General features: G+C 42.4%; 5 protein-coding genes across 12 annotated transcripts; 3 read left to right on the top strand and 2 right to left on the bottom strand.

Moving 5' to 3' along the window:
- Positions 1-47,833: 47,833 nt before the first annotated feature.
- BPGM (bisphosphoglycerate mutase) lies at positions 47,834-96,928 on the bottom strand. Of its 4 annotated transcripts, XM_065847949.2 has the most exons (6): positions 96,842-96,928; positions 88,031-88,110; positions 87,448-87,510; positions 63,698-63,790; positions 60,747-61,399; positions 47,834-51,706 (listed from the first exon to the last, which is right to left on the bottom strand). In XM_065847949.2, exons 5-6 carry the CDS (start codon positions 61,345-61,347, stop codon positions 51,528-51,530), a joined length of 780 nt encoding a protein of 259 aa, XP_065704021.1. In that variant the 5' UTR covers positions 61,348-61,399; positions 63,698-63,790; positions 87,448-87,510; positions 88,031-88,110; positions 96,842-96,928; the 3' UTR covers positions 47,834-51,527. The 4 variants fall into 4 exon arrangements, with proteins under 4 accessions (XP_065704021.1, XP_065704031.1, XP_065704012.1 ...); XM_065847959.2 differs by lacking the exons at positions 87,448-87,510; positions 88,031-88,110 and having other exon boundaries at positions 96,842-96,924; XM_065847940.2 differs by lacking the exons at positions 87,448-87,510; positions 88,031-88,110; positions 96,842-96,928 and adding an exon at positions 64,760-64,933.
- On the top strand, positions 65,041-87,030 carry LOC136107139 (aldo-keto reductase family 1 member B15-like). 4 transcript variants are annotated; one of them, XM_071815394.1, is made up of 8 exons: positions 65,042-65,675; positions 80,264-80,424; positions 83,305-83,434; positions 84,085-84,207; positions 84,948-85,026; positions 85,552-85,635; positions 86,055-86,153; positions 86,594-87,028. In XM_071815394.1, the coding sequence occupies exons 1-2, from the start codon at positions 65,231-65,233 to the stop codon at positions 80,371-80,373; spliced, it is 555 nt and encodes a 184-aa protein (XP_071671495.1). In that variant the 5' UTR covers positions 65,042-65,230; the 3' UTR covers positions 80,374-80,424; positions 83,305-83,434; positions 84,085-84,207; positions 84,948-85,026; positions 85,552-85,635; positions 86,055-86,153; positions 86,594-87,028. The 4 variants fall into 4 exon arrangements, with proteins under 4 accessions (XP_071671503.1, XP_071671495.1, XP_071671499.1 ...); XM_071815407.1 differs by having other exon boundaries at positions 65,070-65,675; positions 86,594-87,030; XM_071815398.1 differs by lacking the exon at positions 83,305-83,434.
- On the top strand, positions 96,736-106,090 carry LOC136107108 (aldo-keto reductase family 1 member B1-like). 2 transcript variants are annotated; one of them, XM_065847926.2, is made up of 10 exons: positions 96,736-96,820; positions 97,684-97,851; positions 99,131-99,247; positions 100,532-100,609; positions 101,240-101,362; positions 101,844-101,944; positions 102,106-102,187; positions 102,704-102,787; positions 103,548-103,630; positions 104,370-106,090. In XM_065847926.2, exons 2-10 carry the CDS (start codon positions 97,714-97,716, stop codon positions 104,410-104,412), a joined length of 849 nt encoding a protein of 282 aa, XP_065703998.1. In that variant the 5' UTR covers positions 96,736-96,820; positions 97,684-97,713; the 3' UTR covers positions 104,413-106,090. The 2 variants fall into 2 exon arrangements, with proteins under 2 accessions (XP_065703998.1, XP_065703989.1); XM_065847917.2 differs by lacking the exon at positions 96,736-96,820 and adding an exon at positions 96,997-97,147.
- A 6,917-nt stretch (positions 106,091-113,007) lies between these two features.
- LOC136105222 (C-type lectin domain family 2 member L-like) lies at positions 113,008-121,174 on the top strand. The gene is made up of 5 exons (XM_065844869.2): positions 113,008-113,207; positions 114,286-114,369; positions 115,034-115,218; positions 116,338-116,438; positions 118,016-121,174. Exons 1-5 carry the CDS (start codon positions 113,180-113,182, stop codon positions 118,131-118,133), a joined length of 516 nt encoding a protein of 171 aa, XP_065700941.1. The 5' UTR covers positions 113,008-113,179; the 3' UTR covers positions 118,134-121,174.
- A 2,002-nt stretch (positions 121,175-123,176) lies between these two features.
- Positions 123,177-133,957, bottom strand: LOC136097374 (killer cell lectin-like receptor subfamily F member 1). The gene is made up of 7 exons (XM_065829723.2): positions 133,766-133,957; positions 128,356-128,433; positions 127,108-127,206; positions 126,157-126,297; positions 125,051-125,202; positions 124,236-124,348; positions 123,177-123,610 (listed from the first exon to the last, which is right to left on the bottom strand). The coding sequence occupies exons 1-7, from the start codon at positions 133,845-133,847 to the stop codon at positions 123,478-123,480; spliced, it is 798 nt and encodes a 265-aa protein (XP_065685795.1). The 5' UTR covers positions 133,848-133,957; the 3' UTR covers positions 123,177-123,477.
- Between the last annotated feature and the right edge of the window lie 9,743 nt (positions 133,958-143,700).

Here is a 143,700-nt window from a genome sequence, read left to right as displayed (position 1 = left end):
TCTGCACCCCCACACTGGCTGTGGGGTGGCCCTGAAGCCTCCAAACATCCCCCACACTGGCCGCAGGTGCCCAGCTGCTCACTGGTCCTTGGCAATCCCTTCTCCTAATGGCCCTGGCCAGGGTGCTCTGGGGCCAAACAAAAGAAGCTGTTAGCCTCAAGTAGCAGAGAGAGAGGGAGATGTGCCTACTCCTTCCATACTGAAGCTGGGGGGAGGGGTAGGGAGGAGAGAGGGGGATTTGCATCCTGCCACAGTCAATTACTATGGTTCAAATACATGCACACAAAACATACGTCAAATTCTCCCTTTAAGACTAAGCAGCTTGCTGTAACATGGCAGCTTCAGGATAAAAAGGAAAATTTTGGTTCATAACATCTCAAGTACCAGATAGCTTCAACTATGTTTGATCTCCTAAGGATACAGCAGTCATGGAACATCAAGTGAATTCCACAGGGTCAGCAACCTTAAAGGTGTCTTAACAGATAGCAATGCTCACACCCTTACTAGGCAACTCCCACCAAAAAATACACATATAGAATCATAGAATAGAATCATAGAGCCATTTCGGTTGGAAGAGACCCTCAGGGTCATTGAATCCAACCATAACCTAACCCTAGCACCAAACTATGTCCCTAAGAACCTCGTCTAAATGTCTTTTAAACATCTCTAGGGATGGTGACTCCACCACTGCCCTGGGCAGCCTATTCCAATGCCTGACAACCCTTTCCATGAAGAAATTTTCCCTAACATCAAACCTAAACCTCCCCTGGTGCAACTTGAGGCCATTTCCCCTTGTCCTATTCCTTGGTATGTGGGAGAAGAGACCAATACCCTCCATACTACAACCTCTCAGGTAGCTGTAGACAGCAATATGGCCTCCCTTCAGCCTCCTTTTCTCCAGGCTAAGCAGCCTCAGTTCCCTCAGCTGCTCCTTATAAGACTTGTGCTCCAGGCCCGTCACCAGCTTCGTCACCCTCCTCTGCACTCTCTAGTACCTCAAGGTCTTTCTTACGATGAGGGGCCCAAAACTGAACACAGTATTCAAGGTGGGACCTCACCAGCACCAAGTACAGTGACACAATCACTTCTCTAGTCCTGCTGGCCACATTATTCCTGATACAAGGCAGGATGCTATTGGCCTTTCTAGCCACCGGGGCACACTGCTGGCTCGTGTTCAGCCAGCTGTCAATCAACACCCTCAGATCCCTTTCTGTCAGGCAGCTTTCCAGCCACTCTTCCCCCAGCAGTACTAGGCTTAATTCTAGTTGGGCTTTGGCCCTTCTAATTTTCTCCCTGCATAACCACACAGAATTCTTGTATTCCTCTTGACTAGCTTTCCCCTCCTTCCAAAGGTTATAAATTCTCTTTTTATTCCCAAGCTCCGGCCTCAGCTCTCTATTCAGCCAGGTCAGCCTTCCTCTCCACCGGCTCACCTTCTGGCACATGGGGACAGCCTGTTCCTGCACCTTTAAGATGACCTTCTTGAAGAGAGACTGGTCTTCCTGGACTCCTTTGTCCTTCAGGGACTGTCTCCTGATGGACTCTGCCAACCAGCCTTCTGAACAGGTCAAAGTCCAAAATAGCAGTTCTGCTGATCACCCTTCTAACTTCTCCAAATATAGAAAACTCAATCATTTCATGATTGCTATGCCCAAGGCAACCTCCAACTGACACATTGCCCATGAGTCCTTCTCTAATTACAAACAACAGACCCAGTGGGGCTCCTTCCCTGGTAGGCTCACTAACCAGTTGTGTCAGTAACACAGGGCAGGTTTCGTCTGTGCTTTTCTAAGAAAACCATTTTCATTACCCAGTCACTATCACCACAACTTCTGTTCAGAGCTCATTGATGCCTGACAGACACCACCACCCTCCACAAACTGAACTAACCTTACAAAACATGGAACTGATCACACAGTGGCCATTCAAATGGGAAATGTACTTCTGAAATATGGTATTTCACAAACATATGCCAATTTAAATGTCTCTGCGTATGGTTACAGTCCAGCAGCAAACCTGTGAAAAGACAAATTCCACAAAATAGATCTATGAATCTCTTAATAATAAAATGGTAACCTCTAGTGCTAAGAAAGAGTACATTCAAATAGGATGGCAAAAAAGATGGAAAGGCTCAGCATAAAACCCGGATCAGATTAAACTCATGTAGAAACAGATTTGAACAAAGCTGATTGAAATATAAAAATTTATTTTTAAGAATAAACATTTAATAACTGTGAACATTTTCTCTGTAATAATATACTAATCTGAACTCTAAAAGTGGCAAATACTGGAGACTAGATATCTCAATAGAGCTCCGCTCACTCCAAATTGTAAAAGTTGCTATAAGGACCTATAAAGAGATAATGGCTTACAGTTCTCAAGCTTGAATGATATCTGAAATGAAGATCAAGTCAATAGTTAATTCTATATAATTACACTAAAATCAGTAATACAGGAATTTATCCAGACTTCAACTACTTTATGTATTGGTTCTCTTAAAAAAGTGTTAGAATTACTTTTCATAAAATAATGGAAAAAATAGTCATTGCCAAGCTGGAAACAAATGATCTGGAATGGCAGGAATTGTTATCCAAAGGCAATAGATGAAAAAAAAAAAAAAAAAAAAACACAAAAACACAAACAAACAAAAATAACAAAAAAAAAAAACAACCCACACAAATAAAAAACCACAACCAAACAAAACCCTCATATATGTAAAAAAAGTCAGTGGGTCACTCATAGACTGCATACTGTTACTGTTTTCCAGAACAGATGACTCTGGGTGATACCCATACTGCCTGCTGGGACCAAGCAAGGACAGGAGGAAGGAAAAAGTATGCAGTGGATTCTATTTGGGGATCACAAAAGAGTGATTTTAAGAAAAAGATGTGCTGCAGAATCTTTACTGCTGCAGATCCACAAAACAACAGCAACAAAATGTCATGTAATGTTTGGTTTCCAGGTTAAATTTGTTTGGTCAATAAGCTCAGTAGAGCATGCTACTTCTACAGTCAGAGTCACTGATAAAAAAGAGTTGTCATTTAAAAGACCTGAAGTGTTTTCACAGAGGGATTCCTCAAAAGTCGAAGCACTGCCTGAGCAGGTGGTACAGCATGGGTAAAATGCTTGAAGGGAACCTGAACATCTCTGTGTGTAAAGGGCAAACAGCTTCAAAGGGATGACCCAAATGAGGAAACAGGTTATTACACGGAGCATTTGCTCCCTTACCTGATTTAGTGGCAGTTCTGTTGCACAGTGTTGCAGCCATTACACAGATACCACAGGGAACTTAAGTATGATCACAAACGCTTTCAGAAGATCTCCACCACAACTACCTTAATCCATTCCAAAGGGTCTCACCTTTCTGTGGCTCTTCACCTTGTGTGTCAGTTTGCAAATGTGCAGGTACTTGCCCTCGCACTGAACAAGACACTGGGTAATGCTAATTCAAACGTTTATGTTCCTGACCACTTTACTCTCAGCACTTTTTTGCCTTCCAGTCTTCCAACAAAAATCCAAGCATCTGACTGTGGGGAAAACACATACATAAAAATACCAGGCAGAAGCAGTTTCCATCATTTTTGGACAAAGGTATCTGTTGGGCCATGTCTGGGTACTTAGGGATGAAAGTAGCAGGAGGTAATCTCTGTACTAAGTGGTTTAATTGAAGGTTCAATAAAACCTTTCATTCTGACTAAGAAATGTGAGATACTGGACCAATTTTAAAACATACACTGATGTAAACCATACATGCCTCTCTCTGTGATTCATATTTACATAAATGTTTCATTCATGCATCTTTCCTAGCTCTCATTGTGCACACACTTGTCACTGAGGATCTCAAACTGCAGAGAGCAAGAAGTCTTACTGGACAGATTTTTTTTAATTATTTTTTTAATTAATTTTTTTTAATTAATATTTTTTTTAAAAAAGCAAAACAAATGAACAAGCAAAAAAACCCCACCACTAAATCATTTTTCCAAGCATATTTTAGAGTTTCTTGTCATATGCCTGTGACTTGAAGAAGGCATCAATTATGGAGTTTAGCAGGCCTCTGCAGATGAAGAAATAAATGGCAATTTTGGCATTCTGTATACTGATAAGCAACTTAAACTATTTTTTATTTCTTTTGGCTAGTTGCTATGCGTTTCCTCAGTAAGGGATGCCAAGCCCAAGTCATTCCTTCCATATAAGGGGACCTGGAGATTGCTGTTCCCAGGATCTGTTTTGCCTTAAAATGAGCCAGCTGTGCAGAACTGATATTTTATACACACAGTTTACTCCAAGTCCACAAGACTGACAGGTTGCCTATATAGTCAGATGAGAGCCCAAACACACCAGATAGTGTCAGCAGAATGTGCAACACAAGCGTGTTCCCCTCTGCCAATATGCCCTGGGAACTAGTAGTGTGGCACAGCTAATTGCATTGTAGATGTAGGTAAAAAGTGTTGGGGTAAGCAGAGGAACAGAATCACTCCTCAACTGGAAGATGACAAAGATCACTCACCTGAAGCAGGCTAGGATATAGGTAATTAATCCTAATGATCCATCAGGAAAATTATTGGGCTCTTGACAGCCTCTGAAGAGAAAGACTAGAAAAAGCTATGCTGTCTTATCACAGACTTGTAGAGATCACCCCAAGCTCCACACCCATCCAGACCTATGATTTTAAGTGTACATAGAAATGTCTCCTCTTAAAATAACTTTGTTGAAATGGCATCCTAGGAAGACTCCTGCTCATAGGTTTCCAAATACACTGCAGGCTGTTTGCCCTAGGAAGGAGCATACTTAGGTAACACACGCAACACCCACTACAAAGCCTGCAAACCCAGCTCATGAGCCAGTGGTCAAGTTAAGGTCCCTCCTTCTCAGGTGTCCACAGATGTTTTAAATGCCAGATAAGCTCTTCAGCCTCAGTGACTTCCACAGCTGACCACATGGAAATACATCAGCACCATCACCATTAATGAGTGAGAGGAAGGTTCCTTTTCTCTCCACTCACAGACTTCTGCAGAGTAAGCAGAAATTAATAGGGGGAAAAAAAAATCCACACTTATTGGTTTTAAAGTGAAGAAATCCTATACAGGTACAGGAAACTAATCCATGTGAAAGGAAAATGTAGAGCTTAATGCATTCGCTTATCAGAAAATACCATTTAAATCTCTTTGTGGTTTTGGACGAGAATGTATTCTCTGGCAGAAAATTGCCACGCCAGTAGATTGGTGTCCTAAAGACCTTGGATCCCTTCTTTGGGGGGCAGAAATGCTTATGCAATTCACCATGCTGCTTCAGTGGCCCATACGTCAAATAAGTGCAAAAAAGTATTTTAACAACTTCATAAGGGAATTGTGTTTCCTAAGTGTCTCTGAAGCCAGACCTGTGCAAGAACTTGGGTTCTACCTCTGCAGAGCAACTATTACGGCATCTATAATTCATCAGGAAAGCGAGGTCAATAAGAAAAATTCACATATCTATTCAGTCTATAACCAGTCAAAACACAGGCTGAAACAAAAACACAGGAAAATGGGGCAAAGAAGGCAGTATGTATACGGTATTTTTAAAAATTTTATTTGGTCATCAAGAGAACTGCAATAGAACTGGAATATAATTCTCTAGGTATATACATTGTTCCCTTGCTAAATCCAAACTAAATCTGTTTAACAAAACACACTTGTTCAGGATGAGTGATAAAGTTATTTAGCCAGTGTTTTCTTTCAGTTTGTTGAGGGACAAGGGCAACATTCCACCACCACATACAGCTTTCAAGAGCAACTTTCAAACAGCATTTTTGACACATTTTCACTTTAATATAGTACATGCACTGAGTGAAAAATGCTATTAATGGTGATACTGCCGAAGGCCCTCATCCAGCGTATATTAAAGCCAAAAGGAAGACTCCCACATCACACAGCAGATTCTGAATAAAGGCCATCGTGGTTGGATATGCATGATACATCCTCTCATTCTTTACTTGTTGAAATATAGAAGCTTGGGAGGAGGTTGCACAGCCCATAGGATCTTTTTTTTTTTTTTTTGCACTTCCAACAGCTCAGTAACTGCTCTGCAAACACAATAATAGTAATGTGGCCAAGGACATTGGTACCACATATATTTTCTAAGTTATATATAGAGCACGTTTTGTGTGCTTTCATTGCTTAGGACAACATCCTTCAAGGAAAGGCAGACAGACAAGGCCCCTTTTTAAGCATTTGTTAGTGATTTTTTTTTTTTTTTAATGTCCAAAGGGTTCAGGAAACCTGAGTTTTGCAAGTTTATTACTGTTAGAGTAAAACAAGTTCTTCCAAGTTTTGCTTCAGAGTAGATTTCCCTCAAATTCTTGCCAGACACAAATGTGATCTGTTTGTGCCTAGTGCAGCTGGCAACACATTTGTTCTCACTGAAATCATGGAAAGGCAAAGGAGAAATTAAAAAATAACAAAGTCAGACTGGTGCCATACTTCAAGCCGAGATGAAAGTATTTTGGTAGCTGAGAAAGCAGTTACTATGTTGAGATATACTTTAAAATCCTTGTAGGTAGAACCACTGCAAAAACTTACATTTTAGGAAAACAAGCTATCGATTATGAGCTAACCATTTATTATATTTCAGCTTAAAGTAGCTTCTTTCTTAGGATATTTCATCAAAGACAAATGTTATAACTAACTCTCATTTCTAAAGTTCAGAGGTCCTGTAGTTGTGTGCATAACTAGCTTATCATTAACAATTACTTTTCCTTTGTACATACAACTACAGCCATGGTTTAACTCACAGTGTTATCACAAGCTGTCGAGTGCAGGTGATCCCACTGAATTAGACTACCCTGCCTTTAATGTATTACAACGGTATTTGTCCCACAGCACACTTCACCTCTTGTTCCAGAACGTGCTTCACTAGTAACATATTCAATTTGTGCCCTGAATATTCCTCTTACTATTCTGCATTCAGGAAGAATGTGACCAACATAACATTGCTACATCAGTATTGCCCACAATTACTAAGAACTTGAAATATGAATACAATTTATTTCATTTAGCAATACCTGCCCACAGGAAGCTGCTAAACTGCTCTTAAAATTATGGAAACCAATCTCCAAAGTAGAAGAGGCAAATGGTCCCATATCCACAATTAGAGTTATGAACAGAGGAAAGGAAGAACCTAGTGAACTACTTTTTTTTTTTTTTTTTAAATTTCATTTTAAATGCAAGCAGTTTTTTACATATGGGATGAATTGTCTTACTAGAATGCTAAATTGTTACATCCTCTCCAGGTAGTGGCATAATCATTGTGAAACAGAATCACTTACATTAAGAAGGAGATTGAGAAAACTGCTTTGCAAAACCATCAAAAACCAGTAAGTCAACTACATGGCTCAGAAAGGCCATACACAGAGTTGAATTTGCATATTTCACAGTTTTCAAGTTTCCTCTCTTTTGAAGGCTTGATTGTGTATCAAATGTAACTTTCCCTATGAATTTGTTGCAAGTGTTTACCTGTGTTATTTTAAATATATATTAGAAAAATTACCAAGTAAATGCACAACCAGCTAAGAAAGCACATGGAATGGGGAGCAAAGGAAAAAAGTTAAACAATCCAGGCTTCAAAAGAGGGACAAGAGACTCTACTGTAGAGTCACAGGGTCAACTTCTGTCTGGGACAAAGGAAACTTCAGCGATCCCAGATATTCACATATCCCTGAAAGCATATTATCTGCTGTTCCTAAAGGCAGCAGTAATAAATAAGAAGCTGTATCCAAGGATGGGAAAGGAGGATTTACTTACAACAGCTACTGCTTCGTCCTAAGTAGTTATTCCACAACTGTCAGCTACAATTTTGTCTTGATGCATCTGATGCTGTCCATTCACAGAGGTGTTAGCAGACTAGACAGACCACTAGCCTGATCCATAATGACAACTCATACACTCCAGTGTAAACAAAACAAGTCATTGCATATGCAAGAGCACTACTGAAGGCCAACTATTTATGGGTTATAGCCCATATCCCTAAACTTCCCTTCCCAGCACCACAGCTTCTTCATCCCCAGTTCCATAATAGTGTCAGCCCTCATTTCTTACTTCACTTGCAAATTCACTTCCCCTTGCTTGGGGAACAAACATCTCAGCATCTTCATCTCCTGATGTGGTCCCTAGCCACCAACTAGCCAAGGGACAGCATCCAATGGAGCAGAATGGGCTGAGGGACCACCTCAATCCTAGGCTGACCAGACAGCTGGCAGAACAAATCAAGCAAATAAACCTCACGTTCATGATGCTGTATGTGTTGTCTTCAGTCATCTCATATACAGATGCTGAGTTTTGTTTTGTTTTCTTTTAAAAACAAAACAAAAAAAGGGATATTGAACTTGCCATCTCTGGCCAGCTTCAACTACATTTAACCAAGAGGCTTGGAGGAAAGCAGAGAGATGGAGAGACTGCTATCAGCTGAGCACCCTCTTCAGCATATTAGAAAGCAAATTTTAAAACAGACTCCTACCTTCTTCAAAAAGAAAGCCTACACACCCATTTTGGATCATCTAGAGACTCAAACTCCTGCCTCAAAATTAAGACCTGCTAATCTTAGTGAGACTTTTTTTCATTGTAACCCCCTTTCAGCAACCTGTAGCTCTGGTGAGGTCCCTGAGGCACAGCCCCAGCTCTACTGGGGGAGTCCCCAGATACGCAGTGGGAGGCCAGACACCTGGTCCAATATGCCACAAAGGCCTGAGCTGCCAAATCAAGTGGGTTAGCAGGCCAGTCCTGGAAGCACAGTGACTGAGACAACCATGGATAGCAAATGCGAGCTGAGGAAAGGTGTGACAGCAGCTCAGGGACTGCTGGTGCATGGAGGCAACATAGGGTGCTCTGGTTTCACAGCTGAATAGCACCTGGCTGTGGTTCACACTGTATTGTACTTCAGTGGAAGGTCCTTGATAACTACAATTTGTGCCTTCAACTTTTACTTTGTAAGATATCCTGGATAAGGGCAGGTAGTTCAAGGCTGTGAATTAACTTCTAGATCCAGCTCCATCCATGCAGAATGGCTCCCTGCACCTTTGCTAACACTACTCCCTAGTCCACAGCTGTTCAAAAGATTCATGTTATCAAAGGACAGGTGTTTCCACTGTTTAAAGTAACCTGACTCACTGAACTGAAGCAGATCACACATGCATTCTACCCAACAGGTACAGAGCTGGTGATCTCCACCGAACCATCACCGCTGGTTCTGGAAGATAATGCCTGTGTCCCAGTTTTCAATGCTGTTTGGCAGTGTATCCACACAATTGCCCACAGGGGTGTTTGGTTTTTTTTATTCCTAGACTTAAAAACTAGGTCACAACTTCCTCACAATATAGTTGTTCATTATTTAAAACAGATTATTCCCCCTGTTACCTATGGATTTAAAACCAGTTTATACAGATCATGTCTTCCTCTAGGCAATTTGAACATTCATCTTACCTGAAGGATATAATAGGAAGGAACAATCTTTTGTGTTGTAATTATTACATATGTGTAGTTTTAAGATTAAAAGTTCTGATTCCCTGTCCACATGGACACCATGTGTGTAAGGAAATGCTTTAATTAAATTCATTGAATTACAATGTGAGCCATAATTTAAATAATAGAAAAATGAGATATTGAATTTCCAAGGATATTTTGTAATTGGAATGAGAGCAGCTGCCAAAAAATGAAAAAGCTTGAGGGCAAATAGAGTCTATGGGTTTGGGCAACAGCAGGTAAGCAGAACCCTGGATCTGAAATTGATTACATGGGTTTGTCTAGTATGAAAAGAGAGAGACTAGAGAATAAATGAAATATTCTGCAATAAAACCCAGGTGTAAAAAAAAAAAAAAAATAAAAATACCAGACTCTGAACACGCTCTATTGATAAGATGAAAACAGCATAGTCATCTCCTGTGAGGACACATCCCCCTGTAGTTAGATTAGGAGAAACAGAAACACCCTGTTTTGTAAATGGGGTTTCAAGAAGTTAGAATTGGTTCAGGTAGAACTACTTGTCATTTGATTAGACTTTGTTTAATTTTAGCTAGTTCTTGGGAGAAGATTCAGTTACATCTGTGTGTGCTTGGAGTAAAAATCAGGCTACAAATGCAAGTGGCTTAGGGAAGCCTTCATTCAGTTCTACGGTACTTGTATAACTGACTGGATGATGTTCCCAGTGTAAACAAGCCTTGGAAGTCAGGATTCCCACAATTTGCTCCTGCCATTGAAAACATCTACTGCATGTTCTGGGCAAGCTTCCTGGTCATCTGAGGTTCCCTCCATTCTCATTTTAAGTGACATCAGCTCTTCCTGTCCTCACAGGATGCTGAGCAATGGAGAATTGTCAATGCTTTCAGATATCATGGCATAGAGGCAGCAAGAGTACAGAACTGAGAAGGGCAGAAAACACCATGGCACAAAGACTGCTAGGGCAAAATACTGGGGAAACCTTTATCCATCAGATATACATGATGCTAAACAGAGAAATAAAGTCTTTTTTATTGTCCAAAACTACAGCTTAAAATTAAGACAATACTATGCTGAAGTATCAGACCCAGCCCTATCTCTTAGTTCTGCAGCAACCACTGCTTACTCAGTAAGAACATAAATGTATGTATGAAACAAAAGAATCTGAATTAAACCTTCAAACCAAATTCCCATAAGCTACTCTGGCATCAACTATAAATATTTTAAGAGGTCCATTGTTCTAACTCTAACCCAAAGTCAGAGAGCTTAATAACATTTTATTTCAAGTTTTTCGATAATTGGCAATATTTTGAGAGTACCGGGAGACAAAAGCTCATGTGACAATTACAGGCTTCTTTAGAAAATTTGGCCCTACTAGTGCTGCGGGGTGGGTGGGGGGGAAACAAAAAAACAAAAAACAACTCCCCTCCCTCAAAAAACAAACAAACAAACAAAAACAAAGCAAAAAAACCCTTATCATGGCACTAAAGGTTCACAAATTAACAGAAAAAAATTGATAACTCAATATTTCTCTAAGTCTCATTATCTTAAGCCAAGTACATCATTTCGGTTGAGCCTGACTCATGATACTGGAATGTTCAGTGTTGTCAATATTGGGTAAGCTCACTGTCACACCTACCCCTTCTACATTTCATCCCGGACCACAGAACCGGGCTCAGATCTAGATTTGGATTTTGAACTCAGAAATCCAGTAATGATAAGATTTAATCAGGTCTACCACGCAGCTGTGAACCATCTTCAGTGAACCAAGAAGAGCCCTTTACAGTTGAGCAATCTACTGCAAAATAAATAGTATAAAAAAATCTGATTTCTTTTAAAATTAAGCATGATAGTTTCAAGCCCAAACAGTTGTCAAAATAAACCAGAACATGCATAATTATATCATAACACAAAAGGCAACCTATGTATTCTTTTCCTGAGGTAATGAAGTAATCTAATAAATTTAATTTCATGTTATTAGTTGTGCAGCACTAGGAGATAGAGGGCATCGTGGCATTAAATGTTACACGTCCTTACACAGCTTTGAAAATTCAACCCTGGATCAGATGTCTGACAACCTTCCTCAGAACTAAAACGTAGAACAAAACAGCACTGAGGCACATATTTCTTATCTCAGCATGAAGATCTGTAAACCCTCCTTTTAAACAAATGCATTTCTTGTGAAACATGTTTTAGCCTTTTTCCCTTTTGTTTTCCAGCAAGGCACAGTGAGCTGCAGCTCCTGCCAGACCTCTGTTTATGCAAATGGAAAGTGGTGCCATTTCCCATTTAGCCAATGCAACAAAAACGACCCTCTTAATTAGCTTCAGGTTCTTTTCCAGAGGCTTTACTAGAGGTCATAAGAGTAGTAAAGCCCACAAGAAAAAGTGTAAGGACAGCTTGACTCTTGAACCCATAACTTCACGTAAACTAATCCAGCCTTCTTACATTGCCGTTTTCAAAAAGTTCTAAAAAAGGCCACAAAGATAAACTTCTATTGATTGCATGCACAGCATGACTTGTGCAACTCCTCTGCAACAGTCCACATCTCTAATTAGTCCAGGACTACTGTCACAAAAGGGTGTACCTGGACAGTAACACTGCAGGTATCATGAATGCTTTGTACCATCTTCAGCTCCATCTGTCTTTTGGAGTAGGTGAGGTGTTTGTTCCTTAAGAGCACCTTTCTTTGCCGCCATGCTACATCCAGCATTTTCCTCTCACATTTTCCAACATTACTCCTCTCACTGAACTCTTAACTACCACAGCTGGTTAAAGCCCTTCCAATACAAGTCTCCTTGAAAAAGATTTGAGAACTTAAACATTTCTTTCTTCTCCAGCTAATACACTTCTACGCATACCAAGAGCTGCAATCATTTCTGCAAGTTAACTGCCTCACCTCCAGCAAACAATCTTCCCTCCACCATTCCAGCCTGGAAACCCTTTCTAACCCTTAGAACAGAGTCATATCACTGGAGCAAAATGATTTTTTCCTACTAATAGTAATTTTGGATTTCATTAGCATTCTTCAATAAGAACAGCCTGCAGCTTCTCAGTGTGTGTACGTGCCTGTGAGAAGCATCAAGCTCTACAGAGTTGCCAGAAGAAAGGAGTCTGCAGCCATAGGACAATAGTAGCTGCTGGTAAGAGAAAAAACAAGTAAAACTCCTCTTCAATTAGGTAAGTTGTCTTAAGAGACCGATCAAATGTAGAAAGGAGATGTCCGGGTCTCAAAGATCTGTTTTGCCTGTGAGTAAACTGGACCAAAAATAAGGTACAGTCCTGCCTGCAGCTGCTTATACTGAATCCAGATCCAAGGCCCAGCAAAACATCTCTTCTTCAGAAGCTGAGCGGTGGGCAAGCATCAGCTCTCAGTTTGGCAGATCCAGCACATTTCAAAGATATACGTCCTTCTCTGGTCCTCCAGGACTTTGTGGTCCTCCCTGTGCCAAGACTCACATTAACACTTAATGAGATCTGGTCATGTGCAAGGTTGAGCAAGCCTCCCTAATTCAACACCTCCCAAGTACCATTTGCCTCTTCAAGGATTGCTCAAAGTAGCGCAGACTTTGCAAGGATACTTCTTATTGACAGCATTTTGAAGCTCAGTTTGCCACTATCTCAAAATATTTTTAGTAAAGGCAACTGAAATTCCAGATGTGATTTTTTTTCCAAGTCTGCAGACATTTATTCAGAGAAACTCCTCTAAATTGCAGTCTTCTCTCAGAAAGAAAAGCGTCAGACATCAAGAATTCTGGGCAGAATATCTGACAAACCCCAGCAGTCCCAGATAACATGAAATATTCTCTAGTATCTTTAGTAGCCAACAATTTACTCAGTTCATCCTTCACTGGCACAAATATCCAATGTCTGTCCAAACTTCCTCTCCACCAGACCTCCAAGTGAGGTGGATGACAGTAATCAGCAAACCTCCACAATTTAGACAGAGCACTCAGCAGCCTCTGGCAGAAGCATTGCTTCCTCTGGTCTTGTACAGGCATCACTAAACTTGCATGCTTTCAGCACTACTGATTCTTACCAGATCTCTCAGCTTCATCACCATCCTTCATAGAATCATAGAAACATAGAATGTCCTGAGTTGGAAAGGACCCACAAGGATCATTGAGTCCAACTCTCGTCCCTGTATAGGACAACACCAAAATTCACACCATGTGTCTGAGGGCATTGTCCAATTGCTACTTGAACACTGTCAGGCTTAGGGGTGTGACCACCTCCCTGGGGAGCCTGTTCCACTGCTCCACCACCCTCTGGGGGAAGAACCTTTTTCTAATGTCCAACCTAAACCTCCTCCGGTACATCTTCCTGACATCACCTCGGGTTCTGTCATTGGTCACCAGAGAGAAGAGATCAGCACTTGTCCCTCCTCCTCACCTTGTGAGGAAGCTGTAGGCTGCAATGAGGTCTCCTCTCCCTGATGAAGTCCCCAAGGTTGATCTTTTGCAGCCAACCATCCTACAGACACAAAGGTATCTTTGAGTCTCCTCCTGCCACAATGTACCATTTCTCTGCAAAATATCCAGTAATAAAGGAGACCAAGAGTATTCAAGGCCCTTGAACAGAATCCTCTTCCCCAAGGAAACACTTCCACAAGAAGATGCAATGTTCTTTGTCAGGGCTATTTCTACATTCCACTCCCAAACCATTCCAGGCTTTATTAGCAGGTTTTTTAGAAGGAACATCATACCACTTTTTGCACAAATGTCACCTCCACTCTACTCAACTGAGTTCCTTTTGCTTTGTGAACATTTCTTCTGGGCAGACGCTGGGGAATTACTCTCAGTCAGAGGACAGCCTTCTTCATGAGAAGTCCAAAAAGAAAAATTTCTGCTAATTTCATATTAATTCACCCCAACCCTATTCTCACTAAAAGCATGGATGCCCTTTCATTCTAGTCACCTATGGAAAGAGTCAGCCTGGCTTCTGCCCATCCATTATTCATTTCACCCCTTCTCTGAAAGGAATTTTAAATTTCACAAATAGCCTATTTCAAAAATTATGGAGTTGTTTTCATGAGTAACAGAGAATCTTTATTAGAGAAAGATGGTGCAAATTAGAGAGATTCATCACTATCTTTTCAAACAATGCCTAGGACGGGGGATGCCACAGGAAGAGGAAGGCACAGTGAGGGACTGGACTGTGAGTACAGAGTCATTAGAGGGACAGTGAATTCAGGAAATCAAGGATTTCCCAACTGAATCATAGGGATTTTGCATTTTAACTGAGTTCTCAGGCTTCAGTTTTAATTATACTTTCACTTGGTGCAAATGAGTGCAAAATCAGCTTAGAGGGAGAAAATGAAGAGACATGATTATATGAGGCTTGGGACATTCAGAGCTAAAATGCTGACTGTTATCTTGGGCAGTTCACAAATAGTACTTACGCAAGCTGGGAACTGCTTCACCACTGCCAGTACTCCTTTAACTCCTGACCTTTTCCTGGACGTCAGATGGGAATGATTTTTAGTCTATCCGGTCTGGACTGAATTTGATCCCAAGCACCAAGAAAAGTAAAGAAAAAGGTTTTTTCTTTAAAAGTTTTACATACTGGATGCTTAAAATTTAACGCTCACCCCCTAGAGTTATATTCCTAGCTCAGAGCTGGTAAGAAGCAACATGTTTTTTTGCTTTAATCCTTTCCAAAGACACATTCCATAAATCGTTAGCATCCTTGCCAACCACTCAGTCTCTCAGTGATCCCACATACCAGCTTTAAAGTAAGCTCTTCTAAAATGAATGCAACAGTCCTGTGGGTTAAGTTTATATTATTTCCAGATTCATATAGCTGCAGGCTCCTTTTTAAAGTTGCAAATGATAAGTCATCTCTTTGTTGCCAGTACTTTTCTTTTTAAAAAAACCACTTTGTTTAAACATTGTTCACTGATGCACTTAGTGAAAAACAGACTGTACTAGCTGTAACATAACTGTTTATGCTGTAGCAATAGGAATCCAGTATGTATTTTGCAGCAGGAGGGGTGAAGAATCCCTGCTTGGACAACTCAGTCTATTAATAAGTCCAGTATAGATACCAGTGCTGAAAAACAAATTCAAACAACAAAAGCAACATATTGCACTGCCACAGCACCTTTCATCTCAAAAGATACCAGTTGCATACTCTCAACAGCATAACCACAAACTGTCCAAAGAAACTACCCTAAAAAAATATAAGAGCATAAGGGATTTCCTATAGTCTCATGCCAGCTACCCACAGGGGAAAAGAAAAAAAAAGCATAATACAGTCACTCCTTCTGGCATACTGGGGTTGGGTAAAGACCCATTTGCTCACCAATGGTTTCATCTGTCCCTGCCTGGACCAGCACAGAAACTGGGGAACCAGGCACCAAATGCTTTCAACATTTTGGAGCTCTTGCTTCTTTTGCTGTTTCCTGAGGGACTATAGAAATTTTTTTTTAATGGCACCACCCCAAAATTACATTGTAGAAACATAAATGCATGAAATGCTCCTCTTTTCACCATTTACTCCCTTGCCTAGTTTTGTCTTCCACTGTACTCTCCATCAGTCCTGCCAGGGCTCACCAAAATTAAAGTTGAGGAAGCATTTGCTTCTTCCCATAAAAGGAGTTAATTTTCTCCTCCATCTTCCCCTGGTTGCAAAACCAGATGCTTTCTCTAGCTTCTCTCAGGAGTTTGGCACCAAGAGCAGAAACAAAGAAGAGCGAATGCAGAAAACTCAGGGGAATTATGCTACCCCATAACTCTAGACCTTATTCTAAGAGGCCTCCTTCAATCTCATTTGGTCCCACAGCTCCCACCAGAGCTGCTTCTTGGTGGTCAGTGGAAGCTCCTGGTTTACTTAAAGCAGCACCTGCTTTTACACTCCCAACCAGCTATTTGTGTGTAGAGCCCAGCGAAGAAACCAAACTTGTTTTTAAATTATATATCTTGCAATCTCATCAGTCTCCAACTTAACCTGGATAAACAACAGGGAATTAGTACTGCAAGCTCTAGTCAGGTCTGGATTTAGGCGAGGCGTTTTTTTGTCAGTATACTACATTTATCAGTATACTGTGTTTGAGCCTTTTTATGGATCATCTGGGAAACCAAATCTCCCATGCTTGCCTGTGAAATCACACTCTCGTTCTGCAAACATTTATATAAACAACTTAATCCCACATACTTGACTGGTCTCCTAATTGAATATTTGCAAGACTTTGACCTTAGCGTAAACTGACTTCACAGGAGACCAGGCAGCAACTTCCATGCATTAAAAGACAAGGCTGGCATAAAAATACCAAAAATCCATTCTCTCCATGTCTAAAATCACCCTGAATTTAATTTTTGTCCCTCAAAGCAGCAAACAAGAGAAGTCAGGATGCATAAACAGAGTGAGGATGAGGCATGAAAACAGAGCTGACTAACAAGCATGCTCAGTTCCCCTTCACTTACTTTGTTGTACTGTCTTGGTCAGCCTGATTGCTTTGGGGCCTCAAAACAACAGATATGGTTCATCTCTTTCTAAAATTTCTATCCCTGAGTGAGAAAAGACAGAAGGCTGCTTTTGAAGTCTGATTCAGCTGCTTATGCAGAACGCAGAAAGTTGGGCTTCCGTACACAATTAATGTGAATATTTATTGACCTTGGGCATATACACGAGCTGCTTAAGAAGACTACGTTAGCATATTGTAAAAATCATATGCTGCCTGGCAGACTATGGTGCAGCAGTGAAGTTGCATAATTATTTTGCAAGCAAAAATGAGTGAAGAAGCCTGCGAGACTAAGCTTCCTCCTGTCAGTGCTTCCAGCCGGGGGTTGGAATTATTTGGGATAAGCCTTGAGTTGGAACATAGCTATTCCCCTCTCATTTCCTTTAAAAGGTGTGTCTGACTCACTGTATTTGGGGGACATGCCTTGGTTACTCACTGACTGTTTATCTAAATTCTAATTGTGAGATTGAAATAACTGTTTTATAATACCCAGATCACAAGGACCCAGACCCTGGTATCTCTCACACTGACTTAAATCCTGAGAGCAGGGCTGCTTCCGCAAGCATTTGCTGACCATGCTCCAGACGCAGCCCTTGCTGCCAGCTGCAGGGCAGAGCGCAGCCACCCTCAAGCCTTTTCCAGCACAACTGCGCAGCCTGGGATGGATGGCATCAGGTTTCCAAAGGGACCTTGTGGGTCTCTGAGGGAGGGAAAGGATGGCTCTGTGGTTGATTTGCTGAAGCAAAACAGGCTCAGACCCTTGTCAAGCCATAACATAAGGCTGCGGGATAGTGCAGAAAATTCACTTGGACTTTCTGCTCCAGTTCTCTAACTGAACAAAGCAAGAGATAAGACATAAATAGAGATAAGTTGTTTGTTTGGGTTTTTTGTTTGTTTTTTCCCTTCTCCTGCCTTTGTAGGCTGTGGTTTCCCCCATTAGCACCAGTTTCTCAGCATAGTGTATAGCACTGCCAGGTCAGGCTTTCAGGCAGGCTTTTTGCCGCAAGTACAGCCCAAGTTAAATTGTTCAAGACCTTAATCCGCTTTTGTAAATATAAAATAAATCTGGATGGGAGGGATAACCAAGCAGGATCAGGACCGGGCCTGATATTTTTTGCCTCTAGTTCTTCTGGCAACAGTGAGTAAATCTGGTGTGAGCCATTTTCTCCTGATGCTACAGAAGGAGACGAAGCCTTCCCAGCTGTGGGGATGCTGACTTGCTGTCCTGCCATTCAGCCACCAAGAAGGTGGATGTTGGGGCAGAAGGTCAGGAAAGGCAGTGTTCCCTGGGCTGCAGCCTTGGCTGGATGAGCAGCGCTGTTCTCTGCAACAGCAAGGGCCAAAAGGATCCGTGAGTGCACATGCTGGCTGGGAAAGGACACTAATTTGTTGACAGTTAACAAAGCCGATATCTGAGGGATGTGTCATAACATTCCAAGGAGCAAAACTACAATAATGGAATGTGTTTTCACTTTAGATATTGTCTTTTTGGCTAACAGATGCAGAGAAAAACAAAGGATGATTCTTTACAAGAGAGGGGGAGGTGAAACTCACTACTTTGAACCCTGCAGCCACCCCTTAGAGAAGGGGCAAGTGGTGGGACTCACCAGTACTCACTAGTAGTTAAATCACAGATATCCATACACATGGAGAAAAGATAAAGGCTCATAACTAAACTCAACTAAGTCCCATTGCTGGCTCAAATTCTCAGTGACAGCTATGGGGTTTGCATTAGGACTTTAATGAGCTGCCTTTATCCCTTCAACTCTGTAGCTGCTGGAGGTGCCAAAAGTGGATTTGGGAATATAAAATGAGAAATTACCACAGTAGAACTGAGATCTTTAGCTGGTATTCATAGAGGGAGTATTTCTTTGCCAACTCCATAAAGCAGGACTGCTACGGGGGACTCATGATTGTTTGCTTTATCCATCCCACACCACGTCAGACTACGCGATGGGTCGTCCTTACTTGCATGTCAGCTTCTCCCTAGTGACATGACCTAAAATAAGACTGCCAAGGCTTTTTAAAGTGACAGAACACAACATAAACACCCATTATTGCTCTCCATTCAGCTGGATTTCTTAAATGTGTTATAGATGGTGAGTTTGGCTTACTTAAGAATAGAAGCAAAAAAAAAGTCTTTGTCCAAGTATTGTTCTTCCTTCTGAGAACAATGGGTTGTGTTTTTTGTCCCCACAGTGCAGCAGGTTTTCAACACAATGGATGGAAATACTAACTCACAGCTTCAAAATGGCAACACATCATATTCTGGGGACTAGCATTTCCTTTTGAACTTAAGCAGTATAGACATTAAAATGACTTATATCTCTTGACTTTGTCATGTTACATGTAAAACAAGTGTGTTTATCCTGTCCTGCAAGATCTTAGTAGGAAACACATCTGACATTCTTATCAGGACAATTTTCATTTAGCGTGCCTGGATGACAAGCAAGCTCTAGATCATCTTTCACCTATGCACAAAACTGGAGCTGAATGACCAAAACCCATGGTGTTGGTTGAGCATCATAAAGTATTACTTGCATGGTGCAGGAAGTCTTGTCACACAGTACTAGCACAATTCAGGCCTGTCAGCATCAATGAGGTCATATCAGCATGCAGAACCAGCCTGTTCACACACAGCAAGCCAAATGTGTCCATGCTGGGATCCTCATGAATGTGCAGCAGCCATTTGTCAAACCTAAATACACCAGGCTATCATAGGTGCACAAACTGATCTGGTATTGCATAGCAGCCAGATGTCTAGAACTGACTAGGTCACTAAATTGCCAAGAAAAACAATATGCTATTTCCAGAGAGTTAACTGGGTTGGCAAGTCTACAAAAGGAGTCAGAGTCCAACCCATCTTTTTAATATAACTGCTGATCACCATCATCTCCTGGCTATGGAGGATGAAAGAAATTGCTCATCATATTTTTAATTAAGTGTTGTAGTTGTAGTCTACACACTACAAAGTTTCTAACAGCAGAAGTTGCTGTCACAGAGTAGCATATGGCAGCAGCCCTTGTGAAAGTGCAGTTTCACACAGCTATCCAAAACCACTTTAAGAAAGCAGGGAGAAATTCAAGCTGTGTACCACTGAGTCTACTGACCTGAAGTAACCAGTTACCACCCTGACAACTGCAGTTAAAAAAAAATGTGCACACACACACACAAAAAAAAAGGAACCTCCAAAATGTTCGTCCAAGGATGCGTTACACCAGGGCTGGCAAATCCATGAACTGCTATTCATCATACTATATGCAGAAAAAATTAGTCATTGTGGGAGAAAACGCAAAAACCTTATGGACCTAGTTTCCCCATTTAAAGGCTACTTTCAATCAACCAAACTTCTGTACAGCAGCTGTGGTGTTCAAGAGGATGGTGTTATCTCTAAAGCATCCTGGTGCCCTCACATGGTACAGAGCCTTCTGCGGGGCATTCACTTAGGCAACACACACATGGGCAGTCTGCTGCTAATGCATTTAATTTCTGTAGAATTAGGCTGCTGGCTGATAAATGCTGTGCATGAGGGCCTGCGTTGCTGTGTGGGTACTCAGTGGGTGCTTCTCCCTCCTAAAACTCCCCTTATCTGGAACCTCATTTACTAATGAGGAAACGGCTACACAGCCCAGCATCCCTGACTGCACACAACCCCAAATGTTACTCTTCCACCAGGCCCACACTTACAGCAATGAACCACACCAGACACACTGATCACTCTGCCTGCTGCGCATCACAAGGCCAATGCCACGCAGCCCTCGCACACCAGGGAATTTTACACGCAAGTTCATGAATGGTTGGCTTTCTGTTTTGAACAAACTGACACAATGCAAACAATATTAATCCCTTGGGGAAAAGCACACATCAATGTTTAAAAGAAAAAGCATTTTGAAGCAGTCCAAACACACATAAAAATGCACTTTGTTGTACAGCATTGGCCCATCTCTGCAACTGAGGAAGGGCTGACACCACCCACAGAGCCTGGATCAGCTCCTTCTCCTTGGTTTATCTTCCAAACACAAAACTATTTTCCCAACCAAAACAGAAACCGTTCATGTGCTGCTTTTCCTTGTCCTCTCCTCACTTCACTGCTTAATACTGTCTTATTCCACAAACAAAACCTTCTCAATGAGGCTTGCTCAGCCCTTTCTAGGAAACATCTCCTCTCTGCAGCACCTCAGCTGGGTTTGATGATGGAGCAAGGCTGGCAGCTCCTCAGACCTCTAAGGGACATATCATTAGCTCTTAGCTATTGTTCTCTTTTTGGCATATCATCCACCCAGAAGTGGATTCAGCAACCAAAAAGAAAGGGCTGAAACATTCCATTTCCACCCAGATCATTAGGTACTGATGCTTGCTCAACACCTGGCAGAGATGCCGCACAGCGCTCAAGGCAGGTGGGACTGTACCAAGTCTGTCTTCAAGGTGACATGGACAGTGTCCTTGGTCACGAGGGGCCCTCAGTCTCTCAACTTTGCCTGTCAATGCCTGGCAATATGTAGGAATTTGATAAGATATTGAGGGCAGCACTCTACCATGTTCTCCTGCTAGATGCAAAGGGGTTCTTGCTCCTGTTGTAGATTTTAACTACAACTTTATCTCCAAGGCTGTGTTTCATTCATATCCCGTGTGTACTCTGCCCTCCATCCTGTAGAAAGCTAATAGGAGCAAAGTTCAGATATTTTAATCACACAGCTTCCCTTCTTCCCCTTCAGGTACCTGGTCTTTGAATGTGGTCCTTCCTCCAGTCCCTGGGCTCTTGTTCCTGTCATCTGTGGCACCCCAAGACTCAGGTAGTTCGTCTGGTCACTGGTTTATTCAGGTTTTGCCCGGTGCTCTGTACTGCTACTTAATACCAGGAAATTATCACTAGTTTAAAACAAGTACTTGCGTAGCTCAGGATTAGCAGGGGTAATTCAAATATTTCACAGCAGTGAAAATTATTTCCACTCTGACCTTGGAACTCTCTCTCTTCATTTGTGGCACTCCACATCAGGTGGAGTATTACCCACTTCCTCAGGAAGCATCTTGTCCAGAGGAGCAACCATTTTGACAAATGGCCCTCACATAAAGTAGGCAGGAAAGCAGTCCCCCTCTTCCCTGAAGATATTTTGCCCTACCAAGGATTTCTGGGTGGGGAACAAACCATGATAAGGAAGAGTATCAGAGTTGAAGAGGGAAGGAGTGAGCAGTGCTCCTTGTCTATGAGAAAAGAACAATAAGCGAAAAAAGAAATAGGCAGAGGTTGAGCTGAACAAACCCTTTAGGTATGTATGTGCGTCTGCAGATGCTCTTTCCTTCTTCTCTGTTCTCATCTGCTGCCTCAGTTTTCCCCCTCCAGGCCCAGGATCCAGGCACCCACCATTGTTCATCACTACAAGCAGGTTGCTGATGTCTCCCAGGGCTCATGTGAGATCTCTTCCTCAGGGCCCATTTTTCTGTTCAGAAACAAATAAAAGCTGTGATGGCTGGCTCTGGACACTCTCAGGCAGTCTTTTCTGTCTCACCAGCCTCCTTCTTACAGAGAAAACCATTAAATGTTTTTTTTAATTTGGTATTATTTATTTTGCCCCCAAATCAGAATTCAGGGATGGCTGATGAATTACTTTAACATTTCAAACGATTAATTTTGGACAGAGACCAAGCAAGAACCTGGATGGTAAATCATTGGGAAAGTTATTGATGATGACAGACAGAGGATCAGAGAGAAAGAAGAATATCCAATGGGATGAAGTTCAACAAGGCCAAGTGCCGGGTCCTGCACTTTGGCCACAACAACCCCCTTCAGCGCTACAGGCTGGGCACAGAGTGGCTGGAGAGCAGCCAGACAGAAAGGGACCTGGGGGTACTGATTGACAGCAAGCTCAACATGAGCCAACAGTGTGCCCAGGTGGCCAAGAAGGCCAATGGTATCCTGGCCTGTATCAAAAATAGTGTGGTCAGCAGGACAAGGGAAGTGATCCTTCCCCTGTACTCTGCATTGGTGAGGCCACACCTGGAGTATTGTGTTCAGTTCTGGGCCCCTCAGTTCAGGAAAGATATTGAGGTGCTGGAGCGGGTCCAGAGAAGAGCAACAAGACTGGTGAAGGGACTTGAGCACATGACCTATGGTGAGAGGCTGAGGGAGCTGGGGTTGTTCAGCCTGGAGAAGAGGAGGCTTAGAGGTGACCTCATCACTCTCTATAACTACCTGAAGGGAAGTTATAGTCAGGTGGGAACTGGTCTCTTCTCCCAGGCAGTTAGCAATAGGACAAGGGGACATGGGCTTAAACTCTGCCAGGGGAAGTTTAGGCTGGATATTAGGAAGAAGTTCTTTACGGAAAGAGTGATCAGGCATTGGAATGGCCTGCCTAGGGAGGTGGTGGACTCACCGTCCCTGGAGGTTTTTAAACTGAGATTGGACATGGCTCTTAGTGCCATGATCTAGTAAATGGGCTGAAGTTGGACCAAGGGTTGGACTTGATGATCTCTGAGGTCTTTTCCAACCTAGCCAATTCTGTGTGATTCTGTGTGTGATATCAAAGTCACCTCCATCATCTTGGCCCCGGTGAACCTCGAGGCAGCTTTTTATGCAACCATCACTTCCATCAAGCAGAGGATCAGATATGCTCATCCTGTGAATAAAATACTTTGGAAAACAGCTGTAATACTTAGTATCCTTTGATCTTTTTACTGCCTCCCAATACGCTTATTGCTATTTTAAATCAATCCTCTGATGACTTCTCAAGGAAGGGGGAGACTGTTGTCCTATAGTCAACATGTTACACAGATGCCCTGAACATTTCTAGCTATTAAACAACCTCTAGTAACTTTCCTTTCCAAGAGGGAGTCCTGGGTGTCCCTGTAAATTATGGCTGAGGTATCCACATTTTTGACCACGTAAGAATTTCCATTGTCATTCAGTAGGAAAAATGCCTGTTCACTTCCCCTCTGCAGGCCTGCAGAGAAGCACAGCTGACACTGAGAAGTGGCACCCTGCCTCCTGCCTGAGAGGTAATGGAATGATCCCCATATATAGTCTGAAAAGTGACTTGGGAGTTTGTGTGAGGTAAGGGCATGGTCCTGTGCTGGAACACATCATTATTGTATGGACAAAGCTTCTGTAGCTGGTAGCAACTAAAAAAAATAAAACAAAACAAAACAAACCTATCAGAAAAATTTTTCGCTAAAAATTCAGTAAAATTGTTTTTAAATTTTCTGATCGTTCAGAAATATTTGAAATATTTGAACCCTCCCTCAAATTAGGCACTAGAGAAGAACACAGCAAGAAAATACAAGGATTTGGACCTATTTGGGTCAGTAACAGGACACAGAATTTTTAGAAGCTATTTTTCATCACAGTATTTTTTCAGTCCTCCCTCTTTCATCACTTTCATCACTCTCTGGATCTCTCTGGAGATCCCACACTTTACAGATATTTCCTTTCTAATTTCTGACTTCATTTTTTTTTGTGTGCTTTTGGCAGAAGCAAGAGTAGACTCAGTACTTGTTCAGATTTTAGGGTAATGCTTCAATTTTTCATGAATTCATGAGCTGCATTTGAGAGTGTTGTAGATCCAGTAACCTGGAAGACTTAGGCCATCCTCCTGTTTTACAAGGAAACAAAGGCAAATGACAAAGGACAGGACAATCTGGTATGAGCTAGTTTCTGCAATGCAGAAAGGAGGTGATATGAGATGATGGACAGAATATTAAAGCAAAAGGAAGAAGCAGAAATCCTCCCCAAGCACTCTCTCACTGTTCTTCTGTAAATAAACAAACATGTTAATAAAGGAAGAGCAAAAATTCAAAATGCACTTTGCAAACAAATAAAAAAATTCCTAGAAAGGGACGGGGTCTATGGAAGCTGAGACACAAAAGAATCACGAAAGAAAGAGAAGTGCTGGAAGGAAAAAAAGAAGGGAGAACCAGAAACTCAGTCAAGATTAGAAAACATTTTTCTTATACTTGGTGTTAATAACACAAGTCCTCTAACTGTGGCTAAGATGTAGAAGGAGCATCTATAATACTCCATTGTATATTAATTTAACATCAAGAAAATAATTAACACTCTGGGAACATGATGCCCCTTTGTCACCTACCTGCTGTGCCAGCGTAGCTTCTCACCCTGCTCCTGGTCAAGCTTGCTTTCAGAAGGTCAGTGAGGTCTGGAGGCTGGAGCTTGCTGCACCATGAGGCCTTGAGAAGAAGTCGATGTCCTTCCCTGGGGACAAGCCTCTGCTGATGGGGAGGACACCCCCTCTCCAGCAAGGGGCTGGAGCCACAACTCCATAACACTGATTGCAGGTTTTCAATTTTAGAAACCATCCCAGTTGCCATGGAAGGCACCATACCACCAGCATCGCGTGTCATCCAGCAGTGCCATGCAGGTGCATCACATATTCACACTTTTAGTGTTTTGGTTGTTGCACACACACATGCACAACGCATGCACACACACAGGGGAAGGACTGCAAACAGCAGAAGCAGAGAACAGTGGTGGACTATCAGCATTTTTCTTTTACCGAATAGCACCTATTTCAGCATGCACTTGGCAGTATGGCTGAGATGGCTACCTAGTCAGCAACCTGTGACTCCTCGCACCTTTGCTTTAATCCCTGAGACTGCTGGAGACAGTATGTGATAACTCAGAAACAAGTTTTGTGTAGATAGTGCTTGCAGTGTAAAGATTTCCAGTTTTACAGGCTAAAAATCATTGTCATGGCATTTCCCTCACCAGCAGTGCAGGCATCTGCTGCTTGAGCTATTGGAGGAGAGGAGGTAGTGCTACCAAATGTGGGGGAAAGTAGGGAAGAAGGGAAGGAAAAGGAGGAAGCATCCTTTTGGAATGGAGGATCCAGCAGTGATTTCCCCTTGGGTCTGTGTTGGCTGTGAAGCTGTCATCACTCACCCCCTCCCCCCAGCTGCAAGTGGCCTGAAATAGCTGCACCTGCTCACAGAGGGTCTCCTCAAATTTTGTAGCCACTCACAGAGCTCAGGCCTCTGTCCCATCCTATGCCCATGTCACCTGAGGCTCATCAGAGGTACAATTAGACCTTCATTTTGCTGTGAAAACCCACTAGCAATCACTGGTCTTATTTGCGAAGGGTGCAGAGGCACCAGCAGAAGTGCTATGCTGAGACACAGCTCTTCTTGTGACATGTAATACCTTTGCTAAACAGGAATATCACAGCTTTAAAGATCATTTGAATGTTTTTCTGAAGCACACAGTCTGACTGGGAAACCAAAGGACCTCTCCTTTGTATATAGACTTTCTCTTCATGTTTCCAGCTTCCCAAGAAGATGCAAAGCATCACATTTCAAAGTCACAACATTTCTGTTCACAGAGTATCAGTGACCAGCCCAGAACTTCACCCATTCTGGGCATTGCTGAGAGAAACCCACACATGAACAAAGCAGCAGCAGCCATTACTGCTGCACTTCCACTTAGTAAATCAGATTTTTATCAGGTGGAAACCTTTGGTGTAGAACATACTAAAAAAGAAGAGACTTTTGCTTTTAACGTTTCACTTATAAGGGAAAGCTTTGACTGCTTTGCATTTCCAGGCTCAGTAGACAAATTCTGGACCACAACTAACCAGATAAATGAGAAGTGACTGGTATTCTCACTCCACTCTCTTAGTCTCTCTTGCCCAGTGGAGGAATAATATGCAGGATCCTGCACAGTGGCTGAGCTGAGGTTTGACAAATGCAGGCCTGAGTACATAAGAGAGACTTTCAAGTGGTTGTGCTGATGTAGTAATTTCATAGCTTGCTCAGTTCCAGACTTTAACCTCAGTGCCAAGAATCAATGCCACATAAAAAGTACAAAATAATTTTTAAATACACACAGAGAAAAATGCAATACAAAATATAGCTAAAAATAGAAGAGCAAAAGTAAGCAAATAAGAAATGCTCAAAATGGGCATGGCCATTTCCTCTGGATCAAAATTAAGACTTCGTTACCACCCAGTCTAGTGAACCTGGAGTGGATCTGGAAGACATTAAAGATTTGGAATTAAAAAATACAGTTGAAAAAATATATTTAAGTTTGATTACTAATTAAAATAAACTGCAAAAATAACAGCAATGAATTGCCAATATTATTTGTACTTCTATACTGCTTCCAAATACACTGGGCACTGTTTAATCCTTTGAAAGAGCAGAACATTTGAATAGAAATGCATAATCAAGTTTAAGTCTTTAGAAAGAGTGCACAGGAATAAAACCGTCTGCTGTATGTTCTTAAGCTTAAAAGCCAGTCACCAATTGTATTAGCTCTTGATGTTTTAAATTCTCATCATGATAACTAACTTGACTTCAAGGAGCAGCAAGACTAGGGTTGCCCTGGGAGTGGGGACAAGCTGGGGGTGACCCCCATGCAGGCTGTGCCCTCACCAACAGGTACAGTCCCACAAAGATGACCACAACAGGAAGGCCTAGGGCTGCTAATCAGGTCTATTGACACGCTCAGGCATGGGAAGAGATCAATCAAGCCCAGGTCCATGCAGGGGGCGTCCCATCAGGAGCAGGAGGAAGGGGGCCAGACACAAGGCTGGAGATAAGGCCACCTGCAACATGGGGCCAAGATCCAGCCAGCAAATGGAGTGGCAGGCATGCAGATCCTCAGCCCTGCTATGGCACAGCTCAGGCTCAGATTAGACCTGGTTCCCAGGCTGGATCCAAAATGGAGCCTCTGGACCCACAAGCAAAGGGTGCAAGCTAGAGGTCTCAGGTACCAATTCATATACCTTCTTAATTTAGTGCATCTCTGGGGCTCTCAGCTACTTAATGTACTGAAGTTCCTAAAGTGCCTTTGAATTTGCACAGAAATGTCTTTAGATTTTTTTTTTTTTCCTAAAATGGATGTGAAGGATACTAAAAAAGAAAAGCAAAGTACCTGGGTTTTTTCTTTGTTTTGTTTGTTTGCTTGTTTTAAAGCATGGTCTGGACTAAACTAGGTCCTGCCAGCTAACTATTTGCTGTAGACAATTTGGACTGTGACTCCATCAGATTAACCAAGGTCAGAGAGAACAAGACAGAGTCCTGCTGAGAGGTCTCCCAGAGGAAAAACAAGCACTGGCAGACCCAGTGACAGTGATCCCTCAGACAATCTGGATCAGAAGTCTAAAGAGCTTCTTATTGCTAAGAGACTGGGTCTTTCACAGGAGCTTAAAAATAGAGCTTGTGGTCCATGAAAAGATCCCCCTACACAATTTGTGGGAAGAGGAATCTTTGCCCCGGTTCCCATTGCTCCATGGCAGGACTCCAGTCAGCACAAGAGATGCAGAGCTCCCAAGCTCCTGCTTGATTTTCAGTGAGACTTGCGTTTCAGAGCATCTGGCCTATTCTCTCTTCCTGAATTCTTTTTGATATTTGCCCTGTGTACATGATACATTCAGCCTAGCCCATGCCGAAGACACCATATGAACAGTCTCCTCAGATGCTCTCTTGGCACTTCCATTTCCAGGTCAAAATATCTGCTAAAATGGTCTCAAGTGGTCTACAGGGTTTGATTCTGTGATTCATCTGACCATGTTCACATACAAAATAGTTCAAGGGAAGTGAATGTCCACCAACATAAAACCTTCAAAGGACCAGAGATTAAAAAAACCTGAACCGCTGACTGGCTCATTTTTACTCAGGAAACTACGGTATGTTTTAAAAAACTCAACAGATGGTCTCTTTGCCTTTGATAAATTACTTGCTCTCTTGTACACTAGCCATCCCTGACATCTGCTCAGTAGCTGCCACCTCACTGTAACATCTTGCTTTCTTCTCCACAGGAACTCTGTAAATTCACTATCCTTTTCTTGTAATCCATCTTTCTCATCACTTATGTCAAGTGTCACTTATGAGCTTCTTTAATTTTCCCACATTTTCCCAGGCACAGCTAAAAGCCTTTGGTTGTATTCATGACAGGAAATGCCTGGTTATCTCTTAGGTAAACTGATTAATTAAATACCAAAATCTTCTAGGACAGTTTTCAGTCTTTTAAAAGCAGTTCTCTGTCCAGTCCTATTGTCCCATTTACTTAATACAATCTTTGACCTTTGCCTGAACCCCATGGCAATGCTTAAAGACCCTACCAAGGGCAGCTGTGCTAACAAATGGTACAGATCTTGATTGGGTTCCCACCAGCTCCTGCACTTCAGCAGAAGGCTCCAGTGGTTAGACATTTTAAAGGCTTCTCCTGGCTGTTTTCCACCAAAGTACATCCATTCCTCTTCCATGGGGTTAAAAAATAAGCAGTCAATCCCTCTGTTTTATGCCACCTGTCTTTCACCTTCTGAATGCATTTAGTATTGCCTCAAAAGAAAAATACTTGATTGTCATATTTCTACAATTTCTAATTAACCCAGAAGTTCTCCTCATCTGCATGCCTTCCCTCTGACTTTGTGTGTTGAATCCTTAGCTCAGGAAGGTAGATCCTGAGCAGATTTTCTGATTTCCCTTGGGCAGATTTCTGAATTTTGTTATCTTTTTACCAGTAAATGTTATTATGCTGAGTCAAATGTGCAAATCTGAAGTTTATGATGACACCATTAGAGACGACAAGGTTCATGACAGCCCACAGGTAAGAACGTGGAAGCCCCTGAATCAGGCTCATATAACCCAAGGACACACAAGATGAGAACATGACATTTTCACTGTGAGTTGTGAAGGTCATACAAGGCCACCAAACCCCAGAAGTGAAAAAGCCGTGATCCTCAGAAACAATAAGTATTGATCTCCTTTACCTCTACTGTGATGTCCATAGGGATTGTATCACTCACGAATGAACTAAAGTCACTCATAGAGCAGTGAAGCAATCTAATAGCTAGTAATAATAAAAATAACTATTTTAAATGGAAGAAGCCAAGAAGCACTGTCAGCTTAATGCTTCATGGTAAGACAAACCAACTGCCTGACCTGAAATTTGGCTAGAAGACAGGACTCCAGGACAAATACTGCAGCAAATGTCACCTGGGCATTACTCAGGATTTCCTGTCAAGACCTCATGTTTGTATCTCTCCAGAAAAGCAGGACTTTAGCACGCAGTCAATAGATCCACAGCACAATGTGCTGGACTGATATATTTCCTTTAGTCCTTCAGGCTGACAGTAGACGATCAGACTTAAAGCAAGCAGGCTCCCAGTGCCACATTGTCTGCTAGGGGAAGGGATATATGGGAACAGACTATCTTTATCATTGATTCCAACCCTTGCGCCCCACAATTAATAAAAATAACATCTTATTGCTCAAGAAAATATGAAAATGATTCTGTGCAAAAGAATTATAGCAAGGATATTTAACAGCACAGAGCACTGTATAGAGGGAACAACTGGACCAGGCCATATGATGTTTCTCACTGTAACTCTGGCATTTCATGCTAGACCAATGAACAAGGCAGCCAAGGTCACGCAAAAGTGTTGAGATTGTCTCTATTTGTCCCATACAACTTTGTCCTTAACAGGCACAAAATAGGACTGAAAACTTTGTATGGGGTTTTGGTGGGGGAAGGGAACTTTCCTTATTAGTTCTTTTTTCAAAATAAAAAACTGTTTTCATTTAAAAGCAGAAAATCCCATTAGCCATGGAAGCCCTATGTCTTCAGCTTGTATGTTTTCAGAATATATATATTTTTTTAATATATGGTGTGTATATATATATCTGTATCTATTACATGAGCTTAACCAAACTCAGAAGCAGTAACAGGAGTTTTCAAATAAAATTAGGAAACTTCTACCCAAAGAAAAAGGCACTTACTGTGCAGTGAATTGTCCCTGCTGCTACCATGCTACATAGCCATCACATCTGGTTGAAATATGCACATCACGTTGTCACCACTCCATAAACCACATGCCTGCTTAGACAGAGCAAATGGGTCTTGGTCATGCTGCTTCCAGCCTGCTCATGCATGGCCAGGGGGCTTGAGCAAGAGATGTTGTTTTTGCTTTCCACTCACAGTTTTAATAAATGTCTTTTGGAAAGAGAAGGGGAAAAAGTAAAGGGGGAATATGGCATGAGATGTGTCTGACAAGGGTTAGGCAAGATGGTCTCACAAGCAGACAAGGCAGGATGGAAGAAGGGGAAAATCCTGACCTCCCTGAGCTTAACACAGGTGCAGCAGGTACCAGGAAGGATCCTGAGCCTCTCTGTGCTGGTGTGCCCTGTCTCTGCTCTTCTCTCATCAGTGCCCAGCAGGATGCGGCCCTTCACATCGACCTCAGAGACTGTTCTATTGCATTAAAGATCTGTGAGCTGATGCCCTTGTGTTCCTTCTTTTATAAAAGAGGAATGCGTTTTGGCTGCTGAACAAGAACTCTAATGATGGGTCGATGGGTTGTAACAGACACAGTTAAAGTACTTCAACCATTTTTTTTTTTTTCATTTTATCTCGTCCCTCCCATTTGATTCACATAACAAGTAAATCCACACACTGAATATAAACACAAATAGATTTTCATGGGAAAGTTCATTTAAAAAACCCTCAAGTCTTTTAAGAAGAATTTAAAAGGCATGCCAATGAGCAGCTGTAAGCTAAAAACCACTGCCATTCTTACTCTTCCAACAAAATCAAACCTAGAATCTTCCTGGGTAATCCTCATCTTTGCATAGGTCAAATTAATAAATTATGTTACTTTTCCCCAGGCCCTCTCCACAGCCAAAACTAAGCCAGGATGAGCAATACATTTACTCACTAGATGGAGAAAGAGTATCTAGATAGTAGAAGGTATGCCAAAGTACTATAATGTAAGTTTCACAACTGAGACAGTGCAACTTCATTCGCAAGCCTCAGAAAACCACAGACAGAGTTCTTGTCTTTTGGGCTTATTTCAGCAGTGTCAGTGTCACACTTCAGTATCTGAGCAGTACTCAACAATTAGGGGGAATTCCCTGGGTGGTATGGTGAAGTTCTTCAGATTGAGAAGGGCTCCTGCTACCCATTTCTTTCTTAGTTGCTACTTTCAAGAATGCTGTTATTGGGACAGCTGTATCCTAGGATAGAAGCTACTGATGCTGGAGCAAAATTTTCTGCCGGTTGTCTGGCAGCTGCAGGTTAGTGTATGCAGTTAAAGCCACAACTGGGGCTTACTCATGTTTTCTCACACCGTTAAATCTATGGAAAAGTGTTGTGGTTTAACCCCAGTGGCAACTAAACACTATGCTGCCACTCGCTCACCACCAGCAGGATGGGGGAGAGAATCAGACCAGTAAAACTGAAAAAACTCATGTGTTGAGATAAAAACAGTTTAATAATTGAAATAAAATAATAACAATAATAATAAATTGTAATGAGAGGGGGGAAAAAAAAAAAGAAAATTTTAAAAAATAACAAAGAGAAAGAAATAAAACCCAAGAAAGATGAGCAGTGAAAATGAAAACAACTGCTCACCACCAACCAACCGATGCCCAGGCAGTCCCTGAGCAGCACCCCACACTAAACTTCCCCTTAGTTTTATTGCTGATCATGATCATCATATGACATGGAATATTCCTTTGGTCAGCTGGGTTCAGCTGTCCTGGCTGTGTCCCCTCTCAACTTCTTGTGCACCTCCAGCCTACTCGCCAGTGGGCCAGTGAGAGGAGCAGAAAAGGCCTTGACTCTGTGTAAGCACTGCTCAGCAATAATGAAAACATCTCTCTATTTTCAACACTGTTTCCAGCACAAATCCAAACATAGCCCCATATTAGCTACTGTGAAGAAAATTAACTCCATCCCAGTCAAAACCAACACAAAGAGATGCACCACACAAGCTGCAAAAGTAGCTGCTCCTTATCTTCTGAAGACGCATCTACACTGCTGCATGAGAGCAGCTCCAAGGGAATATCCATGCACAAACTCATCACTTGCCCATGCCACCTACTGACAAACAGGCCCAAATACCACCTGTCACAAGCATGCATGGGATTTACAGCAATGTTCACTCAACCTGCCCATAAAACCAACACAGACACCACAGGCCATGTCTTGCAAAAGCCCTCAGTGTTGTGGCACACCTAGGACTGCTAGGCTCTGCCCCAACAGGAGGGAGACAACATGGACCACATCCAACAGAAGGACAAAACCCACTTTGGAGTAATTTGTGTGCCAACAGAAAAGAAATGCTGAGTCTCAGGATTCGTGCCAGCTTCTCTAGCCCTAGTTCTCTGCCTCAGCTGCAGTTCAGTTGTCACTTCCCCCTCAGTCATTGACTGTCACTGGTGTGCAGACCCTGCTGCCACCTCCCAGCCTGTCCATTTTTCAGGGAAAACTGCATCCTCTCCCTCTTCTTGAGACCTCACAGTTGCAAAAAATCAGTTTATTTCCTAATTGAAGATTCAGCAAGCCCTTCGTGACTTGGCTTTTGACACCCCATTGAGAGGAAAACTTCTGGTGCAGAAAGTATCATTCTGCAGGGCTGAAGTTTAACGAAAATATTAACAAGTCGAAACAGGATCTAGACAAGTCTAATGATTTTTTTTTAAAAAATGTTAGACAAACTTAACTATTTGCCCTGTTGTCAACTTCTGCTGCCTGTCAGCCACTAAAGAAATTACAGGATGAATAATAATAAAAATCTACTAGTGGAAAGCTATAAATGACTACAGGGACTATCTCATATTAGCAATACTAACAAATCATACACTGAGGACCATTTCTCTCCCATTTTTGACAACTCAGAATTAGAGTGAGTCATTGATGAAACATAAGAAGTCACCTTTGTCCTCAACCATACCCATGTGTAGAAGCAGCAATTTATTCTACCACTTAACCCAGTACCATCCTGAACTTTCATCTGTCTTTGGAGAGCTGCAATTTTACACAGAGGTATATAGTTTCTCAACATGGAAAGCAGCTGGTGTGAGAACAATGATTTGACAAGATGACGTTTACGCTGTACTTTTAAGAAAGGAAAAGACAACTCACTGCAAACATTCTTTGTGGGATGAAACTCCTCTAGAACATATTTATCTGCCTTGCAGAGTGACTTGCCCCCAGGAATGCTGTCTTGCAGCAGGAACCTTCCTCTTTGCCACCTTCCTTTGAGAGTATGACGTATTTAACAGAACTCCTTGATTAATAATATTGCATCTTGGGAAGGCTAAGTTATGACAATTAAGAGGCAGAGTGAGATGCAAACAGAGACATAGAAATATTTAAAAAATACCAAGTATCTTTGTAGGAGATTACAAAAGTTTTTTCCCCCCTTTCTCTCCCCTCACAAAAAGTTCTCCTGTTGAACAAAGAAGCCTGGACTTACAACTGAGTTTTCTTCTGTTTTCTTAAAATTATTTGCTATTAAAAAAAAAAAATCTTTAAAAACCACTTCCCAAAAGCATTTCCAGTTTTTATAAACAAAATATTTGTACCCCAAAGTTGTGGTTTCTCATTTCATTTTTTTTACTCCATGGAAAAACACTTTTGTCTTCTGAAATGCTCTAAGGGGAAAGAAACTTAACTAACTCTTCACAATAGTAGCACATGCTGAGGTTTTTTTTTTAAATATGCTTGCTCTTGCCTGCTTTTCATAGAGTTAAGCACAGCTAGGCTTGTCACAGGGTTAGATGGGAAACTTCCAGGTCACACAGGAGATGGTAGAAGGGTTGCTCTGTTCTGCAGCAGCAGGCAACTTGCAGACCTCAAACTACTTTGTGATTTCTTTTATCTCAATAAGCATCTGTACACATAACAGGAGAGATTTCCGACTCATGTTTGCTCAGATTCTCACTGGCAATCTTTATACTGCCTTTAGGGTCATACATGGGGAAAAGGTACTTATATTCTCACAGTCTTTGGGAAAATGCTTTTTATCTCCCTCTACTAATTTTTTGCCTTATGTGGAAAACAGGATTGTCAATCATGTGCCATGTATGGTGTTTCTGATACAACTGGAACCCCCTTCAGTTCCTGCAAGGGTAGAACGGAAAAGAGACCAACTTAGGAGATAAATTCTTACAACATATTTAGAAAGTAGAGAAAATATTAGAAAATCTTAGTAAAAGAAGTCAAGCAAGCAAGATTCCACTGACTTTATATAGAGCCATCTGTCTTCTGTTCTGTTGCTCAAAAGAAGTGTTTGTGTTATTTAGCTTACCTCTCCTGGCCAGTATGTACTTAGAGAGTAACTTGTTCAGTTGCTTTTATTTATATTTATCTAGCTATATTGAAAAACTACAAGAAATAAATCCTCCCACCTTCCTGCAGGTTCTTTTCAGTTATTTCCCATGTACACGCAGGAACCCACCACTCCTGGAAGCATCCCAGCCCCTTTGAGCAGACAGCAGCAGTTCCATAAACACCAGCAGCAAAAAATGCCTGCAAGACTTTTTAAGGGTTTTCTCATTCCCTCCATGTTGGAGAAACAAATGAGACTCACAGCTTGCCTGGAAGACCAATAAAGCCATTATTTCAGCTCAAGGGCAAAGCAAGCAAATGCTAATAATGCTCATGAAAATTTTGCCAGCTCTGCTCCCTGATTCTCCACCCCAAAAGTGATGGGATAAATGTTCAGGGAGGGGAAGCAACTGGTATTACTGCTATGGCTGGCACAGTATAAACACTTAAAAACCCTGCACTGCCTAACTAGTGGATCCTAATATATAAAACATAAAATTGTGTATGCCATTGCATATATATATATAGATAACTAACTTACCTCCTTTGATATTTTTCATGGTTGTTCTTAACCCAGACGGGGAAAAAAAAAATTAAAAAAAATCCTTTGAGTTTTAAGAAATCCAATTGGATTCTGCTTGTTGGAGAAGGTGGAGTATTAAAAAGCTTTGTTGTTGTTGCTGTTTAAAAAATAGTTATTAAAAGTTAACTTTTTTTCACTTAAAAGAACATCAAACCACTACGTGCAAACACACCAAACCAGGCAATTTTAATGGAATAACGATAGTGTATTCAGGATGTATGGTTTTCCATTACAATTACTGTTATACTGTAAGACAAGAGTGTATAATTTTATATATGTATGCACTCATACTATAGACTAGAACTTTCATTTCATAAATTTTTTAGCACTCAATGTCTGAAAATATTAATCTGAGAAAAAAGTCCTATTGACTGCAAACTTGCAATTGTATCATTTGTTTTCTCGGGCTTGCAAATAGACCTAAGTATAATTTTCTCTTTCCATCTTATGTTTAGGTCACTGGATGTCCCATTCAGTGGTGCTGTGCATATGGCGGCATTGCCATACAGGTCTTTTGAAATCAAGAGATCCAGAGTATTAGTGGCCCAATGCTGAAGACTCACCTCCAACTTTTGAGAATTTACTCATGAGGTCACACCATGGATCGACACAAGATGGTTTGTGAATGGTTTTTCTTTAATGTCCGGTAGGTGTCCACCATCTCCCAAAACCAAAATCACTAAAGAGATGATTCAGACATAGCTCTCAGGAAGACTGAAGCTTTCATCATTGGAAATCTCTCTTACCTGAACATACACAACAAACACAAACTGCCACTGACAGGCTCAGCAGCATAAAGAAGGCAGTTCCAAAAGGATCAATGGAATGAGGATTGAGCTTTCATATATCAGATGCATCCAATTATATTGACTGCAAAGAAATTATTGGATGCTGATGTTAACACTGTAAAAATATGTTTTACAGTTACAATTACATCAATGAAAACATTAATACACTAATTTCCTGAGTCAGTTTTACGTATTTCAAGTGGTTTGAGCTTGAGAAACATAACTGAAAAAGCATAACAAATACATATTTCTTGGTGGTTTGCCTAGATTTACTATGCAGCTGAAATCTAGACACTGGTCAAATGATTCCTTATGGGTATTGGTCATAGGTCTTTCCGTTTTACTTAAATTCTAAATAGAAATGTAACAGGAAATTAGAAATTGTCTGTCCTGAGAATTTCCCTTGTGGTTGCTCCCATTTAATCAGAGAAATTCATGTGGGCATTTTCTAGAAGCCAAGTATGCAGGTCTGAGCTTTTTCTCAACCATTCAGATTACAGCTTTCAACACCAGAATTCTGTAAAATATTTAACACTCCGATAATGACAGAAAAGAGCCAAGTTCCCTCTGCCTTGACCCGTCTCTCCAGCAGGACCTGCTGGAGACTACAGCAGACAAAAACCGAAGTCGTGTAAAGCATTTGACTTTCTAAGTAAAAATGTGGGTCTGTTTCTCTCCTGAGTCACATGATATTTACCCCAATGTAATTCTTCTGACTTGTACAATCACACCCTGAAACTAGGAGGAGAATCATGTCTCCAACATGTCTTTTGACACTATGGGTTTGCCTGCAGTGCAGCTGAGGAGCAAGCACAGAACAGCAGTCTGCACACAGCCCCTCAGGGTGTTATTGGGCAAAGCATGAACCAACGATGAATGCTAGAAGCTGCCCCCATGGCCCTGGATGGGGTGGAAGAGAAACTGTGAGACCAAGTTTGCTGGGTCATCATCTCTATGGATAGCAAAATCAAGCTTTGAGGCAGATGACAAAATAGAGCATAAACACACCCATTCACAGGTTTGTTTGCATGTTACATTTATCACTTATCAAACTCAACTCTGCAGCTAAGAAACCAGGTCTAATCAGGTAGGGTGATATAAGTTTCTGCAAAACAGATGCTAAATCAGATCTAGTCACACAGGAGCTCTCCAAGTTACCACAGAGAAGCAATAGCGCAAAGCCACCATTAATCTCACCTAAATGAAAAGTCTAAAATAGGTCTGACAACTCACATCCTAAAAAGGCCTGTTACTCTCTCTTGTCAATAAAAGTGGCCAAGGGAGGACCTTGCAGAACTTTGCTCAAGCAGGGATACTGCAGACATACACAACGAGGTGAGGTAAAGCTTGCCCCATCAATCCCCCTTGGTAAAGAAAACAGTGTTATCAGGAACATGCCATGAAGAGCAACAATAGGCAAGAACTCTTCCTCCAGATATGATTTTGTACCACAGTTATTTAAATCTAACTTGAAAAAGTCTCTGGTCATATGCAACAGCATGACAAAGACTTGCGAGAATGACCTTCATGCCTGTTGCACAGCTGGAAGTGGTCAGACTGGCCTATTGCAGGCTGGTTTTGGACATTCATTTACTTGTGTGAATGAACTCTCGAAGAGATATTTGGCTGGTATCTACAGCATGATTCTACCAAACGCAAATGTAAATCACCACCAAAGATTTCTGACCTTTACTCTCTCTACACCTTTTACATTGTAAATGCTTGTAACAGTTCCTGGAGTAAGAACAAGCAGGAGCACAAATACAGTAAATATATATGAATTCCTTCATCATGGCTTCTGGTTCCTCAGACTCCTAGGAACAGTCTGTGTAGTCTCCTGCAAATCCCCCCTCAGAAGAAATCTTCCTGGAAAGGATCACCACCCACAAATTATTACTACACAAACAAACAGCACTCCCTGCCAGAGTGCTGCAAGCAATGGGAGGGGTCTGTCCACAGGGATCTCTACTGCCAGAACTGGGGCCCACACCACTGCAACAGGGAGACACTGATTTTGGTAGCAGAGGTGGGAAATGTGGACATTGGCTCTCTCCAGTCTCCTGTCCTGCTCAGTACACCACAGAGCTCTTTCTTGCACTACCCCCTTATTTACAGGGGCCCATAAAAATCTCTTTTTGCTGACCCCGAGCAGCAGTATGCCTGCAGACTGGGTAGCTGTTGACATGACCACAGGGTGGCTTTTGCAAAGCAAAGGCTACAGTGGCAACTGGGATGCCAGGGCCACATGCATGCGAGTGATGGGGCAGGGACCTCTGTTTTAAAAACAAATCAATCTTCTAAGCACACATAAAAACGACATGCACCCAAATGTTGTAAACATCACATGGAGAAGAAATCTTAAGCTTTCTCAGAAAGCTCATTTTATTACTCAGAGTTCCATTAGGTGAATGACCAGGCTAGAATTTAGGATTATTCATGCTTCGCAATGTCTAGCCCTCTTCCTGTCTGTCCATCGGGGCTGCTGCCTTTAAGGACACTCCCAGGAATCCAGGAAGAAAGATGCTGGCAAGATATGAAAGTTGCATTTCAGTCTCTGCTGCTTTATTTCCACACCCAGAGGAAGAAGAGTCTGTAGAGAGCCTGTTCCTCTGACTTTTACTGTTTACTGGAAGCAAAACAAGGACCACAATCCCAGGTTATAATAACCCAGCTGAACACAGCAAAACATGAATGCAAAGAGCTAGATCCACTACTGCATTTTCAATCAGGAGTTCTGTTGTCATCAGTGGACACATTAAACACATTAGGGTTGAGTGTTTGTCTTGCAACTGAACTGCATGATGGACTGCTCTTCCTTGCCTCATCCTCCTCTCGTGCTGTCTCAGAGCTGCACAAAATCACGTACTCACACTCTCTGCATCCAGTTAGACAACTCGTCAAGTGACCTGTTTTTTCAGAAATACTGATTTCATTGGAAATCACTGTAACGCTTAAAAATAGGGACACTGAAGGCAAACCTATTAAGCACCTTTTGAACCAAGACCAACCAACCAGACTTTGTGAAACCTTTTCTCACATATCCATGAAAACCAAATGCAAAGCTACATAAAACTGGAAAACAGACTGCACAGTGTTTTGACAGGTCTTAGGCTTAACCATTTAGGAGTACAAGCATATCTGATATAGCACCACTAATATTTCTGAAACCAATTTTTCCCTTCATTAACCAATTCTTCTTCATTCCTGGCACACTACCCTTGGACCCTAAGGGAATTAATGTTATGTTAACTTGCAGACATCACTTGACACTTTTGTAGGGACATTAACAAAAGACCTGATCCATGAGGTGATGAACAACCACAAATCTCACCAGTGGTGGTGGAGGCACAAACTGTTTGTCAAGTCACAGCCGCAAAAAATCATTAGTCATGTCACTGCAGCAGCTCATCAGGTCATAGCACCCTCCTGCTGCACCCAATTGCTCCCGCTATGCAAGCAGTTCCACTGTCAGCTACAAAAATCTGCTGGGCATGAACGGGAGAGCAAGCTTCACTGCAGTAACATGAAGAACAAAATGAGCAAATTATTAAGAGGAAAACAGGTCACTTAATGCTTCATGTGTGTGGCTTTTTCCAGTTAAAATACAAAAATCCCCATTCTCCCCTGTGCATTACAGGAATGCAGACAGGACTGTAAAATGTAAGATGTGATCCAGCTGGAAATCCATACCTGGGTTCAGCCTTTCCCAGGGTTTTTTTGGATACATCTACCTCTCAGACCTATTCCACGCTCTACCATGTCTCCTCCCACCTAAGCACCTCTTAGAAACATCTCTAAAAGTAGTGAGGCACACTGCTGAGGAAGGTGTCACAAAGGTATGCTGCATGGGAGCTGCTGGAGAAGGTACTATGTGGTTGGATGTAGGACTTCAGAGCAGGGCCACATCAGGGCAGATGGGGCAGAACCACATCAGGGCAGATGGGGCAGAACCACATCAGGGCAGATGGGGCAGAACCACATCAGGGCAGATGGGGCAGAACCACATCAGGGCAGATGGGGCAGAACCACATCAGGGCAGATGGGGCAGAACCACATCAGGGCAGATGGGGCAGAACCACAAGCCTGCAAAGATATGAGAAACTTAGTAGTGAAGGGACCACCAAGAGCCAGGTGGCAACTCCTCTCAAACAAACATGAAGAACCATGTGAGTTTTCAGCCAACTGGCATTTGTTTCTTTATTGCATAGGCAGCAGCTCTCTATGGAAACAGTTTTGGCACTCGGTGGCATTTTTTTCATTTACCTCCTGTTCTGAACAAAGATGTCGGTACTCCATGTGGATTCTAGGCAAATCTGATTAATGCTTTCCAAGCTGGAAAGTCAGCACCAAAATCCAAGCTCTTCTGGTATGTAAGTTCTAAGGTAGCAGAAGGGAACGACTAAATAAGAAACTACAGGATGACAGGAAATAAAGTACTTCTCATGAACAACATGGTAAGGTACAGACTAGATAGCTGGCCTGCAAGATGGGTAGAAAATTGGTTCACAGGCCACACTTGGAGTGTGATGATCAATAGTTTTTACTTAGACTGGTAGCCTGTCACAGGTAGGGACCCCAAGGATTGATACCAGGCCCCACACTGTTTAACATCTTCATAAATTATCTGGACAATGCGACTGAAAACACCCTCACCAAGTTTGCTGATGACACCAAACACAGTGATGAGGTGGACACATCAAAAAGGAGACCCACCTTATAGAGACCTGGACAGGCCAGAAAAGTGAGCTAAGCAAGAACTGTCTGAAGTTTAACAAAGACAAATGCCAAGTCCTGCGCCTGCAATAACATAACCAAAGAGCCCAGTTCAGGCTGGGATCTGTGTGGCTGGGGAGCAGCCTTGTAGAAAGGGACCTGGAGGTCCTGGTGGATAACAAGTTGAACATGAGCCAGTAGTGAGCTGCTGCAGCAAAAAAGGCACATCGGATCCTGGGCTCCCTCCACAGATCCATTACTAGCAGAGATAGAGACATGATCATCACGCTCAGTGCTTGCCAGGCCTCAGCTGGAATGCTGTGTCCATCTGGTCCTCACAATTCAAGAAAGATGTAGACAGACTTGAGAGTATCTCAAGGGGGGACACAAAGATCAAAGGGCTGGAGAACATGCCTTATGAGAAAGACTCAAGGAGCTGGATCTTTTCTCCCTAGAGAAGGTTCAGGGTGAACTTAATCGCAATATTCTACAGTACTTAAAGGGCAGCTACAAAGAAGACTGAGACTCCAACTTCACAAGGGGCCATGCAGAGAAGGCAAGGTGTATAAGTTATACCAGAAGTTTCATCTCAATAAAAGAAAAAAAAAATTTACAGTGGAACAATATCCCCATAGACATGTGGAGGCCCTGTTGCAGGAGGTTTACAAGATGCAATTGGACAGGGTGCTAGATAGTCTCATATAGGCTCCCTTTCCCATGAAAAGCTGAAACAGATGAACTTTTGAGGTCCCTTTCAACCTGGGTTGTTCTGCAGTTCTATGATCTTATGGCTCCTGAAGGCAAACTGAATTATCTGTATATCTGAAGACAATTAAGTACTCAGCTTAGCTGAATATTTTCTGCGTGTGTGTTTTTTTGTTTCTTTGGTTTTGCTCTGCGTTGTTTTTGTTGGTTGTTTCCCCCCCCGCACCCCACCCTGCCTCTTAAATTGGAATTGGGAAGAGAGAAAAGAACTGCAGGCATCTTACTGTCCTATGTACAAGAAATGAAAATCATGTCCATTAAAGATACTGTGAGTTACAGCAACACTAAAATAAAAACTTGGACACACAGAAAAATCTTGAACATAGTTATAGTTATACTCGTTAATAATTTTACTAAAACATTGCTATTGAAAGTCACACTTCCTTTTCAGAAATAACTGTATTTACCTTTTTCCCCAAGGTGATACAAACCCAATATTTTTTTATACACCACTAATATTTATTTCTTTGTAAGCATCTTTCTTAAGCATCTTTTTTGTAAGCATCTTTTGCCCAGCCTAAGGTGTGAAGACAGCAGAAAGATGGCACACAGCTAGGGGAATATACCCTAGTACATATTTGCAACACAACCACCACTGTTTAGTATACTGTCTGCTCAAGTGAGGCTGCCAACTCAACACAACTGCAAGGCTCTCCTTTGCAGGAGTGGGAGAGAATCACTGAGATTTCCTCCACACCAACAATAACCACTGCCGGGAGAGCTTGAAAGCCATAAGAAGGGTAACAAGCTCCTTCCATCAGGGAGAACCCTGTTCATATTGGCAGTTCAAGAATATGCCTATAAACCCCTGTATTATATTAAATGTTAAAGGTTTGATTTTACCAACATCTTTGTGAACCGTTATAAAGAAGAGAGATATGCCAGCAGGCACATCTTTTCAGTCATGGAAATGACAGGAGACTTCTGCCCCAAACTGTTAGGTTCTCATGCCTTTTTTTTGGTTGTTTTTTTTAATCTTAACACTGACATTACTAAACACTTGTAGGCAAGTGCTCAAAGTGCACAAAGATTTTCAAAAGGGGCTCCACTCACAATCAGGCACTGAACCAAGAGCCACATCACTGAAGCAAACCCTATGCTGAAACTTCAACATCCCATTGAACAAGTCTTCTTGCCATATATTGGAGCATCTCAGCTCCTAATGAAAAAGGCACAGCCACGAGGCCACAAAGCTCTGAGATCACCATTTCACAGATGGGAAAAATAAGTCACCTGTCTGTGATGAGGTGCCTGTGGGAAAACTGAATCCACAACTTTGAATGAAGTTTCAAACCCCCTAGCCTATCATCATAATGAATAATAATTTGCTTACAGAATTTAATTAACTTGCTATACTTAAAGCCGTAGCTTTTTTTAAGAAAAATCTAAATGTAGAATTCCTGTGCTGCAGAAAAACTACATTGATAAATCATATATCCTAATTAATTCCCTGATGGAAGCCTCAAAATTATTTTTCAGTCATTTTTCTTAACAAATCAAACCCTCACAATCATATATTCTGATACTTTGGGGAAGGTAAAAAATTAAAAGGGTACTTGATACGCCTGAAATTTCAGTTCTAATATCTATTAAATAGAAACACTGCCCAACTTCAACTGCAAAACATATTTCTACTTTACTTCAGCTAAAACTACAAACTTTGCTACCAAAACATATTGGCATTTTATAGGCAAATTCCAAACTGAGCAAAACAAACCAACTTTACAGATTAAAAGTGCTAATGTAGTGATCTCACTTTCTACTTTACATACAGCACTTTAGAATAAGGAATTCAGACATATACTAATGTGAAACCCAGGTAATGCTGTGACATGAACAACGATATTCAGAGCATAGGATTGATAATGATATAAAATAGTTACTAACTTTTCTAAAAAAAATAGAGAAATTAAAAATAAAAACAATTTATCCATTTATATACGCATAAAAATAGCCATGTGTATTTGTAATGATTATTTATAGATGTCTCTGGCTGCCAGTGCATGTTACTTAATATTAAAACGTAGCTCACCTACTATATAAATGAGCACGTGATTGGGGTCAGATCAAGCCCAATCCGCCATCAGGGAGAATTCAAATTTTGAAATGTAGGAGAAAAAAAAAAAATTAAGTTTACCTGTAAATAAGAGAAGGCATGCAATTTTAAAAGGAAAATGAGTATTTGGCCTTATATTGCTAATAATCATTGTGTAGGTATTTTGGTTATCCCCAATACTGTGATGAAGTGATGAAATAACAGTTCTTAGATCTCCCTGGAAATCTATCAGCAGCCCACATGAAGGATTTACAGCTTCATAGAAGGTATTCCTAGCTGCTGGCTGCAGAAGTCACTTGAGCCAAACACGTGGAAGGGAGAGCACAGAATGCAAGATTTCTAGTATTGGAAGAAAGTACTTTTCATTTCCGTGGGTCTTCTAAGGTTTTCATCTGGGAAAATGAGACCTGTGAAAGTTTATTCTTCCTTCTTTTTGCTTGACAGAAACTGAGTTTCTGAATTTCATAAAATTCAAATTTGCGTGCGCACATGTACTTCAGAAAACATTCATTTACAGGCATGGGTTAAGTATACAGCAAGTGCAAAAGCAAAGCTCAGGAGTTTTGTAGTACTAACAAGCACTTTTCACACTAATAAGTTAGGGAAGGCAGAGATATTTGGGCCTGCAGTACAAGACTGAATTTGCTAGCATCTTTTTCTATCAGCTACACCTACAGACTCGCCCTGCTTGGATAAGCGATGTCAGTCAACATTTTTCAAGACATGTGCAAGAGAGGCATGTCTGGACTTTCTGCCTTAAAGTTCAATTTGAAAGCATGTAAAACAAATTTCCACAACTTCTGATGGGGAAGAAGAGGGATGCATAGTCCCTTGGAAAAATCTGTACAGAAGTATCTGAAATCAGATGCCTGAAATGAGGACACCTTTCATTTATTATTATTTTTTAAGATTTGGCATCTGCTCATTGCTGAGCTCTTTTTCTCATGCAACCATCAACTGTACCCCTCACCTTTCCTGACACAGAATTATTAATGTCCTGTCACTGACAGGGATTGTGGGCTTTTGAGTTTTTTTTTTGCAGACTGAATATCTTTCTGCAAATAACCAGTCTTGCTGCTATTGAATTTATCTAGTCTAGTGAAGCTGCTGATGCAAGACAAAAATGGGACTAATCGCCAGTCTGTACAAGTGACATAGATGATGATTGCAATTTCTTTTACATCAGAACTAAAGTCATTTTCACACCATTTGTTAAACGATAGGGCAGCACTGGCAGAGATAAAACATGCTCCCTTTCAGGAGAGTTTGATTATGCCTTGCTATCCCTATATGCACCCAGGAATGTAAAATTGTTCCTGTTTTCCCACACATACTTACCACAACGCACTTGCTCCACCTGTTGTCCACTTGCATTTCTGCAAGTCAGTCTACAGTTGCAATTTGTGTAAGAGCCATTGCCTTTGTCTTTAGGGATAGTTATGGATCTTTATGCCTACTTTCTCACTCTTAGCTTAGCCAGTACCACTGCCTTCTATACAGAACCTAGAAAGCACAATCAGCAGAGTTTAGGAACAGCTGGAAAGCCAAAGATCTGAACTAGAGAACTAGATCAGGTTTAATCATAGTAGACTAGAGTTACTGAGAGCCTGACAAGCACCTGCCAGGAAAGCAGGATTCACTAGGTAATTGACTCACCAAAGCACCCCCAATTTAGATTACTGGATTACTATCAAATGCACATTCCTCCTTTCTAGCACTTCTGCTAGGATAGCACCAGGAACAAGAAATAAAAAAAGTCTTCAATGGAATGAGACAGACACTTCAGGGTCCTCTGATACTTAGTTGTGCTGCTTGCTTCTGAAGGCTGGAAATGACTGACCTGGAAGATCACAGCAAAGCACAGCTTGGCTTGTCTGAGGCCAAGAGCAACCAAAACTTAAACATCTGCTGACACTGGACTCACACTGCTTTTCTAGAAAAGATAATTTCTTTCACCTAGTTAATACAAGTGCCAGACAGAAGATGGGGAAACAGCTCAAACTTACATACCATACTGATGGAGAATTGGAAGAGACCGGAGAAAAAGACCACAACTATGCTAATGAAGCATATGCTTGCAGACACAGCACTTTTGATGCCAGAGGTCCCATTAGGGCCACAACTGCTTTCTGGAGCCTGATAGGTTAATTGCAGCATCTGTGTTGCCATCTCTGACTGAGCTACGGGTCAATGCCCCCTCCTTTGAAAAACAGCAATCAGAAGTCATCTTCAGGACACTTTATTGCACTGAGCTTGCTTTCACAGCACAGCAACATCCATAGTCTGGTATCTGCTGCCCTCCCCTGCTCTGTCAGCATAATGTGAAGAGCAAGAACAGGGAGTCTCTTCCACCTCTCCCTGTTGCCTCTGTAGAGTGGGGACACAACATCACTGCTAAATTCTGCTAGAACACCCTCAAGAATGCTTGGGAGCTGACTAACAGGCATTAGGAGGAAGGAGTGCACTGTCACAGCCAGCTGCCCTCTGTGTGATGCTAAAGTCAAGTTCCCTTTTGCATTCACCCACCTTCAGAACCTTTAGCCACCGTAACACAAAGGAAGAGCCAGCAACACCTGTTTGGTACAGGTCTTAAAGGCAGAGGGGTTCTTTCTCTCCAGATCCTTCTGTAGTCTCCATTCAAATCACTAGATTCCATTCCTACAATAGCTCTGAGCTTTCCTGAGCAGAGTTGTCATATCTGCTTTCTTTCCTGTCCTCAGGAATTTAAGGCTGAGAGGAGGCTGTGGCCAGCACAGAAAACAGACAAGCCTATTGCTAAAAGCCATTTATTATGAACATTGAGAACTGGCAGCTTTGAAGCAGAGTGACTGCAAATTCATGAAGGCAGAGCTGGATTGGTTTAGTATTCAACTAGTACTCAGACACCTTCCATCAATACAACAGACTAAAAAGTTTAAGAACACAAAAAAAGCAAAGTGTAAACATTGAAAGTGTGACTAGACAGAGACAGTCTCTCCTCAGGGTATGCAGACAAAGCTGACCATAGCAAACTCCATTGCACTCCCAACATTTTCTGAACAAAAAGGTACAGAGGACTCTAGAAAGCCAGACTTTAGATGGTCTTTTCCCAACACAGGCAACAATAGACATGACTCAGGAAGAATCTGGGGCATAACTAGAGCACAATTTAGGCAAGACAGAGCTATGTACAGAAGGTGACTGGGGGAACAGTAGGGGGACACACACCCTAAAACTCCAATACAACTTCAGATTGGCTGACAGCAATCATAAAAATGCTAAATATCAACACACAAACACTCAGAACTACTTATTTCTCACACACCCTCAACACAATCCTAAGACCAATTTTTAAAGAGTCAGCTTCTTCCGTACACTTTTGTTTTAAGCCACAGAGTTGTGTCTTCCCCATTTCTACCTGAACGTTCAACTATTTGTAAGACCTTTATACTGCCTCTCATTATCCCAGTATCCAAGGCCTTGTGTGTGAAGGTCAATAAACAAGAAAGTCCTCAGCAGGCTTCCAGGTCCTTGCACTTGTCACTTGAGTCACAACTCAAATGGAGAGTGAAGGGGTTGGATTTGTCTCCAGAAGCTACAATTTTGAATACACCATCGAAAAGTAATGCTTCTTAATAAAAAGAAAAGCAAGCATGGGAAACAGTGACCATTTGTTTAGATCCATTGTTCTAGAACTAAGTGTTTAATATGCTGCTCCTACGCAAGTTCTCCCACAGGTCAAAGAGCTATATATTCACCTCGAGCCCAACTTCTTTAAATGTAAACATGATGCACTGTTTGCTCTAACACTATTTTAACCCAACTGACTGCATGATATGTGATCAACGACTGCTTGAAGAGTTCTTGGTGCCTTAAAGGTCACAGTTTTATTTGCCTGTCAGCCCTGGAAGGGATACAAAGGAGAAGGGAGTAGAAGGAAGAAAGACTGAAGTCAAGTTAGATTATATTTCAGGTGAATTTATTGAGTTACAAAGAACCTGTCAGGTTCACCATATTTACAAAGGTTTTCAAGAGTATTCTACAGCTATTACTGCTACTGAACAAGTTAAAAATGCATTAACAAACCAAATCAACCACATCCACGATGTCAACTGTAGAAACACTGGTTACCTTATAGAACTTTGAAGCATACTAAATCAAATTTGGGGAAAATGTTTTCCAACCCCTGATCTCTAAAACCACCAGCAAGATTCTCATTTCTCTCTGATGTAGCTATGGCTGAAGATCAGGCTTGCTTATGCCACTGTTGATGGAAGCTGGTTTCTGTTCTTAAACACAGTGTTTTATGAAACAGGAATTTAATTAGAAAGCTATTCAGAAGCAAGCATTTCAAGGTGTTAAAATAATCTTGAAGAGAACAATAAAATCCCCAGTTGGTTCCATTTGATATTTTTGCAAGATAGCATTGCTGCCAGATGTGCATGTAAAATCCTGTCATCACTTTTGAGTCACAAGCAAAGCAAATTAAGTCAAACTTCCCAGGGCACTGTTGCTATTCATATCTCAACCAGCACTGTAGAAACAGTGCCATCTGAAAACACAGTTTTTCTTACTGTCCAGGACACTTGAATGGCTGTTTTCAGTCAATTTCATCCATTGAGCTGCAAAAAGAAATATTAATGGTCTCTACATTTCACTCCTTCACCTCTCCATTCCCCACTCCATCCCCAGAACAGATCATTAAATCTAAGGAGGAGAGACCACATCTCACCATTCAAGGTTTGTTTCCAAGTATATTGCAGCTGCATCTCAAGTTCTGAAGAAGTTCTACATTACAACACCACAATGTCAAAGGGATATGGACACTGACAGCCACAGCCTGTATGCCCACACATCTGGATGTGTGTAGTTCCCATGGACAACAGGTGGCTCTGCTTGCCTTGTTAAGAAGTCCACAGTAACTTTTAGTTGATACTGAAACTTCACACATTATTGAATGTTTGGGTAAGAATCTGATCTCTTGATTGCCAGTGGCCTTCCTCAGGGCATTGACAGGTGAATATTTGCTGATCAGTCTAACTCCATAACAATGACTTTAAGGTATCAACTAAAATTGAGTTACTCTACACACAGAAAATTAAAAACCCAGAAAGAAATAAGTCAGTATCAAATAGAGTAGCTGGGAAGGTGTTAATAGTATTTCAGACAAAAAACACCAAAATATCCTTGCTTGTAAAAAGCAAGAGTAAACAAAGCTGGTAGGTTTCAAAGATAAATGTGTAACTCTGTTCCTATTACAAGGGCTACAAAAACAAAACCAAAGAGAAGCCCAAGCATCATTCACAAAGAAACTACCATCTAGCAAGAAGCCTTTTATGGAATATGTGCTACACTAATGCAAGCCAGGATCAGACCTGGAAAGCCTGCCTCCATACAACAGGGAGACTGTCAAAGACACCACACAGTCACACTGCTCTCCTCAAAAAAAAAAACACCACACAAAAAACAAACCAAAACACCACACAAAAAACCAACCTCTCACAGTTTTGAAGTGAGCTATGGAACTGTTCTCTGAAAAGCAGCAGCTACTCTAGGATTTTAAAAGTTTATACTTCTATATCTTTTGGCTAGTGGGGGCAAAAAGCCAACAGCATCTTGGTTTGTATCAGAAACACTGTGGCCAACAGGACTACGGAGGTGATCATCTCCCCCATACTCATTGCTGTTGAGGCTGCACCTCAAATACTGTGTTCAGTTTTGGGCCCCTCACTACAAGAAAGACACTGAGGTGCTGGAAAGAGTTCAGAGAAGAGCAACAACGCTGGTGAGGGGTATGGAACAGCTGAGGGAACTGGGGCTATTTAGCCTGGAGAAAAGGAGGCTGAGGGGAGACCTTATTGCTGGCTACAACTATCTGAAAGGAGGTTGTAGCATGGAGGGTGCTGGTCTTTGTTCCCAAGTAGCAAGTGATAGGACAAGAAGAAATGGCCTCAAGTTGTGCCAGAAGAGGTTTAGATTGGATATCAGGAAAAACTGCTTCAAGGAAAGGGCTGTCAGACATTGGAACAGGCTGCCCATGGAAGTGCTTGAGTCACCATCCCTGGAGGGGTTAAAAGATTCATACATTCTTAGGGACACAGTTTAGTGACTGTGTTAGGTTAATGGTTGGACTCTATGATCTTGAAGGTCTCTTCCTACCCAAATGATTCTATGGGTCTATCATACCAAGGGAATTATCATCAAGTTCTCTTGATATTTGAAGCTGGACCATGCTGAGAACACATTCAGTTCTAACACTACATACACAAGTACCACCCATGTTGGTGACTGTGGCCAGAATCCACACACTCGGGTGTTGACACTAGGTCAGACCTGAATTTTAGTAACAGTTTCATATTTGCAAGTAAGGTTTAATCAAATCTTCACAAATGGAATTACCCTGATGCTTGTGTACATAAAGAATCAAAACACCATACATGCTACACTACACCCAACCAGTGTGAACTGTTCGAATTTAGTGCCAAACACAACAGCAAGGCCACATTCATCAGGAATGAAGCTATGACTCTGAGGAGAGTTTTACAGGAGAAAACTTTCAGGTATGGCAGAATATCCTGCCTACCAGCATGATGGCTGCATGAGCTGAATCCAGTAACAATTCCTACATGCCTTATGCATCTCTTCCAGCCCTCCAGAGAAACTGATACAGAGAATGCCACAGTGACATTGCTGTGTAACATATTTATGAAGATAAATTTGCAACTCAGGAAAGCTTAGAGGGGGATTTTTCCCATATCCAGTTTTACTTAGGTAACCAGGAATTACTCTAATTTGAATAACAGATGATCAAACCTCTAGTACATGTTCCTTAAGTGTTTCAAAGCTATTCAGGTCACTCACTAGTAAGTGATAATTTAAACACTGAACATGAAAGCTTTGTGCTTAGTTTGTGGATTAAAGTCTCAGTTAAATCCTATTATTGCAAGCCAGCAAAAAGCAGTCATGCTAGGCTTTGCAAAGACAGTGGAGGAAAAGGAACTCCTCCTAGATTCCTTGAACAGTGTAATATAGCGTAACAAAAGACAACTATGGTAACTATAAGAGTCTGAATATCACTGCAAAATTCCCCCCGGGCCATGAATTGGCCTTGGAAGACTCAAAATTACAAAGGCAAAGAGTTGTACATATAAAAGTGTTCTGAAAGACCAATGGAACTCCATCCAAAACAAGGTGTCATGGCCATTAACATAGAAGAATCATACTAGATAACTTACCTGGTACCGTTTTATCAGGGAGAAAGTTTTGGTGCCTATAACAACCTGAATCTAATTAGTCCAGTAAGCTGGTGCTTTTTCCCTTAACATATTAGGACTGATTATTGGTAGACACCAGTAACATATTCCTTTATTTCTGTACCAGGCCACCCTCAATCCTAGATCTGGGGCAGACTTCCCTGCAAGTTTTAATTACCTAAATGATCTCTTCATTTCTTTTTCTCAGTATCCATACCCTCATGCTGAGATCTAAATTCCAGCTTTTAAAGGCAGAGCATTAATCTAACAACCTGAGACTCAACAACTGTACCTTCCAATTATTTAGTGCTTGAAATTGAGACTTTCACATAGTGCAACCTAGCAGTCATACATAACTCATCACTTATTACCACACTTAGAAAACAGCTGTGTCAGTGGGATTTCACTTCTCAGAAGATTTTACTTTCCCTTGATCTTCCACTTTTTTGATGGCAGCTTGGATAGCTTCTTGATCACCCAGAAACTGGTGAGGGCCCAGAGGGTGCAGATTCTCATCAAGTTCAAGAAGTATGGGCACACCAGTGGGAAGAGTAACATTGATGATGTCCTCATCAGAGATGCCTGCCAAAGAAAAAAAGAAAAACAGAGTTACATATAGTGAAGAGCTTCCCAATTGTTTGTCTAGCTCAGCCTTATTTCTGACATTATCTAGCCTTAAAACAGTTAAGGATGTGTTCCAGTCTCCATCAACACCACCAGCTACCAAGGGTCAATTCCCAGCCAGACCACAGCTTGGTTAGAGCTTCAGGAACACAGTTAAAGAAGGGAATTCCCATAAAGATGAAGACAGTCTGCACATGTGAAAAACAGGAATAGATCGCCCTGGAGACCACACCTTCCCATTAATACTCTATTGAGGACAACAGGTTCTCCTTCGTATCTTCCTAACTTACACACCACTTGAGGAATGCAGTTTCTAAAACAAAGACACCATATAAAGTAGATCAAGGTGCATGAAGAAAACATCCTCTTGAGCAGCTGACAAAACAGATGGTTCTCAGAACATATGGGTGCAAATTTACCAGTGATTTTCACATTAGGGAAAAAAGCAGAGCCAACATACTAACAGGAAACCCCAAAGTCAAGCCCCTCAGCAACAGTGGGATGGCAACAGGTCAAAAAAAACCCAGTGAATCATCACAGAATCATTGGGATTGGAAAGGACCTCAAAAGATCATCTAGTACAATCTCCCTGCCGGAGCAGGAACACCTAGATGAGGTTACACAGGAAGGCATCCAGGCAGGTCTTGAATGCCTCCAGAGTAGGAGACTCCACAACCTCCCTGGGCAGCCTGTTCCAGTGCTCTGGCACCCTCACTGAGAAGAAGTTTCTTCTCATATATAAATGGAACCTCCTGTGTTCCAGTTTGTACCCATTGCCCTTTGTCCTATCATTGTTTGTCACTGAGAAGAGACTAGCTTCATCCTCATGACACTCACCCTTTACATACTTATCAACATTAACGAGGTCACTCCTCAGTCTCCTCTTCTCCAAGCTAAAGAGACCCAGCTCCCTCAGCCTTTCTTCATAAGGGAGATGCTCCACTCCCTTAATCATCTTCGTTGCTCTACACTGGACCCTCTCCAGCAGTTCCTTGTCCTTCTTGAACTGAGGGGCCCAGAACTGGACACAATATTCCAGGTGTGGTCTCACCAGGGCAGAGTAGAGGGGCAGGAGAACCTCTCTCAGCCTACTAACTACCCCCCTTTTAATACACCTGAGGATGCCATTAGCCTTCCTGGCCTCAAGGGCACAGTGCTGGCTCATGGTCATCCTGCTGTCCACCAGGACCCCCAGGTCCCTTTCCCCTACACTGCTCTCTAATAGGTCATTCCCCAGCTTATACTGGAACCTGGGGTTGTTCCTGCCCAGATGTAAGACTCTACAATTCCCCTTGTTATATTTCATTAAGTTTTTCCCTGCCCAACTCTGCAGCCTCTCCAGGTCTCACTGGATAGCAGCATAGCCTTCTGGGGTATCAGCCACTCCTCCCAGCTTTGTGTCATCAGCAAACTTGCTGATAGTACACTCTATTCCCTCATCCAAATCATTGATGAATATATTGAATAATATAGGCCCCAGTACTGACCCTTGAGGCACTCCACTAGATACAGGCCTCTAACTAGACTCTGCCCCATTGACTACAACTCTCTGGCTTCTTCCCTTCCCCCAGTTAGTAGTCCACCTCACTACCCTGTCATCCGGACTGCACTCCCTCAGTTTAGCTATAAGGAGGCTTTGGGAGACTGTGTCAAATGCCTTACTCAAGTCAAGGTAGACCAAATCCACTGCTCTGCCATCATCCATCCATCTTGTTATGTCCTCATAAAAGTCAATGAAGTTGGCCAAGCACAACTTCCCTTTGGTGAAGCCATGTTGAGGCTGATCAAGTTAAGTACTCTGTTCAGCTGTAGATTTGCCCTGTATTTCAGCAGGGCATGGAGCAAGAGAAACAGACCACCCCCTGGAAGAAGCTTAAAGCTTGTTACATATTGAGCCATCAGTTCATTTAAAAAGTCATATTCTGTCAGTTTAAGCAACTCCAGTATACAAGGTATAAGTAATTCACCTGTTGTAGGCAGCAGAATCCCAAACCTACAGAACAGTGCTCAAGGAGTATCCAAGATTTTAAAACCATACAGAAATCAATGGGAAAGATACTAAGTCCATTTAGCAGGCACACACACTGTTCTGAAGTATTTTGGTTTGCAAAACAGGCAGCCATCCTGCCTGAGCTCTTCTTTCAAGGATTCTTAACCATATCAGAATTTAATAACATAGATGTCACCATGTATCCACATAGAATCCGGCCCTAGGAAGTGTTCCATCCAGCTCCCAAATTCAATCTCCCAGACTAAACCATTCAGTTATACACAAAGTAGATGAGGTCACGCAGGAGAATTTAGGCAAACTACAAAATGTGATCAGGAGCCAGGATATTTAAAGGTTTCCTCTAAAGACAGATTAAAGAAAACTAGCAGTAGCTACATAGATTCAGAAATGCATTTTCCTGTTTTTACAGAATGAAGTGACCACACCAATGTCAACTAGTATTGATTTGCAAAGCAAAACAGTGCAGTAGAGGATAAACAAGCACCAGCAGGGATGTTGGCTTTCTCTTCAGGATTTTTCCTCACATGGAAATGTTGCCTCAGAGCCAGAAGGCTAGAAATGCGAGTTGAAGTCAGATGAAAATCCTAAAGAAACAATAGTGTCCTGTTGCTTTATTTCAGCACTGTTACTGTATTTGTATAGTATTTCTGTTCTTTGAGAAGCAAGAAGCTGACCAGGCTTGTCACACAGCTACTCAGTTGCAGACAAAATGCACACAGAAACCTCCCCACCCAGCAGGCTAGGAGGACAGTAAAGAGATTGCATCCTATACTTCAGCCATTGCAAGCACAAGCTAACTGCTATCCAGTTACTTCATGTGCTGTAACTATAGCCAAGTGACCTTTTCTTACATGTTATCTGAGCTGGCCTGTGTCACAACCCTGTTCTGTCCCACAGGAAATAAAGGTGAAATCAGGGCAAGGACTCAGCTACTGACTACAAGGTGCAGTGGGAAATAAGACCATTGAAGCAGCAGCACTCTTCCATCCAGTAAAATACTAAAGGCTAGGTTCCAGCACTGCTGAAGGGCACTGTGTTCCTGGAACTAGGCTTTCCCTGAGTAGGTTTAAAACTAATGTCCTCCCTACTTCCAGCCATGAGAACCTACAGACATTACTGAAGTCCTCAGGACATCCTCCTCAGGACTGCAGACAGAATGCTGACTGGGAAACTGCATTCCTCAAGTGGACATTTTCCATGTTCTCTCTCCTGAACACCTGTTAAACATTGTTCCTTAATAGCAGCTGTATAGCAGAAAGCAGTTAGGTACATGAACACTAAGATTTTGATACACCACTTATTACAAAAAAAAAGATCTTTCAAAATCCTATTCAGTATTCTTTTCCAGCTTACTTATGCCCCATTTAACTGAACTGGGTGATCAACCAGAGACCAGTAATGTCCCTTTACAAGTTTAAGAATCTACCTTTATCCAGTAGCCCATGAAGTGCTTTGAAAGACTTGCACCCTGGGAAGTCCTACAGAAGCAAATCCCTTTGAGCTCGATTTTGAACACCTACAGCCAACTTCAACATGGGCTGTCTCAGCTTCTCCTTCCCTCTCACCTGTTCTTACCAAGTTCCTTCCTTCTATTCTTGTGGTCAGAGCAACACAAAAAGCACAACAGCTACTGAGAATAGCTACACCCCTCCTCCCCTGCACATCAACTACACTTGAGGCCAGATGATTCAGACAACAAAACACACAAGATCATATGCATAAGTTCAGCCACAATGGGCTTGTTTTAGAACTGGTGTTTTGTAACTGAGATCCAAATCAGGTCACAGCATCCTTCCCAGAAGCTTATGTTTTCATACACTGAAGCTTTAGCCTAAGTTAAACATTCAGGGCCAGATTCTGCCCTCCCTACAGGCTGACAGAGGACCTAGCTTCAGTAGGGGAGAGAAGTGGGCACAGTGTTAAGAGTCTGGCAATTAACCTTTACAGAATATTAGCTTACTGTACAGATTTTTGGAAAAGAAGAAAGAAGATGACTGGGCTACAACCATGGCTGCATCATATTATTTACATTTGTTTCACCCTTATGTCTGCCAATATGGTGGGGAAATGTTGGAGGGGCAGCCTTGATGCTGTAGGAGCACTGCTCAGCAGTAGTCAAAACACTGCTGTTACCAACACCCTTCTGGCTACCACTACAAAGCACAGCACTATAAAGGTTGCTACGTAACTCCATCTCAGCCAGACCCAACATAGTATCACTACCTAAACAGTTCCTGATCATGGTTTGACTTTGACTGTGGTCATTACTGAGGCCATTCCAATATGAGACCACGTAAGAAAAACCATGGATCGATCATATTCCCATGCAGCAGGGAAATCCAGCCTGCCTTAAATTTCTCAAGCAGTCTAAGATTAAATAGGCTGAAAGAGGCATGAGATTTGCTACTACCAGCACTAGCTGTTAGCTATGTCATTAGGTGAGAAAGTCCCAGAAGGCTTGAGTAGAGACCCAAGGTGTACTACCACCACCAGGAGCTCAAGGCAACATCATGACAGAGTTCTTTAATCATGCAACCCTGGAGCCTGCCAGCACACAAACTGCCATTAGACAGAGCTCTGGTTTTCCCATCGCTGCTTCCATCACTGGTTGTAGCATTATTGATAGTCTCTCAAGTCCAAATTTGTGGGAACCAGTCACTAACATGTCATGTCTGAAACACTCCTGTACCAGCTGCAGCTCCTGGACAATCTGTTCCAGCCCTTTTGCACTATCATCAGACACTTGTCATCCCCTTCCCTGTGCTGACTCAAAACAGCAGCATGACAAAACTACCCACTCCTTGCCAGTTTACAGGCAAAGTTAACTTGCAAAGAGGCCCAACAAGCTCACAAGAAATAAGCAGCAAAAGCACAGAGCAAAGACTGGGATGAATAACAGGGTGTGCAAGACTATCTTATTTCAGCAGCCTTGAGCTGTTAGATCTTAATGTGGTTTCTAACTGCCCTCAGACACCATAGTCACATAAGTAGTATATCCTTAAGAAGGTCAAGCAGCAAAATCAGTAAAATAATCTTACTAGGTAGGCCTCATCACACAATCCACACCAGGACTCACAGTGTGTAGCTCTAGCATGTAAACTACATAAATACTGTAACTGCAGAAGTATCACAATCACAGTAATGGAAAAAAGTGAAATCCTGGAGGGCACTGCTCTCCGTTTTCACCAACTGGCAGGACAAGCATCAGGCTTTCCGAGTCACCACATTCTGCCTGCAAGTCCAGGTCCAGAGCTCTGTCCCAGCTCTGTCACCACAACCACACAAGCTAAGTGGGTACAACATCTGCATCTTTCTTCAGGAGACCAGGTAACTCCTCCCCTCCATTTTTTACCCTGCATATGACAAGACTCAGTGACCACCACACCATATCCAAGAGATGACAACTTTTCAACAGGGAGGAAATTCTAGAATCAGGCCTTCCACAAGACCTTGTCCTGAGGTACTTTACACCAGTCCTCAGGGTTAAATGGCCAGGAGGGAAGTTGGGACAGCTCAATCCTTGTGCCACTTGCCTGGTAAACCACTCCATTAGACTTGGTCTCCATGTAGTTCTTCAACAGTAACAGGGAAAGCTGGTCACAACTATTACACTAATGTCTTTATGATGGGACACTGCCAAGACAGTCTCAAGCTGAAGTTCTAGTTACTAGATAAAACTATTCCTCCTTCAAAGAATTGCTAAAATAACCTGTAAACAGAACCTGTGCCTCTAGGATGCTTATCTAGCAGATTTTAGCAACTGATGCTTTCATAATTAATATGACACTTCAGCATCCAAAATAAAATTTATCAAACCAGTCTGCTATGCTTACTTCAGATACCCTCCTCATTAACTTATTTTTGCCTTTGCTTTGTCAATGCACCAGAGATGCTATACCAGGAAAGACAGTCTAGAGACCCAAGTTACAGGGCACAATCCATATCAACAGACGTCACATAACAAAACAGTTACAACAAGAGACTTCCAGCAGAAAGCACAAGACTGCTGCCTGAATTTAAAAAGAATGTTACTTTCAAAGAGCCTTCACAACCCTAACAATATATAATGAAAACTGTCCTCTCACTCTGCCAATTTATAGTTGTGCCAGTGATTCCTAGTATCATCACATACATCACCTGAAGATGATGCAAAGGATAAGTGCTCTGAAAGGTCTGGATAAGCTCAGTTACAGAGACTTAAAAATTTGGTGTCAACACTGTATCTTTGACAGGATTGTACAAACAGCCACACTTTTCCTGAGTTGCATTTATCAAATAGGGATCACCTAAAAGGAACACAGCCCAGCATCCCCACTGGACACCAGCAGCTTATAGCACAGAGGTCTTCAGCAGCACCCTCTTGGAGAAATGTCATTCAGCCCACAGGTCACAAAAACAAGTTCTCTGAGAAGCTGCTGTTTCTGATCTCCAAGAGCACACAAGAGTACAGTGCAGTTTCTGTTATATACTGTTTTCAGAAAGAGTACTGGGATTTCACTTTAAGTCCTCACATGCAAACCATGGGAGATCCTACAGACATTTCATATACCTTAATGAGGTCCACTCTGAGGACTGAGAAAAGAAATCCAAACCCACAATCAAAGCCTTGTTATCCTGACACTCTCTCACTCTGATGATTTGTGTGCAAGTAGAGTGCAGATCCACATTTCAAGCTCTTTACCAATTACTCATAACAAGGAAAAAAATTCAGATTCGGAGAACTGCAGGCCTGTTTCAAAAAAATACCTCCCTGAAATGGTAACTTGAAGGACACTCTGAAGTCTTTCTGAAAAGACACTAAGTTTCATACTGAAAGAATTAGAATTGCTTCATCAGATCAAACAATTAAAACACATTCATATTTACTGCCATTTAAAATTTGAGTTACAGTTTCCAGGATTAAATTATCACTACAACTAAGACATTCAAGCAGTCATGTAGGGCATTTGGAGCCCACTTTTCTAAATGCCAAAAAAACATGGCTCCAGCTAAGCTAGAGGGGCCCAGAAACTTCCACTCAAGTGCATGACACACTAGGTTTGTCAAAAAGAATCCACACTAACAAAGCCCAACTCATAGCAGGTGTTCTAAATACAGTAGACTGAGAAACTTTAAGCAGTGTTGACTCAAGTCAAGCTCCAACAAGTTTCTAGAGCAGCTCACAACCTTTCAGGAGAAAAATGGAGAGAGTCAGCAATGCAGGCACAGAACCTCTTAGATTTAGCTAGATGTAGGCTTGAGTTCTGGAAGAAAAAAAAATATCAGGGGTCCTAATGCTCTGCTCATGCCACCCTTCAGACCAGCTCTGCAGCAATCCAGATCTCCACTGTAAAAAGGGCAGAAGAGCCCTGTATCTGACAACTGCTCTTGTGTGGGAGCTGATGGACGATTCTCAATCAACAAAATTAGATCCTCTGCAAATGATTCCTCACATTTCCCTGTGTAACCACATGCTGGGAGGCACAAGGTATAGTGTAAGACAAACAAGGAGACACAGCTCTATTTTACTTTGCTTGAATGTACGCAGCTCTTGAAGAGTTATACCTATCAGACTGTCCCAGATAAAAGCTTTGCACTTGCCAGGACTTACACCACTCTTTCCAATCTCAATGCAGCAAGGAACCCAGCCATACTAACTTTAAAGCAACCTCTACCAGTTACTCATGCTGTCAGCTCTAGCCTTCGCACACACCTGTGCAGAAAGTGGACCAAGGTTTCTGCTGAAGCTGTTGTCAGCTTGCAGCAACTCGCCCCCAAAGGGTTTGCTTGACCAGCATGGTCTCATGGAACTGGTCCAGTTCTTTGAGGAGGTCAGGGTTGCAAATTTGCCCCTTTTTCCTTTGTAATTCTATAAGATTTCACACAGTGTAGACAACAACCCTGGCCACAGCGGAACCAGATGAAGCTGCCTTTCTCCTTCCTCCAAGCAGTGATCTGTACCACAGAATTCAGAGCCCCTGTAGCTACAGAAGTCACTTGTACATGCGTATTCCCTGGGCTTTTAACTCCACCTAAAGCATCAGCTATCCTGACTGTTCCAGCATGCCTAAATGCAAAAAGTGCTCAGCAGAGTCAAAGCTGCAGAGGCACACACCAGAGAGTTTTATTAACTAAAAAATTGAGTGGATGCAATCCCATCTGTGCATACCTGCAACTACACCTCTCATAGGGTGCATTCATACAAGTATGATCACTGAATTCTTCTCTACCCACAGACAAATAAATTAATACAGTCCATCTTCCAGTTTAGGATGACCTAAACTAGAAGACATGCCATTAAAGAAGAGGCAGAGGGGGAAAAAAAAGAAAATCTAGCAATGACTCAAAGATAAATCGCATTCTTTTCAAGTCCCAAATAAATAAGCAACTTTATGCTAAGCTACAAACTTAGCTGTTTCTCGGTATGCATTTTCTATATTGGCAAATAATACAGTATTTGGATAAGCTTTAGCAAATTCCTAGTCTCTGCAGAATTCCCTGTCACGGCAGCTTTAAGTAAGGAATTATCAGGAATGAAGACTCAGAAGCAACCTACCACAGTAACAGTTGAGAATGTCTTCCACATCCCAAGACAAGAACTTTATTCTGCTGTGTTAATTCAATGCTTGTTTAATGAACAGATTAGGACTTCAACCATTCTGACAAAGCAGCTGAATAAATCCAGAAATAGCGAGAGCCTTGAGAGTTTGTGTCTGTTTAGACCAACTAAAGTTCATTTGAATAAAGCATTTTAAAATGAGCAGTGAGAAACAACGGGAAAGTACCTGGCTCTTCTCTTAACTACATGAACCTACCTAATTCTCTTCCCCTTCTGCACGCCCCAATTTGGTTCCTGTTCCTATAGGCCAACTTCTTACTTTCTCCTTGGAGACCACAGACATTAAGTGTCACATTGCCCAGATAAGTAATATATGCTACAGAATAAGATGTAAAGCAGTAAGCAGTTGAGTAAAGAGCAGAGGGGAAGGTTAAAAGGAAGACCCTTACCTTCCACATGCTTCAGCAGTGCCCTGCTGCTGTTACCATGAGCAGAGATAAGGATCATTTTGCCACTTCTCAGTTCTGGCACTATCTTTTCATTCCAATAGGGAAGGAGTCTATCAAGCACATCTTTTAGACTTTCAGCCTTTGGTAGATTATCCTGAGAGACATCACTGCATTTATATCGGCGATCATTGTATATTTCTTCATAGTAAGGATGAGATTCAGTTATGGGAGGTGGGGTAACATCATAGCTTCTCCTCCATATTTTCACTTGCTCCTCCCCATGATTCAGAGCCATTTCTGCTCTGTTGAGACCAATCAGTGCACCATAGTGACGTTCATTCAGTCGCCAGGAACTCTGAATGGGGACCCACTCTTGGCCCATCTCTTCCAGGATAAGCCATGCAGTCTGGATGGAACGGCTGAGTACAGAAGTGAAGACGAGGTCAAACTCAAAGCCCAGCTCTTTAAGTTGTTTGCCACAGTTTTGAGCTTCCTTTATCCCATCACTGCTCAGCTTCTGGTCCACCCAGCTGCAGAAGCGATTCTCCTTGTTCCAGGCTCCTTCCCCATGTCTTAAGAGAACAAGCCTGTACTTAGCCATTTCGGTTGCAGCTTAGCACAGATGACAAATGGTCTGGCATCTAATGATGCATCTGGACAAACACATGAGACAGATACATCAAACATCTTATAGATCATGCATTACAAGTAGTTAATACAGCAGCAAGGAGCAGACAACTATCAGAATCAAAACAATCAAAGAAATAAGTGTCTGCTGAGTATGTTTCTACTTTTGATGTCTCCTGGCTTTGAATTCCTTCCCACTCTCATGTGGAAGGAAACAGACCATCCTCCACCCAGCTTGTTGCAACTAGCCCACTTAACCAATTGACTAGTAGCTGATTTGTATAAGCTGTTCCATCCTACAGATTCCCCTCAAGGGCTTAAGCATAGCCTCACTCAGTAGCAGCTCCCAACCAGAGAAGCAGACCCCACCCACTGCTGAACTTGCAGAGGTGAAACATGGAGCTCAAGCTTGTAATCGCTGTCTAGACCCACACTGGCTCCAAGGAAACATGGCCACAGACAGTAGCTGTGATCCTCAGCTAGGGCAACTGGGGAGGAGGGCCACAGAATTGGAAGTGGCAATACACAGGACCTTATTAGCCTTCCTCAAAAGAGAGGTCACCATAATCATGTACTGTGTAACTTATTTCCTCACATGTCTATATCATGTACTGTATAACCTATTTCCTCACATGCCTATATCGTCCTGCTAGTTATGCCAATCTCTGCTAGATTCTTCCCCAGACCACCTCCTCTCTCATTCCTCCACACTCAAGTGCCACAATACAGATACTCTGGGATGCAAGGCACAACTAGCTACATATTCATAAGGTCAAACAGCACCTTTCTCTGCTCCTGTTGACTAAGTAACACCACCCTGAATTGTCTTCAATGGGAGATGGATTTTGACCACTCACCCAGGCTTCTGCAATGTGACCGAAGATGATCTAGCAATTGCATGATGCCTGAAAGGTCCATCTAACATAGCACTGCAACTCTGAAAACCCCATCTGATCACTCTGACCTGAGGTGTCACTGAGTAGATAATGGACAGAACCAGGGTGAAGGGGAGGGAGGGTGGTAGAAAGAAAAATACAACTCTCTGCACTGGAAAGACTGCTGTATACTCAAAGACTTAGTGCTCTCAAAAATATGGACAGTGGGAGACAAAAGTCTGACTTGTGCACACACAACTTCAGACTAGATTTCCATGAGACATGCTTATAGGAGCTCACATCATCTCAAATCAGTTGGAGCTGCTTCAATCACATTCCAAGTCTCCAAGTGTCTCAAACTCAGGCCCACTGTAACCCTGAATTAGCTCAGTAGGATGGGTCAGGCCCATGTACTCTGGGTTTTGGGAAGCAGCATTCATTTTTACCAGGCTTATAAAAAGTATATAGAAAAGTTGAATTCATTAACAGCCTCAGTAATTTGATCTCTACTCTAACAGCAGCTTAGTTCTCCTTTACTCCCACAGAAGACAGTTTACACCACACAAGGACACTACACAACACCTCCCCTGTTCTACCTTCTGACTACTGGTATAGCTCACAATTAAAATGCATTTTAGGACTGACAGATTTTTTTTTTTTACCACAATATCAGGAGGTATTTTCTGACACAGAATAGACAGTTGGTAAATACAAAATAAAGTCTCCTGTGATTTCAAGCAAAGGAGGCCTGAATTTTGTGTATGACATGGAACACCACAGACAAAATTGCCTGCATGTTCCACTTTTTCCATTCACAGTCAGTTGCACATTAAGCAAAGAAATCAACTATTGTTAGGATTCCACTGTCATGTCACATCATATACAATGCTAAACCACACCCTTAAAAATCCCAGGTTTACAACACAAAGGAGTATGAGATACCATTTCCACCTCAAAACCAAAGTAATCCTTCTCCAGCATCCCATAGATATGATTAACCATTGCAGCATGTCCACAGCATGAACAACTACATAAAACATAGCCCCATAAAAAGCTATCTCTACAGATATCTCATTATTCAGATTAATTGACTGTATTATACACAGGAACAGATCACGTAATTTACAAAACCAAATTACCACCCAATAAAAATAACAAGACCCAACAACAGAGTGAATGCATCTGTTCACACATTTTCTTAGTTGGGTACTTTTGTCCAAAAGCAATAAAAAACTAAAATATAACAAACAAACAAAAAGATTCATACAATGATCCAAGATCATCTGGCGACCATTAACTACAGTTCAGTTATATAAAAGATCAGGCAGAATCACTATTCTCAAATTCAGAAAGCACTGGCAGATACAGGCTTGTTTAAATATCACACCACTTACGGAAGCATTTAAGCTAGAAAGCCTTACAGCAACACATGGAAATAATCCTACTCACCTTTCCTACGGCAAAGGAGCAGCCTACACAAATCCCAGCATAGACTCAAGAGCTGCTTTATACAGAGGCCACCACACACTCTTGGTTAATTACCTGCAGGAAGAGAATAAACATCAAGTGATCACACAGAAAGAAACCTCAAGTGCAAATGGTTATGCCAACCATCATTTGCTCTTTGAGCTGTAAGAAAATAGAGCACACATCCCTTGTATGGGCTGGGAAATGTACCAATTTCCTTCTCCCAAAAAGATGCATATGCACAGCTCCTGCATTTCCAACAAGGGGAAGTTTCTTGTCTCCCAGGTGCCCCAGGATATCATTTGCTCCCCAATATTTGTTTAGACCACAATTACCACAGCTCTAGTACCCAGAAATCTACCAAAATCTCTGGGACACAAAGGAGGATACAGATAGCAGACTTGGATCCAGCACAGAACAGAAACACAGAGCCCCAGGTCAACACAGAAGGACAGGGCAAGGTGCGCAGGAGAACATAATACATCAGCATGTCTAACTGCCACAGGTGCTCATTTCCAGGACTCCTCACTCCAGCCAGCACAAGTTCACCTGCCCAGCCCTCCTATAAAACGTCCCTGTGCAGTGCACTTCTGTCTCTTGGCCTTCTCTAAGAACAGAGACTTACCCAGAAGTGGGGCTGCAACTCCCATATACACACACACACAGGAGGCTGCCCAGGAACAAAGCAGCAACTTCCACCCACGAGGTGCCCCACAACTACTGCTCCCACGGGAAGCCACCACCTGCCCCGGGTCCCAACACCACCACCCTTCCCCTCTGGTGACTCCACACACACAAACACCCCGGGCCGGCTCCGCGTCCCTACACCCGTCAAGGGAGCCCATCCGCACACCCCGCCTCAGGGAATCTCCCCCAGGACCCGGCAACCCCTCTCCGCCCAGAGCGCCTACGCAACCCCTCCGAGGGAGCACCCCCGGCGCCCTTCTTCCCCCGCAGGGAGCTCCCCCCCACCGCTAACCGTCCTGCCCCCGCGCTCGTTCCTCGGCTTCGGAGAATTAACAGGCTAAGCGCGCGCTGCCTTACAGAGACCACCGCAGCCGGTCGCAGCCCGCCCGCCAGGAACGCCACAGCCGCGCGCCGCCGCCCGTCCCCGAGGCCGAAGTGAAGACGGTTCCACCGTCACTGCCGCCGCCGCGCCAGGAAAGGGGTGGGGGGCCCGCGTCCTAATGAGGCCGCGGTGTCCCCGCGCCCGCGAAGATGGGGGTGCCCGATTGGCTGGCCCAGAGGATGAGCACCGCCCTCAGCCAATGAGGCCGAGGCTGTGGGCGGTGACGCGAGAGAGGGGCGTGCTGTCTACGGGCGCGCTAGAAGCCGAGCCAAGCCCACTCCGGCCGAGCCCCCCCGGCCTGTTTCCCCGGTCACTCCCGGCCCGCAGCTCCGCGGGGGGCTTGCTGTCCAGCGGAGCTGCGGGGATGTTGGTGTCATGTCCCTCCTCCGAGAAAATCAACGTCCTCAAAAAGCAGGGCGATTTTCCTGCGAGGCATCACAGCAGAGATGTCGACCCCCCCCGGACACGGAAACGCGGGCGACGCTTCACCGCTTTGTCGTCGCCACCGAGAAATGGGGTCACGGCAGCCTGTGCTGAACGCGACCGGAGGCAGCCCCAAGTCTCTGGCTTCTCCCGAAACCACCTCCGGTCCGGCTGACTCTGCATCAGCACCAGATGGGCGCTGCTCCTCCGAAGCCAGAGACCTCCGTGCACCCCCAGAGCACCTCCGCCTCTTCACCCACCGCCCGCGCTGGGCCCTGCGACAGCAGCCGGGAGGGCGGGCGCCGGCCCACCCGTGTGCCGCGTCAGGGAAAAAGCGAGGGAACAAGCTGAGCTGCCCGCAGCCGGTGGAGCCTTCCCACTCCCCTGCCCGGAGCCTCCTCGGCACGAAGGGGCATGGCACCAACGCGTCGGGCTGCCATCCAGCATCCCCTCGCTCATTGCCGGGAGGTAAGGAAACAGGGTCAGTTAGATGGGGTTTTTCCCAGGCAGGTCTCACTTTTTTCTTCTGGCTTTCAGACCTTTTGTTTTTGGTGAGAAGCAAGGGTCCAAAATCTCATTACTCATAATGAAATCAGCAGAAAAAAAAAATAAAAAATAGACGTGTGTCTTCCTAGCAATCGTGCTTGCTACCATCATACCCACAGGTTGTAATTCTTATTCTACATAATCAAAACACAAGTGGATGGAGCAGTTCTGACAAGAGACAGAGAAGTGATGTGGGAAGGTGGTGTCCCTTACTGCTTCTACTGCCATAGATCTGCTTTTATTTTTGAAAAGAAGCAGAGCACACCTTTTATACATAATCAGATTCACATTTTCTTCTCTAAACGCGTATCCCTGAACAGCCACAATCTAAATTTTGAAAGGCCACAAACAATGTATACTGAATGTGCTCTCTCACCCCCTCTATAAAGGCAGAGATAGAGGTGATCACAGTATCACAGCATGTTTGGGATTGGAAGGGACCTCAAAAGATCATCCAGTCCAATCCCCCTGCTGCAGCAGGAACGCCTAGGTGGGGTCGCACAGGAATGTGTCCAGGTGGGCTTTGAATGTCTACAGGGAAGGAGACTCCACAACCTCCCTGGGCAGCCTGTTCCAGTGCTCTGTGACCCTCACTGAGAAGAAGTTTCTTCTTAAGTTTAAGTGTTCCAGCTTGATCCCATAACTCCTTGTCCTATCATTGTTTGCCACTGAGAAGAGCCTGGCTCCATCCTCATGGCACTCACCCTTTATATATTTATAAACATTAATAAGGTCACCCCTCAGTCTCCTCTTCTCCAAACTAAAGAGACCCAGCTCCCTCAGCCTTTCTTCATAAGGGAGGTGCTCCACTCCCTTAATCATCTTTGTTGCCCTACGCTGGACCCTCTCCAGCAGTTCCCTGTCCTTCTTGAACTGAGGGGCCCAGAACCGGACACAATATTCCAGATGGGGTCTCTCACCAGAGCGGAGTAGAGGGGAAGGAGGACCTCTCTCGATCTACTGACCACCCCCCTTGTAATACACCCGAGGATGCCATTGGCCTTCCTGGCCACAAGGGCACAGTGCTGGCTCATGGTCATCCTGCTGTCCACCAGGACCCCCAGGTCCCTTTCCTCTACACTGCTCTCTAATATGTAATTTCCCAACCTATGCTGGAACCTGGGGTTGTTCCTGCCCAGATGCAGGACTCTACACTTTCCCTTGTTAAATTTCATCAGGTTATTCCCCACCCAACTCTCCAGCTTGTCCATTACTAATAGGTTAAAATGATAGTGCAGGAAAATGAAAGATGTGTGATCCAGATTCTGATAAGAAACAGAAGGAAATTTAAGAAAATTCAGGACAGAGGTGTTAAAATAATGTCTATAAAGTGCTGTGAAGAAAAAGGATGTTTTGGTTTGCACTGAACAGGGATTAGGTCCTAATCTGTCAGTTGGAAAGAAGCACCAGCCAGAGGAAACACTGCTCCACTAGGCCCTCAGGATGGCACAGCACTAGGTGTGCTAAGTGATAAGAGTGGCCAGGCTGTCAGTGAGCAGCATCCCATGTCTCTTTGGTGCTTACTACACTGACTTTGTTCCTCATTGTCCTGGTTTTGTTAAAAAACAAGTTTCTCTTTTAGTAAATTTTGCCTGTCAGCTAAAGCCTTCATATTAGCTGCATTTTCCTGGAGAACCAGACACATGTTTTGGTAAACCTAGCAATGGAATGCAAAATTATTGATAAGTACAGATGGACATCTTGCGAGAGGGGCAACAAGGAACCGGTGACCAAGAGACTGACCAACTGTGAATACTTCATATAAAAGTGGGAGATCACGAGGATCTCGTCTCTTTGCCCTTTTTCCTCATGGCTGACATTAGGAGAGGACCTTGCTGGTTGTCCCTGTGAATTGAGGCCTAGTGAGAGACTGAATCCAGCTCCGGTTTGCTACAGAGTCTAATCCAGGACTTTGGGTGCTGGCTCTGCAGTTGCTGAGACTTTCAAGACTGTTTTTATATATTTTGTACTATTTTCTCTATTCTTATTAGTAGCATTAGTAAAACATCTTTAATTTTTCCAACTCTCTTCTCTCTGTCCTTCTTTCCCTCCCTGTCCTGAGTGGGAAGGGGGGAGGGGGAGGGGCAAAAGAGGGAAGTGGAGGGGGAAAGGAGGTTAACAATACATCTGCCATGGTTTGATTGTCATCCCCGCAATCTTAACCCTCAACACTCATTTATTTGGCAAGCTCTGGAAGGCATTCTGCCTCTCATGGAGAAGATTTTCAATACATTTACTGATAAAAAGAGCTATGCCTGACCACAATACAGAATTACAATAAAATCTGCTGCTTCTGCAAAATATTTCCACTGAATGTGAATTGCACTTACAGTTACACGTATAATCTTTTTCATCTCAGCCACTAACTTTAACAATTACCTTTCATCTATATCAACTTCGTCTAAGCCAAAACCTATAGTTTAAAGCCAGTCCAGCCTAAGTAATCAAAGTTGTACTCTTAAGTTCACTGTACCAGAAGATTTTGACTTGCCACCCATCAGGTCAAACTGGTAAAAAGAAATGTTCCCACATGGTACTGTGGGATCACACACCTGCAATCACCCTGTCTCCAGTCAGATCAAACCTGTCTCCTCTTGTATAAACGTACTCGCAGTGGAGCTCTGAATATGGGTGCATCACAGGCTAACTGACTGATTGACTTTACGAGGAAAAGAACCAAAGGTCCTAGAGATAGAAAGAAAAATAGCTACTCTTGAGTATCAGCACTATGTATCTGGTGTACTTCAATAATTAGGAATACAATTAAGAGAAAGAAATGAATGTCAATATGCAATCATGACTACAAGTAAGCAGACAGCAACCCGTGCCACAAGCCAGGACCTCCATGGCCATTAAATACAGATTTCTTATATCTATTAGTCTTTGAGCAAAATCATTTCATTAGCATGGCAAAAACAGCCTAATGACTTTGACTCATGTTTCAAATAACACAAGGACACAAGAGTCAAAGCCATATCCCCGTGCGTGACTTCTTGCAGACAGCTACTCTCATTTGGCAGCTATCATCTCTCAGACCAGCTGGGCTGTTTTTCAGGGTCTCTGCTCTGGAGCTCTTCCTGGCTGTAGTGTTTAGTTGGAATGTTTACGGCAGAAGCAGTACAGGAAACTCCTTTCCTCAACACATTAAATTTCTGCTGGGGCACCAGTACAACTGCACCACTCTGAAGAAAGGCCTGGGACTGAGCGAGAGAGAAACAGGAGAAAACAGAACTGAAAAGAAAAAAGGCCGATTAATGATTGATGAGAACTCTTGCAAACAGGAGCAGTTTTCACTGATTATGCCCTTGGTACTTTTCCATAGAATAGCCACTTTGTTCAAGCTAGATCAAGTATTTACCATAGTGCTGCAGCCATACCCATTGTATTTTCCACAAGAACCTGAGCTCTTTGTTTACACCTATTTGATATATGATCTGTCTTCATTAGTTTCATTTTCAAAAGAAACTTCTGTGATCAACTGTTCATACACTCTATTAGAAACTTCCTCTCTGAAACTTTATGCTGGGTGTTTTTTAGTGTATGAATTTGTGCCTTCCCTCCTAGACTCTCCCTACCTTTTTCACCTTCAGCTGCTGCCAGCGGCACACCTGTACTCTCTCCCACCCAGTGGTGTGCCCAAGGAATACTCACTCTTTTTTTTGAAGGTGAGCACATTCAGGCCATTTTCAACACTTGACAGTTTTTCCTCTACAAAAGTCCTAGATCCTGTCTTTTCTCTGTCTGTTATCCATACTACTGTTGTCTCACATTCCTCTGCAACTTTTCTGATGGTCCACTTTCATTTGGGGCCAAATTTGTACTGAGAAAGGTCTGGGAATACAACACATTATGCGGAGAATTAAACACATCCTTATTTCTCCAAGAGGACACAGAACATTGTAAAATCGCTCTGGCTACATCCATCTCCCTGCCCATCACACCCCATACACTGGTTACGTCTTCTCTTGTAAACTAAACACAAACTTTATTTCTTGTAAGACATAACTGCAATGTGGACAGGGGCCTGGAAGACCACGGTGTATGTTAAACCCTCCTGCTAGCAGGGCAGTGCTGCCCAGCAGGGATACCTCTCCTTACAGCAACACAGCCATCTTATCCATCCATGCCTTCAGATTCCTTACCTATTCTTTTTACACCTATGCTTACTCAGTTTTTTTCTGGCTTAAAAGACCACTTTATTCACTGTTTTTTCAATCAGCTTCGTTCTTTCCATCCCAGGAAGAATACAAGTCCACAAGACATCAATATCATGTTTTCACCAAAGCCTGGTCTCTGAACTACATATTTAGCTGAATCCCAAGCAAACTCGTGTATTCATGGACTAGAAGCTGTCTTCCTTCTTCCTGAGACCATAGCCACAGCTCATATAAAGTGCTGCACAGTCCTGTTGGGCTGAAGTCTTTCATATGTCTCTATACACCAGACCCTGGTCTGTAATACAAGGAAAATAAAGCCTTCTCCATCAGGGCTCAGAGAGTGCATAGCAGGCAAGGATGCACCAGTCCTACTTCTGTCTGTTTGTTGGAGCTACTCGCCATGTCTTGCATTAACCAGACAAGTCGTTCTCAACATTTTCTTGGCACAAACGTGCCTATGCGCGTGCCTACCTCTATTTGCCAATATATCACACCACAAAGTCTTAAACCAAGCCTGTTATTACCTAAAACTTGGGGGTGCACCTGACAGAGCAGTGAGGCATACCTTGCACACCAGTTAGTCACTCAATTACAATTCAAGCTCCTCAGCAAAGGGCCTTTTTCACATTTTGTTTTACTAGTGCTTAATACAATGCTGCTTTCATATGTAAATACAGTGGGGCTTTCATCCTGCTTGGGTATGGAGGCAATATGTAACTTCATGCATCTCAGTGAATTCTCTTTATGTCAAAACCAAAAGCATAAGTCCATGTGGAGGCCAATATTCTACTTTGGTTGTTTGGGTTTGTTGTTGTTGTTTTGGTTTGGTTTTGGCTTTTTAGCTCAATTGCTTGGGGGAAAAATCTGTTCAAAAAATTGAGAAGTGAGTGTCTAAGCACTTAAACTAACCTTGCGTCTGTCACCAGAAGCGTGGCCTTAGTCTTTAAGTAAATGCAGAAGTTTTTCTGAATCCTTAAGTACCCAGTAAATTACTAAGAAAAAGGAAGAAAATACATAAAAGCCTTCACTGTATGCAAAACAGATGGAGGGAAGCTGCTATGCGAGGCATTGTATTCCAAACCCAAAGTGGAAACTTAATTTCTTACCCTACTGGTACTGGTAATGTTATTCTGAAGTAAAACTTGTGACTTCTATATGCTCATCTGAAATCTTAACTCAAAAAATTATTTTATTTCTGCATATCCCAAGCTGAAAACATACACATGGGAAAACCATTACATTTTCTATGCCCTCAAAACCATTATATGGACATCTTCAAATAAACACCTCATCACAACAGGAGCCTAGATGCTACAGGAAAGTGTATGGAACACAGTATGACGAAGGAACCCTCATGGATACAGTTCTAGCCCCCCAAAGTAGCTGGAAGTTGTACAGAGTGCAAACAGCTGGGAAAACAAAATTCTTTCTCGCCACTAGAAGTTTTTACATTCCTAGAACAAGAAACACAATCTGAGGATCTATAAGGTTCACTTTCAAATTTTGTGGGTTTGGAGTGGTTTACATTGCAGGTTTTCATTTGGAGCATTTCACTGTTTTATAGTCACAATACTGTACAAATTAACTTATTGTAGCAGCATGAAAAGCAAAGAAAATCCTGTGATGAATGTGCTTTTTTTTTTTTTTTTTTTTTACCCCATGATAAACAAAGTGCTGCAGACATCATCAGACGTCAGAAAGAAACTGTCTGGGAAACGATAATTTAAAAGGGCCTCTGAAAAAATAAAGCAGCAAGGTGGTGTCTCGTCTAGGCATGATAAGTTTGTTAAAAAACAGACTGGATAGTACTGATACTAAAGCATGGTAAGACCACATAAGCATCTGGGTAAACATAACCAAAAAGGTAAAATGGGAACTCCATTCCCATTGCACAGAATGGCATGAACCACACACATGTTCAAGTTTGCTTGCTTTTAGGAAAAATGAATGGCTCACCTCAAAAAAAGCTGCTCTAAAGTTTTATACTTCCATGTTACAATGAACCCTGCATTAACTAAGAACTTGCTGATGTGTGTATGCGGAGCTACGTCTGTATTTCTTATGTTTGTTTTCTCACAGTCTACAAATCACAACGATTTGTCTTGTGCTTACCTTTCTTTCCATGCTATGTAGCTCTCTTGCACCATACCAGTTTAGAAAACAAGCCTGACTGATGTTTAGTTTGGTTTTGAATAGAGCACAAAAATGAGTTTCCTGTATAAAAAATCTGTCCTATGTGCCATGATTAGATAATATAAAGAAAAAGACCACGTCACGCTGTTCTACTTTACTGTAACTTCTCAGAATTCAGCAGGGTTGCTCCTGACTTTAAAAAACAACAAAACCAAGCCTCTTTTTTACAGGATTGTTTCCCAGGAAACTTTAGGAGTTAAGTTGCTAAATAAATGGCTGTGTAGCACAAGTTAATTCATGCTCCCCTCTTGCCCCCTCCATTTCTTTAACAAAAAAGGAACATGAGCGAAAAGGCAGACAGGACTAATAAATAAGGAGTCAGCATATCCAACTTCCCAGAATTTTTCAAGTCTAATTTTCATCTCACACCTGGTTTACTCACATGGAACTCCATTCATTTAAATAATTTTGTGCCTGACTTCCACCATTTTTTAAATTCAAAATTAGTCTATTCCTCTCTATTGCCATCAGATCTAGCTGACCACAGAAGAGCCTGGAAAAAATATTTTGCCTGCAATTCAGCATCTCATCTTTATATTAGAAAAAACACACTTCTCTCCTTCCCAGAGACACAAGGTACTATCCAACATTTAGCATTTTGAATAGGTTTGTTTAAACATTCAGTACTGCTGTCATTATTCTTCTTTGTGGAAGCTTGTATCCGCAATATACCAAAGAAGTAACTGAGCCAAGATCAATTCAATGGATCTGTGAGAACAAAACCTGGGCAGTGTGGTCTGCCCTTCATAAGAAGGCATTTGCAGAAGTAGCATATATCTGGTAACAAACTATGTACCTTGGCAGGGGGGAGGAGGACAGGGAGGGTTATAATACCTCTAAAAAGGTACCATTAAATGAGGCCCATGCTATCTAACCCAGGTCTGTTGCCCTTCTAAAGATACAGATGCTCAGAAACTTAGACATCAAGAAGCCACTTTGGTCTTCTGGGTTACATCTAGTTTACAGGGCAGCTGGGGGCATACACAGGCCAAATTAATTTTCCTGGCTTATGCAGCAACCCACACCTGGCCACCATCTTCTCCCATTCTCCTGGATTACAGACATGTTCTGGTTATAGGGCAAGCAAGAGTCCTCAGACAAGATAATAGCTGGAAGCATCCTGCCAGAACAATGTGCAGCTCATGGCCTCCTCCCTGCATGCCCTGAATTATTTCTGGAAATGACAGATGCTGAGAGCACAGGAGCCCATCTGACCAACTCCAAACCTGGAGCATACAGAAAAATAACTACAGATCTATGAATTAGTGAAGGACAACAAGCCAAACTTTTGTGGGAATCACTGAACCTTCCACAGCCTCACTAAATGTTCATATTGCCTGTGGGTCCTGCCATTTGACAGGAGAAAGACCACATGAGGTTCTGCCCTCATATTCCCAAAACCTGAGTAACTAAGCCAGCTAAAACAATCTGGCTCCCCTGTTGTGTACAAGTTCAGGTTATAAAACAATTTCTATTCAGCTCTAATTGCACAGATTCCACAGTGGTATCTTTCATGTTTTTTCTAGTCAAGATGAACTCATTGTTTTCACTGTGTGCTTCATTTGTTTTGTTTTTCAAATATGAGAAAAATATTTTGTGTTTCACAAATGAAAAACATATCCCTTCCTGCACTCTTAAGGGATTTGAAGCACTCCTTTTCTTGTCAAAACTAAACACAGCTGATTGCTGGAACTTGAAATGGAGCACAAAAATATTTTTCCATGAGGACAAGAGCCTCCACTAGGCAAGAAAAATACCAGACTGTTCTCAAAAGTGATAAGCTTTGGAAAACCTACAGGCTTCATATATGAGAGAGAAAATTTTTGATCCTGTGATAACCATGCCTACCAACAGAAGTGGACAGGAACGTAGGTCTGGGGTGGGCAAATTTTCCATTTGCAGACGAAGTGGGGTTTGCAGGCTGGCCATAGTGTCCAACTGAAGTTGCTTATCCCCTCATTACAAAATCCATTCTTCCACAGAGACAACTGAGAAGGTATGGTCTTCGTTGATGCTTTGGTACCTGCTCTTTTCACGGGGCTTGACAGAGAGAAAACAAAGCAAAGCATTTGCCAGTCTCACATAATTCAGCCTCTCCAGTCTATGATCAGAAGGTTTCTTTTTACAAGTTTGAGAAAAGACACAGAAGACGCTGACATGCTCCAGCTTCTGCAGCAACCAGTCCTGGCCTGTGCAAGGAAGTTGCACTTTAATTAAACCAGTTTAAAAAATGATGCTGTTAAATTAATGCTAAGTCTGTGGGAGGATAGATGTTATTTTTCTGAAGAGTGTTTCCTACTGTTTTAACTGAAGTGGTAAGAAATAGATTTAAGCTAAATCAATATACAATATACTTCAACAAATATATGTCCAAAAAAGGTATTCGCATCAACATAATGGAACAGCACAAGATTTTCATGTAGACAAGACTCAGAAGAAAATATAACCGTATAATACTTTGGGAATACTGTGAACACACCTTGTTTTGCCCTTGTCTGCTGTCAACACCTCCTCCACTGCCTCCAGGGATCTGCTCCCCACTGCCTGACAGTTTTATTAACTATCTTTTCCTGGTTTATTTACCCTCAGGTACCCACTTGCTGGCAAGTTACACTTCTCTTTATCACCAAACTGTAGCTTCCTGAAGTTCTGCTAAGTTAAAACATTCCTCTTCAAGGTAGTTTTGAGCTAATGTTCCACAGACTTTCCCCTATTTCCTTCTAGTTACTACACTTGCAGAGCCAGACTGGCTGGAGTTTCCTCAGAAACCAAAATACAATGCTTCAGACTTCTTGTGTGTCTGATGCTGTGGAAATGTCAGAATTTGACTACTCCCACTGGGAAGTCCACCTCTCTCCACAGGGTGACACACAGTCACTGAAGAAAAAGTATAAAGAATGCCAAAAACCATTTTTAGCAGCTCTGCTTTCTTAGCCTGGCATGATATGCCAGCACCTGTTCAATCAGCTTGAGCCTACTGGTTTACACTACAGAGTGGGGAAAGTGCTTGGAAAAAGGTCAGTTCTTCTTGCTGTTCTTGGTTCCTTCCCTGAGATGCCAGAATGCTCAGGCCAGGATGGGATGCAGATCCTGAGGAATTTCATCTCCCCCATTGTGCCCAAGCCACCACCACAGCTGCATCATGAGCTTCAGTGGTAGAACAGAAGGGATCTTTGACGATGAAGCACTGGAAAATGTAGACCATGTTGAAATTGTGACATCCAGGCATTCTGAGGACTTCAGCGCCAATACACAAAATAGGTTAGACAGAGTTGGTATTAGACTGGCTGAACAAAGAGAGAGCTGACACTGTTGGCAGACATTTTAAGAAAAAGGTTGCTCCAATGCTGTTGAATTAATGGAAAATCTCCCAATGGAAGTAGCCCCTGGCTGCAAATGTATACTTGACAACTGCATGAGCCGGCACAGGCACGACGCTGGAACCACCATAAAACCATGGATGAAAAACAAAGAGCAAATTCATTTTTGTTACCTCACCATCTGGGGGATCCTGAATGCACCACCTGGGCAGAAGCACACTAATGGGGATGCATCTGCCACGGGGCTCGGTCCATGCTAGAGGATCACCGAACCTGCTGTTTGTGCCTGTCTTTCAGGGATTCACGCAGGCGTAGTTTACCACTATGCTTTGATCTTTCCCACAGCAGGGCAGGAATCTCAATCATGTTTGATAGGGTGCCTCTGAGTCTATCGTAAGCCTCTGTTATCTGAACACAGATGTTGTACTTGTCAAGCACAGAACAACAATTAGCATGATATATGTGTTTTTCTACACCCCAGCTGCTAGTCACTTGAGTATGTTTACAATCCTCTTCTCCAATCTCCTGTTATTTTCCTGCAACAACCCAACTCTGTACAGCACATGCTGCTTCCCACGAGCTGTAGACAGCCCACAATCTGCAATGATTGCTACAGTCAAAAACAAGCTGGAGGTGCCAAGCACATTAGAGCACTACCAGTTGTAGTAAATCCAACCATTCTAAATTTTAGAAGTTCTATTTTCTCTGGGATATACACTATATTTTAAGTAAGTGTCCTGTTAACAGGAGGGAGAAAACAGACTTGATTTGCCACCCCTCCACCTGACGCATATAGGACTGCTTCGAAAGCTTAAGTTTTGGAACATCTTTGAGAAAGTGGCGAGTTGAGGCAGGAAAAGCAATTTTATGCATTTCACTGCAAAAGACAACAGGGAAACAGAAATTATTTTATGTGCCTTTTAGGATCAGACAATCCAGAAAGCTGTAATGTTAGTGATAATTTCTAATTTCCTCTTCAAAACTCAGGTTGTATCTTTTGAGTCCCTACCAGAAAATTTTCACACCTACTTATTTTTTACAAATGTAAGCCACCTTCATTATTTTTCTTTTTATCCTTTTTTAGGAAAAGATCTAGATGAAGAGAGATTTCCACCTTCCAATTATTACAAAATCTAAGGAATGCAATATGCAATCTGCTGAGAGATTATTTAAGAAATTCAAAAGCAGCAGTCACACATAAGTTTAATTCTGCCCCCATGTGGCAAATATTAAAATACACCCTCCCATCCTGCTCTGTTTTTGTGCAAGAGGATGTATTAGTTTATGACATTAATTACATATGACATCAACAATGACCACATAGCTACAGGACACCTTTTCTCTTCTACACTTACATTTCTTTCCAGGCAGGATGAAACTCTCCTTTATGAATGCACTGGCCACTAAAAAACAAGCCATAGAGATATGCCTGTTGCCTGTACAATGAGAAAAGTGAAAAGTAAAAACAGGTAACTCTGCAATTGTACAAGAGGGATGGTCCTGTTAAGATTGGGGAAAAATCTGGTACTTAGTTTTACTTCTCACCTATGCCACACATGCCCCACATAAGGTTCCCTGTTTGCCCCTGTGACTCACTTCCCCGCCTGTGAAGAACAGATACCATCATCTTCGAGGGGTGTGGTGAAAAGCAACTACTTCTTCCTATGTAAACTCACACCAAGGCTTCTCTAGCCATCTCACTCCATCAACATGCAGGGTATCAAAACTCTGTCAAGGGATGACCAACCCGGGCCACCATCACTGTCATGGAGATGGAGCCCAAAAGGGCTCAGTGCTTCCTCATCCCAAAACCCCTCAGCCATCAGCAAGGAAGAAGCTCCATAAGCTGACAGCAAGGCCTCTGTCTCATCTCACGGAATCACAGTATGTTTGGGATTGGAAGGGACCTTGAAATATCATCTAGTCCAATCCCCCTGCTGGAGCAGGAACGCCTAGGTGAGGTCGCACAGGAACATGTCCAGGCGGGCTTTGAATGTCTCCAGGGAAGGAGACTCCACAACCTCCCTGGGCAGCCTGTTCCAGTGCTCTGTCACCCTCACTGGGAAGAAGTTTCTTCTCATATATAAATGGAACCTCCTGTGTTCCAGTTTGTACCCATTGCCCTTTGTCCTATCATTGTTTGTCACTGAGACTGGCTCCATCCTCATGACACTCACCCTTTACATAGTTATCAACATTAATAAGGTCACCCCTCAGTCTTCTCCAAGCTAAAGAGACCCAGCTCCCTCAGCCTTTCTTCATAAGGGAGATGCTCCACTCCCTTAATCATCTTTGTTGCCCTACGCTGGACCCTTTCCAGCAGTTCCCTGTCCTTCTTGAACTGAGGGGCCCAGAACCGGACACAATATTCCAGATGGGGTCTCTCACCAGAGCGGAGTAGAGGGGAAGGAGGACCTCTCTCGATCTACTGACCACCCCCCTTGTAATACACCCGAGGATGCCATTGGCCTTCCTGGCCACAAGGGCACAGTGCTGGCTCATGGTCATCCTGCTGTCCACCAGGACCCCCAGGTCCCTTTCCTCTACACTGCTCTCTAATATGTAATTTCCCAACCTATACTGGAACCTGGGGTTGTTCCTGCCCAGATGCAGGACTCTACACCTTCCCTTGTTAAATTTCATCAGGTTATTCCCCGCCCAACCCTCCAGCCTGTCCAGGTCCTGCTGGATAGCAGCACAGCCTTCTGGCGTGTCAGCCACTCCTCCCAGCTTAGTGTCATCAGCAAACTTGCTGATAGTACACTCAATTCCCTCGTCCAAATCGTTAATGAATATATTGAATAATATTGGCCCCAGTACTGACCCCTGAGGCACTCCACTAGATACTGGCCTCCAACTGGACTCCGCACCATTGACCACCACTCTCTGGCTTCTCTCTTTAAGCCAGTTTGCAACCCACCTCACTACTCTATTGTCTAGACCACACCTCCTCAACTTAGCTGTGAGGATGCTGTGAGAGACTGTGTCAAAGGCTTTACTGAAGTCAAGGTAGACCACATCCACTGCCTTGCCATCATCCATCCACCTTGTTACATTCTCATAAAAGGCTATGAGGTTGGTCAAGCATGACTTACCCTTGGTAAAGCCATGCTGACTGCCCCTAATGACCCTCTTATCCCTGATAGGCCTTGAGATGACACCAAGGATAAGCTGTTCCATTACTTTCCCAGGGACAGAGGTGAGGCTGACCGGTCTATAATTACCCGAGTCCTCCTTCTTGCCCTTTTTGAAGACTGGAGTGACATTTGCTTTCCTCCAATCCTCAGGCACCTCTCCCGTTTCCCAAGACTTGGCAAAAATGATGGAGAGCGGTCTAGCAATGACTTCAGCCAGCTCCCTCAGCACCCGCGGGTGCATCCCATCTGGACCCACGGATTTATGGATGTCCAGACTATTTAATTGCTCCCTAACCTAGTCCTCATCGACTAAAGCAAACTCTTCCATCGACCTGGCTTCATCCGGGGTCTCAGGGGTACGGGGCTCCCCAGGACACCCTCCAGCAGAGTAGACAGAGACAAAGAAGGCATTCAGTAATTCTGCCTTCTCTGTGTCTTCTGCCACCAGGGCACCCACCCCATTCATCAGTGGGCCTACACTGCCTCTGGTATTAGTTTTATCTGCTATGTATTTGAAAAAGCTCTTTTTGCTGTCCTTGACCCCTCTCGCCAGCTGTGATTCTAAGGAGGCCTTGGCTATCCTAGCTGCCTTCCTACATCCTCTAACAGCAGCCTTATATTCCTCCCAAGTGTCCAGCCCCTGCTTCCATGACCTGTAAACTCTCCTCTTCTGCTTGAGCATACCCAACAGATCCCTATTCAACCACACAGGCCTCCTGGCTCCCTTCCTCAACTTCCTACGTGTGGGGATGCTCTGATCCTGATGCTCTGATCTCCTACCTCAGGACTCCTGTTCAATGACTCATTTTGGGACAAGCCCCAAAAATTGTGGGCCAAAGTGCCACTAAAAGAAACAGGCTCCATCTGGTAACCAATGGGTGAACTACAATAGTGTGCTGCAACACCCAGCATGTATCACAAGCGAGATACGAATGAACAACCCATGTCAGGAGCTGAATCCTGCACAAACACAAGCCAGATCAGCACACAGTTGCCCTTAGACAGTATCTTTTGTTAAGGATCTTCACCACTAGGAGAGGTCCACAGGGCACAGTGCTGCATAACCCAGTTGGATGATGAGCTCCACGATTTTTACTTGATTTCAGCTTTCCTATTAAGCTTTGTGAGTTGAGTCTACAAAGCCACAGCCCTGTTTGCCAGATATGGGAGGCCCCGGAGAGCAGGCACCAATCCACCCTCTTCCCCTGGCCAGTGACGAGTCACTATTAAACCAGCTGAGCAAGAGATGGCTGCAGCAGGGCTGCCCAGACAGCATGCAGGGGCCTGGTTACGTACGTGCAGCTGAGCACCACAGCCAGGATGCCCCGTGTGGGGCTGGGAACCTGGAAGGTAACAGCTTCTAGAAAAGCACCAGTATTGTAGAGTTGCCTGGCAGAAAACTCTGTTCCCCCTGGTCCAGCTCTGGAGAACCTTCCTGGTGTCTCAAGCTCTGCTCTCCTTGACTGTTGGGCTGAACCTGCATGGAAACAGGGCTGAAGACTGCCTTCAAGCCGTGGAGCCCATCTTTATGACTGCAAGAAATCCTGTTCTTGTAAAGTAAGAAAAGTAAATGACCTCCGGCGGGGAGGAGAGGCATTCCTTTCAGTAAGGTGTTTTTTCTATTTTTATTTTGCTTAGATAAAGGTATTTAATAGGTGCTGATTTGAGATTCTTAAGATTTATGCATTATTTTTGGTCCCCAGCTGGGAAAGTAACAGCTGCAGTGCTGGGTACCATGGATGCTGGCTGCTGCCACTTTGACTGTACCTATGTGTACCAGAATGAGAAGGAAGTTGGGGAGGGCATCCAGTAGAAAATCAAGGAAGGCGTTGTGAAACAAGAGGACCTCTTCATCGTCAGTAAGGTAAGGATCTGGTCTTCCACTCAGGGTGGGGGAATCCTTTGCTTATAGTTTTTCATAGTAGGAAGCTTAAGTGCTGGAGATAAACTTCATGCTGTAGGATAAAGCAATCCATAACATCATCCAAGTCACTCCTGATACAACGGATTCACCCCATTCTGTATACGCTGTGTCTGCACCCTGCTGTGGTCTGGCACTCTGCTGAGGAGACCTGGAGGTGCTAGGGGATGGATGAAGCAAGGCCATCTGCAGACCATTTGGTGAAGCGATGCAGGAAAAGGCAGTGGGCCAGGTGGCACCACCAAGGTAGAAACTCACAATACAAAGGTCTGAGACCACTTGGTGTCATCGACTGATACAGAGGCAGAACCAGTTTGGTAACAGCACCTCAGTGACTGCTAAAGCACAGCAGAGGAGATGATCCTGGCAGTGGCTGGTGCTTCTTCCAGCAGTTGGGCTCACAGTCCTGCCAAAGGGTTTTTTTTCCATTGTGTGAGCAAGATGAGGTTCTGAGCACCTTGGGACAGTGTAATCTGCTCAGCCCCTGTCCAGAGGAATATGTGGTTGGTGCGTTTTCTTTCTCTTGCTTACTGAAGAAAATGGGATATTAAGATGGATTATGAAGCTACTTCTTAACCTTAGTAAAGACTGTTGCCAACCACTTTTTTGTGGCTTGCCTTTTTCTATCTTTGGCTTTGCCTAAATTTTTTCTTGGCTTTGCCTAAATTTTTTACTGGAAATGTACAAATGGTCAAATCTGACAGAAAGCTTTCTTGAGCTAAGCCATCCTCTGTGGCGATTGAAAATGACGCACACAGAGATAAAGACACACAGATTTTGTGCTGGCAGCAAGAGCAGAGCCAGGCAGAGCTGAGCTGAGCTCTCTTTAATTAACTCTTTCTCAATTTATAGCATTACAGATATAGGCCTGGACCAAGAGGTTAAACAGGATATTTCTTTCAAAAATTATTCTTCCAAACACACCACACTCACTGTTTTCAGTCATGTTCTCATGCATATCTTGTGGGCAATCTTCCAGCCCAGCATACACACACCCATACATCCTTGGGGCAGTCTTCCAGCCCGAGATATCATTCTCATTCCTCCATGTATTTGTCAGTCCAGGCTATCACTCCTCACAAACATACAACTCTGTATAACCTGTCCAAGGCAGCTTAATATTGAATGATTGCTGTGATTTAATCATGTTAGTATTAGCCTTCCCTGACTGTCCAGACAGTCATGTTAGTATTCACCTTCTTTTATCATCCAGGTGGCTGGAGTCATACATGCTGCCATTCCCACAATCCTCTTCTACACAAATCTGACCTTGCAATAGGAGTTTTTACTACAGATTTGCCTGATCTTGTGTACTGCTACTGCACATGCTAAATTCAATATTGTGTGCCAGTCCCATCACAGAGCAAGCCTGATCTGAAGAGCACTAGGATGCCCTAATTCCACATCGCCTCCCAAAAAAGATGGAGCATTTCTGTCCTGTGCAGGACAGAACGTGCACTAGTTGTGGTGCACATTTTATGAAAAACCTCTGGTGAACGGAGCATGCCAGAAGACTCTTGCCGACATGAAACACGATTACCTGGCTCTCTACCTCATGCACTGGCCTCTTAGGTTCAAGGTACAGTAAGAGCAATGCCCTTAGCTTTCCCTCCTGGCAGACTTCCTCAACTGCCAGTGACGCAGCACTATTGCTGCTCCAGTTCAAAAAGACCACGTGTTTATTGTGTGTACCAGCACTGCTCCATGTTGCTTATTCAGATTTATTCTGGCCATGTGAGACAAGCTCTTGATCTCTAGCCCTGAGACTGCTGCTTGTAAAGCATCCTCTGCCCTTTTGATAGTGGGAGAGGCAGACCTAGCACTAAGATCAGGCCTTCGAGCTGCAAGCATAAGTTATGCCACTTTGCCTTTCTTTTACAGATCTGGAAATTACCCCTTGCAGGAAGGAGGGCTGTCCTTCACTGCCTGATAGTAGTTCTTTTCTATGAATGTTACAGAATCATGGAGTGAAAGAATATGCTTCTGTTTTACGTTCCTCTCTTTAATCGCCAAGTGCTTAACACAGTCCAGACTGAGCTAAGTTTGCCTGTAGGAGCCTTAGTGTTGTTTCACAGACCTTGGATTTCAAAAGATGAAGCTTTTCAATACCAAACTTTTGCAGACTACATGTACTTAATGATTTATGTCAGTTTGTGTGTATATGTATATATATATACACATATACCCTTAGCCTTTCCTTTCTGCTACACCCAGATCAAAATCTCTACCTAATGCTTTTGAACTCAACTTCATTCCATTATCTCAATATTGCCTTAGTTAGCTTTATGTGGACAAGGTTGTCAAGTGAAACCACATAATATTGTGGCATCTAGAAAATTCCAACCCTTCAAAATGCTTTGGCCATGCTGTCTAGTTACAGGCTGTTCTTATTTTCCTAATACAACAACTTAAACAGTAAGCCTCCCCATTGGAAATCAGTTAGATGTACCTTTTTCAGCAGATGTACTCCAGTACAAATTCACAGAACCGAAGTCTATCCTCCATATACCTTTTTATAAACAATTGAAGCAGCTATTACATGCACAACAGAACATGGCATGAAGTTAACTTGTGTAAGACTCTAGGATATTGATCTATGAGTAAACGTCTTCCCTGCATGCATTTTGTGGAACATTACTTCAATGGCTGAAGCAGAAATACCTGTCTTTATTGAGACAGTAAGTAGCAAAAGTGTCATGACCCTGCATGAACTAATAAGAAGAAATGACTAAATAATTAATTAAGTTATGATAAGAATGATGAGTTTTTTTCATGCACTATTAGCTTTAGCTCCGTACATTCCTGTTTGGTTCTTTTACATAGCTAGCATCCCAACAGAGATTATTTCAAGCACTTCTTTCTCATGGACAAGCAGGACAGGATGAGATGTTTCCCACAGATGACAAAGACATGTCTATACCTGGCAACAGTGATAATTCTACAAACATGGGAGGTAAGCTCAGCCATAGCAGAAGAGATGCATCCTCTGTCCGCATCATCCTCTTCCATGTTTTCATTACTTTCAGCAGTCACAGAACTGTTGCCTCATGCATGTATAAGTAGTTGAAAGGAACACAAGGCAGTACAAAGCAGCTTTTTGTAATGTCCATACTTAGTCATTACCTAGTTATTCCTTTTCCATGAGTGCCTGACCCACACTGAGCTGCACAATCACTTTCAGTGGAGCTGCAGACGAGACTGATGTTACAAAAAGATCATTGTTTGACCATCACAACTCTACAATTGTCTTCAACACAGTTCTTATTCCTTTCTTGAAATGCTCAAAAAAAATTACAGAAACAAAGGCATTTTAGTTTGAGATCTTGCCTACAGCGTGGGGTACTGCCCTTCAGTGCTTGCACAATAGTGGATTACTGACTGTTCTGTTTCTCATGCAACTTGGTGTGAATTTCCAGAAACTCAGTGAATGAGAATTTGGGCTTGGGTGAGATGGCAGTAATGTACCAGTACTTGCTCTTCCCTCCAAGAACTTTGCAACTCTAAATAGCAATTTTGTGCTGCTTATGATAGGAAACAAACCACATCAGGAAGAACATCTTAATGATCTGTCTTGCATACCAATTTTGCCCCTCTTCATGTTAGGCCATGAAAGAGCTGGTGGATGCTGGTCTGGTAAAAGCCATTGGGATCTCCAACTTTAACGACAAGCAGATTGAAAGAATCCTGAACAACCCAGGACTGAAGTACAAGCCTGCAAATAACAAGGTAAACTGCTAAATGACTGCAGGTGAATAGTTTTCAGCAATTATAAAGATCTGGTTACAGTTGAATGAGGATATGGAAAAAGGAAGAATGAAGTAGACACAGCACATACTCTAAATGCTACTCTGTGGATATTTCTGAGTACTCAAGGCACTCAGATACTTTGGTTTTTTGTCTCACCTTGCTGAACCACTGTTTACAAATTTTGGAGTATTTCCCTGGAAACTTTCTTTCTGGAAGAATAAAGAACCCAGAGATGAGCTTTGTGAAACTCCCACAGCAAAACTTGTATATGCATTTTGTGTAAAAATAGGTGCCTTCAATACTAAGGACACACATTACCATGCAGGTCACTGGTAAATTAGGGAAAAAGACAGCCTCTAATTGGATTAGGAGATAATCCACAGAGCACAACAATATTACAACAGTTCTTCTACTATCAGCCTCTGTGCCTTTGTGTTGGCAGGTCAAATGTCATCCATACCTCACATCCAGGAGATGCTGATTACGTACTGTCAATCCAAAGGGATTGCTGTAACAGCCTACTGTCCCCTTGGCTCTCCTGACAGGCCACAGTAAGAATGCTTTGCAATTTGCAAGGGAGCTGGTATGGATTATGCTGGTGACATTGAGTCTACAATTGCACTACTAATCATTCCTCTAGATACACATCTCTGTTGCTAGGCTGGATCTTTCTATGCAGGTTTCTTGCCACTGATTTCTTTTCTCTGTGTACGGCTAAGCTGGAGGATGCTTCCATTCTGGATGACCCCAAGATCAAAGAGATTGCAGCCAAGCACAGCAAAACCCCAGCACAGATAGGTAGGTGCAGTACAGTAGGTACCCCTTCCTCTAACACAGCCATTCAAGAAAACAGAGCTTAGGACTAGGTAGAACCTCCATACATTCCCCATGAATTGCGATATTCCTTTGATTTTTCCCTAACAATGCAGATTTTTTTCTCTTATGGCCTCCAAAACATGATACTATTATCTCTTTGGCCCTCAAAAATATTGCTGACTCATCTTCAAATATCATTTCCCCTCTTGCAGAGAATGAGAGCCTTCCATGGACTGCTGAAAGTCCAGGTGGGAAGAGAAGAAACGAACTGTCTCAAAATTGAATGGGGAAAGGCGGCCTTCCATGTGGGCCTCCACCAATTCCCTATTCACCCTCCAGGAAGTGCTACCTAGGCCACAGGGACAGGAATTATTTGAAATGCAGCTCCACACAAAGAGTTTAGCTCTACCAAAATATTGACTTGATGGCAAACAGCTGTTAGAACAGACTCTGCTTCCTACAGAGCAGGAGATGTCGTCTCTCTGACTCAGTTGTCTGTTTCTGCAGGTTTTCCTTCGCTTCCAGATCCAAAGAAATGTGATTCCAATTCCCAAGTCTGTCACACCATAGCATATATTGGAGAACTTCAAGGTGAGTGATTATGAGTGACCTGGGTGCTGCCCTTCAGGGTTGGCATGGCCACTCTCTGCAAAGCAAACAGTGATCCTCCTCACGCAAGAGGACTGGGCTTTTTGTTTCTTTGTGCTTACCTACACTCTACAGATGGATAAGTCAAGCCTACTTTTGGAGAGGACACATGAACAGGTCTTATATGATATTTCCTGTTCTGTGGCTTGTGGATGAATCAGCAGGCACAGCTTGCTTGGAGCCCACAGAGAGTAACATGCAAGAAAAGTATTATATAAGACTAAACAATGTTCATAAAATAGTTCTTGTGTTCATAACACAACTCGTTCCTCTATCTGTTAATTCAGTGGTCCATGACTCAAAATGGACCCTCCATAGTGTGGAGCTGTTCTCTAATCTTGTCTTTCTTCGATTTCTCAAAGCTGTTTCTCTTGCTGGATGTTTGACTTTGAATTGACTAAAGATTAGACGGCAACCCTGCTCAACTTTAACAGAAACTGGAGGATCTGTGAAATGATCATGTAAGTGACACTGCTTGTTTCCTTCCAATTCTTAAATTTTGAATATTCTTTACAAGGAATTCTATGTCACAGTTACTAGGTAGCATGAAATTCAGTCTCTTTAAAAATCATGCCAACTCAAATTCCAGCTGGTTTGTCCCAAAAATACTTTTTCTGGATAGGGTTTAATATTTTCATTTTAAAAACAAAATGAAAACAAACTACATTCTCATTTCGAATTCAGTTTCCAGGAAACTCTAGGTAACTTAAATAAAAAAAAAAAAAGGTTCTGGATGTTCTGTCTCTATTAAAGGAAAAGGACACATATCTCCACATATTTTTCCTGTAAAAACATGATGCAGATCTTCCCTTGGTAGGTCCTCCATGTATCCAATGCACCTCTACATAACATTTGTATCTATATAACCCATGAAAATAACACTCCCTCTGATTTCTTTCAGGTCCAAAACTCACAAGGAGTACCCTTTCCATGCAGAATACTGAAGATGGTTGTAACATGGCCTTCACTAGACCTCTGGTGTCTCATGTGCCTCTGTTCTAACTTTGAGCTCTTTAGTTTTCGTCCTACATCTGTTCTGCTGCTGACAGTGAAGATACAGGATGTTTATCCCATGAAACTTGTTTGAGTCCTTTTTCTGGAAGAAGGAAAGATTACTTTCTGCAAAACAAAATGTGGGATGTAATATTTTTCTGCTTATTAGAAGAGAAGCTTACTACTGAAGAGCCTAGGTAGAGCTGTTAAGCAGAAAATGGGAACCATTCACTAACTGCCTTCAGTCTTGCCTCAGCAGAAACCAGATGTTGACCAGAGACAAAATAAAAACCTATGCACCCACAATTTCATCAGAAGTATCCCATATTTTAAATAAAATTAATTTTAAAATGCAAAAATATTATTGGCTGAAAGTCTTCTGTCTACAGTAAGAAAAACTCAAAACCTTTCTACCCGGAGACACACAGGGAGGCCAGCTGCTGTCACCTGCACTTTAGGGACACGGATCCTCCCTGGCACAACAAAGCCACTTACCTCTGCAGGCACCAGAGCCAGCCCCCACAGGAGACCCATGTTGCCCCCTCCCCACTGGACACCAGCCCCCCCCGCCCCAGTTCTGGCCACAGCCCCTAGAGGTGCCAGGGGGCATTCCAGATGCCACACAATCTGTGTGTGTGCCCCTCGGCTGGGGAGGCTTCGCCCCTCAGTGCTGAGCCCAAATTACCAGCACCTTAAGACCTTCTCTCCAAAATTTCCACTTTCGATTCACAAAGATACAGCTCAAGACCATGTGTTTCCCACCTTCCTGAAGGAAGCAGCCCATAAAGCCCTCAGCAATCTCCAGGCAGAGGTGAGATATCTGTCCTGTGGAAAAATACATCATGTTACTGAACCCAGTAAGGGTACAACATTTACTGTGGCATGGGACCCAAAGATTTAGGGAAGTTCTACCACCCTTCACAACCACCCTCTTTCCCTTCCCTTGGAAAGCTTCTGCTTGAACACTTGCTTTAACTCACAGCAGAGCCACCACTGTGGGGACAGTCACACAAATCCATGCAAATGCTCCTTGGCAGTACTTATTGCCCCATGCCACCCACACCAAAGGTTTCTCCTGCACCCACTTGAAGGGTCTCTTCTCTCACCTCAGGGCACAGACAAAAATGTACTAAAAGAAAGGAGACAACAGAGAGGGTTAGGCACAACATCTTGCTAAATCAGGCCCACGTGCCAGGGATGAGAAGACAGGAGCTGCCTGCTTAGGGTGGGCAAATTCACCTGGATCTGCCACAGTGAATTGGGGGTACGTGCTCATAGTTTCAGTTTCACTTTAAATACATGGTTTTGCCAACTCATCAGATTAATAGCCAAATACCAGAATTACCAGAGACTAAAGTCTTCAACAAAACTCTTCAGAAGGCACAGAGAAGATGGCGGGACCTCAGAGTATGCTCCTGGCTTGATCTGAAACCAATGCAAGAAAGAGGCCAAGGTCTTAGAATTGGATTAAATCTCTGTCTTCCTGTTTTCATTCCTGCCTTAACAATCATCTGGAAGTTGAACAGATGTATACTATTTAACAAGATAAACATCCTGTTTCAGTATAATTCTTTCCCAAAGTCCCTGCCATCATCTGACAGCCTCAGCCACACCTGCAGGAGAGAGAAACAACTGAGAGCTGCCATGTCTTGGCATGATCCAGGGAAAGTCTCATACCAACAGCTGCAAACAGCAAAGCAAAATGCAAAGCTTCTGCACAAAATCCTCTCTTAAAAGACCAAGCCATCTTGCATTCCAAAAACCACTGGGGAAAACCAAGAACCCAGCTTTGCAGGAGAACACAAGTTTGCAGAGGAAGCAACACAAAAATCTCAAGAGAAAATGAGAGAAAGGACAAATTGCATTTCTCAGCTGTGCTGTCCACTAAGCTTCATTATCTGCCATCACACACTCTACCCAGGTCCCTGCCACAGGAACACAAGGCTTTGAAACCTTTCCTCAAAAAGAAATGCTCAGGAGGTGTGGGGGACAACGGTGGATCCGTGGATTCCCTGACGGAGGGCATGGGAACAGAAATTAGCCTTGAAGATATTAAGGCCTACTCGTGAGAAAGATGGGAGTAAAGGAGTATCGGGAGATGTTAAGGATGTACCCATGAGAGAGAAGGGAGTAGAAGAGTAACATTGATGATAGCAAAATTAGCCAATGAGATGTTACTGCTATAACTTGTAACCAATAATGAAGAGACACATGAATTGGTAAAACTGTATAAAAATGTACTTGTGGCAGTAAATGGCATCTACTACTTTCATCCTGGAAGAACTTGGTCTATGTCGTTTGTCCGTCTCAACCACAAAAAGGAGGAAAACAAACACTTCAGGGGGTTCTGTCCTTTCTTATAGGAGGCCCCATCTTACTGGCCAAACAGCTGGGCTTTGCCAGCTTGCACAGACTTGCGAAGTGTGAAGGGGTTTCGTTAGAAGGAGATATGTTGTTGAATTAGTCAGGCCCAAAGGAATCTCAAGGCCACTTTGAGAAGCTGAGAACAGAATCTGCTGTGAGAAAGAGGGGCGTTTCTTCATTAACAGGGCCTCAGCATGGCGTGAGTCGTCAGACCTATCATCGGTGGGGCTCCAGCGTGTGGACTGCCCATGATACTCATTTAGCGAATCCATGCTTGGAGCGTGGATTCGTGATTAGAGAATAGTTGCATATATAAGGAGACATGTTTCTGTAATAAATGGCTTTGGCGTGATTCACATTGAATCGGAGTGCTGAGTCCTTTATCGTTCCAACAAATGGTGACCCCGACGTGATACTCCGAACGGCGTCTCACTAAGGTCGGGGAAAGGCCTGGAGCGGCCCAGCCGGAGGCGGCTCAGCTGGACTGAGAGCCGGGCGGAGACGTACGGACGTTCCGCGGATAAATTTTGTTGAAGAAGGCCCCGGGAAAGGTGAGCGGCTGGGAGCAGGAGGAGGGAAGAGTGAAGTTATGGGGCAGAATATATCCTCTGAGGAAAAAGCTATAGTTAAAATCCTCCTGCATATTCTCTCTATGAGAGGACTTAAATATGAAGAAAGTAACATACGTAGACTGTTGGTTTGTTGTAGAACTAACGGCTACCCGACAGAAGCTGAGAAAGCTTTTAAAATTGAATTTTGGGATGATATTGGGCAGAAATTATGGGATAAGGTTAGCGACGGAGATAAAGAAGCTAAATCATTAGCGACTACATGGAAGCTTATAATTTCCACCTTAAAAGAATTTAAGGCTGAGCGGGCTGCGGTTACTGGAATTTTTGCAGTGTTACAGCCTGATAAGAACTCTAAAAATAACTGTGAAGCTTACCCAGTTCATGTTTTCGATACCCTCCTTACTCCATCCCCTGTTGTGCCTTCGGCACCCCCAATGATACAACAGTCTGGGGCGGAGGGAGGAAAATTACCGAGTGGATGGCCTCCTGTACCATCACACGACCCTGGAGAGACCAAGAAGTCCAAAGAACTGGAGTCAGATAATTTGTCAAAAGGACTGGTGAAAGTTGAGAATGCTAAAGTCGTAAATAAGTGTGATATCAATTCTTTTACTGATTTGTGTCCGCCTTCACCGCTTTCTATCCTTCTAACTCCTACAAGAGAACAGAAGGAGCTGCCGGATAAGAACTGGGCAAAAGAACTGTGTGAAAGATCAGATCAGCTATTAGCGAGTGAATCCAACAGTCAGCAATATCTAGCTATGAGAGAGGTGCCTGAAACCAACAAAGCAGCCAAATCATTTGCAACTGTCAATCAGGGTCCCAATGAGAATTACATGCAATTTATTGACCACCTTCAAGAGACCATCAATAAGCAGATTGAAAACTTAGAAGTTAAGGAAGCACTGGTGTTGAAATTAGCAGTAGAAAATGCTAATGTTTGCTATCAGCATGTTATTTGCGAGTTTTACAGTACATATTATGTGTTCCTGTGTACCGTCTCTGAAAATCAAGCAGCTTGTCAGGAATGTGAGTTAATTGTTTCACTAGTTGTTTTTAAGTGCGCCATAAAACCTTCTGCCTGCTCTTCCCACTCAGGCTGCAAGCAGCCCTGTGCTTCCCCCCCGCCTCCCCCCCCCCCCAAGGTTTTTACTTGCAAGATGGGGTCAGGAATGATTGTTTTCAGTTGTGTTCCTAAAAAATCGGTATTGGGAGGTGCTTTAAAACATAGAAAAGCACTCGGACAAGAAATCATTAAATCTTTTCAGACAGTTTTACAGGCAGGGCGATTTGAACTTCAACAAGCTGAGAGAGACTTAACTGATAACACACAGGTCAGAAAACTTGTTAAAGTCTGCAAGATGCTTTCCTTATTAACCTGTTTTCTTTGTGGGTATCTGTTTAAGAATGTTGCAATTTTGGTAGATCTTTGTTACATGGTACGATAAGTTCACAGTTTGTTAAATCATGAGATTCCGTTGACTCAAAATGTGCATTTTGTGATAATACAGAAGAACATGAGTAATTTAGTTCTTTACTGCATGAATGTGATGTCTATCCCTGTTTCTCTATTAGGACGGGATGTGTTAGGACAACTAGGAGCAACTCTGGTGACAAAACAACAGCATTTCTAGAAGCGGCCATTGATGATGGGCGACCAGTACTTAAATTACAGTGGAAAAATGATGATCCAGTATGGGTAAATCAATGGCCACTCAGTAAAGAAAAACTCGCCCATGTTGAAGAGCTAGTACAGGAACAGCTTGAAAAAGGGCATTTAGAGCCGTCTACAAGTCCCTGGAATACTCCTGTGTTTACTATTCAGAAAAAATCAAACAAATGGAGGTTGTTACATGATCTTCGAAAAATTAATGATACCATGGAAGACATGGGAGCATTACAGCCGGGATTACCATCCCCTGTTATGATTCCAGAAAATTGGCAGATCTTAATAATTGACTTGAAAGATTGTTTTTTCACCATTGCTTTGCATCCTGATGACTGTAAACGTTTTGCATTTTCCATAAATTCTGTAAATAAGGCTGAACCTGCAAAAAGGTATCAATGGGTAGTTTTGCCACAGAGAATGAAAAATTCCCCAACTATGTGTCAAATTTATGTAGCTTGGGCCTTGCAATCAATCAGAAAATCTCATCCTGAGTTAGTGATTTACCACTACATGGATGACATATTAATAGCTGGGGAAACTTTTTCGACTGATTTGTTGATAAATGAAGTATCTGATACATTGCAGCATAGAGGATTGCAAATTGCTCCAGAAAAGATACAAATTCAACCAGCATGGAAATATCTTGTTTGGGAAATTTCTCAGTCCACAGTGAAACCTCAGAAAATAGTATGTCAGCCTGTCATTCAACCCTTAAATGATGTGCAGAAACTAGTGGGTGATCTGAATTGGGTCCGGAGCATTTGTGGGATCACTAATGAGGATTTAGCTCCAATTGTAAAACTGCTAAAAGGGGATAGTGACATTAGCTCTCCTAGAACGCTTACTGCTGAGGCGGATGCTGCTCTGAAAAAGATTATGTCCAAACTTGTAAAAGCTTTCAGCCATAGGTGGAACCCAGATTATGTAATCGGACTACTAATTGTAAACAATACTAACTATCCTTTTGCTCTCATAATGCAATGGACAACTGGTAAGGAGCTGTTAAAGATCTTAGAGTGGGTGTTTTTGCATTTTCGACTCAAACGAACCATTACAACCAGGGTTGAGGTCTTTGCTCAGCTTATAATGAAAGGTAGGCAGAGAATAGTCGAAATTTCAGGGGCTGAGCCTGCATATATCATTGTTCCCCTCGTTTCAGAATATTTACAGTGGGCTTTGCAGAACTCCTTACCTTTTCAGATTGCGTTATTAGATTCTCAAGCTTTAATTAAGACATTTTCCCCTCCACACAAGTTAATGTCAGTTTTGAATATGGGATCAATGGAGGAGGGTCCCCCTCTTCTCTCAGAATTTCCTGTTAAAGGACCCACAGTGTTCACTGACGCAGGGGGTAAAATGCAGAAAGCAGCAATTACATGGAAAACAGATGGAAAATGGCACAATGTGATACTAACTGACCTGAAAGGATCAACTCAGCATTTGGAACTCAGGGCTGTAATAGAAGTGTTTATCAGATTTCCTCATAGCCCAGTGAATATTGTTTGTGATTCTTTGTATGTGGTAGGTGTGGTAGCTCGCATTGAAAGATCATTGCTCAAAGAGGTTCAGGATGCACAACTGATGTCTTTGTTCAAGTAACTATGGTTGTTGGTAGAAGAGAGACAACACTGATACTTCATAACACATATCCGTAGTCATCTGACAATTCAAGGCGATTTAGCTGAAGGAAACCGCCGAGCTGATTTTCTTGTATCTCCTGCCTGGGTTCCACCTCCAGTAGATAGGTTTGGGCAAGCAGTACACTCTCATAGTTTCCTCCATCAGTCTGCTCAGGTCTTACAGCGGCAATTTTCATTGTCCGAAAGTGAAGCCCGAGGTATTGTTAAAAGTTGTGCAGATTGTCAGCGCATCTCAGTAGGGCTGGGTGCAGGAGTCAATCCAAGAGGATTAGGAGCCTTGGAATTGTGGCAAATGGACGTCACACATGTCCCTGAATTTGGTAGGCTGAAGTATGTGCATATGTCTATTGATACATATTCTTTCGCCATATGGGCCACTGCTCAGACTGGTGAAACTAGTTCACATGTGCAACGACATTTACGTTCTGCTTTTGCAGCTTTGGGAGTTCCTGCACAGGTCAAGACAGACAACGCACCTGGTTATATCGCCAAAGCTACTGCCACCTTTTTTCAGTTGTGGGGTGTTAAGCACATTACAGGGATACCAAATTCTCCTACTGGTCAGGCCTTGGTAGAAAGGATGAATCGAACTCTCAAGCATCAGCTTGACAAACAAAAAGGGGGAACTGACTGTACTACTCCACATGACAGACTAAGCAAAGCATTATATGTCTTGAACTTTTTACGCCTTCCGCAAGGGTTCGACATTCCACCTATGATTCGTCATGGAACAAGCTTAAAAGGACACTTGACAGACCTTAGAGAAAATCAGTGTCAGGTCAAAATATGCAATGGAGTTACTGGTGAATGGGAGGGTCCTTTCCAATTAATAACTTGGGGAAAGGGTTATGCTTGTGTCATTACAGACCAAGGATCAAAATGGATTCCTGCGAAATGGATCAAGCCATGGCTGAATAAAGACAACAAAGATTCAACAGATGCAGAAGGACAGGAGGGAGATAAGTTGTGAGAATTGTCTCAAATGTAAACCATGAATTCTTATTCAGTGTTATAGATGCTCTTAGACCCAGTGGTCTAAAAGCTTATTAGTAAACAGATAAGGTACCTTCCATAGAGAATGCTAATTTGAACAGATAGTAAGAGTTCCAAAAGGGTGATATTACAATTAGATAATCTATGCATAGATAAGGTAAAAGTATAAGATATTTCTACCATGGTAACCTAATTTAGCAACTGGTAAGGTTTTAAAAGAGATGTTAAGATTAAGCTATAGATCTTTTAAATAGGTTAATATAAGTTTTAAGATATTAATTCAATAATTAGCATATGAATAGGTTAATATAAGTTTTAAGATATTAAGTCAATAATTAGCATATGCTGATGGTATTAAGTACGTTACTCTATAAACTGCGCAGTTATAGATCTTTTAAGAATTTAAGAGAATATATTGTTTTAAGTTGTCTGACTATTCTAAAATAGTGCGTTGGTAAGGTTGTCATAAGTAGAATTAAGGTTTTATATATGATATGAAGGTTTGAGTATAAGCAGATAGTTGTTTAATCTTATTAAGTAAGGTTTAGCTACATTATATGTAATTGTAATTATGTTGTTAATCACGTGTCCTATGTTGCAGTGTATTTCAAAGCATGCTGTTTAAGGGGCCTGACTAGTTCAAGAACAAAAAGGGGGAATTGTGAAGGGGTTTCGTTAGAAGGAGATATGTTGTTGAATTAGTCAGGCCCAAAGGAATCTCAAGGCCACTTTGAGAAGCTGAGAACAGAATCTGCTGTGAGAAAGAGGGGCGTTTCTTCATTAACAGGACCTCAGCATGGCGTGAGTCGTCGGACCTATCATCGGTGGGGCTCCAGCGTGTGGACTGCCCATGATACTCATTTAGGGAATCCATGCTTGGAGCGTGGATTCGTGATTAGAGAATAGTTGCATATATAAGGAGACATGTTTCTGTAATAAATGGCTTTGGCGTGATTCACATTGAATCGGAGTGCTGAGTCCTTTATCGTTCCAACAGCGAAGCACGTCTCTCTGTTGGCACCAGTTCACCTTGATGCTTCTCCAGTACAAAACTTGACTGATTCTGGCAGTTCCTACACCAGGACTTGAAACCCACTCACCACAATTTCTGAATGTGTCACTGCTAACACTAATAAATTGCCAGCACAGCACCACAAGCTTGAATGCCTTGGGAATACAAAAGAGAGCAAACTGGCACTTCAGCTCGTCCTTAGACTCAGTTGAGAAAATACATTGCAACCAAGGCAAAATGTGTCATTCTGCACTTTTCATTGTCTTCTGTAAACAACAAACCAGACCCCAAGAATCTGAGGACACTCAGAGCAGATTTATGAAGAAGGAATGCCCAAAAAGTATGAAAGATAAGCCCTGAGTTGTATAACTGTTATATGATTCAATTGAAATGCCACATCCTCCTGAGGACAGCTGATGGCACTGACACAAAACATGAGGAAGAGTAAAGAGAAAAACTAATTCTCTTGTCTGCCTTCACTTAAAGGAAGCAAAAAGGGCCTTGACATCTGCTGTGGAAGAGGCATCCAGAGAAAAATGCACCATTATACATACTCCAAATTCTTGCTTGTACCTGAATCAGTTCTCCAAGTATAAGCAAAGAGCAAAGCCTACCAAGCAGCCCTAGCATACCATTACGGAGTATTTACAGGATCCTGCTGTTAAATCAGCTTTTTTTCACTGCCCTGTGACTATCTCATCAGTACAGAAAATTTTGACTCTCCAAAATTTCCAAATTGGTTTCAAATGCGAAACTAAAGGTCACCTACCATTTATTTCTACACTTGTACATTTTATTCTGAAATATGGTCTGCACCTCTCTAAAGACAGAGAGACAATGCCATCATGGTGACATTCGCTGACAACTCACTGCTGTTTTGCAGCTTTGAGAGCATAGTAAAACCACTATCTCCCAATATTTAAAATGTTTTTAGTAATTATTTTCTAAATTACTCATAAGCTCACTTAACCAAAGGGAAAGCTACATTTGTTCCAACTACAGAGGGGGAACAGGGTGCTCCCCATTCTCACCAGCCAGTCTGGTCAAGGTTTCTCTAGCCATCTCACTTCAATAGTACTCAGCATTGCAAGGCTCCAGGGACCAGCCCAGGCCAACCATCATTGTCGTGGGGACGCAGTGCCCCAAACCAAAGGGCTCAGCCCATCCTCTGCCGCAGCTCACAGCCCACAGCGACACGGCCATTGGCGAGGAAGCAGCTCCATGAGCTGAGAGCAAGGCCTGTCTCATCCCCTACCTCGGGACTCCTGTTCACTGACTCATCTTAGGACAAGCCCACAGCTTTACCCATGACAAATCATGGGTAGAAGTGCCACTAAAAGAAACAGGTTCCATCTGGTAACCAGTGGGGCAAACTACAATAGCATGCTGCCAGATACGAATGAACAACACATGGCACGGGGGACAGGGCACTGCAGGAGCTGAACCCTGCACAAGCCGGATCGGGGCACAGCCGCCCTTATCTTTTGATGAGGATCTTCAGCGGGAGGAGAGGACCACACGGCGCAGCCGGGTGGTGTCACCACCTCCGCGATGTTTAACTGTCCTCAGGTCTCACATGAGCCCACACGAGCGGAGCCTCAGCAGAAGGCCCGTCTCGGCCGGGGCTGTCCTTCCCTGGAGGGGTCGGTGTGAGGCCCGCTGGGTCCCGGCACGGCCGTCACCGCCCGGCTCTGCCGTGGGCCCCCGGCTCACGCTTTCTGCCGCCCCGCACAGCGCATGCCCTGCGCCGGGCCGCAGCGGCCGGGCCCCGCTGACCCCAGCCGGCTCCCGTGCGAAACGCTACTCCCGCAGAAATGTCCAAGCAGCCCAAGGCGAGCGGGAGGGGGCGCTGAGCGGGGTTCTCCCGCACACCCCCCACACGCAGGTACCTCTCCCCGTACCTTACCATAGCAACCGGCTGGGACCCCCCCCCACATTGGTTGTCCCGCTTTGCTGTTGGTTAGGAGGCGTTGCCATCAGGGCAGCATCTGAGCGGTGATTGGCTGCTAAGTAGGTGAAGGCCGAGTGATACCATCCGCCGGGGCGTGTAGGGGCGTTACCCCGGGGAGGAGCTTTGCTGGTGGCCCTGGGGCGGACCCGACCGCTATTAAAGCGCTCGGCCGGAGGGGCGTTCCTGTGTGGAGCCATGGCGACCTACGTGAGGCTGGGGTCCGCGGCTAGAGTGCCTCTCCTGGGGCTGGGCACGTGGAAGGTATCCGCGGCAGCGGCGCCACTACGGCGGTCCCTTGTTCCTGGAGGTGGCGCAGCCGTGCCGGCACCACCGACATCCCGACCGGGCCGCCACTGGGGTTCCCCGCTGGGCACGGCGGTGCCGCTGCGGCTTTTGGCACTGGGAGTCCGTCCTTGCCCGCTGGCCCCTCGCAGCGGCCCGAGCTCCCGCAGCGCTGGAGGGCTCTGCCCAGGGACGCGGGTCGCCGAGACCTGGGCTGCGGCTGAGTACCCGCGGGGGCTGCTTTGCGAAGCGGCGTGGGGAAGTGAGGAGGCCGTGGCCCGGCTCTGAACATCGGTCGTGGTGTTGAGGCCTCATCCCTGCACAGCCGTCCCTGGAGTGGGCTGACTGGAAAGGCTGGAGGCTTTAAATTGGGAGCCACTGCTTGAGATACGTACAGACCTTTATGGAAAAAGCTCCTCTTAAAGCCCTTTTGTGTGTTTATCTACCCTCAAGCCGCCTGAGGAGCAACATGTGAGAATTCCGAACTGAAACACAATATACCCTTTTCCCTTCAGTCCCCCCCAGATAAGGTGGAGGCTGCAGTGATGGCAGCCATTGATGCTGGCTACCGCCACTTTGACTGTGCCTATGTGTACCAGAATGAGAAGGAAATTGGGGAAGGGATCCAGCAGAAAATCAAGGAAGGCGTTGTGAAACGAGAGGACCTCTTTATTGTCAGTAAGGTAAGAATCAGATGTTCTTGGGTCATGGACACACCAGCTTTACTTGTGATACTTATACAGCAGGAAACTAATGTACTTTTATGCTGTAGCATTGAAGAGATTTGTAATGAAATTGAGCTTGCTCCTGATGCTATTTTATTGTTTCACTTCGTTAGCACAGTGCTACAGTTTGATTCTTTCCTGTCCCCTGGTAGTTGCAACCTTTGCCTGGGATGAGTAAGTTCCTTGAGCAGGGAGAAGAATCACCCTTACATTAACTATCTGGTGGCAGCTTTTTTTCCCCAGCCAATCTGATAACACTGAAAGAAATATATTTGGGGGATTTCCCATCCCTCAAACCCCTTAAAAAAAAAATCTACTAAGTGCTTCACCACCACAGGCCTGCTGTGGTCTGACACTCTGGTAAGCAGACATGGAGATGCTGGGGGATGGATGAGGAAGAACCTAGTCCTGCACCTCATACTTGTAGACCAATTGCTGCAGAAGGGCTGCAGAAAAAGGCAGTGGGCCAGGTGGCACCACCAAGGTAGAAACTGGTGATAAAGAGGTTAGAGATCACTTGGTGTCATGGACTGATACAGAAGCAGAACCTGTTTTGTAACAGCACCTCACTGACTGCTAAAGCACAGCAGAGGAGATGATCCTGGCAGTGGCTGGTGCTTCTTCCAGCAGTTGGGCTCACAGTCCTGCCAAAGGGTTTTTTTTTCCATTGTGTGAGCAAGATGAGGTTCTGAGCACCTTGGGACAGTGTAATCTGCTCAGCCCCTGTCCAGAGGAATATGTGGTTGGTGCGTTTTCTTTCTCTTGCTTATTAAGAAAAATGAGTTATTAAGCTGGATTCTAAAGTTACTACTTACCTTGGTGAAGGTTGATGCCAGCCACTTCTTTGTCACACTTTTGTATTTCCTTGGCTTTGCTTATTAAATTTAATGTGTGAATTTCATGCACAGTCAGGAATGACAGATACTGTCTTCATTTAAAACCAACTGATTGCAAAGGCAGACCCTGTGTAAAAAGGCGTAGCACAAATGATGTTTCAAGTAATGGAACCAGAGAACTTTGTTAGGATCTTGCTCAAATACCTGTGCTACCACTGCATATACTGCCTTCAGTGCTATGGGCCAGTCCCATCCCAGAGCAAGCCCCATCTGAAGAGCACTAGAATGGCCTCATTCCCCATTGCCTCCCAAAGAATATAAAGTGTTTCTGTCCTGTGCAGGTGAGCATCTGAGAACTTTAACCTGGGAGGTCACAGTGTGCCTTGGCTTTTTGTCTCTAGCTGTGGTGCACATTTTTTGAAAAACCTCTGGTGAAGGGGGCATGCCAGAAGACTCTTGCTGATCTGAAGCTGGATTACCTGGATCTCTACCTCATGCACTGGCCTTTTGGCCTCAAGGTACAGTAACAACAATGCCCTTGGCTTTGTTTCTTTTAAATGCTCCTTTCAAGCTATGTGGTTTTACAGCCTAACAGTTGCTCTGGCTGGGGAATACAATCATGTCTCTTGCGTGCACCTCTGCTGCTCAGGTGCTGCTTGTTCAGCTTTACTCTGGCCATGTGAGCCAGGCTGTTGATCTCTGCCCCTGAGACTGCTGCTGACATGCCCCTTTGATCCTGGGAATGATGGTCTGAAAACTAAGGGGCAGGTCTCCCAGCTGCAAGCATAACATAGGCTGTTCTCCCTTTCTCTTGTGAATCAGTATATGCTCATCTGGAAATTACTGATTGCTGGGAGGAGGGCTGCACTTTGGTGCCTGTCAGAAATCTTTTTCTGTGTGTCTCAGAATCACAGAGCAAGAGAAAATACCGCTGTTTTCCATTTCTCTCTCTAATCACCAAGTCCTTAATACAGTCTAGTTTGAGCTGACCTTGCCTGTAGTACACTTAATATTGTTCCACTGAGACAGGAATTCAAAAGGTGAAACTTTGGAGGGGCCTGAACTCTGTTACAGATTAGTGAAGGAGCCAATGTCTCAGTTTAACTATTTCTAGTCTTAGCCTTTCCTTCCTGCTACAATCTGATCAGTCTCCATCCTCCCTGTTGTTTTTGAGCTGCTCCCATTTATTTAATGTTCTATTTTAGTTTTATATTAACAAAGCTGTGAGAAACAAAACTGTCTCATGGTGAGAGTAGCAAATGACTGTTAAACACAATTCAGTCTTGATGTCTTTTCTTAATTTGTACACAAAGGCTCTTCTAATTATCCTAGTATTAGCAGCTTTATACTGAGTTTTGTCATGGAGGAATGGTCATAGTGCATAGACATCTTTTCAGCAGATCTGGTGTTGCATAGACCAGAGCTACATGTTCCTGGTAACTAAGTCCCCTGATACCCTTCTGGAAAAAGAAGAAAATGGTTCTAGGTGGGCAAAAAAGAATGATCCATGAACTGAACATGTATGAGACTGGAGGCTGTAGTTTTGAGTGGTTTGTTTCCCTGTGGTTGTTTGAGTCTGTTTGACACCTTGAGGTGTCCAGCAGAAAAACCTGTCTTTATGGGAATGGTCACTGGCAAAAATGCCTTAAATTCCTCCTGCTCCTCAGGAAGGAATGATGGAATGTAGACAAGAGTTAGTGTTCTTGCCTGCACTAGAAGTTTAAGCTATCATAGTTGTGAGCTCTGGTGGTATTAAGTGAACTTCTCAACAGCTTTTCAAGCATTTTCTTTCTCACTGACAGGCAGGAGAGGAGCTGTTTCCCACAGATGACAAAGGCATGTCAATACCCAGCAACACTGATATTCTACATACATGGGAGGTGAGTTCAGCCACAGGGGGAGAATCATATCTTCTGTCCTCAGCAATGGTGTTAGCTTCAGCAGTCACAGAATGGCTCATGCATATATGCAGAATTAGTTGCAAAGAATTCACAGAAGTATGTGGTTAAATTTTACAAATGTGCATGATTGTTCAACCTATTTTTCCTGTTCACTGTGTATTAACATATCAAGTCACTGAGCTGCACCATCAGTTTAAATGGAGCTGCAGACCAGACTGAGGTTAGAAAATGTTATTTACTTGACCATAACTGTACAATTTTTCTTCACCACAGTTCTCATGCAGTTTAACTGCTCAAACAGATTTGCAGAAATAGACACTGAAGTTGTGATCCTGCCATCCTCCTAGGTCATAGCCCTCCCGTGCTGTTACAACAGTAGAGTCAGAGTTGCCTTTTCCTTGTGTAACTCAGTGAACTTCAGTCTCAACATGATTTTGGGCATTGGTGTGATAGAAGACATAGCACAGATACCACCAGTATCAGAATTAAAAACCTGGCAAGACAAAACAGTTATGCCCTTCCTAGGAAGGGAAACAAGCCGCATCATGATGAATGTATTCAGGTCATGTCTTGTACACTGGATATGAACCTTCCTCCCCTTTGTGTTAGGCCATGGAAGAGCTGGTGGATGCTGGTCTGGTAAAAGCCATTGGCATCTCCAACTTTAATTGTGAGCAGATTCAAAGACTCTTGAACAAGCCAGGACTGAAGTACAAGCCTGCAAATAATCAGGTAAGCTGCTAAGTGGCTGCAGATGGATAGTTTTCGGGGATCATAACGATCTGGTTACAGTTGAATAAGGAGTTGGAAAAAGGGAGAACTACACAGACACAGCATGTACTCTAAATCCTACTCTGTGGATATTTCTTCATACAAAAAGGTCCAGAATATTTTGTCTCACCTTGTTGAACTACTGTTTACAAATTCTGGAGTATTTCCCTATGAAACATTAGAGGTAAAAGAATCAACAGACAAGCTATAATTCTGACTGTAATCAATGCTGTTTATAAAGCCTGTCAGAACAAAATACAAAGAGCACATAAGAAATCAATATAAAAGTTGATGCCCTATAGAATTACAGTATTGTCAGACAGACCACTTGCAGGAAAGGATTAAGTCAGCCTGTAATTAAGAAATTAAGATTCAGAAAAATACCTCTAGAGCATGGGAACACTATAGTAGTTCTACACAGTCTCTATTCCTGTGTTGGCAGATCGAGTGTCATCCATACCTTTCCCAGGAAAAGCTTATCGGCTATTGCCAATCCAAAGGGATCACTGTGACAGCCTATTGCCCCCTTGGGCGTCCTGACAGGTAATTTCAAATGGGCTAGTGTGGTTTACGTTTGAGGAATTCAGACTAATTGAATGGGTGCAGGTGTGTGTCCATACTTATACATTTTTTTTTTTAATAGATAGAATCTTTCTGCAGAGATTTGGTTTTTTGCCATTCTTTTCCTTTTTGTCTTTGTATAGGGTTAAGCCAGAGGAGCCTTGCCTTCTGGATGACCCCAAGATCAAAGAGATTGCAGCCAAGCACAACAAAACACCAGCACAGGTATATAGTTGCCAGATAGTGGGTACTGCTTACTGTAACACAGCTATTTAGCAAACTGAACCTGAACAGAGTGCAGCTGCTATCAGTGTTCCCCGTGGTGCTCTTTTTTGTGGAGTTAAGTAGCAATGCAGGTTGTCATCTGTATGGCCTGCAATATATACTTGAACGAGCTCTTTGGCCCACATCCAGAAAGATTCTTGACCCATCTTCAGATATCATTTCCCATCTCAAGTCCTCTTGGAGAGAATGGAAGCCTTCCATGGACTGCTGAAAGCCCAGGTGGGAAGAAAAGGGACTGTCTCAAAACTGAATGGGAAAGGAGGCCTTCCATGTGGACCTCCACTCATTCCCTCTTTGCCCTCCAGGAAGTGCTACATAGGCCACAGGGACAGGAATTATTTGAAATGCAGCTATGCAGAAGCAGGTATAGTTTAGGGAGAAAAGCTGTTGGAACAGGCTCTGCTTCATACAGAGCAGGAGATGTCCTCTCTCTGACTTAGTTGTCTGTTCCTGCAGGTTCTCCTTCGCTTCCACATCCAAAGAAATGTGATTGCAATTCCCAAGTCTGTCACACCACAGCATATTGTGGAGAACTTCAAGGTGAGTGATTACAAGTGACCTGGGTGCTGCCCTTCGGGGTTGGCATGGCCTCCCCCTGCAGAGCAAGCAGTGATCCTTTCTCACCCTTCCCAAGTCCTCCTCAGGCAAGAGGACTGGGCTTTTTCCTCTCTGTCTGGAAGCTGTGGCTACAACTGAAAACTACAGTTGGAGAAGAGAGAGAGAGCTCTTGGTAACAGTATGATGATAAAGTTATCAGTTACCTTACATAGTGTCTCCTGTGACTTGTGGATGAAGTGGCAGGCAGGGCTTCCTTGGAGTTCAAGTGCAGTAGCATTCCTCAAAATACAGGGTAAGCAATGTTAAGGGAAGAATCCTGGTGTCAGTAAACCACAGTGATCCTCTGACTGTTAACTCGGGTGTTGTGTTTTTTTTCCTGATACTGGACATCAAGACTTCAGGAATAACATAGATAGATTTATTGAAATATGGAAGCCTTCCAGGTGTTCCTTTGGAATTGGAGAGAAATGCATCTTCCACAAAAAGAGGCATTCTGCAACACTTTGGTATTCACCAGACACGTTTGAACAGTTGGCATATGTAACTGCAACTGTGATCTCTTGTTACTTCCCTCTTCAATAGTCTTGAAAATCCAAAGAGACTTGTTTTCCTTTCCCTGTTTTATGAAGGCATCATTTCTAACTACCACTCTTTTTGATGTGAACTTGTTCTTTAATCTTCTGAATCTTGCTTCTGATTTGATTTGTTCAAAGAGGTGATTTCTAGCTGTTTTTCTTCTTAGATATTTGACTTTGAATTGACTAAAGAGGAGATGTCAGCCCTTCTCAGCTTAAACAGAAACTGGAGGATCTGTGGAATGATCATGTAAGTGACAGTTTGTTTCTTTCAAACTCTGATATTTTCAATAATCCATATTCTAATCTCACAAGTACTGGTATAGCTTTTTAAATTTGGTATATTTTTGAAATCTGAAATCATTTGAGGGATGAAGCATCTGTTATTTAACATCTTAGTGGAGTTATATTTTTCACTTTTTGACTAAAGGATAAGTCATGTTATGTGCTCATTGGGAATCCTTTCTCCAGGAAACTTTGTGTGCCTGGAATTCCAAAAGGAGGGTTCTAGTTGATAATGTTGTCTATCTCCATATTGGAGAAATGAGCATTGGGCAGTTTTAAACTTATAACTCACAGGAAGAAAAAACCTATTATAAACTAATGTCAGTTTTTACATAGGAAGTTGGGGGAGGGAGTGACCATCTGAAGTGCAGTATGAAGAACAACTGCTTGCAGATGTGTGCCTTGGAAGCTTATAGCCAGACAAAGTCTTGGCTGAAAGGCGACAGATTTTCTCTGTAAGCAGTGTTAACCTTAAATCTTTATCTAGAAAGTAACTTGGTTTCTCAACTATTCAGTACTGGAATAATGGGAAAATATGTGAATTTGTTGGTCATGTGTACCACTGCTACACTAAGCGTCTTTTATTCATTCTGCAGTTACACAATTCAGAACCTCCCTTGAAGGCTCCTCTATACAGCCAGTGTAGTTCTATATAGCATTTATTTCAGCCTTGAGAGTAACCTTTCCTCTTTGATTTCCTTCAGGTGCAAAAATCACAAGGAGTACCCTTTCAATGCAGAATACTGAAGACAGATTTATCCTGCCCTCTTGCAGGCCTGTGGTGTCTAATGAGCTTCCATCGTTGCCTAGAGTTGTCCACTATGTTGATTTCACACTGTATCTCTCCTGCTGGCAAAGGCATAGTATATGTATTCAGGGCCTTTGTCTGAGTTTTTCTTCTTTGGTGGAAGGAAATGGTAAAATTGTTCTAAAGAACAAAATATGGTCTACAATAATTATCTACTCAGTAGATGAGTGTCTCTGCATGGTTGAAATAGCAAAGCAGAAAACACAAAGAATGAACTAGCAACTGATTTTGTTCTTTTTTTTAACCTTCTGTCTTGCATTGACACTACTTAAGGCTGCAGGGTAGTGGTATGTGAGCACAGAAGAAAGATCCATCCTGAAAGAATTAACTACATAATCACTGCCTGAAGATAAGAAACAACAATCAACTTCTGTAGAGCACAGTCCAAAGCTTTCTTGGAAAGAATTAAAAAATGGGAGAAATGTCCAGACCTACCGATGCACACCTACTTGTACTGGGCCTTATTTCAGTTGTATGCTTTTACAGGCTGAAACTGGACAGATTAATACGCAATTTTATTCCTATTAAAAATGCTTAGATTACTGCTGGTTTGTAAATTCTAGTCTAATGTGAAAAAATGACAAACCAAGCTACTTGCATCAACAGCATCATTGGAAACCATTTTCCACATTCAGTTTTATGTTATAGGAGCATCAAGATCTTGTCTTCTTCAAAAGCTGAATAACTTGATATAGTAAGCTTTAGTTGACAGAGCAATGCTGACAAGAACAGTTGAGTATGACAAGCCTTAGTATGGACTGTGGATCAACAAACAACAGGAGCCAAACACTTGCAACTAGCTGGAAAGCTGTACAGTGATATCACTGTGGGCTGATTTGGTTGGTAATGGTAACTAGGACAGGTCTCAGTTAATTGTAACTGAGTAAAGCTTTTTCCCTGACAAAGCCTGTCTCTTGTGATGGAGGATGCAGGTGAGGTTACTGGGCAGTGCTGGAATAGCTATGAGGTGTTGGAACAGACTGGTACTTCAGAGGTCCTTAAGTGCAATGGGCCTTGTTCTGGTGGACACAGGGCCTCTGCAGTACAACTACTGCATTCTGATCTATAACATCCACACCAGATCAAGCAGTAGGGTCTGACAAAAGCATATAAAGTTTGGTTTGTATCTTGAGCAATTGGGTGGGCTGGAAACTTCCTTGAGAACAAGATGATTAACAAAAAACTGCTGTTGTAAGGATTAATAGTATTAGGACCCAATTCTGACTGACTTACTGCTTGTGCCATAGTAGCTTGTACTATAATGTAATGTGCAACAAGAGAATACACTTACACAAGTTTGAGCTACTTCCATTGTATACTATTGTTTGTAAGTATGAGTGCATGTATGAAATATGTTTGACAAATAACAGAAAGGCCAAGTCACAGGAGTTAGATTTTTGCCTTGATGAGGAGTAGAATAACTGGATGTAATGAACCATGTCTGAACAGCAAGTGCAAACAAGAACTGTGTGAGGAGTCTTGGTGTTTCTATGAGCTATGGATGTGAAAGACAGGAGAACATCCTATGGAGGGGCTGAAAAGCTATATAGTAATAGTGTGGACTGATTTGACATCTAGCTATAAAAATCTGCAATAAAAGACTCTGGGATAACATTATGGAGATACCTGCATCCTCATCATTTTGGGTGTAGTATTAGGTGTTGGTGCTGTGTCACTGACCAGAGCCTGACATGGAGACAGGTGAGACTTGAATGTTGTATTTCCCTTCCCAGGTGAGACCACACTGATACACAGGCATAGTAGATGAGGGATTGTCACATTTAACTGTTGTTCTGTGCATGTGTAGCATTTTCCTTGATGGATTGTTCCTCCATTGGTCTGCGTGGTGGATTCAGCTTAGCTGTGTCACATTCCCTGGTGCTCTCTTACTCCATGACAAATGAAAAAATAACTTGGCCTTTTTACGTGATTAAAGGAACTCAAAGCTTTTGTTTTCAAATGAGGTGTGAATAGAACTTGTACTTTTAGCTTGAGGATTATGGTTATGAGAGAGGACAATGGACCTCATATGTTATAGCTTTACAGGGTGTTATGTCTTGTTCTCAGTCAGTTAATCAGGAAAAAAACACAACATGGAAATATTATGCTCAGTACACTGATACACTGAGACCACATAGGATAGCCTAGAATAGATATATAGGAGTCCCTAGAATATATTTAATATGCTTTTTAGATGGAGGTCATCAAAAGTATTTCCAACCAAAACTTCCAAAAGAATGTAATGTGCAACCTCACAATGAGGCAAAAGAATATGGAAGAGGTATTGGGACATGAATCTTAATGTTAAAATTTATCAGAGACAAACGAAAGAATCAGAATTTATGAAGGGCAGTGCTTGCCCCTTTAGTTTGTGTTGTGTTTGTTGGCTGTTAGTTGTTTGGGGTTTTTTAAACACATTTCCATATTTGAAACACTCTACACTAGCTGGAGTTGTCTGTTACTCCCAGGTCACATGCATCAGACTCTCTGAGGGAATTAATCTCGCTGAACTTCAGATGTGCACAGTGTAGGTGCAGGCACCCACCTCAGGGCCAGCCTCCAAGCTCCAGTTACAGTCAGGAGATGTTTCAGCAGAACAAGGCAGCAGTGTTCAGTGTGAGCCATTATGCCCAGGGCTGTTCTTGGCTCTGGCCCATCTTGCTCTTCAGGCTCTCCAGGCCTAATGTGCTCACTCTCCTTCTGTGCGCATGGGTTAAATCTGCTGCAGCCACCTGCACTTTAATGGACATGATCCCTCCCTGGGACAATTCCTACCGATAAAATTCTGTGGTGCTTTTCCCTATGGGCACCAGAGGGCAGCCAGCCCTCAGAGGAGGCTAAGAGGGCTAGAGGCCCTGCCATCATCGACAGCCCAGGCCATGCCTGCAGGAGAGAGAAACAACTGAGAGCTCCCACATCTTGGCATGATCCAGGGAAAATATCACACCAACAGCCGCAAACAGCAAAGCAAAATGCAAAGCTTCTGCACAGAATCCTCTCTTAAAAGACCAAGCCATCTTGCATTCAAGAAACCATTAGGGAAAACCAAGCACCTTCACAGGAAGCAACACACAAATCTCAGGAGAAAATGAGAAATTGCTGTGCTGTCCACTGAGTTTCATTATCTGCTATCACACACTCTACCCTGCTCCTTGTTGCAGGAACACAAGGCTTTGGAACCTCTCCCCAAAAAGACATGCTCAGGAGAACAAACACTGCAGGGTTTTCTGTCCGTTCTTATAGGAGACCCTACTTACTGGCTAAACAGCTGGGCTTTGCCAGCTTGCACAGACTTGCATGTCTCTCTGTTGGCACCAGTTCACCTTGATGCTTCTCCAGTACAAAACCTGACTGATTCTGGCAGTTTCTACACCAAGGCCTCCAGCATTTGGAGTCAAAGCACAACACTGCTGATACTAATAAACTATCACCACTAGCTCGAGGATCCAGGAAATACAGAAGCGAATTGGTACTTCAGCTGGTCTTCTGGTTGCCCTGAAAGAGCAAATCACAGGCATGGCTCAACATGTTATTTTGAAAAAAAATTTAATGAAGTGCATAATGCATAAAATTTAGCAGTCATCAGCACACATGGGACTATCTACTAACAATGCATGTGATCACTTCGATGTTTCAAAATAGAATGACTTCTCTGGAGGGAGACAATCTTTGCTAGGACAAGTGTCCACGTGACTTTTGCTAATAATTAAGACAGAGGCCAGGCATGGAAAACTGTTCTCTTTAAACCCAGCTAACACTAAGTAGTCCACCTCCACAAGAGTACTCACTCTGCGCACCAGGTCTGTGTTTCTGTTAGCCTTAGCTCTGTCAAAACAGCAAGCAGGCTTACAGGACAATAAAGAATATAGTGAAAGATAGCAGTGACAATGCTCATATAAATCAATGGCATATTGGTTTCCTTTTCAGTACATACTTGTCACACCATGAGGTTGTCTGATCTCTCTGCAGACCCATTAGCCCATGCAGGTCTCTTCTCATACAACATCCTTCCCTTGCTTTGGTCTACTGAGGAGGACAGCACTTCTTGCTACAGTACCTCCCAGCACTACAGCAGGCAACGCTGGGAATAAAAGCTGCTAAACTGACACAGATTAGGAAAAGAAACCTTTTTCAGTAGACCATGCCCTTGATGGAAAGTGCTTGGCTCCAGCAACTGCAGCTGTGAGACAAGGGCACAGGATGCCAAACAGGAAACTGAGTCAAGTAGCTCTGTCAGACCCATCAGCATGACACACCACTTCAAAAGTCACAGGTGATCGTAGAAGCAATGGAGGGCTCTGGCTGATGATGTAGCTGCACAGTCTCGTTTCAGTTCTGGCCTCTAAGAACTTCCGGGTGCAGATGCACAGCCTGCAGACATTTTGGGGAGAAACTTTTGATGCCTGCTGCATATACAGGGGACATGATGACACCACACTCAACCAGCAAAAACTACTATTTGACTTTTTTTGAATCTTTTTTGGTTTGTGGCTGCAAAGGCTTCAAATGGTGAGTGACTTTTCAAGGTGTTAAACATGTTTGCTCTATGGTGAATCACATATTTTCTATAAAGAAATTCTGTACTTTCCTGGAAGATAACATTTACAGGAAGTACAGCTACTAATCATTGATTATCGTATTGAACCAGACCATCAGGTTCTATAGATAAAGCCAAATAAAGTTCTTTATATCGACTGAGCTTTCTACCCTAATCTTCCTGTCATGCTTATGTTTATATTTTTATCTGTTTTATTCAGCTTAGTAGTGTTAATTGTTTCCATGTCATTATAATGATCTGGTGCTTTATCTTCCATACTCCAACTCTCCCTACTTATTTCTGTCCTCGCCCAGGTCATTTTCAGTGTTAAGACTGTCAGTTCTTGAAGATGGGGACTGTGTCTGCTACTACATAATAACAATGCACACATGCTATAAACAAGTAAATAACAATCCTAGTGAATACTAGCCTCACAAAAAATACAAATACAGCTGGATTCCTTGCTTTTGTGCCTCCTAGTCCAAAACAATCCAAAATAATGTTTTGCAAGACTTCTGCAGCAGAATGACTGAGCTTTTTGGTGAAAAAGACCTAGTTGTCTGACATATGCAGCATTCTCAGCCCTGCACTTCATAAAATTCTTAGTGCTCCTGGAATACTAACTTCTGCAGTAAATAAAATCTGCTAATACCTCCTTATAAAGGAGATTATTTTTTAATGTTCAAAACTACTAAGCACGCATTATGTCCCATAAACTGTTTAATGTTATTTCTGCTACATTCATCCTTCATCTTTCTCTATCATTTTATTGTCTAAAATGTGGATATTTCCCATATGTTTTTTACTCATCTGACTGATTTCATGTTATACAACAGAAATGTTTACAACTTAAAGATAAGCAAATGCATTTGTCTTTCCAGTCTTACCATTTCACTTTGGGAATTCCAGGAACCTCTCAATATCATTCTGAAAATATATCACCTCAAAAAGTAATAGGGACTAGAATAGAAAAAATGTATAAGTATCAAGAAAGAAATGTATTTTTGTTCAGTTGAACACAGGACTAATGAAAAATACACTTCAGGAATAGTAAGCAAAAAGCAAATCTTTCAGTACCTTCCTCCTTTTTATTTACTGACAGGATTCCTATGGTACAGAGATATACTGGAACCAGGAGGCTTTGGGGGTGTACAATCAAAACATTATAAATAAGCTGTGTTTTTTGCTGCATGGCAGGTACCTGTCAATGGATCAGTGGAGGGTTACTAGCTTTAAAACTTATAAAAAGGAACACAATGCACAGTAACATTAATTCAGCTCCTTTTCTAATAAATGGATTGGTCCGGTTCCATGGGACCTTAAGAAACTAACACTTGTCTGATGTATGTACACTTTACTAGAGTTTCCAGAGCACCCCAAAATATCAGAAATTATTTTGTCTTGTTTGGAGTACAAATGCCTCGAGGTCTGCCTGAAGATTTTGAACTTACTAATGGTTCTTCCATTGAGTGAGGAGGGAAATAGAGATGGACTGACAAACCAACCAAGAGAAGGGTAAATTAGTCCACCCCAGTCTGTGCAATCACAGCGAGATTGCTCTTGGTGTGGCAGTCAGACTTGGGCATCTCCGCAGTATGCTGCTGTAACCATAGCACAGACATTTCCTATGTATATCCTCTACCTCTAAATTTCTGACACACAGTGATTTTTCCTTGCATAACTTGAACGTAATTATTCCAAAAAGTTAGAAGTAGCATGTTAGTGGGTGATAAAAGGTAATCAAAGATTATTTGTGGTGGCAGTGAGCAGGGAGTGGCATCACACAATCCAGCTGTAATTTTTTGACTCAATCCCATGGGACTCTTAGTATTGCAAGGGCTGCCTTTTTTTTTTTTTTTTTTTTCCTCCAGAGGAAACAATCTCTTTTGGAAAATGACATGCTTTATACTTAGAATTTTTGCATTTTCTCCCCCCATCATGGTAATATTTTAAAGTAATTTTCCAGTGATTCAGTTTGGAGGGTATTTTTGTCTTTCGCCTTTTTCCTTTAACAAATTCTGATCTTCTTTTTCAACCTTCATTTTATAAAATGTGGGAACATTTCATAAAATCAAATATGCAGATAAAAAATAAATATATGGCCCTTGCAATGCCTTATGGCAGACATTTTTTCTTGGAAAAAAAAAATCCCGTTTCCAAATAGCTATCCTCAGCACCCCAGCAATCTCCAGGGATGTCTGTGGGAGTTACCTATGCAAAGGAATTTGCAGACTTACCTTTGCTGAGGCCCATATGCTTCAAGCTGGCAAGGCACAAGAAAGAAGAGCCAGCAGCTGAATGTGGGTAGGACAAATGTCCCTCTTGCACTCCATCTATACATTGTGTTCTGTTCTGGTATGTGGATGAACAAGATCCTCCAAGATCAGTCTGAACACTTGGTGCAAATGCTCAAATAGTCTCTAGGTGGTTCGGCAGCAGCTCTACCTCACTGAAGCATTAAGCCAAGCTGGTGGGAACCTGTCAAATCACATGTCGGATAGCAGCAGCAGCTTGGTTACTTTTCAGCCTGGAGGTGTCTTAGCAAAACTGATCTGACGAAGTAAAGGTCAAGTATCGTGCTTATAAGCATCTGTTGTTATAACTATAACAGTTTTGGAGCATCAGATGATTCGCAACTGGAGATGTGCCAGGTTCTCAGGACTTTTTTGTTGTCATCCTGGAGAATGGCCTGCAACTATCGGAAGTATCTTCTATATTAGTGGGTAAGTGTGAAAGAGTATCCATGACTGCTCTGCGGTTATAAGCTTCAGTAAGTTATTTTTTACCTCAGTAACAGGCAGGTATGAAAGGTGAGAGAGCGAGCCAGTTCTTCAGAGTGAATAAATGCTGGATAACCTGTTCCTAGAGCAATAGCTGTGCATACATTAATATTCCACTGTCGCCCCATATGCAAAATCTGCTTTATGTGAAACAGGTATTGGAACCTCCCTGCTGTCCTAATTCCACACTCCACTCCCATTCTTTGCCTGTCTGGGTTCACATCTCCCAAAACCTCTTAAGGTGTCTACAGTTTGTGCTGTCTGGACCCACTACCTCTTCCCTCTCCCTTTCTCCTGGGAATCTTCAGTTCCCTAATTTCCCTGAAGCCACTGTGCTTTAAGCCTTGTTCACACATATATTTTGGATTCTTCTCTGTCCTTTTCTCTGCTTCTTCTCAAGCGTCATCCCAGCTATGCTGGCCAGTCCAGCTCTCCCAGTCCATCACTTAATGAGCATTTGCTGTAGACAAAGGCTAAAATCGACCTCAAGTAAATTTGTATTTATGGAAGTATAGAGTTTATATGGCTCTTTATTACCTGTAAATATAAATGCCTGGAGATAATTTTAAGCAACAGACCACTGCTCAAGCTCATTGACAGTAACCAGAGACTGCAATGAAAGTATAAAGTGTAACCCTCCATTCTCATGTTTTTTGTTTAAGGTTTTCTGCTCAGGTACAGATGCCTATTTTGGATAAAATGTCACTGAATTCCTCATCAGCTTCACACAGAGCCTATACATTGATTTGAAGAGAGTTATGTCCTTCTGGCTATTTGAACATGCAACACAGTCAAGACCTGTTGTAAGTAAAGTAGTTATTGTGCATAACATGCTAGATGAAAATGTCTGTACTGTATGCCAACCCTCCTGATATATATGGCCCTCTCTAAGAAGCAGTGGTAAAACTTGTGTTACATCTTCATCCCCACAGCTGGCAAGTCAGAATCATCAGGCTTTATGCTTTCCTGGGTGACGAAAATCACTGGTCAGGTTTTCCAAAGAGATTAAGTTTTAAGTAGTCAAGTAGCAAGAGCCATCTGGCTTTATGTAAGGTTCCTCCCAAGTCCTGAAATCTGCTGATGTCAAAGAATCACAGCGGGAGCTGGTGGGAGCCAAGTTTTTCTTAAACCATTTATTTCCCCTTTCCTCTTTCTATCAAAAAGCGGTACGGTTAGCACCAAGCCCACGCACTGTGACGATGCACCCGGGGGAGTTTGGTCCCTCCCCGTGCTCCCCCAGCTGCAAGGGCCGGAGTCGATGCCGATTCCAATGCCCGGGGAAGCGGATCCCGGCCGCTGGCCCCCCCCTGCCCCCACATCCGAGGCCGGGTGCTCCGGCAGTTCCGGCCCCGTGATTTCCCCATTCAGCGGGGTAGCCGTTTCGCATCCATGGAACGTCGAGGGGGCGGCGGCTGTGGTGAGCGCAGCGGCTCCCCGGAGCTGGGAGCAGGGGACGGGGCCCCGCATAGGTGAAGGGGCAAAGGGAGAGGGGCCGAGAGGGACGCCGCGGGGCCTCCCATGGCTTCACCCGGGCGGGGAGCCAGGAGACTCCGCTGGAGAAAGGAGCCGAGAGCGGGCGCTCCATCGGGAGCTGAGACGCCGTGCAGCCGCCGGCCCCGAGACAGGACCGCCGCCCGCTCCGCCCGGCCCAAGTGTGGGGCCATGGGGTTGGGCGCGGCAACTGCTGCCCTACTGTGTCCTGGGAGCCACCGGACCGCTGGAAACCCCCCTAGCCGGGGCACAGCTCCGAGTGTCCGCCCGGCGGGCGGGGCCGAGCCGGTGGAGGTCCCACCGTCGAGGGGCTCCAGCCATTCCAGGCAGCCCTGGGCCGGCGGGGAGGCGGAGGGCTCCTGGCTCTGAGCTGCAAGACCCACCCGAGAAATGCCCCGGGAGGTGCCGGGCATTGTGTGGACTGCAGCATGCGTGGAGCCGGCTGAGAATCAGCCCCATGCCATGATCCCGTGGGGCTCACGGTGTGCGTGGAGGCTTCATAACCCCACCTGTGTGCTCTGGCGCTTCACCCAGGTGGGAGGCTGCGTGGCAGACTCCTGTGCTGGCAGCAGAGTGACCACCAGTGAGAGGGAAGGGAGATGTGAAGAGAAGGAGATTTCAGTTTGAAAAAGTTCTACTGTGGGATAAGGCTGCGTGTTCCTCAGGAGTTTTGGGCTTCAGAGCTGTTGACTTGTCTCATTTTTCTTATCCATGCCATGTTCAGGTATCAAGTCAGCCTCAGATCTGCACATTTCTTTCAATCACTTTGGAGTGCTGGGAAGTACCTCACTATTAGGTTAAGTTCTGAATGATGTAATTAAAATCCAGAGTAATTCACAGTTCTTGTTAGCTAAGTAGCTTTGAGATGACGAACTACACGTCACACACTTCCTAGTCTTCAGCTCTGTGGTGAGTGACTTTTTTTTGGAACAGCTTCATGGAGGCCGGGCTCTACTCCTTTTTCAACTGATTTTATTTTAAATTAATGACTCTTCTTTTTCCAGGTCTATTGTCAAATATCTGGTTCTGGCGAAGTGTTGCTGGAGTCCTTACTGCTGCTGTCATTTTGATTTTGTGCATTCAGTTTGGTAAGTGTGTAAATAATTTTAAAAGAAAATATAATTGGGCTTAGAAATTACCAGAGTTTTAGGTTGTCAAAAGTCCCTCAAAACCATAAAAGGTTTATTCAGAACTCACCTTATCTCTAAGTTAGATGCCTCATGGCATATTGTTTAAAATTGCAGTGCTGAAGAAGTTATTCCACTAGTTGCAGTTAGGGAGTGCTCAGTTCAGTCTTAGTGTACTTCTGGCATTCAAGTTTATAACCTCACTGTTGGTATTAATCCAAGTGCAGTAAGACAAATAACAAATGGAAGACTCTTCTTTGCAACCAATCTGTATTCCTCAAAAAATGACACTATAATACACAAAGCTATTAGTTCATCTGCAGGGAAGCAACACTTCCAAAAACCATAGTTGTCATTAACACTTGAGCTGTAGAAGAGTTTTTGGAGGATATGTTATTATCACCTTGTCAGCTACTTCTATTAACCTGCCCCTGATCATCATTTGAAAGGTGTGTCAGCAACCATAAGGGTGCAGGAACCAGTGTGTGTAATTAGTTTCCAACAATACTTTCTTCTGGTTACACTTAGATGAGATTAGATGGTGCAGTCAGAGAGCAAGTTAAAAAGCTCCAGAGACCTTTTCCAATTGGAAGAAATAGGTAGCTTTTTTTTTGTCTTTTCACAGTAAACCGTTCTTCAGCCAAAGACTTTCCTATCTGTCGTTCCCTGGAACTCTGTCCATCAGGTTGGCTGTATTTCCAGAGGAGATGCTACTACCTCTCAGAGAGTGAAGACAACTGGAACTCCAGTCAGAGCTTCTGTGCTTTGCACAATGCCTCCCTCTTGGTGATAGAAAATCATCAGGAACTGGTAAGGGAACAAAAAAGAGGTCTTGTTTCAGCCCATCTTGCTTCTAAGGAAGCTGCACAATGAACCAGTGTGTTCTTCTAGCCTCTTAAGCTGAACAGTTTGAAAGCTGATGCAGAGACCATGACGAGTCACAGTTTGCAGAAGCCACATGCCTCCTCTCCTTGCAAACAGCAAACATCAGGTTTAGCAGCTGATGTTTTAGAAAATGCCTGAGGCTTATCTCAGTTAAATTTGGTGCTGCTCACAGCGATAAAAACTCAAATGGAAGGTAACTATTAGGGTGAACACTGTTGCATCTCATTTATCTTTAATTAGACAACTGTTCTCTTAACAAGATAGGTTAATGACAACCAGGTTGGTAGATATGTTAGTCTTGACATTTGGAGTTAGGAGATAACCTAACCACAGCCTAGATCACGTTTTTTTCTGTACAACGTCAGGAAAAATTGCATGTAGGACTAAGACCTAGGAGAATGTATTCTTCCATATCTTTTATGGACCTTGATAGCAGACCTTGATATTTAAAACAGCCTCTTTCTAAGTCAGTCAGCCCTATCACAGATACCAGTATAATGGGCATACTGAGTGCAGATGTCAATTCTGTGGCACACACTGGGGTAAGGACCTTCCTTAACTAACCTCAAACGTGTCTTCCACAAATCCATGCTGGCTGATAATAAAAACTCAATATCATAAAGACATGCCAGCAATGGAGAAATGTATTATCTGCAAATGTGTTCATCATTCTTGAAAGACTTCCTTGTGGAGAGAGAGTAAAATGATGCATTTGCACTTCCATAGCACTTCTTAATATTGAGTAGTATACTTGGATTCTCACAGTTGACATTTCTCTCACTTACACTATCTGAATGCTGCAGGGGTCCTGTCTCAAAATTAATCCGTTTGATTTCTGATCAAGTTGTAAATTCTCTTTCAGTTATATGGATCACACAAGATCCAGATGCTGCAGTACTCTGTAGGTTTAATCTTTAATATTGTTTCTTCCAGGAGAAAGGGAAGAACATTGTTCTGCTTTCTAGCCCTGAATCAATGACTTTGTAGTTTGATAATTGGACTGAACATGCAAAACTAATTTTCTCATATGTGTTTATCCTACAGAGTTTTATGATGAAGATAACAAAGCAAGACCCATGGATTGGACTCTGTAGAAGGAATGAAGAGTTCTTTTGGGTAAATGGGAAAGCATTAGACAATAAACTGTAAGTCAATGTTGAGGGGTTTTGCTGGTGGTACTAGATTATAGGGAAGTAGGAGAATAACTAATACAGATACACACAGTGACTTGAAAGAAATATCTGTAATGATGTTGAATGACTATGTAAAGAGCATGGAATACAATAATTTCACATAGCGTTGTTAAAACTGTGACGGATGAGAGTTAGAAGATAAATTTGTAATGCTGGTTTCAGAAGCAACATGAGATGGGAGCTCATTGTAACAGACAGTATAGAAAAGTGAAAGTTAAATCAAGATACCAAAGCAAAGGTGGGAGAATGGAAGAGTAAAAATACACAAATTCTTCATTATAGAATATGTTTTGCAAAACTGAAAACCTGCATGCAAACTGCATGAGGTTTATAGCAAAGATATTTGGGAGGTTTCTGAGAGATGTTTTCATACTACTTACGACATGTACCTACAAAAAAGGCTGCTGAGGGAGAAGTGAAGGTGTGAATTTATGTTACATGAGCTGCTCTGTGATCATGGCCATGTGTTCTATCCTCCCGGTATCAGGTGTGGAGCAGGAGTTGGTAGAATTGGTAATAAGCATTGAGTTAAGCATTGAGCACTAAGATTTCACAAGTCTGAAATTAACTTAAGAAGTGGAAAATTTAAATACTCTTAGTTTTGTGACATTACTAGTGGTACGTGACTATATTCAGTTCATCTCCAAGACTTGAAGGCTTGATCTGATAAAGACCTTACACATTTAATATGAGATGTGCACAGCACGTAGGCATGTCAAGTTGAAAACTCCAGTCCTTCCCACTCTTGCTTATCCCCTGCCTGTGATACAAACATCCACTGATGCTTTCATTTTCAGGGATGAAGTTCTTCACATTCTTAGACTTCTGCCTCTGTGTGTGCTTCTGACTGTCCCTCCTGTTGTTAGAAGGGCAAACACCTTGATGTCTAAGCTGACTTGCTATTAGAGTCATGTTAACATTGGTGGGGATTGGACCCTTGGGTTTTATGGAGGCCATACTAGTCTGGTTGGACTAGTCACAGAACACTGTAATACTTTGTTTGAAAATGCAGTTGGTGAAGGAGACACAGGGACACCTACGTTGTGAAAACTGAGGTTTGCTTCCTGTTTTCCGCCACCCCCTTAACCATAGTGCCGTGTTTTGTTCCGAGGAAGAGGGAAATGAGAGATGCATTTGTTCACAGCTTCTGCTGGAACATTTTAGCTATATAGAAGGATGTGGAGGTCAAAGGTGGAACCAGACTTGATAGCACAGCATCCTTGAGAAGGGCAAACCTGCATTCCAGTCTCTGCTCTAATGATATGTTTCACATTAAGCGACCACTAGACAAGGTGTAGGAGTACTACAAGTCCTAGATTTTGTATTCTGGGGCCCAGGTCCCATGAAAAAAAAATATGATCTTTGTGGTGTTCTCTTCAAGGCACAAGCTATCATCCCCCTGTGATGCCTCGCCTTTGGTAAATCAGGCTTCGTACAAAGAGAACTCACGATCTCTGTAGTTCCTTTGCTCTTTTGCATTATTTACTTGTGGGTGTCAAAGTAACTGTGTCTTTCATTCTCCCTTGCAGGATTGAAGTAAAAGGCTCTGGAAACTGTGCCTATCTTGAGTCAAAAGGAGTCTCTGCCTCTGGATGTTATCTAACCAGGAAGTGGGTCTGTAGCTTGAATAGCAGCTTAGCAAGATAAAAGTGGAGAAGCCACCAATCCTGACAGGTAGTGCTCTGATATGATGTCTACACAGGCCGTGTCCATGCTCTGGGACCTGGGAACACGGCTCCTGCCTGGAGGCGATTGACTTTTCTGGTAGCCAGAATTCTCTACCCATGGAGGAACCCTCTGTTTTTTAAAGATATTTAAAAGGCTTGCTTCAACATCTTGATGAGTCATTTCCTTGCCCCATTTTTCTAGCTACTGCTCAGCCTGTAGGGGTATTTTCATTGTGTCATCAGTATTTCTTCCATTAACTCTTCTCTTGTGGGATCCTGAGCGACTGCTCTTTTTTTTTCTTTTTGGTGTGCAGTTGGAGGTATTCATTCTGCTTTTCCCTCAGCCAAGCTCTGTGTGTAGAGATGAGTTGTGAAGTGGGTCTGCCTGAAAGGTCTGCCAGTGCCTCTTAGGCACAGGGCTGATGCAGAAATGAGCACTGTTGTTTTAGAAGAGATCATTGCAGATTTCACACTCCTGGTTTGATGGGAACTTGTGTGACTATGTGTTTGCATTCGCTGTTTTGTTACTATTATTTTACATTAATCTTGTTAAATTAGCTTGACAGTATTATCATTGGGATTTGTGTAGCTGCACTGTACCTGAAGTTCTCCTTTGCACAGCACTTACCTTACCAAAAAAAAGTCAGAATAGGCAGAATATTTGTTTACTATGCACTGTTGGAGAAAAAAAGAGTTCGAACTGAAGAAGTAATAGTGAAGCTGCAGGCATTTATGTTGTAAAGTTGGAAATAATCCTCAGTGCAAATAGGCAAAATCATGAACAGAGAATAAGAAAATTGATAGCAAAGGATGTTTTCCTCATGTCCTGTGCCAACTGGAGTGTGGGGCTTCCAAGCAAGCAATACATTTCTGAATGGACAATCAGTGTCTTGTTCTGTGAGTGCATATCATGTTCAGCAGCAACACCTGATGCTGTTCAAGTGCTGTGGGCCTGAACAGCATTGGGGCGCAGTCCCGCTGAACTCTGTCCACTCATGTCTAGCAGATACCCTGACGGTTAAAAATTATGTTTGACCCAGAGGAAGCAAAACAGCTAATTTTCCTGGAGGGACTGTTCCTGTCGGGTTTCTAGAAAAGGAAGAATGGGGAACTTGCATGTATAGCAGGGCAAAATACTTCCCTGTTTGGAATAAAATCTATAAAATTGGTTTTCTCATGATCAAGATGCTATATGCAGGTATTAGAAAAACATGTAGATGTGCCCCTTACAGACACAGTTTAGTGGTGAACTTGGCAGTCTTAGGTTTACAGTTGGACTCAATGGTGTTAAGGGTCTTTTCCAACCAAAATGATTCTATGATTCTGTAGGGAGGACTATGGACTTTGGGACTTGAAGGAACAAGTGGAACTGTTTTTGGAATAGCCGCTAGAGTGCACTGTAGTTTCAGGGAAGGGAAGGTAATTGTGTTTTCTCATTTTTTAAGAATTTAAAATTGCACCATGTTTGACAGGTTATTTAGAGTGTTGTTGGTTCATTGGGCCTTTTGTTCTATTTGTAATTATTTTTGTCTTCACTGTGTTTTTATGCAAAGTTAATTACTGTCTGGTTTTGTTCAGTGTCTTGTTTATGCTTTTGTTAATTTCTGTGACAACAGAACTTCATTGTAACAGGATGGTGCAGTATAGATACTGTTAACAACTTATTACTTTAAGATGTTTATTTATATATGATCACTAATCTTACTGAACTACACTTTTTTAAATTGCTTGTATTCTTTATTGGCACAGTAAGAGGACTCTACAGTTTGAATAACCAGATAATCTATGTGTTAATTTATATGTAACTAGTGGGGAGAGGTTATTCTGCAATGTTTTAAAATTAACTAGCCCTGAAGGATATGGCATGTGCAGTAGTCCTGAAAAGATACTCAATAAATATCTTTACAGAGCCTCTGCATTACAGTGGTTTGTGTCTTAATATTGTGCCGTTAAAGGTGTTTTTCAGCTCCGGGACCACTTGGGAAAACAAAATCACCAGACTGAAGCAAAATAATATTTTCAGGTTTTTAATATAAAAAGACCTTTAATAATAATGTTGGGGTTGACATAAGACATTTGACCCATAAAATGAATGCATTTCACTTTCTGACGCTTTTAACAGATTTTTCCACTTCAAAATGTGTCAGACTTTTAACAGAAGCATTTAACTGAAATGCTCAAGTACTTTTCTGGAAATGCTGAAATGCATATAGTGAAACACAGTACAGTAACTTTGGTGGGAAATGTGCAATTTTCTGCAGTTTACTCTTGCAGAATTTTCTGCAGTTTACTCTTGCAGAATTTTCTGCGTATTTGCATTAGAGGCCTACTAGAGGTACATTTCACAAATTTAGTAGAAATTGTAAGTGCTAAGGAGTACTCACGTACCATGTTGTGTCTTAGCTTATCTTAATGACCTGATTTACCCAAATGTTTCCTAACTACAAAATAACATTGCTCTTACTTCTTTTCCACCAGTATCTTCTATGGATAGAGTCCAAAAATGGGAAATTTTGGTCCTTAAAGGAAGTTTTAAAGAAACTCTGAGCACAGTAGGTTATAATCAAAGCTCTTTTTGTGATTTGTTTCTTAATGGGTGTGATTAGTTTTGGTATATTTAGTATCCAAAGTTTGTCAAGCTAAGAAATGAAGGGTCAAGCTGCAAATGCTTTACTCAGAGTGGAGCTTAATTAAGTACTTTGCTTCAATGGCAAATTTTTGTTTATTTTTTTGAACTGGTGAAATTACTCAAGATTTAATGACTGCTTAAAATGTAGGTAAGAGCTTCAGTAACGCACTGCAAAAACATGTTTAATTGCATTAGTAATAGCGAGAATGCTCAGATATTGTGTGTTTCATGAATATTGTTGAAACCTAAACACCATAACCAATTTCAGAGAAACCAGCTCAGGAGTTTGAGTTGTTAAATTCAGCATGGCTCAAGAAACCCCTGCCATAAAAACAGCAATTCAGCAATTGTCTCCAATGCATGGATAACAGTATGCTTCAAGTACCCTGAAGTTGCATTTTCTCAGTGAGGAATATATCTGTATACAAAAAAATATAGAGGCACCTATCTGTCTAGATCTATAATATATCTTATTTACTTCAAACTTTTCGTGCCTTTGCTTCTCTGTCAAGAATCAACAAATCAGTTCTCTTCCCTACACATGTGCTGCACTGAGTTTGGGGGATTTTTTGTTGTGATGGTGGTGGTGGTGTTTTTTAACATGAGAATAACAGCAGTCTTTCCAGCGAGGCTTTAGCTGCTGATGCTGCATTTTGCAGGGTAAATCTGTGTTGTTTTTTCATTTGAAAGGAAGTCAGACACAATGAAGGCATGGTTCACTTTTTAGTCCGTCGGCCCAGAGTCCTTCTGAAGAGCCATTGTGCTGTGCCTGTGTAATGCAGCAGGCTTCATCACGTGGTTGGTGTCTCTTTCTGTGGAAGTTCTCTACACCTTTACAACTTTCACTTAGACAAATGTACTACCTTCCTGGCACTGCTGTCTGTCCATAATTAAGTGAGGTGGGAAGGGCTGTTGCTTCGTGTTACGATGTTGCTCGTGAACGTTTTGTTCCACAGCTGCAGTCATGTGCATGTTAAGGCTGTGGCACTTTGCACCAAGAGCTCACGTGAAAAGGTTCTACCTGAAATCGAATTGTGGTGCTTAAAATGAAAATTTACTTGAACAACTCTGTCTGTAAGCATAGAGAAGTAGATTTTACACCTTTGCAGGACAGCAGTATGTAGGTGTGAGAGTGCCTCAGATGCTTTGCCCCACAAGTCTGAGAATACGAGACTAGAGATTCGAAGTTCAGAAAGGGGACTAACTTTTGAGCTTTTTGAGTATCCACTTTTGCATCAGAGGTGTTTGAAACTTTACTTAAATAAAAAGTTATTTCAGTTACCAGTTGAATTTTCTGACCCGTCATGTAGGTAGGACTCAGATGTCCCATCCAGGAGATGGGACAAGGCTGGAGGCAGACACCTCTCTGACACAGCTCAGGCAGAAGCTGAAGACCCCAGTGAATCTCAGGAGCAGAGGCCTTAAGGCCTATTAGAACATTCACAGGCCTAGCAATACCCAAGAGGAGGTATGTGATTTGCAAACAGGAGGAAAACATATTTATTATGTCTTCACTTCCCTTGTCACCTAGGTTATTTTTTTAAATTTCCCTGTTTACACATTACTTGCTTTCCTCATTTTGCAACATAAGTCAACTGGAAATAGCTCAACAATGCTGCAAACATTTGCTTTGCTTTGGTCACTGATTTGAACAATACATGCTAGCTACAGATCTAGAGAAGTTCCTGTCTTTATTAGACTAAGGTGTTTTTAAGTCTAAACAAATGGCGTGTCTGGTTTCTTAAAAATCATTACATTTCTTCATTTTTTTTTCAAATATATGAATCTAATAAAGGCACTAACTCAGACTGCTCTTAGCATTTTTGTATTCTAGATCCAGAAATAGTGTGTTTACATGATATTTGAATGCCCAAATAATGTATTTACTGAGTGCACACAGAGAGTAATTTCACAGTCATTAGTTTCAGTACCTTGTCGTCATACCTTTCAGGCAGCACCTATGGTTCCACATTAAAGAATCTGCAATGTGAAGGGACAAAAAGAGGTGGAAAGGCAGGCTATCATCTTCATTTCCTTGCAATACAATTTTGTCTTACAGTCCAAGCCCCTTCCTTAGCTAAGAGCTTTCTTTTATATCCCAAGTTTCAGCAACAGAAGAAGATGGAAGACAAGTCACTTTGTGCTTGCTCTGGTATCTGCATAAACAGCAGCCATGCAGATTAGCTCTGAGTAAGTGTAAGACACTGTCTCATAACACATTTTTAACAGCCCTCAATGGCCTCTGTAGTTGCAATAAAACTGTAAGGAAAAAACCCACAAACTTCAGAAGACACTAAGATAACAGAACTCAAATAAAAAGTTCCTTCAGCTCAGCAGCAGGGCTTCAGGGATATGTACAACAGCAGTGGGCTCCAAACATGCTCCTCAGCCCCTGCAGGTGGCATCTTTTCTGCCCATCACAGTTTGTGTGCATAGTGCTCATCCTCACGTCCATGGGAAGGCTCAGCACCCCCAAGTCCACATGTGCTGACTTGCAGTCCTGTTGCATGACCTTCACACTGACACATGGTAACTTCTGAGTTCCGTGTTTGCATCAGGCAAAGTCTTAGGGAGCCCAGAACAGTGAAATGTAAATTTCTGTGTAAGTCTCATAAAGCTATTTACATCACATGTTGTTTTATCAGTAAAATGGGTCTTCTGACAAAAAGCTCTGCCTGTTGCCCGACAATTTGACTCAGAGCACCAACAAAGTTGCATTCTTCTTACAGATCCACTTCTTTAAAGTCTGGCAGTTATCTTCTTGTATGATGTTTTTTCTTCTGTAAACAGCACAGCTCTTGTCAGTCTCTATTGTATTTGTAGCTATCCTGGTGAGAGAACAAAAGGAATGCAAGGACTTGTCAGCTTTAAACTCAGTACTGGATAAAAATATTGATAATATCTGGAGTGAGGGGTTTGGGGAATGCCCATTTGGTAACTCAGTGAAGCATAGTTCATCAACAGCCATGCACAGAGTATGCTGGCTGCTAAGGGGTCGATGCTCATGAACATTAGCATGAGAACCATGAGAAAACTTCCATGTGCAGCTATGGTGCTGAACTGTAATGGTGAAAGGGAGGGGAAGGACCACTTTGCTGTGTGGATCCCAGCACCCACACTATGCGAAAGGCATCACATTCAACAGAGATCGTATACATGGTCTGTACACGTAGAGAGTTTGTTGACAGTGCTTTCAATGGGAGAAGTGCATTATTATACACATGGACTGTGACTGTGGTTGGTCTTGAAGGCAGAAACCAAACCTGTTTCCAAAGGTGTCCAGCAGGAAGCAGTTAACCTGGAACTAGCCATGAAATAGACCCTGAAGAGGTGCCTGAGGTTTCAAGACTAGATCTGTGCTTTGGGAAATTACCTTGATTTAGAGTTTTATTTACATGTGGAGTACCACACCTTAGCTTTTGCTGAAAACACATCCCCCCCACAAATCATCACCTGTTTTCTTTTACTCTGGGATCTTCAACTGTACTCCTCTGTTTCTTTGTGTCTTGAGTCTTCAACCCAATCCAGATATATTTGGTATCTTTCTCCTTATTGTCTATGAATTCCTGTGGAACAAGTAGAAGCATGTTACCCAACAGCAGAGCTTTTCTGCTGTGATCAGGTCACTTTCCCATTTCATGCACAGCTTTTCATGTAGTCTCTCACATGGAGAGAAAGGGCAGGGATCCAGCCATGGCAAAACAGCCCATTACAACAGCCCGTGTACATGTGACCCACCGCAGAATTTTTATTAAGGCTGGTGCTCAGTCTAAATAGCTTCCTGTCATCTATCAAAAAAATCTTCACTGAAGCTCCTCACCCTAATGAGCCAGGTTGCAAAGCCTGGTCTTTAAGGTAAAAGACCCATTCCTCAGGGAAGTATGAGTTTCTCAGAAGAGTCATTCAGCGATACCTTGCTATTCATTTTCCCAAACAAAAATGAGAGTGAGGTTTCTCTGTTTGACTTTCCATTTAGCATTTGAATCACACTTCCCCTCCCAGAACCAAGTAATGGAAATACATGGAAAGTCCCCATCATTTCCTCTTCCCAATCAAAACTACTGTGGCTTCCACACTTGCATCTCTTCAGGACTACTCTGTTGACCCTCTCCAAAGTACGCTCCTGTCCATAGAGTCAGATGCTCTACACTTGATAGGGCTCTTGCTTGCCTGCATGTACTCGGGACATATGGTCCATGTTCATGTGGTGATATGTTTGATTAAGGCAGATGCATGTTGCACAATTTTAGGGCTGCTGCAAGACTCACCATCTCAATTTCATCTTCAATGACAAGAAGCTGTGATTTTCTGGCCAGACAGTTTCTCTGGCTGTCATCCCAGCTTACAGCCTCTTCGGAGAAGTAGTAGCATCTCCCCCTGTGTAGTTGCCACCCTGGAGGACATAGCTCACATGTTGTTCCTGTGGGTAGAAAGGGAATGCTTAGCTCTTACTGTGACTTGTTCTAGTTGCCCTGTAGCATTCCCCACCTCCAGGCATGTATTCGCTGGATATTGAGAGAGGTTTGAAGGCTCCAGTGCCACTTCTCAGCTTCCCACGCCCTTGCACTTCGACACTCCTGCTGCACATCCTTGGGCTCCCCACCTCCCCAGGCACCTGCCTTGTGGAGAGCACCAGAATGACCTAGAGGGCTGTGGAGACATTTTTCCTCCTCCCACATGCAGCTCACGTGAGAAAACACTGTGTGATGTGGCATGATGTGGAGTGTGTAGATTTAATACATGATGTAACTGGAAAGCACATCTACTTAAATGACATTCAAATTCTGTCCATGGAGCTGGAGAAGGAACTATGTTAAATAAGGGGAACCCTGCTATTCCCAGGCTTACTTCCCATTTCACTCAGAGTATCTGGGAAGAACATGCCCTGCCTTTTGTGTCTTGGATTCTTCTAATATTTCAAAGTAACAGCATTACAATCAATCCCTAGAAAAGCATTAGTACTTACCAACAAATAATAGATCCACCATAAAAAGACTAGGATCCTTTGCCTGATCCTTGCAAAAGCATAGGAAAGCTACATTCCCTCCCACTCTTTGTGAGCAATTATTGTATGGAAGTATTCTCCAAGACAAGGGGATGATCTATAATATATGGCATTTCTGACAGCAACTCCTGGCAGAAAGAAATGTAAAGAAAGTACTGGAAACTATTTATGCCAAAAGAGGAACAAAACTGTCGTCACTAAAATGTTAGGTTAGGTCCTCTCATAATTTCTATGCAGGAACACCATGGTCTCTGGCTGGTACCAGTGAGTTCCCATAAACTGCAGGGTGTCACAGAAATGGGAACAGAAACAACAGAAAGTGTGCACACAGCACGTCCACTATGTTGTGAAAGGACTAACTTTCCTCACCCTGTCCATCTTCACACAGTTCCTCCATGAGCCACTTCAGGAGCACCACCAAGACAGTCTTCTCTGAAGAAATGTGATTACCAGTGCTATTTAGACCATACTGGGACAAACTTTCTGCTTTTCTTGCACTGCCCTTCAAAACTTGAGAGAAAAAAAAAAAAAAGAAGAAAGAAAAGGGAGAGGTTATGGCTAACAACAGGGTCAAGGTAATGCAGTCGTTGTATCCAGTGCTATACTGTGAATGTGAGGATATGTATATGTGTGTGTATACATCGGGGGGTATACACACTCAGTTATGAGCATACTCAATAACTGCCTGGCAAAGGGTGTAGCTGCTGAATACTCTGAACCGTACAGGAGAAAAAAATAAGTTTGTCATTTTTGATAGCTGAATACATAAAGAATACGCAATATTTTGTTGAGATTTTAGGGAGAGTTGGGTTGTACGTGTTTTTTCTGAAGTTTTTCAAGATTTCCTCTTAGGGAATGATTCTGTGACTATCTTCTCTGGAACAGTTCTTATACAACTGGAGCATGCTGTGGATTATGATATTACTAGTACCAGGGAAGTCTGATTAAATTAAGTCATCTGAAGTCTGATTTTTATTTTATTTGTTCAAACCTACAAAGCAAGTGAAATTCAAAGTAGCGTCATGGATAGGAAGGCCAAATGTTTTGATTGTCATGATGACTTGATATCTGCCTCTAAAGCCTTTCAGCATCACTGATGACAAGATAAACTCCAGCAACTCCCCTTCATCTGCACTAAATATGTTAAACGACAGGTAGCAAATGTTCTCTTTGGAACACTACATTTATTTTCCGGTATTTGTGTATAACTTGACACCTCAAATGCAACACTAAGGGAATGTTTCTTTTGGCATCACTGTACTTGTGAGCGTTACCCATCTCTACAACGAAAAGATGAGGCAGATACTAGGATCTACTTACATTGCTTGGTGAGCACAGCTGTGATGCCCAATAGAACGAGCACAAGGACTCCCAGGACCAGCGCCACGTAGAACCAGGCTGAGCACCCATGTTGGCAGCCTGGAGAGAGGTGGGAGGAAGAGCAGCTTCAGGTCTTTGCACTATTAAAATTAACCCTGCTTTTACATATGCCAGTTTCTTACACGGCAACAACACAGAAATAATCTGTCTAAAATCAGTCTGCTGTTTGAAGTAGGCGGGAACATCTTGCCTATTAAAAATTCTCATCCACTTTCCATATACAAAAGTGAAATCATTTTGTCAGATAGAGCAAGTGATTTTCAATTAATCATTCCGTTATGAATCCTCTCTTTCTCCATTGAGTTAATATTTTCAAGCGTTGCCTCCTCCCACCTACTCACCCACACCCGGCAAGAAACTGCAGAACAATTCAGGGAAAGTGTCAGGGATGGCCTGTGGTATGTTCCTCTTCTGTGGTCACACACTCCTGGGTTAACCTGCCTGTCACGTGGCCAAAATCTAACCTACCTGAATGCACACAAAAGGCAAAAAATCCCATACTGACACCATAGCACAGTGAAGCACCTCTGACCAAGCACCTCTCCAGCGGTTTGCCATTCAGCAACTCATGGGAGTGCAGCACTCAGGTACAGGCAGGGCTCAGGGAAATCTGGGGTCAAAGTGCCCTTTCCACAAGCCACAGAGTTACACTTTCATAACTGCTCTTTTCCTGACCTCGCCTGCATGAGATGAGCAACTTCCTCATTCTCCAGTTGCCTGAGATGTATTTTGTAATGTTCCCTTACAGCTCATAGAGTTCTGTGGGCCTGACCTTGTTTGGCATGTGTCCTTCAGCACAGAGAAGGTGGCAATCATCAGTACACTAGCTGCACATAGAGAGGTGGCTATTACACTACTTCCAAAGCCAAATGTGTCTCTGTGACTGTTCCGGCAGAAACACTTACAGGAAGATTCCTTAAAAAAATGTGGAAATTTACTTTCCTTTGCTAATTTTTCAATGTAGGGCACAAAAGTATTTTAAAAAAATATTTTAAAAAATCTTTTTCAATATTATTTTTACAAGGAAAGTATATAATCTGAAAACACAGCAAAAAAAAAAAAAAGATAAATCCGTTCTTTATTGAGAGATTGTACATAGAGACTCTTGATAACAGGTTTTACTGTTGGGTAATAGGAAAGAGTAAATCTATAATTAGTAACCAAGAAACAAACAAAATAGCACACTACCAGAAGCAGAAGTCTCTGATCTGCTGCTCCCTTTGGGTTTCGGCTTCATGCGCAGCTCAGCGTATGTGATTGTGTCTCCTGTAAGGAGTAGGGAAATGCTGACATTTTTGGTTGTGCAAGCCATTAAGCGGAGAAACAATAAAGAATTACATAGAACACTGTGTCTCTATAAAAGGGGCATGTGTTTCCAGAGCTGCTAGTTTAGCTTTTTTTTTGAGAGAGAGAAAAAACAGGCAAGAAGATGACCTATTACTTCCTGCTGCTGTCAGGAAGTAACTAAGAGCCTCCTCCGTAATCTTTGTTCGAAATACTTGAGTCCTGTGTTGCTGGACCAGGAGGCAGGCAGACAGACTGAAGGATGGATAAGACCTGGATACTATCCATAAGAAGCGTCCCATTTGGTACTAAGCCATCTCAGGGAATATCATAGGGGCTTAAGGGGCACCAGAGCTGTGAGCGGTTTGTGAAACAGGGAGACCCAAAAGGGAAAACTGCCACTCAGAGAAATGCTTCTGCAGTGAGGTGATTCCTTGGGGCATTCCTCCCTTGTGAATGTTTATGCCAGGATATCATGTGGTGCCTGTAGCAGCAGAGGAAGAGACCTGATTGTTGAAGACATCCGTTACAGTTGCACAATGTCAAAACAACAACAACAACAAAAAGCCATTGAAATAGTGTGGTGTCATTTAGATGCACATGGATTCTTTCTGATCACATTTTTAATTTTGTTTTAGCTGGATATTTTGTAGAGCTACTGGCTAGTTTTATGGAAAATATTTGGAACTTTGGCAGGCTGATCTTCTTTCCATAAACGGTGAGATTTTTTCAGTCTGAATCAAGAATAAGCTTCTGTGCCTTATTTCATGATCGCTGAGGCTTTTAGAAAGAAGTAAACCATTTGTGTTGCATTGAATTTCACTGATCAAGGAAGAACTTGGAAGAAGAAGAGAGTCTTATTAGGCTAAAATAAGGTTGCATTTGATATGGGAATTGTTGAAGTGTGGAGAGGTTTTCCAGTAATAAAAATACTGAGCACCTGATTGGCAAATAAGGTTTATTCATACAGCTAAGATGTTCTATGCATTAGAGAACATGACCTAATACACTTTGATGCTTGCTTTATTGCAATTCATTAGTTCGATGAACTACAGAAAAATTGTAAATTATATTTAATTTCATAGATAATTAACTGTTCTCAAAAAGAAGTGCTCATAAATGTTTTTCTTCTTAGAATGTAAATATTTCCCAAAGAAGAAGAGTCAGGACTTTTAAATACACTAGCCTTATAAATGGAGACATTTCTCAAATACATACTTTAGAAAATCTGCTACTATTACTAAATATTTTCTTTTTCAAATATAGATCTATTCCTTTAAAGAATACCTCTCAGAGTGTATGAAAAAAATGTTATCCATGCAGCTGAATATTTTTAAAATGTAATTACTTCTATTACAGTGTGTATTGGCATATGATAATTTGAATGTGAAGTCCTCAGAAATCAGGAAGTGGTTTTAAAATAACACATAACCTTAATTTTGCCAGACTCTTTCACACCCTTACCTAGTTTAGCAACAAGGAGCCCTGGTAGTCAGTGGAGATCTGTGTCACTTACTAAAACTGAAATTTCATTTAATTTCTATATGCAAATTGTCAAGTGCAGAAAGGCAGCTCTGCTTACTGAAAACTTCTGCTTGGCGAATGTGCAGATAGAGAGTGCTTCTGTCAGGTCACTCACTACAAAGATTCAGGCTTACAGTCACTGGGCTCTTGTGATCAGCTGGACACCAGGTTGAATGAGCCCATGGTGACTCCTCATCATCATCACAGCTCCTGCAAACCACCAGCGGGGCTGCATTAGGAGAGCAGGGGAAGTTTCTGTGCTGCTCCACATTGTGTCCAGATGTGGACCATCCCATTCAGAGGGATCTGGGGGAAGATGGAGAGAGTCCAGCAGAGAGTGGATAATAAGACGATCAGGACCTGGAGGGACCAAGGAGGATAAGTAGGGGAACAAGAAGCTAAGGGGCAAACTAATGGCAGCCTGCAACTGCTTGTAAGCTAGTTCAATGATGGAGTTGAACTCTTCTTGTTTTTTATTTGGTGTTGCTTTTTGTTGTTTGTTGGGGGGTTTGGTGTGTTTGTGGTGGTTTTGTTTTGTTTTCCTAGAGGAAAAATCTTGCATGTAATCATTTATGAACCATAATCAGGTGACTCGGTAATTATTCTTGAGTAAACTAGGAAGCTAAAACTGCCTGAATCTTTCATTAGAAAATGCATTTTCAGGCTCTATTTATCCTTGCTTGTAGTTTTGGAACACTTTTCTACTTTTGAACATTCTTTTTGAAGCACATGCACCATAATAGCACCTGCTAGCCCACCAAAGCAGTGCACAGAGAGTACCACCTAATAACTCTTCCTCAACTCCTGCTAGAGCATCCAAGAATCTTGTAATTCAGAGCACCTGACTGACAGCTGGAGTCCCAACTGGTTGTGCGACAACATGTTGTTCACTTTCCAGTTGGAACAGGATCACAACAAATTCATTTAAATCACTTTATGAGTGCAGCCTGCCAAACTTAGAGCTACAGACGATTTTTATTGTTATGTTGTGTTACACATTATTTAACACACTTTGTCCAGTCTATCAATTTTACCCGAATAGTTTTCAATGACTGAGCTTTCCCTATTATTAGACTGCAAAATTTACATTCTTTCAAACTGTGCCACCATTGATTTTTATCTCTTTTTCTGTCCCCTCATAAAATACACTTTGAGATAAGAACAGTGTTTGTGAGAACTCCAAGAAACTGCATAATTTGATGAAACCAAATCCCATTCTCACGGGTAAAGAAAAGCTAAAAAAAAAGAAAAAAAAATTCCAAATTTTACATATTTAAAACACCTACTCAGCTACCACAGACCTTGGCAGAAGTTCAGCTCCCTGCATGTTTACCTTTCATGTGCACCAAATCTTGACAGCAGATACACTTGAACGGGGCAAATTAGCTATGCCACCCACTCATGTTTTTTGGTATCTACTCAAGTAAATGGAATCCTTGCACAAAATGCAGCCAGGAGGAGGTGGGCATGTTCCACTTGCCCATAGCCTAGTGGTTTGAACTCTTGCCTGAACTTTGGGAATCTCATCCTCAGAGCATTCAGCTGCCAAATTTGCAGTGGTGATTAAACACAACTCTCCCTTCCCTGCAGTGAGAGTTTTAGCCCTTCAGTGCTTTCCCTCATACCCATCTTGACACTGCTGCTTTTTCTGCAAGATAGTCAGGCATTCCTAGCTTTTCAGCGTATTTTTTTAAATTTCCTACCAGTTTTTTAAAAAATTACAGAAATAACTATGTAGGAAAAAAAAAAAGTGTTTTCCCTCATTTTTGCTGTGGTAAAAGTATTGTGTTTTTGAAGAAATTCTTGGAATAAAATAACACTCACCACCTGGATGAGTATGTGTGAATTTCAGTCAAAGTGTTAAAACTTCAAGGAAGGAACAAGCAACTGAAATTGTTGATTTGAATTTTTAAAGCATGACAATATGGCTCAAGTTCTTCTTGATTTTAGTAGCAATAAAACCTATAGTAGTATATGTTAACAAAGAAGGCAGAGAAATCATTGTCATCAGGGAGATATTTCTAGCATATTCTAAGCTGATATGAGGTCCAATATTGCCTAATACTGTTCGTTGTTTTTTCCATTTGTGTGAAAGTGAGTAGAAAAGTAATTGCTAATAAAATCTGAAAATAACAGAATGGTTAACAAAACAATAAATAAAGACAGCCATAATGACAGACCTGTAAGTTTATGCCCAGTCAAACAATATTTGTTTGAGTATAACCTGATATAATGGTGGGGGAAGATGATCCTGGGAGTTATAAACAATGAAGATTATTTAAGAGATTTTTGTTGCTGTATAACTGAGACTTATTGTAATACTGGGTGCATCATTGGTAACCATATTTTTAAACAGATGGAAACACTGGAAAAGGGACAGAAAGTTAATTAAAGCAAGAGATTTAAAGGGAAAAGGACACTGATAATTTACTTGACTACTGTGGCTAACAGCTTAATGTAAGAAAATATTGAGTGCTAAAATCTATTAGACTAAGGTTTAACAAGAACTATCTAGATATTAATGAGAAATTTCATTGGAAATTAAAGCCTGACCTATTCAAATTCAAGATTTACTTTGGACAGTGTGATCAAGGGATATTTCTGGATGTCTTCAAATCAAGATTTGATGCCTGATTCCCTTTGCAAATAAATTGTATACCTTAAAAACAAGGTAAAATTCTAAGTGAATCCTCTGTGGTGTTGCACATGTTACAGCAGTACCAAAAATATGTATAAACATACAGTGTAAGGTAGTGTTTTCTTTTTGATATATAATAAAGTGAACTAATTTATATTTTTTAGATAACAGTTTTGTAAGAATACAAAAAATAGGGTTTTTTTTCTGCCACTTAGGTGCATTCAGAGCACCATTGTCACCACTATTAATCTACATTGTAAACAGAACAACATCTTCCAAAAAGATTACACAATATAGTTTCCTTAAGTAACTAAATACATTAAATCCTAATGAACATTGAAAGCATGGAAGTATGACCTTACTCCGACCACAAGCATCTTCTATTTGCTCATAGTGAGAAGACATCTTTCATATTAGCTGTGATCCAGAATTTTGGCAAAATCTTTTCATGAATGGATTACATTTTTTCCAAGTAATGGAAATTTAGTTTCTTTAAAAAATGGTGTAAATAATCTCCTTACCCTGAATATTGACTTCATCTTTTGTCTTTTGTTACAAATATATGAAGAGATCATTGATTGATAGTGTGGTTCTAGGAAAATCACTACTGGAAAAATGAAGTAGAAGAGCAGGAAGGTTTCAGGAGTCATTCAATACTTCCTTCAGTGACAGTGATTGTACCTTCAACTGCCACTAGTTTTCTGATTTACTAGTTAATTTATTGCTCCTTTCCATGAAGACACTGTAAAATGTATCAGTCTGATTTTTGGACTAGCAAGTAATTTGGTAGAGTATATTCTAACAGGTTTTTGATCATGTTGTTAATATAAACAACAACAATTAAAAAAAAAAAGGAAAGAAAAAAGAAAACATATTATGTCCATTATTCAAAACTGAGCAATATTTTATTCCTCATTCTGTTACTTAAAACAAGGGACCAGAACTGTGGCACTGCTCTGTAGCAATACTAACTGAAGATTAGCTTTTCTGATTTGGGTCTCATGGGGATCCCTTCTACCACTACCTTCCCATGACTTCTGCATGCAACATTTTATAACATTCTTCTAGTATTACCCAGTAACAGTTTTTAAAATGAAAGAGTGAAAGAGCACATGAAACAGTATATGTCCAACAGCTGATTAGATGTTGTACCTGGAACTGGTGTCCGAGAAGGAATGTCTCGTCTTTCCCTGGGTGGCATTGCCACGTCCGCATACATGATATCACCTGCCATCGATGAGCAAGTCCCTCTGGGTTATGGAAAGAGTTGGTTTAATGCACTGGGTTGCATCCTGTATTAGCTTTGCCTGCCTCCAGAAGTACACATACGCTGTGCTATGACTCCGAGGAGGGCTGAGAAACAAATAAAAGGAAGGAAGTTACTTCTTTCAATACAGCTTCAAAGCCTATTTTCAGCCACCATTCTATCTCTTCTTGTATGATCTCTTGCCCTTCAGAATACAGGAGAAAATGTAGATTAGAAAAAAGGTATGAACACACAGAATATTTTTCAGACAAAGCAAAGTTTCTAAGGAGTATCTCAAAATGGACTTAGGTAAAAAAAGCTTTGCTGGTTCTCATAAGAACAGCTAAAGCAGTACAATCTGTGTTGTGGATTTATTATGCTCGCGTGCATGATCTTACATAGCCTATTCACCTAAAAGGAAGACAAACAAGATATATACGTCAGTATAAGATGTTTTGAGGCTAATGTAACTGCAACCATAGTTGAAGCTATAAAAATGTAACTCAAATTCTAACATGCTCCATCCACTAAGTACTACAATAGTTTAACAACTGAATTTAGATGATATTAATGATGCACTAAATTTGACTCAGAATAAAAGTAAAAGTAATATGTTCAATGTATTTTAAAATAATGTTTCAATACTTTAAAAGTACTTATGAGGACCAGGGCTACTGTTCCTAAGTTGCTTGAGCTATCCCCTTCTTGATCCAGCAACTCCACAGGCAGAAAGCCGGAGTTGCCTTTAACTCCTTGTTCACGACCCATATGTTGCTGCGGGACATTTTAATGACAGTGTTTTTGTCTTCTATTTCGAAAAAACAAACAAACAAACAAACAAAATATATCCACAAGACAGATTTGAATTTAAACTTAAAGCCCTTCTAAAACCTAAAAATACATTTCAGAGCACACAAACACAAAGTCCTGTTCTTGCACAGTTCTGACATTTCCTGCTAAGAGCCATGCTATTGGTTTTGTGCTTTATTCCTGCTTAGAAATATCCTTTACAGTTCGACACAGATAGGCACTGTGAATCAACATAGGTCAGCTGAAAATAATGTTTTTATTCTGTGAAATAGCCTGTTGGTCTTTTCTTTTACATTAAATGGGATGTACAACACTCTAGATTAGAATGAAGAAAAGTTTGTTTTTGTGATCTTTGTGTTTTTGTGATCTTATATTACTGATCTTTTCCCTTCCTACTTGCAACCTTGGTAACAGTGTTAAGTGCAGAAACAAAAAGATTTAGGGAAAAAAAAAGAACCTTTGATAGTCATGGAACAGATTACTCAGAAGTGCTGCTCATGTACTATTTATACACAACATGTCTAAATCATTCTTGCTCTATCATCAGCCACAAAGTGATCAGTATGTAGATGTGGACACTGTTAACTGGATAGTGGATACTGATAAGGTTTGTTTCATTGCAGCCTACGTACCAACCATATGACTGATCCTAATGTGAAACAAAACTTGTCCTTTGATTGAATCAGTTTCCACTGCTTCCCCCTGAACTTCTCACCATCCTCTACCAAAAAAAAAAGGCACAAACCCCACTTTCCTTATTTGGGGTTTCTAAAAACTTTAGTCCATGAAGGAGAGCTAGCAGGCCAAATGGGTTGCTTGAACTCTCAGTCTCTCTTTTCATCACTGCATATACACCTAAGCAGCCTTTTCTCACATCACTCTCTCCTAAATGATTCAAAACCATCAAGATGTAATCATGTATAGTCGGTGTAAATATGGGTCTTTTTGAGCTAGTGGAAAAAAATGGTGTTTCTGTTTTAAGGGAACGTGTCTCTCCTCTCCTCTCCTCTCCTCTCCTCTCCTCTCCTCTCCTCTCCTCTCCTCTCCTCTCCTCTCCTCTCCTCTCCTCTCCTCTCCTCTCCTCTCCTCTCCTCTCCTCTCCTCTCCTCTCCTCTCCTCTCCTCTCCTCTCCTCTCCTCTCCTCTCCTCTCCTCTCCTCTCCTCTCCTCTCCTCTCCTCTCCTCTCCTCTCCTCTCCTCTCCTCTCCTCTCCTCCCCTCCCCTCCCCTCCCCTCCCCTCCCCTCCCCTCCCCTCCCCTCCCCTCCCCTCCCCTCCCCTCCCCTCCCCTCCCCTCCCCTCCCCTCCCCTCCCCTCCCCTCTCCTCTCCTCTCCTCAGGACTGTTAGGTCAAGTTGCTGAGGACTTTGCTCAGGCAGGTTTTAGAAATCACCACAGGCAGAGATCCCATGGCCTCCCTGGGCACCTGTTGCAGTGCTCCACCACCCTCAAAAAGGAAGAAATTTCTTCCTTCTGCCTGGTCACAACCTCTGGGCTGCTGCTTGTACCTATTGCTTCTTGTCCTTTCACTGCGCCCCTTTGAGAAGGGATTGCCTCTGGCCTCTCCATAACACTCTTCTTGTAGATTATCTAATAGAATACTGAAGACAAGCTAGCAGGCTAATGTTAAATTTTATAAAGCAACTAAATGGAATTCTTCTGCTTTTACAGTGTCACAGCTGCATTTTTGTATTAATATCTCTAGAATGTGAACACATCTTTTGCTTGTGACAGCATGCTGTTGTCTACTAGTGATTTTTGCAGTATAAATGCTTTAGTAGAGCCTGGTTCAGCCTGGTCATAACCCATTGTCACCTTTTCACATCTAATCATTCAGATGTCATAGTCTTTTTGGTTTGTTACTCCTGTGAAAAAACGTTACTCAAATATCAAAATGCTTCTTTACAAGCCTAGGTCACAGCTGTAGTCTGGGTTGTGTATCCATGTGGCCTAACTTCTCCCAGGACCCACCATCACCTCATGTCTTTTGACTTCACTGCATAGAGCCTTGCTTCACTCTCTTCTTTCCCCCCAGCCACCTGGTTAATAGGCTTAGCTTACAGTACACGAACGCTGGTGAGGCCAGTGAAGCAGCAGGGCTTGCTCTGCATTAGTCAGCCACATGTCAGGGAGCAGGAGGGAGTGATTTTTAGACATGAGTTTTCAGACCGTTTGCCAGAGCATGGAGATATCTGGCAGTTCAGATGTTCTTGCAGCAACTGCTGCATCAGGGAAAGATGGGTGGGGTTGTTGTCTAGGATTCCTCTGCACATCATTTAGAGTTTGGCAGTCTGGAGCTTCAGTGGATCTGTGGGGTTAGGCAAATGAATGCAAGCTTGTGCTCTTCCCCATCTTGACATATCTTCCTGATTGCACGTAGACACCTTCTTCACTTCCAACCATCATACCTGAGTAACATTGCTTAATAATGTTCTGACGTTAGCACAGTTCCAGTTCCAGTCATGTACCGAGTAAATGTGATAACAACAGCAGTTGACACCCATTCTGTGGGTTTGACAGTGTGTTCTTCATTGCTTGTGAAGGCAAAAGCAGACTGAAAACAGTGATGTGGGCTGCAAAGCAGTATTCAGCACTTTGTGCCAAAGAACAGGCAGCTCAGCCCAGGGTTCCAGCTGTGTCGCAGTGCCCATTTTGAAGAACTTGAAGTGCTGCTCTGACAACAAAATTGTCGAGGGTTAGGATTGCGGGGTGACAATCAAACCCTGGCAGATGTATTGTTAACCTCCTCTCCCCCCCCCACTTCCCCCTTTTTGCCCCTCCCTCTCCCCCCTTCCCACTCAGGACAGGCGATCGGGAGGGAAAGAAGGACAGAGAGAGAAGAGTTGGAAAAGTTAAAGATGTTTTACTAATGCTACTAATAAGAATAGAGAAAATAATACAAAATATACAAAACCAATCTTGTAAGTCTCAGCAACTGCAGAGCCAGCACCCAAAGTCCTGGATTAGACTCTGTAGCCAACCGGAGCTGGATTCAGTCTCTCACTAGGCCTCAGTTCGCAGGGACGACCAGCAAGGTCCTCTCCTAATGTCAGCCATGAGGAAAAAGGGAAAAAAGGCAAAGGGACGAGATCCTCGTGATCTCCCACTTTTATATGAAGTATTCACGTGAATGGCATGTTATACACCGTTGGTCAGTCTCTCGATCACCAGTTTCTCGTTGCCCCTCTCGCGAGATGTCCATCCGTGCTTATCAATAAGTTTGCATTCCATCGCTAGGTTTAACCAAAACATGTGTTGGGTTCTCCAGGAAAATGCAGCTAATATGAAGGCTTTAGCTGACAGGCAAAAATTCACTAAAAGAGAAACTTGTTTTTTAACAAAACCAGGACAAAAATGGACTTTTCCACTTCCTGAAGGATGAGCCACAACACAAAGTCTTCCAAGCTAAATTGAGTGAATTCCATCATTAAATCTCCAGTTTGAGTTTTGCTTCTAAACCCCGTGTCACAGCAGATTTTGTATGTGTAATGCGGTGAAAGATGAGCACCCAGAAGGCATGATCTGAGCTAGGGCTACAACTAAAAGCACTTCCTGCCATAAATGAAAGTCTGTGCAGTGTTATCCCACAGTGCAGGGAAAAAAAAAAAAAAGTAATCTAAACAGACCAAAGCCATTAAATTTATCAAGAAAAGGGGGGAAAAAAGAAAACAAAAAAAAAGCATCTAATTGAACCAGCATTGCCTGCAGATTGCAAGCTGAATACTTCCATATCGACAGCTTCATGTTCAGATGTTACTGTGCAGATTATTTTTTCCATGTATAGTGCTATGTATGCCCTCAGATGCATTTTTCATTGCTGAGCAGTGGTGGGGTAAATATGTGGGTGGAATAATGTGCTCGGTCTCCTTAACAGTTTGGTGATGGCATGTCAGGAAGAGCTAGTGAATACCCCTTCCAACACGCTGCCATGTTGTCTTCTTTCCTGCACTCTTGCATACTGAGTTAGTTTTCCTTCAAAGGACTGAAGCAGTGAACCTACTGGGACCACTTCCATAGGTATGTTCTGGTGTTCTTGAAACCCCGTATCTGTGACTTGGAGAGTGACTGGTAGGGAAAAAGTTATGTATCTCTCTGCAGACCATACATCTAAATGACAGCATGTAATGATTTGGACAACAGAGGATGTCTCTGCAAGGTGAGACATAACAGAGATGCTGGTAGAGTTGCAGATCATCCCAGTGTGACCACAGCACTGTGACTGAGTGAATATGTCCTAGTTCAACACAAATACACTAACACAGTGTGCTGGATACATCCCTACAGCACAGTGCAGCACTGCATCATGTGGACTCGCAGGGTGAAGCCTATTTACTTAGACCTTCCGTGATGTACTCTGTTCTGTCATACAGACGCAGCCTGCCTTCTGTCAGGTCGAGTAGAGCTCCTGTGTCTTACCCTCACATATGAACAAATGTGAGCTTTTGGGTAGCATTTTAACCTGTGGGTCTAAAAACACGTAGCAAAGAAGGCCATGTCATTATTCCCAAGATGCAGTTGGAAGGACAAAAGTAAAAGCCTAGCCCAAGCTCATCCAGCAGGTCAGTGCCAGATGCTGGAAACTGCTCAGCACTCATGTCCCTCAGCACAACACCATTTTCAGTAGTCAGGCTGACTATTGGTGAGTCATATATTTGCAGATTGTTGCTTCACAAATTGTAAGACCTCCATCCAGATACACCAGTTTCCTTCTACCCGTGTATTCTAGAGCTCTTTCTGAAAATGTACTCACATGTAGAGTTGGATGTTCCTTGGCCATTAATGTATTTATTTATTGTCACAGTTCTTTTTGGCAATTTTTTTTTTTTTCTGCTTACAAAATTGGAAGCAAAGCTGCTCTAAAAGTTCTGTGGACTGAATAGACAAAAGGTTGCTAGATCACACACATCTTAAAATTCTTCTGGAAGATATTGTAAGTAGTATCCATTGGGCAGCTTTACAATCATTTTAGATTTGCCACTGAGCCAAATTTAAGTTAATATTCCTAATAGCTGCAGATGATAGGGACAAATGTATCTATAAGAAGTAACAACATTGTTGAAACACAATATACATACTGTGTCAATGGTCTGGCGGTCTGAGTTAAGCCTCAGCTAGAGTAACTGTGTTACTGCCTTCTGCAGTCAAGTGAAAGCAGCTAGGCGGTCCAGGAGGAGACTCACAACATTCTAACTTGGTGTCTGAGATAAGGAGCCCCCTGGAATTGCCTCTGTCTCCATCAGTTACAAAGACAGTATCAACTTGCAATATAAATTCAAAGAAACAACAGATGAGCATTTTCTCTGTAAGTATCTCTGGATGTGCTGCAATTGTTAGGGTAGAGATCTGGAACTGAGATGAGATCTCACTGAGATCTCATCGTGATAGGATAATTCTGCACCAACAATTCAGGCAATGGGCTATTAATGTTGAAAATCTGTTAGAAAGAATAGAAGAGTATATACACATATATAACACATGTATGTACTAGGTATTAAGCCTACAACAAACACCAGAACACCAAAAAAAGCACCTGTAACTAACTATTTGAACACAGAAAACAATCACTGTATTCCATGCAGTAAAACACACTAAGCAAGAAGTAAGTAGTGTGCCCCTCTGGCAAGGAAAGCTATCTGCATAAGGAAGGTTTGTGCCGGCAAGAGTGAGCATAGCTATGAAGTGTTTATTTCACTTTGATCAACACAGTCATGAAGTCACAGCTGGAGTACCACATCTCCTTTTCACCATCCTATTTCAAGAGAGGTGTTGACAATCTGATACAAACCCAGTGACAAGCCACTAAGGTGGTGAGGGGCTGCCAGAATCAGGGTCCAGACAGCCTGGGGAATAGAAGATTAAAGGGAAGAGGGACTATTTTGACACCATCTACCACATGATGGGGAGGGAGTATTCAGAAGTTGGAGCTAGACTCTTCTCAGATGCACAAAACAGGCAACGGGCACAAGCTGCTGTATTGCAGAGGAAATAATTCTTCATTCATGAGGTGATGCAGCACTGGAACATGTACCCAGAGAGACTATGTGATTGCTGTTCTTGGCTAAAACCCACAGGGACAAGAGAGATGCCTGAAGTGACATCATCCAGCTTTGAAGTTAGCTCCACTATGAGCAGGAGGTTGAACTAGAGACTTCCAGAGGTCCCTTATTCCCTGATTTATTTGATGGTTTTATGATTTTGTAATTATTTTTTTTTCCCCTCTGCTAGTTTAAAAGAGCACAGAGGCCTATGGCAAACATCAAGCTACAGGGCCCCTTTTGGGGGCTCTCCAGCCCTTACTACATGTTTTTCAGCCCAGTTTAGGGAAGAAATGAGAGTACAATGGACACTTCCTTCCACAAAACTTCTAGTGCTCTCTAGTGTTAATTCTTCACAAATACAGTTTCTATTTGTAAATCTAAATTACATGGTTCGCCGAGGGGCAGAAACACAGCCATGAATGAATTTTTCTTAAGCATATAATTTCAAGATTCAAAAGACAATTATTTCTGTTACCGGTCTGTAGAGCACCAGTATTTGTTCATCCTGGGACCAACTTACATGAAACTAAGGGATTCGTTCCCATCTTTCACTTGAGTAACTCTGGGAACTGGACACTGTGCTTTACAGAACTTCTTATAAGGACTAGCTAGGAATCCATTAAGAAGATCATGCCTTTTATATTTTTCAGAAAATGCTGTATAAGTTTTAAATAATGTATTTTTGTCTAATAAGAGGAATTATCTTGAAACCCAGAATATAAGAGGTGATCAAAACAGCTTGAAGAAAAAGAATATAATACACAACCTTACCATATCCAATATAAAGTAGTGGCCCAGTTCTCAGTCACAGGAAGTAAAAGTCAACAGAACTACAGTGTACTGCCTGTGGTGGTACAGAACTCAGCCCCTGGAGAAGTTTCAGCAGTAAAACCTGGATTTTGGTTGGTTTTCTATGCACATTTAGCTCTTTACAAAAACACTGTGTAAAACTTCGCAGGGGAAGAAACCTAGCAAGCTAACAGACTAACAGTTTGCTATGAACTAGAAGACTGACTGCCTGGCTTCTACAGCTAGAAACTGATGACTGGGGAGAAAGCACATGGTATTTCACAGTGAAGAGCAGCTCACAGTGCTAAAGTCCTAAAGAATTCTAAATAATCAGGATTCCTTAACCTACCTTTGTGGTTTCTGCCTAAACAACTAGTGGTCAGGGATCTCAATTACCCCACATGTACAGGAAAGCTGTTTCATATTCTTCTGGTTTACTTGGCACAGCCAAACTGGTTGCATTTCTTTTTGAAATGCCACATACATAATGTTTAATAGCACATATACTGACCAAAAGTTTGCGAAGTTTAAAGTCTTAGTGCCAAAACTTTCCTATAAAGAACTTGAGTGAGAGAGCATATGGGCAATGTGGTAAGTGACACATAGGCTACATCAGGAAATTCAGACTTCAAAAGCAAAGGCTTAAAAGCTGAAATAGGAGCCTGCTGAGTTAAAACACTGAGAAAGTAAAACTCTAGAAGGGACTGAAGCTGTAGAGTAACATTACACACAAAGCAAGGCACAGACACAACTCTTACCAAAGCAACCTCTCATGATGAGGATGACTTAGGGGATAGCGGTTAATGGTTTGATCAAGATAGTGACCCTTCCACAGAGAAGTAAAAGGCTAGAAGTTCACATGCCTCTGATGCTGAGGTGCTACAAGTGTTTGAAGTGAATCCTGTATCACCCATCACTACTTGGGTTACTGTAAAAAAGAGAAGATGGATAAAAAGAAGGGAAAGAAAGATAAATACACAACCAGACTCAGACTGAGTTGTCAGGGAAGAAATAGTGATTACTGCTCATCAGATCTGAGAATAATTAAGAGTCTTGGCCCTAAAGGCAGATCCTTTAAACAAAAAACCTGTTAACTAAATAGTTTCTTAATCAGATGCTAAAACTGATTTAACCATGACTGATCAAGATAATACCTCTTGACCATCTGCTACAACTTCTGTGTGGACTGATAGAATAACTGACATAGATGCAATCTTTGCCATAGTAAATGGTCATTGTAAATGCATGCATCACATTGTACCTTAGCACAAGCCAAATGTAACAGGAGAAATGTATTTGGCATGGAAATATTGTCAGCCTCTGCCCATAGTCTTCTAAACAATGGAGGCAGACAAGCCCCAAATTATTATCAGGTTGCATTTGAACAGTTGTTGTGTATGGCCTAGCCCCAGGACATTAAACACAGCTATAAAGCAGGAAAGGAATCTCAACAGGAACTTAGACAACACTGGGATGCACTCAAAACAAGGAATTACAACAGCTGCGCTAGGAAGAGTCTGAAGGAGTACAGTTATCTACTACTAACTACCCCACTGCAAAGGGAGCTCCATGATAGAGAACCAGCTGAAAAACTGAGGGAAACTTTCATTTTTTAAGCCATTGTCAGTGACGATACTTGCATTGAAGGGCTGGTTAAAGTAAAGAAAATGCCCATGCTTACCATACAGCAATCTAGCTTGAGCAACAAACAGTGAATCAGACTGAGCAGCGAGATAACCATTGCTTGGGCAGAATGAGCAACAGGGATCCAGCAAGAAAGGAGAATTATGAGAAATGAGAAAAGGGGATAATAACACACTGGAATTAGTCCAGCCTGTAACATTTGCTAACAGTGGACTACAACAGCGGGACAGGAGGAGAAAGGTGTGAAGCAGGAGTGTCCAATGTTGTATGGACCTTGCATATGGAAAAGCAAGGAAGGACACAAAAAGAGTAGTACAGAAGAACAAGAAATACATTTCAACCCTTAGGATATTACCACTTATAGGTTGCATCGGTTTGCACTAGCTAGTTTTGCTTTCTTTTTATTGTTATATATGTATATATGAAATGGAAAAGGTACCATACTGATGAGTTTTAGTCTATTCCCGTGGCTGAAGGTAAAATTAAGACAATTACATTCATCTATGAATCATGAAGAAAAACTGAACCGATTGTGAGGTGTTCCCATCTCCAAACAAGGGAAAC

The sequence above is a fragment of the Patagioenas fasciata genome, chromosome 1, assembly GCF_037038585.1.
Source record: "Patagioenas fasciata isolate bPatFas1 chromosome 1, bPatFas1.hap1, whole genome shotgun sequence".
In the NCBI taxonomy this organism is placed as follows: domain Eukaryota; kingdom Metazoa; phylum Chordata; class Aves; order Columbiformes; family Columbidae; genus Patagioenas; species Patagioenas fasciata.
Note: the sequence above shows the minus strand (reverse complement) of the source record. Positions and strands in the feature narration are given on the sequence as shown.

What these genes read in the sequence shown, in the direction of transcription:
- BPGM (XM_065847949.2), bottom strand. Translation starts at nt 61,347, where the DNA reads ATGGCTAAGTACAGGCTTGTTCTCTTAAGACATGGGGAAGGAGCCTGG. An exon ending in ACTGCTGAAGCATGTGGAAG is followed by an intron (nt 51,707 to 60,746) that starts GTAAGGGTCTTC and finishes TTTCTTTGGCAG; the next exon opens with GCATCTCTGATGAGGACATC.
- LOC136107139 (XM_071815398.1), top strand. Translation starts at nt 65,231, where the DNA reads ATGTCGACCCCCCCCGGACACGGAAACGCGGGCGACGCTTCACCGCTT. An exon ending in CCCTCGCTCATTGCCGGGAG is followed by an intron (nt 65,676 to 80,263) that starts GTAAGGAAACAG and finishes TTTGGTCCCCAG; the next exon opens with CTGGGAAAGTAACAGCTGCA.
- LOC136107108 (XM_065847917.2), top strand. Translation starts at nt 97,082, where the DNA reads ATGGCGACCTACGTGAGGCTGGGGTCCGCGGCTAGAGTGCCTCTCCTG. An exon ending in TGGGGCTGGGCACGTGGAAG is followed by an intron (nt 97,148 to 97,683) that starts GTATCCGCGGCA and finishes TTTTCCCTTCAG; the next exon opens with TCCCCCCCAGATAAGGTGGA. An exon ending in ACCTCTTTATTGTCAGTAAG is followed by an intron (nt 97,852 to 99,130) that starts GTAAGAATCAGA and finishes TTTTGTCTCTAG; the next exon opens with CTGTGGTGCACATTTTTTGA.
- LOC136105222 (XM_065844869.2), top strand. Translation starts at nt 113,180, where the DNA reads ATGGAACGTCGAGGGGGCGGCGGCTGTG. An exon ending in TCGAGGGGGCGGCGGCTGTG is followed by an intron (nt 113,208 to 114,285) that starts GTGAGCGCAGCG and finishes TTCTTTTTCCAG; the next exon opens with GTCTATTGTCAAATATCTGG. An exon ending in GATTTTGTGCATTCAGTTTG is followed by an intron (nt 114,370 to 115,033) that starts GTAAGTGTGTAA and finishes GTCTTTTCACAG; the next exon opens with TAAACCGTTCTTCAGCCAAA.
- LOC136097374 (XM_065829723.2), bottom strand. Translation starts at nt 133,847, where the DNA reads ATGGCAGGTGATATCATGTATGCGGACGTGGCAATGCCACCCAGGGAA. An exon ending in ACTGTGTGAAGATGGACAGG is followed by an intron (nt 125,203 to 126,156) that starts GTGAGGAAAGTT and finishes TTCTACCCACAG; the next exon opens with GAACAACATGTGAGCTATGT. An exon ending in CCCAGAGTAAAAGAAAACAG is followed by an intron (nt 123,611 to 124,235) that starts GTGATGATTTGT and finishes TTCTCTCACCAG; the next exon opens with GATAGCTACAAATACAATAG.